We start from the raw sequence: 144,179 nt of genomic DNA, 5'->3' as shown, positions 1-144,179 counted from the left end.
AGAGCGAGACCCACCAAATGTTCTCCTGTGCTAAAGCTGATTCTCGACTCCTCCCATGTCACCTGGGCACAGGAGTTCTGTTAACCCACAGACCCCTCCCAATGGGGAGTGGTGCACTACACTAATGCATCTATAGTGCACTGATCTCACACATAGGGGCAGGATGACCTGTCGAGGCCGCAACTGCCATTCTAATAGAGGGCAAATACTGCTAGTAAGAGGCAGATTTTGAGTCCCCTTACAGCAAGATAGCCCCTCTCCCTCTCTGGATCCTAGGGTGCTGCCGTTGGGACTGTGGTTGAGGTCACTCTGCATGGGAAAAGGTCAGGGGGCATCTGTTTTGCTTTCTGCTTTCTGCTCATCCTGGGGCGGAGGCAAGGTCCTTGCCATGACAATATCTCTTTCTGTCTCCTTGCTGGATGGTAAACTCCCTAAATCCTCCTCAGCTACTAGACGTTCAATATCCTCAGGCACTGGAAATCCCAGACATGATTTATCTGAATCACTGTTTTTTTCTAAATCCCTTCTGCAGACAGGCCACAAGAGGAACCAGAGGTGGGTGGTAGTGCCGCACTACCACCCACCTCTTCTCCCCTAGTGACACTGACCCCCCTTCCCCCCACCCCTTTCATTGCTCTAAAGTGACTCTGCCTTCTCCGGCTCCTACTGTACCACTGTGAAGGAGGAGACAGGAGCGGGTAACTGCTTTCCTAGCTTTTCACCAGATCCTGTTTCGGTATCTGTTCCCCCCCCGCTGAAATAACCTCTCCTTATCTTGGTTGGGAGATTTCTTCTATGATCACCAGTATCATCTATGCTGCCGCCTGTGCTGACACCGATTCCCTGCACGGGAACAAGCTTTCTCCCTAGACCCCTTTTGTCTTCCATTCTTGCCTCCGCATCTGCCCCCTGCTGTCACAAGCAGTGGCACGGTGCGGTTTCATGCAGGTGACTAGCGGCACTTGCTGGGATCCTTAGTGTTATAGTACATCCAGTGATATAGACATCTGCACACACACACACACACACACTCACAGCAGACACTTTCTTTTCTTGTGAAACAAAGCACAGTTTGCTGTACTGTGTGATTCTTCTAAGCCAGACACACACCAAAATGCTGAGAGAGGAAAAGTAGCAGAGCTGTACACCTTCCTGTCAGAGCGACAATGCAAACACGCAGATGTCTCTTCCTATCTGCTGGAGACATTGAAACACTGCATTTCTCCTCAGCCCTCTAACTCCTGTTGAAATTGAGAGAGAGAAAGAGATATCAGTGTCTCCTACTACATACTGACAACAGGCAACAACAGCCTAAGCCTAGTAGTTCACCTTCCTTTTTAAAACTGTTCTTTCACTCACAGAGTTACAGAAATATTTAGTAACATAGCAATGATAGCAGATAAAGACCAAATGGTCCATGCAGCCTGCTGCGTCATACATGTTACCCCCATGCCCTCTGTTAAGGGGATTATCTGTCGTTCTGTGCAGGTTACTCCCATGGAGGTTACACCTATAGATAACATAGGTACCCCTTTTCTTCATTACTAGGGATGTGCATTCGCTTTTCACGAATTAGACAATTTCGGGAGAACCAAAAAACGAATGCAATTTTTCCGAAATTTTGGAAAAATTAGTTTTTCGGGTTAGCGCGGAAAATCGGCATCCCCCAAAAACAAAAAGCCCGAACCGTGGGAAAAACGAAATTTTCTGCGGCAGGCCGAAAACGAAGCCCGAACCAAAGTGCAATATTACCAACCTCAAGCCTTTAGAGATCTGCACTGTTTATCTCATACCCTTTTAAAATCATTTTTTGTTCTCGTCCTCACCACCTCTTTCAGGAGGGCATTCCAGGCATCCATCACCCTCTCTGTGAAGAAAATGTTCTTATGCTGGCTCTGAGTCGACCCCACTGGAGTTTAATATTGTGACCCTTAAATTGTTCTACTCTTTCTCTTTGAAATCCAAAAGAAAAATGCTTCAAAATGGTGACTATGCCCAAGGTCTAGATTTCTTATCAATTTTTATTTTTTTATTTTTAAAAATGTCTATATCACCTCTCTGTACCGAAGATAATTGTGCCTGAAGTATGCCGGAGGCACTGAATGGACAGCGCTGAACCCTCCCGGTGTCCGGCACTGGAATCTGCCCTCTCACCTCCTCCCACCAGTAGGTAGGGAAGCGCAGAGAAGACCCCCTCCACCCCTGTTGAGAGGAGGAAGCAGATGCCGGCGTCCCCAGGTCTGTAACACCCACAGACCACCCATCGCCCACCCACCACCAATGAAGGAAGAGCACAGCGGCAACACAGGAGGCACTGAGTGGTCAACACTGAACCCTCCCGGTGTCCAGCATTGGCATCACCCCTCTCACCTCCTCCTGAGGAAACAACAGTGGGATGCCAGTAGGCCAGGAAGCGGAGGGACGACCCTTCCCCCCTGACAAGAGGAGGATGCAGATGCCAGCACCTGCAGGGCTGCAATGCCCATGGACTGCCCATTGCCCTCCCACCACCAGTGAGGGACAATGCCGGAGGTGCTTGCACCATTAGGCGCATGCACTTGGCGCACACACAAAGAAGCACAACAAAGGAGCCTGCCCCTTTGTACACCCCTTCATGCATGCCTGAGTTGAAGCATGAAGCCACGCTAGGGAGATAAACCAGTCAACGTGCTATACACCAGGATCTGACCCCCAGCTCCTCCAACAAAGGCGTAAGGCACCGGCTGGGCCAGCGTAAGAAAAGTGCTTCATCCGTTCCCCATCCAGAATCAAAGAGGTTAGAATAAGACGTCTGCAACAGAGACTTGGAGCCCCTCCCACCGACCAGCCCACTGCCTGCCCAGCACCAAGAGAGCAAGAGCTGAAGAAGAAAGGCTCACCTGCATTCAAGCCACAACATCAGGGAGATGTGGCTCACCTCCCCACAAGCCATGACTTAGGAGAGACACCAACGGGAGGCCACAGGATGGGGCACTTCCTCCCCCCACAGGTGAAGGAAAGAAGTATTTTAAAGCTAACAAAAATTGGAAGGTTTATTCATTTATTTTAGCATCTTTTTTTTTTAAACTAACTGTAATATTTATTTTACATACATAAAATGATATAAAAGGTAACAGGATATTCCTTGTCACAAAATTTTTTTCTGAGCAACTGGTATCATGTTAAGGTAACTTCTTCATTTAAAATGTAAGGGGCAGATTTTAAAACATGCGCGCAGGCGCAGATTTGTTCGTGCAACCCGGCGGGAACAAATCTACGCCTGATTTTATAACATGCACACGCAGCCGCGCGCATGTTATAAAATCCAGGGTCGGCGCGTACAAGGGGGTGCACAATTGTGCAACTTGCGCGCGCCGAGCCGCGCAGCCTGCCTCTGTTCCCTCCGAGGCCGCTCTGAAATCGGAGCGGCCTCAGAGGTAACTTTCTTTCCGCCCCCCCCCCCCGCACCTTCCCCTCCCTTCCCCTCCCTAACCCGCCCCCAGCCCTACCTAGAACCCCCACTTACCTTTGTTGAAGAAGTTACGCGCGCCAGCCGACAGCCGGCCCACGATCCCAGGCACAGCGGCAAATTGCCGCTGTGCCTGGAGGCTCAAGCCATGCCACGCCCTGCCACGCCTCCGGACCGCCCTGGACCGCCCACACCCCGCCCCTTTTTGCAAGCCCCAGGACATACGTGAGTCCCAGAGGTTGTGTGCGCCACCGAGCCTATGCAAGATAGGCTCGGCGTGCGCAGGGGCAGGCAGAGGCAGTTTTTCGAGGGTTACGCGCATATCTTACACGCATAACCCTTTGAAAATCTGCCCCTAATAGTATTATGATGTCTTTTTAACAGCTAATTTATTTTCTTTGTGCTTCATCTTTTTAGTATTTTTAGCTGTTATTCTCTTTTATCAATGTATTGTATTTCCATGTTAAGATATAATTGTATACAGTTGTGAAGGCTCCAGCTGATGTGACGGTTTATTTATTTATTTATTTATTTATTTAGAGGTTTTTATATACCGCAGTACGTAAAATATACATCACCGCGGTTTACAATTAACAATAAATTAGCAACAATGCTTTACAAATAACAGAATTAATAAATATTAATTACATATAACAGGATTAACAGCAAACAGGCTGTATCGATCGTGGACCATCCATTAGGAGAATGTTTAACAAACAATAATGATATTGTGGTAATATTATCATTTACGAAACAACAATATAACAAACTAGAATATAATACTATAACGGTGCTGTGGGATAATACAAGTTCTAAATAGAATTGAAGATAACACAATACAAATATCATGTTAAGGGAAAAATGTGGGCGGAGGGGGGGGGAGGAATAAGGATAGAGAATGTGGGTAGAAGGGACATGGAGCTGGGAATTATCTTGGTGAGGTAACTAGAGTGTCATATCAGTTTAATTGTATATCATAGTGTGAAAGCTAGTTCAAATAGCCATGTTTTGAGGTCATGTTTGAATTTCTTATGGCAGGGTTCCATTCGCAGATCAGTGGGCATCTAGTTCCATAAATTTATTCCAGCTATGGAGAATGCGCGGTCTCTTGTTGTCACGTGTTTGAATTGTTTAGTTGGGGCAGTTGCAAATTTAGCTTGATGGATACTTCTTATTGGTCTCTTAGAAGTGCGGAAAACAAACTGCTCTGAGAACCACTGCATCTCCTGGTTATAGACCGACTTATGAATAAGTGAGAGTACTTTAAAGCTAATTCTAGATGCTACCGGAAGCCAATGTAAGTACATGAGCGCTGGTGTAATATGCTCATGATAGCGGGTATTGGTGATTAGTCGAGCTGCTGCATTCTGTAACATCTGTAAAGGTTGAATTGCGTTTTTAGGGAGACCTATTAGTAAAGCGTTACAGTAGTCAATTTTTGGTAGTATAGTAGCTTGCAATACTGTCCGAAAATCTTGTGGATGTAGTAGGGGTTTAATTCTTTTTAGAGTGTGAAGTTTGAAGAAACCATTTTTTATTGTGGCTGATATGAATTTCTTTAATGAAAAATGGTTGTCGATTATTACGCCTAGACTGCGGACTTGCTGTAGTTGGGGGATTACTGAAGTAGAGAGCTGGGAGGTATTGGATGAGATGTTGTTGTGTGGCGTTATGAGGATGAGTTCAGTTTTGGATGTGTTTATTGCTAGGAAGTTTTCAGTTAGAAGCTCTCTTATTTCAGCCAGGGCTGATTCCCAGGTTTTCAGGGCATTAGAAAGGGAATCATTGATAGGGATGATAATCTGTACGTCATCAGCATATATGAAGTGACGGAGATTCATTTTTGCCAGGAGTCGACAGAGTGGAGATAAGTAAATGTTGAACAGCGTTGATGAAAGCGATGAGCCTTGTGGTACACCTTGTAGAAGATTTCTTGGTTTTGATATTTCTGATCCCAACTTGACACTGTATGTCCTGTCTTTCAGGAAAGATTGGATCCAGTTTAAGGCAGTGCCAGTTATGCCAATTTGAGCGAGGAGGGTTAGTAGGATATTATGATTGACCGTGTCAAATGCCGAAGATATGTCAAGAAGGGCAAGAATGTAAGAATGGCCAGAGTCTAGTGTCTTTATAATAGAGTCTGAAAGGGAAACTAGTAGGGTTTCAGTACTATGGTTCTTACGGAAACCATATTGTGACTGGAATAGTAATCGGTTATCGTCCAGATAGTCAGTGAGTTGTTTGTTTATTACTTTTTCTATGATTTTTGACAAGAATGGAAGGTTCGATACAGGACGATAATTAGCTGGTTCAGATGGATCCAGGTCTGGTTTTTTGAGCGTGGGCTTTATAATTGCATGCTTTAGTTGCATAGGAAAGACACCTGTCGATATAGATTTGTTGATGATTTTGGAGATGTGTGGAGCAATCCTAGTAGGGATGGAGAGGAGTGTTTTTGAAGGCATGATATCTATGGGGTGCAATGCAGGTTTTATCTTTTTCAGAATTGCTTCAATTTCTGTAGTAGACGTGTTTTCAAAATTATTGATTGATGAAGAGGTGATCATGGTGCTTGTAGGTGGAAGGGATGCCGGTGGAGAATGTGTAGAAAATCGCGCCATGATATTCGATACTTTGTTATAAAAATAGGTCGCTAGCTTCTCACATTTGTTTTTATTGTCAATTTCTGGTTTACTGTTTGATGGTGGGGTAATAATATTAGCAACATATTGAAATAATGCACGCGGGTTGAACTGGTACTGATGAATTTTTGCTGTGTAGTAGGTTTTTTTTGTTTCTTCTGTTGTTTTATGATACTCATGGAGGAGTGATTTGAATTTTTGTAGATGTGTTGGATTTTGATTTCTACGCCATCTCTTTTCTAGTTTGCGGAGTTCGCGCTTCATAATTCTAAGATCCAAATTGTACCATGGTTTTTTATCATTTTTATCAGTGCTGATTTCTTTTGTTTGTAGAGGGCAGAGTCGATTAGAAATGTTGCTGGTGAGTTGATGCCAAGAGGTACAAGCAGTATTGGCATCAGTGAGGTCTAGTTTATTAATATCATCTGTTATAGCTTCTATGATGTCGTCTATTTGGCATTTTTTTCTGAATTCAATAGTTCTTTTCTTAGATTGTGTTGTTTGGGGGATGCAGTTAATGGTGCAGTGCGTGTCTACTCGGTAGTGGTCTGACCAAGGTATAGGTGTGCATTGTGGAATATCAGGTTGTATGAGAGAGTTCGTAAAGATAACGTCTAGCGTGTGGCCAGCCTTGTGTGTTGGGGTTGAAACAATTTGCTTAAATCCGATTGCATTAAGTGTCGCAAGTGTGGCATCACATGCAGGTGTGAGGGGGGACCGGTCAAAATGGAGGTTAAAATCACCCAGTATGATGGCTGGCAAGTTGATGTCTATGTGTTTTGTAATGTATTCCGTAAGTATTGACGGATTTTTTTCCAGTATGCCAGGGGGTGCATAAATTAAACAAATTTGCAGGTTTTTAGATTTAAAGAGACCAATTTCTATTTTATGAGGGGTGGGGGTGTGTTGTAATGAAAGGTTGAACTTCTTCTTAGCTGCCAGGAGAAGTCCTCCTCCTTTCTTTTTAGGTCTCGGAATGGAGAACAAATCATATGCATCTGAAGGAAGTTGATTTATTACGGCGACGTCAGTGTTTTTGATCCATGTCTCAGTGATTGCGCATATGTCAGGTGCTTCATCATTGAGAATGTCGTCTAATAGATTAATCTTTTTTAGGAGTGATTGCGTGTTAAGTAGCAGTATAGAGAATGTCATTAAACCTATAATTTGAGTGAGTGGTGATGTCATTATAGGTATGAGGGTTTTGTAATATGGATTGTTATTCCTTGTTGTGCTTATAATGGTTGAGAAGTTTGAGTATTTAAGAATTGGAATGTAGGAGTAAGTCATCATAACTATGTTGGTCAAATTATAATTCCCGTACTGTATAGTGGGAGATTAAATAAGGGTGGAGTACAGTATGGCTCTTCTTAATAAAGGTGTTGCTTGAATATTGAGTGTTGGGTGCTTGTTGTCTGAGGTTGCTTGAACGCTGAGTTTTGAGTGGTCGTTGTCTGAGGTTGCCTGAATGCAGCGTGAAGAGTGGTCGTTGTCTGAAAGCTGAATGCTGCGTGAAGAGTGGTCGTTGTCTGAATGCTGCGTGAAGAGTAGTCGTCTGAATGCTGAATGCAGCGTGAAGAGTGGTCATTGTCTGAATGCTGCGTGAAGAGTAGTCGTCTGAATGCTGAATGCAGCGTGAAGAGTGGTCGTTGTCTGAATGCTGCGTGAAGAGTAGTCGTCTGAATGCTGAATGCAGCGTGAAGAGTGGTCGTTGTCTGAATGCTGAATGCTTCGTGAAGAGTGGTCGTTGTGTGGGGGTTTCCTGACTGCAGTGTGCTGTCTCCAGGTCGTTGTTTGAATTTGCTTAGGATGTGGGTGCAGTCTGATAGATTGTGAGCTGGTACGCTGGGATGACTTTGCTATAGGAGCACACTAAGGAGCGCGACAAAGGGGCGGCCCCTTTGTCGCGCTCCTTCGGCGCGCGACGCCAGGCGCACGACGCCTGAATCGGTGAGTGCCCTTTAAAGTGCTTAGAAGCCGGTCGTGACGTCAGGGGCTTCCGGGGAGGGTTCGTAGAGGAGCGCGGACTATTAATCAATTTTAAATCGACGCGCCTTGCTTGCCTGATTATTTGAAGGCCTCGTGGGTGTTTGGGGTCGGGTCCACCTCCCCTGGCCCCGATAGGCCTGCGCCGATCACGCAGAGAGGGCCGACCCGAGCCGTGGAAGCAGCTTGCAGCGTGGTGGAGGCAGGAGCAAAGGTTTAGAAAAACAATAAACTATAAACTATAAGTTGCTGGCACCAGCTGACCTGCACCCACCCACCGCATACCACTATTGATGTATCTCTGTAACCATTACTATTAATTGAAAACATTCCAACAGTGGAGCACATAAACTTCATAGAACCCATACTTGGACAGGGCATCTACAGTGAACTAAGAAAGCAAACACAAAAGCAGAACAAAAAAAAGGAATACAAAACAATTCTTCCACACGATGATTAACAACTCTCCTACAATCTCGTCCTGCCTAATATTTACACTCCTACTATTGAATGTTCAGTCACTTGCAAAAAATTCTCACTGATAAATGATTTGCTAGAAGATTCAAATCCAACTATCACCTCCATTTCTGAAACTTGGCTGAATAACAAAGATAATGTTCTTTTAAATCAAATCGATCACCTAAAAAATGATGTCTTCCACTTCCCCAGACCTAAACGTAAAGATGGAGGCCTAACAATAAGTAGTAAAAAGATCCGAAACTCACATCTTATAATGTACAGATTAATCTGCCCTATGAAGTGGCAATATTAAAGTCACCACAACGAAACATAGGTTTGGTCTTTTGTCCAATCAAATTATTCACCTACATGTTGATAGAAAACCTATAACTACAGCATGTGAAATATTTTTAGATACAATGGAAGCAATGGAATGGTCACAATTTGTTAACCAACCCCACTCATAAAGCTGGATATATTCTAGATCTAATATTTGCCAATGACAATAATTGTTAATCAATACCTCCCATAAAACATTGCCCTGGTCTGATCATCAACTAATAAAAGCAGAAACAAACAAATTCAAACAATAATCAAACTTTCACCTTCAGAAAGATGATAAAACTGGACATTCTTGAAGAATCATTGAAAAATAAGCTAGTTGGGTTCAATCAATCTAATGTCACCTCCGCCTTTAAATCCTGGGATAGAATTGTCCATGATATTGCTGATAACCTAAGACTAGTACAGACAAAAACATTCCAAAATGAATGGAATACCTCAAAACAAAAGAAACCTTGGTACAATGAAGAGTTGAGAAAAGCTAAACAGACACTGAGAAAATTGGAGCAAAATGATGGAAACATCCATCAGCTTTTTCCTTAGAAAAATACAGATCCCTTCTATCTAACTAAATACCATGAACAAATCAATAAAACAAAAAAATACTACTTTGCAAAACAGATTCATAGAGTAATATTTAATTCCAAATTACTCTTCAAAACTGTCAAATACTTAATCAAGTACCCATCTTCCTCCAATTCAAGAATATACATCTCAGATAAGGACTGCAAAGAATATGCCACCTCCTTGTTCGATAAAATAAATAGATTAAACATTCAATTTCTCACTTACTCGCTAACAAATCAACATGAAGTAAAACCCGGAAGTCCTACATGGAATCCTTTTGACATAGCAACCAAACTAGAAATAAATCAAATCATTTCCAAAATTAAACCTGCTATCCACCCACTAGACCTAATTCTGGCAAGTTCCCTGAAAATTGTGCATAACGTAATCACTCCAACAATCACAACTGTATTCAACCACTCACTCTCAGAAGGGCTGGCCCCATGAATAGCAAAACAAGCTGTGATCAAACCAATCCTGAAAAATAAAACTGACAGAATTGACGATTAGGACCATTATAGACCAATATCCAACTTGCCATTTATTGCAAGCATTCTGGAAAAAGCAGTGTTATCACAATTGTAAAATCACTTAGAAGACAATGACATTCTATACCCAAGCCAATTTGGATTCAGAAAATATCGCTCAACAGAAACTCAACTCATAGCTTTATTCGACCCTGTGCTACAGGGGTTTAACAATGATGATTCCTGCATCTAGGTACTATTAGATTTAACAGCATCATTTGACCACTCTCTGCTATGCCATCAGATGAAAAAAACTGGAGTATGCAGAAGTATACTCAAATGCTTCTCCTCCTTCCTAGCTGATAGGACTTTCCAAGTCAAACTGGGCAATCACCTGACACATTCCCAATCGATTCAAGTGCCCCTCAAGGTTCTGCTCTCTCAGCTACACTCAACATCTTATGCTTCCTCTACGTAAATTACTAGCAGATCTAGGAATCAACTTTTTCCTATATGCTGATGACGTACAATTCTACATTCCTAGTGCCAAATCAATTGAAAATACAGCAATGAAAAGCTCAAGATACATGAAGGCAATACAGAAAAACTTATCTCAGCTAAAACCAACACTAAACAGAAATAAATCTGAAATCGTATGGCTAAGGAGAAACCAATCTGTAATTAAACCACCATCCCTAGATCTGAGTAACTTTCACAACAGCAAGTACGGGATCTAGGAATACAGATTGGTGAGAACATCACTATGAAAAAGCACATAAACACATTAACTAAAACAGGATACTCTAAGCTACGAATTTTACAAGGCCTAAAGCCTCTCTACTAACATTCTAGGACTTCCATTTGTTTCATTTCAAGCTTTTCCCCTAGATCCCCCTGATTGTTTCCAATTCAGATGTTCCATTTAGTTCAAACAAATGCATATCCTTACTTTACTCTTGTTGCAAGAAATGGAGGGAGGGGGAAGCACACCATTTGTAATATATTCCTTCATGAGCTACACACAGGACATGAGGAATGTTTTGCATTTACTACATTGGAAATTCAGAGTTGCTGTTGCGCCCGTCGGTCGCAGACACAATAATAGCCCTCTATTGCTCACCTTTTTCCCTCCCTGATTCAGTTCCTTTTGGGAAGATGGCTTCCTCTGCTTCTCCACGCTGACCCCTCCGGCGTTCTCAGTCCAGCATGGGCGATTGCATTCGCCATCTTTCTTCTGGAGTCACCTAGGGCACAGCCCCATCCTTTATGTGCGTCATGGCAGGAACCTCGGGGGCATCCCCACCACATGACGTCACAAGCTCTGATATTTAATCTTCGTTCACGATTCCTAATACGAGTTAGGAATAAATCCTCCATGCTGCTCTCTCTAAGCTACCAAATGCTTCCGCTCTGTGTACTCTTGGTACAGGACGACTTAGGAACCCGCTCCTCCGGGGCCTTGCTTCGCTCCTCTACACTCTCCAGGGCTATCTGCTACCAACCAGGACGCCTAAGATACCTGCTCCTCGGGGGCCTTGCTTCGCTCCTCTACACTCTCCAGGGCTATCTGCTACCAACCAGGACGCCTAAGATACCTGCTCCTCGGGGGTTTTGCCTCGCTCCTGCCCACCCTCTGGGGTTGCCTACCTCCTACAAGGACGCATAAGGTACCTGCTCCTCAGGGGCCTTATTTCGTCCTGGACCTCTGCTCCTCAGGGGGTTCTCTCCTTCTACAACTACCAGCATCGGAGTGAGTACTGCTGCTCCAGTTCTGTCTCTGCATTGTCTCATCTCTCTCTTCATAGATCCTCGGCCTACCCTGCACTGAGGATCACTACCAGATCTACTCTCACTGGCCTTTCCATCTAGGCCTGGGTTCTCGGCCTACCCCGCTTCACGGACCACTACCAGACCCATCTCCCTTTCGGGACCCGGTGAGACTGTGTACTGCCTTTCCACTCTACAGTCTTCAGACGGAACATTACCATCTACGTTGCAGTATAATAAAGACTCACTTTCTCTGTGTCCATCTCTGCTTAGAGCCTATCACTGCAAGTCCCCGCAGGGCTCCGCCCTGTGGGAGGTGCCATCTCTTGCAGCGACCAAGGGCCCACGCCTCAATGTCCAAAACACAACAGTTGCATTAGAGGAAACCACCTCCCTTTTTAACTATTACACCAGGCCACAGATATTTAGGGATGCACTCTGCTAAACTCAGAAAGGACAATATTGAAATTCCCGACAGAACCTGCAGTACTGACAGACTTTCCCTTTGAAAATGTGGCCAGCACACACAATGCAAAAACATCTCTAAACACAAAATATGGAAAAATAAAAAATGCAAAAATAAATTACGATGCCATCATAAAATGCATTATCTGTCTTAAAAGAAATCTCACAGAGTATATCAATCAATGTTTTTCATTACATCTTTTTCATTACAGAAGATACTGTATCGAGTTGGAAAATCCAGCAATGTTCAAGTTCATTCCGAATCAATATAATATCACCACCTTTAACAAATGGAAATACATGATTAATAATAATCCACTGCAATTGTTCAAAAGTATGGCTTGCAACAAAACAGCGCTTGACAATGGGTGCTTGTATTTTCTTTGTGTGTAGACAATTATGGTGTTATGTAAGTTGTGTCTTAATCTTGTGCCATGTATGTCCCACATAAATAAATGGGCAAGTGCATTGGATAATATATACAGCATTCCTGGATATACAGTCAGTGTGGTGCTCTCTGTTGATAACAAAACCAGAACAAATATGTCTCCACTGATAACCTTCAATTGTGATATTATTTATTTTATTTTATTATTACACCAGTCATGTTTATTTACTACATGAAAAATGTCCTAGTGCAGATTGTTCTACTTGTGAAGGTGGCAGGACTGCACGTAAAACACATTCCCTTATGTATGCATCTTTTTTTTGTCAAAAATACAAGGGGGTAATGGAAAAAGTGAATGCATAGATAATCTGTGCCAGTGCTTTTTCATTACTGCTGCCAACTTGTGAACTAAATTGGTAAACTTTAGTACACATGCAAGATCATTGGGTGGTATGTGCATTTGGGGACATTGGTTAAATAAGTGACCTTGTAGCTTTTAATTTGCAGGTTCCCCCGCAGTAGGCCATTCCTTCTATTTTGGGATGAATGTTCAGAAAGGGTGAGGAGCTGGCGTTGGACAAGCTGGAGAAGGGATAGGTCACTGGGACTTGTGTCACTGGTAGAATTATGTAAAAAGTTCTGATGCAGCACTTGCTTGCTTGACTTGCTACTGTGTACAGTCCAATGCCTAGCGCATCTGTGAATATAATATCCTCCTGCAATAGAGATGAAAATGTGGGCTTGAAAAAGAATGAATAGAATTTCCTGAGGAAGATTGTTTTGGTGCAGGTGGAAAAGGACGGGGGTGGGGGGGGGATCTGGGGGCCATTGGAGGGTCAGGAACTTGCCGGAAGGTGAAGGGAGGAAGTGGCTCCTGCTGAACATGTTTTCCCTGGTTTTTTTTTTTTTGGGTGGATTAGAGCTCAGTGGAAGAGAGACAGCTCCTTGTCAGCTGCTGGGCGGCCCAATGAGCTAGCCAGCATCAGGATGCCATGCGAGCCTTCCTGCATCTCTGCAATAGAATCCTTTTTTTTTTTTTTTGTTTAACTATTTTGTTCTGGGGACACTTCCTGCAGCATTGACAAGGCCAGAGGCAAAATCGGGCTGCTTGAGTCGGCTGTGGAGGCAAAGTGGGGGGCCAGTGACTCGTCTGCAGAGGGGAGGGGGGAATACAGAGTGAGCATCAGGTGTCACGGCTGCCACCGCTGCTGCATCTTCTGCCTGCCACGGTGGTGACAGGGGAAAGTCTGCACCAGTGCAGTCTGCATTAGGGGGCACTGGTTGAGGCATCTGGCGGATCCCGGATGGGTGCAGTCCAGGCCTGAGAAGATTAAAATGACAAATAAAATAAAGAGAAATAACATGAAGGGACATATGGGGAGCGATAGGAAGCCTCAGATCCAGCCCCACCATGTATTAAAACCTGTAGAAGATCTAGAACAGGCACCTGCTACATTGCTAGGTTTTAGTGTAATTAATGAAATAAAAGGAGGCAAAGCAAGTGGCCATACATTTTGGGCAATTAACTATTAATCTTAAAGGACACTGCAGAACATCAGGAGCAGGGAAAGGTTAAGGAGAACTTGTTTTGTTTTTAAAGCTCCATTCCGAGAAGAAAAATAAAAATCTAATCCGATCCAGGTTTTTCCTGCCTAGAAAGCAATAGGCCGATCTGGTATGAAAGCAGTAACTATGGTAACCTGGCTGACCTGTTGGAGGAAAAGAAAGCAAACATGTGATTAATCTGTAAAAGGACACTATGGGGGAGGGGGGGGGGGGCAGTGAGAAAATCGCCAAGGTCTCCTAAAACAATCTGTGGCAAAATTAAGAGCTTTAACATTTCTTACAGGTTGTCCTCACATGTAGCAGGGGGGTGATCAACCTAACACGGGTTAATGTAGCGAGGTCTCCGACATCGGACTGTTGCACTGGAAGGGAGGTTATTGTTTAGAGCTATGGTGAGAATAACATTGTTGACTGCTGAGAGCAAACCTGGGGACTGGTTACACTGTAACAAAGGCAGTCTAAAGTTCATTTAAAGTAACAAATCATTGAGGGAACATCCAATATAACAATAGCACCCTGTGAGGGTAAATGAGTAGTTTAATTTGTTAAACGCATTGTGTTGTGAGATATCAAGGTAAGAGATAGGGAACATTAAAGTAACGGTAATTTTTACGCTGAAACACGGGCAACAGTTCAGCTTTATTGAGCTGACTGAGTGGATATGAGAAAGATATTTTTGTTTTATTGATATGTAACAAGATATCCACTGTCACGTAGTGACTCTTTGGTGATTGGTTATAGCGATGTATTTAGAGTATATCTGGCTAAAATCCTGTTAGCCTCTGGTATAGTTTAATTAATTCAAGTTAAGAACTGTATTAAACACAGCAGGAAAATTCAGGTTTCAGCACTTAATACTTTACCAGTTCTGGTATCAAAGAAGTTATTATGGGTTAATTTCTTAGTATTTGTTTTATTTTATTTATTGGGATAATACGGAATTTATGGTCTCTCATCAGTGTGGTTTTTTTTTAATAGTAATTTGTGAGGTTTGTGTTATATTGCAATGACAGAGAGGAGTATCTGGGAGGTGGTGTGGAACTTTATGTCTGGGATGGCATAGAGTCCAACAGGATAAACATCCGGCATGAAACTAAATGCACAACTGAATCTTTATGGGTAGAAATCTCTTGTGTACTGGGGAAGAGTATAGTGATAGGAGTATACTACCGTCCACCTGGCCAAGATAGTGAGATGGACAGTGAAATACTAAGAGAAATTAGGGAAGCTAACCAAATTGGTAGTGCATTAATAATGGGAGATTTCAATTACCCCAATATTGACTGGGTAAATGTATCATCGGGTTATGCTAGAGAGATAAAGTTCCTGGATGGCATAAATGACAGTGTTATGGAGCAATTGGATCAGGAACTGACCAGAAAGGTAGCAATTTTAGATCTAATTCTCAGTGGAGCACAGGATTTGGTGAGAGGTAAAGGTGGTGGGGCTACTTGGAAATAGTAATCATAATATGATCAAATTTGAATTAATGACTGGAAAAGGGACAGTAAATAAATCCTTGGCACTGAGTCTAGGGAGGATGGCCACCTCCGCTTCCACATGCCAATGTCCATGGTATGCCCAGGATGGTGTGGGTGCTCCTGGCAGCCATCTTGCATCTGGGGTGCCTGCTCCCTTCTTGTACGTGTCATGGCGGGAACCTCAGGGGCGTCCCCACCTCCCGCTCCTGGCATCGGCCGCTCTACCTCACCTCCTCTGCTGGGGCTCCTGCGGCCCAATTGGGGCAAGAGCCCACTCTCCAAAAAATGGAGAGCCGTGCAGAAGAGGCAAACCGGAACCTAATCAAAAAAAAAAAAAAGAAGAGGAGAGAGAGAGAGAGAAGGAAAGGAAAGCTACAGTACTCACTCAGTGAGTCTGCCACACCCCCTGAGAGGCACAAGGCCTATCAGAGGACAGTGAGAAGGGCTTTATATCTTTGCACCTCCCAGCGGCGTTGCGCGCCGGGCATCGCGTGTCTGAAGGAGCGTGACCTAAGGGGCCTGCCCCTTAGCGCGCCCCTTGGAGAGCCCCAGGACCTAGGACCAGGGCCTCTCTCTTCCTCAGACGGCCTGTCCAACACCGCTGCAAATGCCCAAACTCCAGCATTCACAAAACCTTCCTCTCCATTCTTCCAACCTCTCCAAATATTCATCCAACTTCTGCCAGCCTCCTCAAGCACTTATCCTGATTTCATCAAACCCCGTCCAGCACGCATCCAGATCCCATCTCATAAAATCTCATCAAACTTCATCATACAACACTCATCCAGATCTCATCAAGCATACTCCAGCACTCATCCGGATCTCATCAAGCATACTCCAGCACTCATCCGGCACTCATCCAGCATGCATGCGGATCTCATCAAGCAGACTCCAGCATGCATACGGATCTCATTAAGCATTAAGCATCCTCCAGCACTCTTCCTGATCTCATCAAACACCCTCCAGCACACCATCCAGCACACACCCGGATCTCATCAAGCATACTCATCAAGCCTACGCCAGCACGAATATGGATCTCATCAAACCTCATCCCACAGCACTCATCCTGATCTCATTATGCAGCCTCCAGCTCTCATCCTAATCTAACACAGCTTTCAGACTGATCTCTTACAGCTTCCATATCTCTCACATCAACCCCCAGCACTCTTCCTACTCTCAGCTAGCTTCCGCCAACTAAACCTTAAACCATTAGGGGTAGATTTTAAAAAAGCGCGCCTTCGTGTACTTTTGTTGGAGCATCAGGCGCAAACAAAAGTACACTGGATTTTAGTAGATATGCACGTAGTCGCGTGTATCTGCTAAAATCCTGGATCGGTGCGCGCAAGGCTGCCGATTTCGTGTAGCCAGCGCGCGCCGAGCCACGCAGCCTACCTCCGTTCCCTCCGTTCCCTCCGTTCCCTCCGAAATCGGAGCGGCCTCGGAGGGAATTCGCTTTCGCCCTCCCCTCACCTTCCCCTCCCTTCCTCTACCTAAGCCACCCCCCCGGCCCTGTCTAAAACCCCCCCCCCCCCTACCTTTGTTGGGGGATTTACGCCTCCCGGAGGGAGAAGTAAATCCCCGCACGCCAGCGGGCCACTAGCGCGCCGAGACGCAACCTGGGGGTGGTTCCGGAGGGCGCGGCCACGGCCCCGTACCGCCCCGGGCCAAAACCACGCCCCCGGGCCCGCCCCCGAAACGCCGCATCCCGCCCCCAAAACGCCACGCCGATCGGCCCTGCCCCCGACACGCCCCCCTCGAAAAACTCCAGGACTTACGTGAGTCCCGGGGCTCTGAGCGCGCCAGCAGGCCTATGGAACATAGGCGCACCGGCGCGCAAGGCCCTGCTCGCGTAAATCCGGGCGGATTTACGCGAGCAGGGCTTTTAAAATCCACCCCACAATGAATATCATCAGACATACCAAAGATGGTGACATCGACCAACACGCCTCATCAGATTAGACACAGATACCTAATAAACATACCACTAATGAAAAATATCAAAAACATACTATGTCTCACCTTCCTTTTCATAAATGCTCAATCCCTAACCAAAAAATGCATGCTAATATCGGACATACTACAAGAATAAAACCCCGATTTCATCACCATAACAGAAACCTGGTTCAAAAATATCGATCAAGTATTAATGAACCAAATAGACAACAATGCATATCACACATTTTCAATCCCTCACAAGTCCCGAAGAGGAGGACTACTCCTTATTATAAAAATACATTTCTCAATGAAAGTGATTCCACACAATCTCCCAAAACAATATGAAATAGCTCTCTTTGACTCACAAAACCTACAAATATGCCTAGTATACTGCCTGCCCAAACTTCTAGGTAACGATATATCTCCGCTCCTGGAATTCCTAATAACAAACATCAGTATGAAAACACCTACTATCATCCTTGGAAAATTCAATCTTCACACAGATACCAGTCCCAGATCACAAAATTGCCAAACCCTACTAGACATGCTATCAAGTCTAAATTGCAACCTACAAGTGAACAACCCCACACATAAAGCGGGACATACACTGGACCTGATTTTCACTAATAACCATTTCTCAGACACATCCATTAAATACAGACCAGTCCCCTGGTCCAATCACTACCTCTTACAATGCAAGACACAAGCAAACATCAACAACACGACAAAAACAAATGAATCACAATGATCCTTCAAATACCGACCATCTTTTCAAACCAACCTTCTCCAAGAAGAACTTGGAAAACAACTGGCAAATCTGGACCTCTCAAATATTAATAACGCTATCAAATCCTGGTTCCAATTTACAGAGGACACCGTAAATAATATAAACCCTGAGAAATTTAAACAGCTAATGAATCACAGAGAACATCGGAACCCATGGTTCAACTCTCAACTAAGAAACATGAAATCCAACCTTAGGAAATGTGAAAAAGAATGGCAAAAAGACAAGTGTTCCTTGACACTGCAGAGATATCGCACGCAACTAGCCACTTATAAAAAAATGATTCTGAATACAGTCAAAAGATCAAAATCTCCTCCAATAACTCCAAATCCCTTTACAACATAGTAAATAACCTAATTTCTGAAAACATTAACTCCAACACAACCGAAACCCATAATCTAAGCCAAGACTTAGCTACGTTCTTCAAGAACAAAATAACCAAAATAACTGATGCCTTCAACAACTTATCGATCGAAGAAAATCAAATATCCACATCAAATATAACACCATGGTCTAATTTTGAACCTATCTCCTCCACAGAAACAGAAAAAATGCTGAGAAAAATAAACCCAGCTTGCCATGACCTAGACACCATCCCCACTCGAGAGCTAAAGGAAATTGCTCATTCCATAGCCCCATAGCAATTGCTCATTCCATAGCCCCATAGCAATTATCAATAAATCTCTCGAAGAAGGTGAGCTACCAGTCAAGTTAAAAATCGCAACAATCAAACCAATACAAAGAGGAAGAACTTGAACCCAGACGACTTGAACAACTACCATCCAATATCAAACCTACCTCTACTTGCAAAAATGACAGAAAAAGCGGTCCTGAAACAACTCAATGAACACCTCGAGAGCTACAAAATATCACATCCCACCCAACACGGCTTTAGGAAAAACCTCAGCACAGAAACTCTACTGCTCAACCTATCTAACAATATAATAATAGGCTTTGACAACAAAATCAGCCACTTACTAATCCTCCTCGACCTTTCCGCAGCATTTGACACAGTTGACCACAAAAGACTAATATCAAGACTAGCAAACATAGGGCTCTCAGGCAAAACTCTTGACTGGTTCACTTCTTTCCTAAAAGACAGATTTTTCAAAGTCTCCTTCAACAACAACACATCAGAAGCCATCCCCCTTGAAACAGGAGTGCCACAAGGGTCCGCTCTTTCGGCCACACACTAATATTTATCTACTTCCTCTATGCCAACTCCTAGCAAGCCTAGGCGTAACTTACTATATGTATGCTGATGACATACAACTCCTCATTCCAATTACATTCACCATCGAAGATGCACTGACACTAGCTGCCTCTTACCTTGACTCGATTAAAAATATGCTAACCCACCTAAAATTATGTCTAAACATGAGCAAAACTGAATGCATTCTAATCGAAAGAAAAAACTCAGGATCAAAAACCACCCCACCCTTCCAAATAGACAACATCTGCATACAACTTAAAGACAATGTAAAAGACCTCAGTATTTGGATTGACAATGAACTAAACTACAAAAAGAACATCACAACAGAAACAAAAGAGGGTTTCCATAAACTCCAAATACTTAAACATCTAAAACCGATGCTTCACCACCAAGATTTCAGAACCGTCTTACAATCTCTTATCTTCACCAGCCTTGACTACTGCAATTCACTCTTAATAGGCCTACCTAAAGTGGCCTTAAAACCACTTCAACTACTACAGAATGCCGCAGCTAGAGTCCTATCTAGCAAAAAGAAATCAGACCACATCACACCCGTACTCAGCAGTCTACACTGGCTACCGGTAGAAAAAAGAATTGAGTTCAAAATACTAACAATCTTACACAACGCAACATACAAAGCAGATAACACGGCCCTTGACAATGTCATACATATACACAGATCGCAATGTACGACTAAAACAGCAAGTAAATTACAGTTAGAAATACCATCACTCCCATTAACTAAGCTATTGTTGAAAATCCCATTGTATCGTTCTACTAAACCATTTGAGGTTGGTTTATACACAGCCACACGTCGGTGGATAATATTACAAATTTCTTGTAATTCAGTCATAATTTGGTTATTGAAATGTGTGCCGTTATCTGATACAATTTTGATTGGGCAGCCATGAGTAGGCAATATTCTATGTAAGAAGGTATCAATGACAACATGTGCTGTTTCTTTTGTACATGGGAAAGCTTCTATCCAATGTGAAAAGCTATCTACCCATACCAATACATACCGTTTTCCTTTAATTGCTTCAAGCATATCAGTGTAATCAATATGCCATTCCAAACCTGGTCCCTGGGGAATAGGCAAGCTGCCAGGACTCACAGCTGGGCCTCGACGAGCTATATGAGTAGAACAAACTAGACAGTTATGAATTATTTGTACAGCTAAAGCATATAGATTCTGGTTCCAATGATTACTTTGTACACCTGCTAATAAAGCAGTAGCAGACAGGTGCATGGTTGCATGCCATGCGCAGAAATATCGCAATACTTCTGACGTTGTCAAACATTTTTTACCATTAGGGTGCAGCCATTCTTTACCTATCTGGTAGCATCCAATTGATATCCATTTTTGTAATTCCTCACCACTGGGTTGCTCATGGACTTTATCCAATGGCATTGGATATGGTGTATGACTCAGTTCCGAACTGAACCATGTTTGCATGGCCATTAAGTGCACGGTAAGGATTTCTGTAGCAGCTTTATCTGCTATATCATTTCCCTTCGCCTCAAAGCTCATGCTCCCTGTATGTGCTGGCGTCCACACTATAGCAGTTTGGGCACCAACACCTTCTCTTTGTGATAACAAATTAAGTAATTGTTGCCAATTATGAATGTGTTGTAATAATTATATCCTGCCGACTACGCCACATATAATTATCAACCTCAAATGGTTTAGTAGAACGATACAATGGGATTTTAAACAATATCCACCACAAGGAACAGAGCCATATCCATCGCTAGTCTGAAACTATGGAACTCACTACCAGAACACTTGAGCTCACAAAGCAACACTAAATCATTTTAAAAAGAGCTCAAGACATGGATATTCAGCCAAACATTCAAAGATGGTATTGGTTAATATCATATAACACACCTCATGCATAACCTTTTTCGGATATGCAATGTCACGCCTAAGACTATCAGCAAACGAACAACAAGGTGGAAGCGGTGTAAAATGGACTTTATTGAATCTTGCCCGACTCTGGCCGAGTTTCGCTCAACGAGCTGCCTCAGGGGCTATTGCAAACAAATAAAAGGACACACAAACATATATATTTGAAACAACAAGTAAAATGCAATATAAAAATGTTGTATAAATCATATTAAATAATATAAAATAAATATAAAAATAAATGTAAGAATAGACATATTGCACTATATAATGAAATTACAAACATGTACCTAAATTGTTTGTATGTGTATACAAATCCATATACAATCATTTTATAAGACAAGTGTGCATTTAAGCGTACAAATATCAATGCAACAAAAACCAATGAAAGAACAAGTAAAATCAATTATAAAATATAAAGGGAGTGCGTGTGTACATATTGACAACTTAATAAATCAACCTTGTAAAAGGAGCATAAGTCATTGAAAGAATGATAATATATTATATATGAAAATTAACCTTAAAATAAAATAACAAAAAAGGTAACAAAAAAAGGGGGGCAAAAAAAAGGGGGGGGTATATAGAAAAGAGAAAGAAGAAGAAAAGAAGAAAGAAAAAAATATCTTTAAATAATAAAAGAAAAATAAGTGAAAACTAAATGAAAAATGTGGATGTGGATGGTTTTCAGGATTCTCTTTTGAAACTCTGTATGAACTTCATATAATGAAAAAAATTCATTTTCAAAAATTTTTTTTTTTATATATATCTTAAGTACCTTTAGAGCTACTTGAATTGGCTCAGATTAGCACGGACTTCACATATATCATAATTGGAGAAGCATTAATCAGCGAACTGACTAAAAAAAGAAAAAATTATGACTGTAATTGTCACAACAATAAGAGCAAACCACCTTAAGTACATTCAATTTATTCAAGAATTTTTACCTATCGAACCTGTTTTGAAACAGATACTTTTAACAGCAGACCACTTTGAGGGCAGTGATATCACAATTCTTTCAGAGAGAAGAAAGAAAATTAGATCAATGGAAAATGTAAACACATAGGGGTAGATTTTTTTAAAAAGCGCGATCGCGTACTTTTGTTTGCGCAGCAGGCGCAAACAAAAGTACGCTGGATTTTATAAGATACGCGCATAGCCGCGCATATCCGCGCATATCCTCTAAAATCCTGGATCGGCGCGCGCAAGGCTGCCGATTTTGGGCAGCCTGCGTGCGCCGAGCCGCGCAGCCTGCCTCCGTTCCCTCCCCTCACCTTCCCCTCCCTTCCTCTACTTAACCCACCCCCCCCGGCCCTATCTAAACCCCCCCCCCCCTTACCTTTGTCCCTAGATTTACGCCTGCGAGAAGCAGACGTAAATCTACGCGCGCCAGCGGACTGCTGGCGTGCTGTCTTTTGACCCGGGGGCTGGTCTGGAGGCCTGGACCACGCCCCCGGGCCGGCACCACGCCCCCAGTCCCACCCCCGAAACGCCGCGCCCTGCCCCTGAAATGCCGCGTCATCCGGTCCCGCCCCCGACACGCCCCCTTCGAAAAACCCCGGGACCTACGCGCGTCCCGGGGCTCTGCGCGCACCGGCGGCCTATGGAAAATAGGCACGCCGGCGCGCAAAGCCCTGCTCGCATAAATCTGGGCGGATTTACGCGAGCAGGGCTTTTAAAATCCGCCCGATAGTCATTGCCCTGTATCTAATCATAAAATGCTCGAATCAAATCTGAATAAAACTAATATTTTCTTACACCGATAATTCACTATATCGCCAGAGCCGGGGGAATTTCTATTGTATCGCGACTCTAACGATTTTTGACGATTTAAAAAATATCTGACAATTTTTTTAAATTGTCAAAAAACGATTCACATCCCTAGTTTACACAGAGAACGTAACAGTGATCTGGGAAACTAAAGATCAGTTAGCCTGACTTCAGTGCCAGGAAACATAGTGGAAAGTGTTCTAAATATCAAAATCACAGAGCATATAGAGAGACATGGTTTAATGAAATAAATTCAGCATGGCTTTACCCAAGGCAAGTCTTGACTCAAAAATCTGCTTCACGTTTTTGAAGGGGTTAATAAACATCTAAATAAAGGTGAACTGGAAGATGTAGTGAATTTGGATTTTCAGAAGGCATTTGTCAAAGTTTCTCATGAGAGGCTTCTAGGAAAAGTAAAAAGTAGGGATGTTCAGAGGGACATCATATGTTGCATTCTGTATTCGTATTCATCGGGGGGCAGATACGTTGCATTCGGCAAGGGAGGCCCCCGATACGTTCATGCGTTCATTCTTATTTGTTTCCTGGCTAAAATTGAATTAACTACAACCCCCCACCCTCCTGACCCCCCCAAGACTTACCATAACTCCCTGGTGGTCCAGCGGAGGGTCCGGGAGCCATCTCCTGCACTCACGCATTTGGCTGCCGGCATTCAAAATGGTGCCAATAGCCTTTACCCTTACTATGTCACAGGGGCTACAGGTGCCATTGGTCAGCCCCTGTCACATGGTAGGAGCCCAAGGTGGCGCCGGCCATCCATTGCTCCTACCATGTGACAGGGGCTGACCAATGGCACCGGTAACCCCTGTGACATAGTAAGGTCAAAGGCTATCGGCGCCATTTTGAATACTGGCAGCTAATGGCATGAGTGCAGAGATGGCTCCTGGAAATAAACACTGGATGAAATGAAATTCATGAAACCCCCCCCCCCCCCTGAAAATTAAATTAAAATTTTTCTTCTTCCCAACCCTACCACCTTAGAGAAAAAGAAAAAATTTCATTTAATTTTCAGGGGGGTTTTCATGAATTTCATTTCGTCCAATGCTTATTTCATTTATTTTGGTAAAAAAAAAAACAAAAGAAACATTTAAAAAAAAAAGAAATGGAGCCTCCCAAGCCCTCCACCCATCCCTCCCACCCAAATAAATGTTGGACCAGGATCCTCCCCATCCCCCACTTACCTGGTCCAGGGAGGATCCAACACAGAGACCTAGATTCAGGCTGGGTTTTGCATAGGGCATAGGCTGAGGTTGCAGTGACCTACCATGGCCTAAGCCTATGCAAGGCTGAGGCTTCAGCCTGGGCCTAAGTATTGGGATGGTCCTGAGGCTTAGGCCCAGGCAGAAGCCTCAGCCTTGCATAGGTCTAGGTCATGGTAGGTCTCTGCGATCTCAGCCTAGGCCATACGTAAGACCCAGGCTTTGAGGCCTGGACTCGATGCCTGGGCCTTGGCCTAGGCCTGGATCTGGGCCTCAGCCCTGGCATCAAGACCTATCTCTGGACTGGGCCTTGGCATCAGAGCTGGGCCTAGGTCCTAGCCTAGGCTGAGAACCAGATGTCAGTCCTGAGCCTGGACCGTGACATTGGATCTCTAATGGAGCAAGTAGTTTTTCCATTTTGGTGTCTTGGTCAAGGTCCTGGCATTAGGCCTAGACCTCAGCCGAGACCCTGGAGTCACATTCGGGTATAGGCCATGGCTACTGCATCAGGCCACAACCTTGCTTAAGCGAGGCCCTAGCTTTGCGTTTGGGCCTAGATTTAATAGATCAATTTTGTTTTCAAAACGAAATGTGAAAACCAAAACAATATCGTCAGATTTTCAATAATTTTGCTTTGATAATGAAATGAAATGAAACAGGAAATTTTGCATAATTTCCTGTTTCATTTCTCCTGAATGCTCATCCCTAGTATTTGAGGAGCATGAAAGCATATGGCACACAGACACATATAAAATGTATGTGTCCTGTACTATGTGCACTAGCGCTGACTGACTCCACACACCAGAAACATGTTAAACACTAACAGACATGAAAGACTGCAGCCTGATAAGACTTTTCTCTTCAGTTTCACTTCACTAGTGACCAGACAGTTATAAAAATCAGCAGCACTGCTACAATTGCAATCTCCACACTGTCTCCCACCGTGACCCTCCCCCAGTAAAGTGAAATATCAAAATTAACAGCAGTGCACAGCCTCTCTTTCTGGCAGAATGATTATGTGAGACCTCTGAAGCATAGAGAAAAGCAGAAACAGCCCCTTACTAGTGCCAATTCCTAAAGTTCATAAGCTTTTGTAAAACGCTTTCTAACCCCCTATGTGTTGGGATGCATAGAAATAAAGGAGGGAAGGAGGTCACATAGTTCACAGGGTTGTCCATTGCTGTTCCAGACCTCTTTTTCACTCAAACCTGCCTCCCAGCAATTCTTGAGAATACTGTGATGCATCTGATGGGGGAGTGGGCAGGAGGGAGAACCTCCTGGGCCTCTAGTGCAGCAGTGGGCGAAACAGTCTCTGACTTTAAACGCTCAGCCCCACTCTGTTTCTGGTCAGTGAATAATTACAGTAGAATAGTCTTCTGGTAGTTATGGAACACTGGAATAAAGCATGGAGTTCAATGGTGGTGTTCAACTTTAACTTAAAAAGGATAATCCAGGATAGTAAAATCATAAATAGCAAGCTGAAAATTGTGACAACAAAAGCTGTGGTTTCTTTATCCATGCTGTCACATCTATTCTCATTTCCTGGAATTGAACCAGTGTCCTCTTCCAAAATCCCTTCCCCCATGGAAACTAGCATCCAAAAAAGGGTAGAATGGAAAAATCAATTTTTCTCAGAAACAGATGTCTCCAAAACTTATTCTCAAAACATATCCCCAAAACATCCTCATCCTATGCTGTTAACTGGGTGGAAAGATGAAAATCAGAAGCCCTGCCCTTCAGGAACAGGGTTTTGTCTGTCTGTCAGGATCTAGCTCACAAGGTCTCTATAGCAAAACTCTTTTCTCTAGAAATCTCCAAACTCCTTGAAAAAACAATGCAACCTCTGTCCACTCTCTCTGGTCATGGAATAAAGCAGCCAACCTCTGGTCAATTCTGGTCAATGAGCATAAACCCAGAGTAAAATTCAACATGACCAGAGAGGGGGTATCTAGTCTTCCTAACAGAAAACTGGTCAAAAATATCTCCAATATTTCTCTTCTCTTAACACTTCCAACATCTCTTATTCAATCCAAAGTAGAGCAGAAAGACTCCTCACTTGGTTAGTCCACAAGGGGAACATAAAGGCCTCCTGATCAATCCCCTGTACCAGACTTTACACATGCTCAAAAAGTAATTTATATTCCAAAAAGAGGATGGCAAAAAGCAGGGGGAGGACCACCAAAATGCAAAAAAACCCCCAAACCCCAAAGCTGATAAACAGGGAGTCATATTAGTGGCTAAGGCAAGACTGAACTACATCTGTGAGAGTTTCTTGTAGTACGTTCTCTGCCATGAGCTAGAGAGGAACTAGAGAGCTTCTTGGACATGCTCAGAGTTTCCATTGGGATTGGGTCAGCATCACTTGTTCCAGATAGCCGCTAAAGGCTTGTAAAAGAGATACTGCACGATGATTTTTCCTCTGGCTAGTTTCCTTTACAACTTGTCCTTTATATAGTTACCAGATTTCTTTCTCTTTAGTATGCAACCGTAGACTTCAATGGGCTATAGAAAAGAATGGGAAACATAATTGAATGGGACTCCTCCATTTGTTTAAGGGGGCAATGAATGAAATGAATATTGGCACATGTGTTATAGTGTACTCATTGGTTTCAAATGAATGCACATGCTTAAAAGATAATAACACCACAATTTCTAAAACCTGTCCTCAGAAAAAGCAATGCAAGTACAAGCAGAGATGGCTGATGGGATTCCTGTTAGTAGTTGGTATTTATACTCATAAGCAGTGAGATTTTTCACATCATAGAGTAATACAAGTCTTGATTTTCCAGGCAATAATTGCCAATTAGCATCCATAACGAGGGACTAGCAGACATCTGTTACTAGTTAATAACCTGGAGGTTGTCGCCACACTTGAATACTGAGACTGATGGGTAAAAAGTTTTTTGGAGAGTTGTCAGACTTCCTTCTTGATAAGAGATACAAATGTGTTCATCTCGTTCTGTTTTGTTTTGGTTTTTAATATATAAGCTTCTGCTTGCCATGTATTGTGGAGAATGTACCTAACCTATGCTGTGTTCTACATTTTCTAAATAGTGCACAGTTACAGAGTTATTTAAATTGAAAGAAGACCAGATGTCTTTGAGTCCAACCCTCCTTCTGGATGCCTAACAGTTTTTTCTACATAGTAACCCAAGGGATCAGGAAAAAAACCAGACATCTCTGTATTCAGTCTGCAAAGGTGAAAATACATTTCTTTCTGACCCAATATATGGGGAGCTCAAACAATTCTGCTGATTAAAACGAGCTGACAAATGTTGTACAATAGTTGGGAGCTGTGTGGTTTAACTTTCCTCAGTGTTTCTTTGGGAGTCAAAGTGCATCAGGATTTGAGAACAACCAACTGAAGTGCGGGCAAGCATTTGAGCTTCTTAGATTGCGCTGATGCCAAGCCGAGAGCATATTCCAAGGACATTCTCCATCCAGTTCTAGATATTGATGACGTCAGCAGAGCAAAAAAAAAAAAGGGAGCATGAGCTTCACGCTTATTGGGAAGTCAGTAATGGCAGTCCTAAAGGACCATGAGCTCAGCATTCAAAGGCATTGAGCCAGGTAACTTATGAGACCCCCAGTGGAAGAGAGATAAATGGGGGCAAGGCGGTCTATGGCCCCGGCAACCTTTTTTGCACGGAGGGGGAGGGGTACAGAGGGGCCGGGGTGGCCCCATGTAATGCTTTTCGTTTGGGGGGTGATTTTTAATGTTTATACTGGTTCAGTGAATAAACCAAGCCAAATTAAATAGTAAACGAACAAAAACAATGAAAACGTTTCCCCTCCCCCAATATGAAAAACACAAACCGACATGAAATTATAGGGGCTGCGCACCCCTGAAAAAATCAAAATTAGCCAGGTTGTTGCCTTCACTTCTATCCGATCCAAAGCTGCTTGGACCTTGCCCGACCAGGAAGATTAAACCTCTCATTTAGAAAAGAAATAAGTAGGTTTTTGTTTTCCCTGGTCAATGATACTAACCAGTAGGTAGCACAGGATGGTACACTTGCTTGGAAATGATTTGCTTGGTAGTAGATATTCATATCCAATTGCTACAGCAGAATAAAAATCAGTGCCATATTTTTTCCAGAGAAAATCTTCTGTTAAAGCGTGTGATCAAAGCTTACAATTCTTTTTTTTTTTTTTTTCAAATGCTTGATCTTTTCTCCTTTCACTTCAGATAAATAGTTGGAAAGACAGCAAGCAGACTAATCCCTTGGAATCTGATTTATGAGTCTAGTGTACATGCAGCTTAGAAATTAAGTTTCTATTAAACTAAGGACAGACAAAACTCAAAAGGTTTGATCTCATTCCCTTTTGATGTTCAAGTAGGTTCCCGTCTGATAACTTTTTTTTTTTTGCCGTGCTGGTAAAATCCCACTGTGATAGATTGTGAGCTTAACACGCAGCAAGAAAATGTGGCCATATTCCCGCACGGAAAAAGAAAAGGTCTTTCTTTTCAAAATGAGTAAACTTCAGTCATTATTTCTGTCATAACGTGGGAAATGTTTGATGTCTGTCTGGTAAGAGGCTTTAGGACCTGAACATTGCAATGGTTCAGTAAGGCCATGACAAGGAATGCTGCTCACACAAATCACCCTGAAGCAGTTAGGACCCCATTTAGAAAAAGGGTTTTAAGGCATCCCTTTAGCTGTTCTGCTATTTTGATTGGACCTGGAATAGTGCAAGCCGAGAACTGAGATATGAGGAGGAAGCAGTTTAGGTATCATAGAGAAGGGAAATAAAGCTGTTTCATGTTTCTCTGTTCTACAGACCTCCAGCACAATGGGTAAAGTTGGAAGGAGATTTAGTCATTGCCATTCATGCATGCTAGAGCATAACAACTAGGGGGTGGTGTTGCTGGTAAAAGGCTCCAACCTGCCAGATATAAATTGGAGCTTCCTGCCTGCCACTTTAATTATGAGTTTGGAGAACCTGATTTCCCTTTTGGAATGCTTATGAGGCAACTAATAAGAGAAGCTAGATGTGAAGAGCTGATATTGCACCTAATACTCACAAAAGGGGCAAGTGGAGTTGCCTTGCCTGACCTGCCGCTCGCTGGACCCCAGAGGAGAGAAGCACTTCCCGGCACATCCAGGCCACCCAACGCCGATGTCATCATAGCATCAGGGGCCTACTAAAGGAGACGCCATATGGCATGGAAGTGAGTCACTTTGCCTGACCTTCCACTTGCTTGTCCCCCAGAGGAGAGAAGCACATCTGGGACATCCAGGCCGCCCAGCTTCCAGGTCATCATAGCATTGAGGGCCTATTAAAGGAGGTGCCCTTCAGCATGAATGTGAGTCGCTTCGCTTGACCTGTCACTCGCTAGACCCCCAAAGGAGAGAAGCACTTCCGGGACATCAAGGCCACCCTACGTTGATGTCATCATTGCACTGGGGGCCTACTAAAGGAGGTGCCCTGCAGCATGCCACCACCAGCATGCTGAAGCCACACACCAAATGGATACACACTTATGCCAGTTTTTCGATTTATAATGGGCAAAGGATGGGGAAAAAGAGGAAAGGGAATGTTCCCTTTACCTCTCAAGTTTCGACTTCTACAAGTTGGCCAATGGATCACCATCACTCCAGCTCAACACTGCCCGGAAACGTGAGGATCGCTCATTGGGTCCTGAAGTCAGATCTCATTCCTCTAATCCAGTTACCCAAGCTAGACTAAACCATGGAGACATTTCTGTTCAAGCTTCTAGTAAAGTTGTCTCTTCTCAGCCAGAAGGCTCTGACTGATCACTGGAGCTATATTCAGGACAGTTAAGTGATGGGAACACTATCATCTCAGTGCCACTTCCTAATCTAGTTCGAATAATGACTGGAGCAGAAATTGATGGGCCTAATAATTCGTCCACATCTGGGGAGGTTTTCCTTAAAGATATCTGGATAATAGTTGTTGGTATTGATTCTAAGCTATCTAATTTGGTTTCCCAATTATGCCAACTCTCTTGGGACACCACCAACAAACTGCTAGAGGTGGACGCTAGGGTCTTATTATTAGAATCTAAAGTAGTTAATCACTCCATATCTATTGGTTTCTAATGCAGGGATTAAAGATGGGATATTTACATATATAAAGTGAGAATCTTTAGAAAACAAGCTTAGATATAATATTTTATGCTTGTTACATGCTCCATATTCTCATCTGATTTCAGGTGAAGAATACTTTAGGAAATATGTGGTTGATATATTACAAATTATGCCAGATATGAAATTTCTTATATCTAAATGTTATTCTATACCTGATAAAAAGAAAATTCCTGCTTTACAGGAGGGGGAAACAGAGGTGTTACATCCTACTCGTAGTCCTGATCATTCTTGTTCTTACAGACCTCTGGTGATAATATCTGTACTATTTATTTATTTATTGTGGCTTTTCTATACTGACATTCGTTTGCACATCACATCGGTTTACATTGAAACAAGAGAAGAAGAAATTACATCTCAAACAAGTGGATAGATCAAGGGGATTACATCTCAAGAAACATTCACACTGTTCAAAACATTTCAGGGCAGTTGAGAAAGTTAAGTTACAGAAGGTAAGCGGAAACTTCAGGATAAGCATAGATATGTAAACAACTAACGGTCATGTTAATAAATATAGAGTACAGTAAGAAAACTTTATACAGAGGGTGTTATTGAAGAATTTTGTGTTTAGTGTGTTGCTAGTCAGTGTGTGGAGGGTGTCATGAGAAGACCTGCTTGAAAGGCCATGTTTTCAATTTATTTTTTGAAGTTTGAAGTGTTTGGCTCAAGTCGTAATTCAAGTGGCATTGAGTTCCATATGGAAGGGCCGCTAGGTCCACTTTTGTGGTATCTTTTGCGCTGACTGCTGCTAAAGAGACTTTCTTCAGGCAGAACTTTAAATATAAAGATGTTTTATTTTGCAGTCAGAGAGTGTAGGTATTCCCAGATGTTTCAATTAAAGAGAAAGCAATTTCTTCAGTTAAAATCTCGGGTTTTGTCATTGGGAGCTTGCTCAGGGCCCAGCCACATGCCTAAGTACTGATTTTTACAAAACTGGGCTTTTAAAATTCAGCCATTAATGAATTACAGAGTTGTGGATCTTCCACCACAAAGGTTTTCTCACAGAATTCGGAAAGTCTGAACAGGTTGAAGGAATGTCAAAGAGGCAGCATCTGTATGACCTTTGATCTCTAGTTGGTCTATACATCTTCAAAAGTGAATTAATGCATGATGGAGCATCATTGCTTAGTGCTTTGTGAATTAAAAGTAAGATTTTGTAGTTTATTTGCTAGTGGAGAGTCTGTAGCACAGAAGAAATGTGTTCACTGTGAGTTGTACCAATTGAAATCCATATAGCTGAGTTCTGGAGCATTTGAAGTACTTTTAGTACAGGCATAGGGAGACCAAGGTAAATTGAATTGTAATAGTCTAGTTTGGATAGGAAAAGTGACTGCAATCTGACACTTTCAAATAAGATTTTAATTTATGCAAAAGCCTTAACTTGAAATAGACATTACAACTGTTACAACTGACTTGATTTGCACATGAAAAGAAAGGTCTGCCTCAAGCATGGCTTCCAGACTTCTGACATGACCTGCAACAGGTATAGCGATGTTATCAACCTGAAAACTGGTTGAAGGCAGGGCCAGTGCAAGGGTATTAGGCACCCTAGGCAAACCTTAGTCTGGCGCTCCCTCCCCATACACAATTTTAAATTATGCATTTATAACACATTTTACATGAAAAATGACATTTTGAGGTAAAATTAATATACAAGTTGTTATGATAATTTCATGCACTGTTGTGATGCCAACAAGAAAACTTTGCATCTTGGAATTCATATGGCATCATACCTATTATGATGTATTTCGGCATGGTCCTCCCGTATCAACACAGTACTATCTGCCAACACTCAAAAAATAACAACCCCACCTATGAAAAAGAATACCACAAATATTACACCAGAATCTAAAATATCAATACATCTCCTATCAGGAAAACAGAACAGGCCAAGCTAAAGAGCTGCTACAGATACCTACAGAGAAACCACATATTAAAAGAATGCTTCATCTCAGTCTTTGCATGCAGAACACAAACCCTCACCAAATACAGAATAAAGCCACATAAAGTATAAATAGAAATGTGCAGACAAAAACTGAACTGTAAAACGCATCACACCAGACTCTATACAGTGTAACAATGGAAAAACAAAAATTTCACCATTCCTCGTGAAACAAATCAATAAAATAAAGATATATAAATCATTAATCATAATTATAAAATCATACAAATACAATAATTTCAAAACAGCTGATGAATAGAATATCCAATAATTAAAGACTCATGCAAATTTTGAAAGCTTTACCAAACACCAATAAAATATTTCAAACAGCAGACACATCACATACTACCCAATAATTAAAATGGTAGTCAATCAAGAAAAATGAACTTAAAAAGCCACCTTTACTTACCCTCTCCAGCAGTTCTCATATTCCTTTCCCTTGCAGGCCATACCAGAAGCAGCAGTAGCTGCTGAAGCTGTCCTCACAGTCCTCTTCCTTAGGGACCACAACCAGTCTCTTCTCTCTCTCACACACACACACACCAGTCACAACTTCAGGACCAGATTCTGTCTTTCACAAACCAATCATCTCCCCAATCAGTCTCTCTCTCTCTCTCTCTCTCTCTCTCACACACACACACACACACAGACACACACCAGTCATCTCCCTGATCAGTCTTTCTTACACATACACATGTCACCTCTCTGGCCAGTCTCTCTCAATCACACAATGCTCTCGCTCTCTCTTACTTACACACAGGCTTTCAATCACACACATGTTCTATCTCACTTACAAACAGGCTCAATCACACACATGCCCTCTCTCACAGCCACAAGCCAGCCAAAAACATGCTCCATCTCTCTCGCACACACACATTGACACACAGAAGCACCCTCCCTGACTCACATATACACCACACACATACAGAAGCACCCTCCCTGTCTCATATATACACCACACACATATACGAAGCACCCTCCCTGTCTCACATACACATTACACTCTCACAGAAGCACCTTGCTTTCAGACTTGCAGCATTTTTCATTTTTACTAAAAGTGAAAGTGATGCTCCCAACCGTTAAATAAGAAAACCACATTCCTATCAAAAGGCGAAATGATACCATTACTTCTGGTTCTGTCCTCCCAAGGGACAGCTACCCACACCGTACAGTTCCTCTTGTTTTACGCTTTCAGGCAATAAAGCAAGTGTCTTTCTTCAAACTATCAGTCGTATGATTATTCATGTGGAAGATATGGAACAGAAAGACAGCCTTAGTCGGCTTCCCTTTTAAATGGGAAGATTCCAGTCTTAGTCATTTAAAAATATACATTTTCTAAAGGCTTAAAAAAAAAAAAGAAAAACCGTTTCAGATTTTATTCTAGTCTTCATGCATAAATTATGCTTAAAAAAAACCCCAACCAAACCCCACCTGGCATCAGTATCTTAAATTTGTGATTTTGCTGAGATGAACATTTTAAACGTTAATTTTTTTTGCTTTAGTATTTGTCTCTACCCACTTTGTTAAATTTTATTTTCCAGAAGAGGGATGCTTAAAATTCAGTAATTTCATCTTTCATCCAACTTTTCAAAAGTTCAGGTATATGTATTATCATATTTCACTTTTTTAAACTGGCAGATTCCTTTTTCACATACACACCCACTCACAGAAAGAAGATCGGTGCCGAAACTTAGGGGGCGCCGTGGCAGGCAGCCAGCTCCTGACTCGCCCTGCCTCCCCCCGAGTGTCACCCTCCTGACTCTCCCCTAGTGGTCCAGCCAGTGTTGCCAGGTTTTCATGAAAGAACAAGCACTTTTTTCCAAAAAAACAAGCCCAAAAAAAGCCCAAAACACGTGAGATTGAAACTTTTTTCATTTTTTATAGCATTTAACTCCCTCACATACTCATTCCCCTCTCCCCACACCCCTCCAAGCACATCCCTGGCCCCTACACACAGATGCCTCCCTCCGAGCACATCTCTAGCCCTCACATACTCATTCCCCTCTCCCCACCCCCCTCCAAGCACATCTCTGGCCCCCACATTCTCATTCCCCCCCTCCCTAACCCCTCCAAGCACATCTCTGGCCCCCCCAACATACTGATTGCCCCCTCCGAGCACATCTCTGGGCCCCACATACTCATTCCCCCCTCCCAACATACTAATTCCTCCCCTCCTGATACCTGGCTGTAGCTGCACAGTCTGAAGATTCCTTTGCTGTTGCTTGCTGTTGTCCTCCAATGCCATGCTGCTGGCCTTCCCGTTCCAGGTCTGCCCACGTGCGATGCTGTGCTGGACGGACGGTGCTGGCTGGGTCTGCCCACAAAATGTGCTCGTGACGTGTGCATCAACAAGGCTTGCAGCTCTGCTCTGATTGGCTTACTGCTGCAATATAGGGATAGGGTGCGCCTGCTATGGACAAGCTTCATCGCAGCAGCAGCCAATCACTGTAACATTATTCAGAGAACAAGTCCCGCCCAACAAGCCAAAAAAACGCGACTGGCAGAAAAAATAGCCCAATTAAAAGCAACCCGCGAATCGGAAAAAAACCCCCGCGAATGACTATAAAAAGAAGCCCAATCTCGCGGTAAATAAGCGAGGTTGGCAACACTGGGTCCAGCGGAGGTCCCGGGAGCGATCTGCCTCTCCTGGGGCCTCGGCTGCCACTAAGCAAAATGGCGCCGGTTACCTTCAGCCCCTACCATGTGACAGGGGTCAACCAATGGCACCAGTAGCCCCTGTCACATGGTAGGGGCTGAAGGCCACTGGCGCCATTTTACTTAATGGCAGCCGAGGCCCCGGGAGTGGCAGATTGCTCCCGGGACCTTCGCTGGACCACAAGGGGGATGTCGGAAGGGTGGCACTGGCGGGGAGGCAGGGCAAGTCGGGAGCTGGCTGCCTGCCGTGGCGCCCACTAAGTCTCGGTGCTTGGTCTCTGGCGAGTCGGAGGCTGGCAGAATTTTGAAAGGGCACTTTTTGCCTTTCAAAATTCTGCTGCCTGCCGCGGCGCCCCCATAAGTCTCGGCGCCCTAGGCACAGGCCTAGCTCGCCTAGTGGTTCCTCTGGCCCCGGTTGAAGGGTTTGATGGTGGGGACCTTCTCACAAAGATGAATTTGGTCTTTGAAACAATTAGAGACAACTGCAATTATAATGCTAATGAGTGATTGTGGTTAAAAAAAAATGATGGAAAACAGCTCATTACTATGAACTCATAGTTAAATTACACAAGCAAAAATACTTTGCAAATGCTATTTTCAGCAAAATTTAAATTTTGACTTGATTTAGTTATAATCCGCAATTGTTCAATGTGGATTAAATGGTGAATAAATATTCTTATATGATAAATAAAAACAGATTCTAGCTTTCATAATAAAAGATTAAAGTCCATAAAGGCCTTTTATGGTTCGGAGATTACAAGTAATCTGCAAAGATTCTTATGGGTCGGTCAGGACAACAGTCTGTAGCTCCCTTATCTATTAAGCTCTACTGGTTACCCTTGAAACTTGGTTGTAAGCTAAGCTCTTGGTACTTGCATTTAAGGTCTTTCATGGATTTTGTCCACCACATATGTGCCCTGATCACATTGGAATCAGTCATCAAGAAATTTGTGATCACGGTATAGTCATGAGTTTCGGCTTCCATCAGTCAAAGCCTATTGACAAGTCAGGTTGCATAGGAGGATGTTAACCATGGCTGTTACTAAATTATGGAGAGAGGTAAAATATTTTATGCCATTCTGGAGGCAAGTGAAGACCTGGTTGATGAGGTCAGAGGTAGGGACTGCCCGACCTAGTCTAGCAGCCGAAGATGGGAATGATGTGCTTTGAAGGGCTGGAGTTGTATATGAATGTTTTATTTTTCTTTTAATTTGTGTTATGGTTTTGAGGTGTTTGAGTGGATTCTTGGGTACTGTGGAAATGACCACGCCCATGGGGAGGAGCCCCATGAGGAACCACAGTACTAGCTTAGATTCGAGATGCACAAACACAGAAATTCTTTTATTATACAGCTGATGTATACCACCAGAGGTGGCAGTAGTGAGGTGATCCAGAGGAGCAGTCCAGGGACCCTTGGCAGATGGGACCCGTCTCACAGAGATAGTATAGGGAGATCCGTGTGCAGGTTCCCAGTGCAGCAGAGCTGTAGATAAGACAGACTGAGAATGTTAGATTACTCACTAAGGGGGTCATTTATCAAAATGCGCTAAGGCATTTTCACATGCATTAAGGGCTTATCGCATGCGATAGGCCCTTACCACATGCGAAAACGTGTTTAATGCATGTGATAGCACCATATTGTATGGTGTGATGTCAATTTGGAAAATAGGAGGAGTTAGGGGTGGGCTGGGTTTGCCTGTCTGTGAAGAGCTATTGCACAGAATTAATGCTGATTTTAACAACGCCTTTTTGGAAAGTGTTAAGCTGTGTGATAGCTGCTGTGACTGGGTGATAAGGTTTTATTGCCTTGTGTGATGTCTTCTGCAAGGCTTATTTTAGGTGAATTGAAGCTCCCAGAGCATCCAACTGGTTATTGGGGGAAGGGGGAGAGACTAGCCATAATGTCATCTCCCTAGATAGGTATTTGTATCCCTATGGTAGGCCCACCTAGTAACGCGAGGTGAAGTTTAGGTATTAGTGTAGGGGGTTAGGGGCCCCTTTGACATTCAATGTTAGACGTACGAACAGAACAGTGGTCTCTTGTGAACATTTGATGACCCTCGGAGTGAGGAAACTCACTCAAAGATGAGATTTGTACAGTGTTCTCTCCTCCTAGCTTGATGTTACCCAGGTAGAGAGTCCATCAAGCTAGGTGGAGAGAACATTGCCCAAATCTCATCTTGGAGTGAGTTTCCTCACTCTGAGGGTCATCAAATGTTCACAAGAGACCACTGTTCTGTTCGTACATCTACCATTGAATGTCAAAGGGCCCCTAACCCCCTACACTAATACCTAAACCTCACCTCGAGTTGCTAGGTGGGCCTACTATAGGGATACAAATACCTATCTAGGAAGATGATATCTTGGCCAGTCTCTCTCTCTCTCTCTCTCTCTCTCTCTCTCTCTCTCTCTCTCTCTCTCTCTCTCTGATAATGTTATTGCAATTTGCACTAACTTAGCTCTTCACACAGATAAACCATGCCATTGCATGTGATACTTACCACATTTTGATAAATCTAGGCCTAAGTTGGTAGGTGGAGATCCCAGCAGGCAGAAGTAGTTGAATACAGGCACCAAGCCAGGGAAAGCAGGCCCTCAAGGAATGAGTACCTGATCCCAGATAGGCACCTGTAAGAAAGCCCCTGAGGAGCAGGTACCCAGGTTAGAGAAATACCCTGAAGGGCAGAGAGAGCTTCCAGCAGCACAGTAGCTCATACTGGAGGCTTTCCATCCATTCACAATCCTTGCTAACTCAATGAGCTAGCAAACAAGGGCAGGCTAAATACCTGGATGGCGTGATGTCACTCGAGGGGGATGCCCCTGAGGTTCCCACCATTTTTCAGTTCATTTAAAAAATGAATAAAAAAAAACATATACAAAAGTCCACAGAGTTTGCAGCATCCTAGCACACTGCCCTCTTGGTTGGCTATACAGGAATGGAGGAGTAGCCTAGTGGTTAGAGCAGAGGGCTATTAACCAGGAGACCAGGATTTGAGGCCCTCTGTTGCTCCTTGTGACCTTGGGCAAATCATTTTACCCTCCATTGCCTCAGGTACAAACTTAGGCCTGGATTTATCAAAATGCACTAAATATTGTATGTGATAGGAAAAGGGGTGTGTTTTATGGTAATAGGCAGTTTATCACAAAATGCACTAATACCTATGCAAAATGCTCACTTTGTGATACATTTTGGAATTGTTGTATTTCCTGCATACAACCACTGGGTGGACCATTTTTGATAGTTTTGAAGCTTCCAGAGAGCCAGCCAACCTAGGGGAGAGAGAGAGAGAGAGAGAGAGAGAGAGACCTGTTGCATTGGTTAAGTGAAAGTGAAATTTTTCTTGCTTTGCGTGAAAAGTGTATCATTGGTATTTCACCACAGGATGGGGTACAAGGGCCCGGTATTTGAATTTCGGGTTCTGTGCTTTCCTATTGGGAACACGGGAGGACTGCACTGGACCAGAAGGCTCCAAAATTAGTTTCCCCTGAAAGCTAAAGTAATTACTGTGACATTCCATCGAAGAAACTGAATATTTATTTTCTCTGATAACTCTTCTCTCCTGACTGTGCACAGTGAAAGGAAACTCTTAGTCTTCTGGAACAATATCATGCATGTCATGTCATGATGGCAATTTTGGTGAACAGGGATGTGTTTGAATAGTCCGAGGTGAAGTATAGATAGATGGCCTGAAAACCACAGAAGAAAACACAGCCAGACATTCCCATTAATTTGTGAATAAGAAGTTTCATTACTTTTTAAACTTAGTTACACTTTTGACCACCTAGAAACTCCAAGCAAAATACGATAAAATAAAACACAGCGAATATTATACATAACCAGTACAGTTCTAATAAGTAGAATAAAATGCAAATAATCATAAAATAGTTTAAAACCCCAGATCAAAACATATGCATTGATCACTATAATTCATAATTATAAAATTACCCCATAAGACAATATTCTTGGTAGAAGGAAAGGTAATGGCTTTATTTGAGCATATATCTTCCTACTTAGTAAGCTGCAGATGCACTGTTTCATCAGAGATAATTTTCCCTACCTTAAAATCAAGACGGCTGAGATTCACATTTATATCTATCAGGCTAAAACAGAAGAAGAAAGAGAATATATTTCTACATAGATCTAAATAGATATTTATTCTCTTTCTTCATCTATTTTAGCATCCTGTCAGACTGTGGAAAAGCATTCCTCTTTGCCAGGCTGTTGACTGGGATAGCACATTAGTATCTACTGTGCAAATAACACCTGCTGTGCAGTTTTTAGATTAAAATTCCCATTATAGAAATGGGAGCACCTGGCAAGAAGTTGCAGACACTCAGAGCAAAAAAAAACAAAACAAACCAGGAGATTTGGTGGCATTACGTGAAATTAACCATTACAAGTAGGTCACTGCAGTGAAGGCAAATTTAAATCTGGTCGTATAACAAAATGATTATAGAATCCTCTGCTTGAGAAATGGATCTTTAGAACATTTAATTTTTTGGCGATAATAGCCTAGTAGATACTGGCAGATAAAAAGCCACTTGCCCACCCTGTCTGCCGAGTTGTCCCTTAGTTAACTACTTTAACTCTGGCCGTCTTATCTTGCCTTTAAAAGAATCCTTGGTGCTAAAGAAGTTATCCCAAAGGTCAAGCTTGCCACCCTTCCCTGGAGGCTTCAGTAGCTGTAGCGTCACTCTCTGTGCCTGCCGGCTTTTGTCTTCCTCCTCTTTTGACCTCTGAGCTTTCCATGTAGGTACGCATTTCAGTTTCTATCCCTGAACTATTTATTTATTTATTTATTTATTTAGGTGTTTTTATATACCGGGATACGTTGGGAACATCATCTCGGTTCACAAATAACTAAAACTGCAACAGGCTTTACAGAGAACAAATTAAACAGTGGAAGTAAATAATGTAAACCATGAACGACATTTGAACAGTTAACACGATATGCTATATAGTTAACAGATTATAATGGGAAAGATAATTCAATGTAAGCATGATTATATAGAATAGATGGCAGGGATGAATTATACAGGGGTTGGGTTGAGGCGGTTAGGTTAAATGGGGGTTACAAGGCATACTCGTAACAAAAGAATGAGGTAATCGGGCTTGAGATAGGGGAGAGGAGGTAAAGTGAGATGAGGGGGGTAAACTGAGTAGGGTGAGGGAGTAAGGTGAGATGAGAGGGGATTAGGTGAAGGCCTGCTTAAAGAGCCAGGTCTTGAGGTTCTGTTTGAATCTTTTTTGACAAGATTCTAAGCGCAGGTTTGGGGGCATTCTGTTCCAGAGGGTGGGTCCAGCTAAGGAGAGGGCACGCCCAGCTCCCAACTTTCTTTGCCTATCTATGCTCTCACCACTTTGTAGCAACAGAGTTCAGTTTAACCCTGCACGGGCTGCTTGATAACGGCCATCTTAATTTATCTATTACCAGCCTTTGTCATTTCTTTCCGGGGGGGGGGGGGGGAGGGGGCAGGAGAGCCCTGGCCATAGTAACCATGTGTCATGATCTAGCACCACAGACCTGCAGGGGTTCAGAAGACGGAGCTGAGGTAAGGCATCCATACTGCCAGCAGAACAAGTCACAACCTGCGATCTGGTGGGAAGGGAAGAGAGCTGCTGGGGGGCAGGGCTGGGCCAGGACCAGCACCTGATCCTTTGGGTTCACAAGTCCATTTCACGTGAGAACAGGGAGGGAGGTCAGGATCCCATGGCCGGGCCACCGAAATAGTGCACTAGAAATGAGCTGAGCTACCAGATAACCTCCCAGGAGCCTTGGAGATTGGCACAGTTCATTGAATCAAGGGCCGTGATCCCCACCTACACTACAAAGAAAACCCATTAGGGAAAATTAGCAAAGATGACAGAAAAAGAAGGCCAGATGGTCCATCCAGACTGCCTGGCAAGATTCATATGGCAGTAACTGCCTCTCCGTGCAGGTTACCCCCGAGCCTTAGGGTAAGGTAGTAATATTTATAATCAAAACTAAGCAACTGCCAAACCCATAACTAAATTACTGCTGGCAACATTTTTAAGGAGGGGGAGGGGAAACCTTGATAATTCAGACAATGCTGCCTGAAGGTGCTTTGCTTTTGGTCTTGGCCATAGAAGCCGTCCTGTGCTTTTTCCCTAATGTCTGTGAATCAGTGCCCCAGATCGCAAAGGTCAGGGCCCTGCATTGGTTGTCATCTGAATCCTATTCCTTTTTTACCCCTGCCGTTGAAGCAAAGAGTGATGTTGCAATTGTATCAAAATCATGTAAACTAATTGGTTCTTTCGAGTGAACAAGGGAAAGCTATGCCGCCTATGTTTGCCGTCATAAGTTTAAAGCATACCGGTACACCCATTACCCTTGTGTTGATGAGTATATGAAAAAAACACAGAGATATCGCTGCCATAAGTTTTTTCAAGCCAATTCAATAACTACAAAATGTACAGTCTTTTTTAAGACTTGGATTCTTTGATCAATACACGATTTGCGTTGAGCCCCTGATGTAGCCCCATTGTAAGAGGGCGAAACTCGGCCAGAGTTGGGCACTTTTCACACACTCGTGTTACCTTGCAATAAAGCAATCCATTTTGGACATTTGGCTGCTAATCCTGTTTTGTTGCCCTCACGGCTTTGTTAGACAGCCTTCCTTGCTGTTTCTTCAGTCCTTCATTTCCATGCTCCTGACTTCAGGGATCCACAGTGTTTATCCCATGCTTTTTTGAATTTGTTTACTGTTTTCATATTCGCCAACTCAATCAGAAGGTTATTCTAGTTATCTACCACCCTCTCCATATTGTCAGCAGTACACGGTTGTCACCCCTAGTTCTACTGTCAGCTTTCCAAAGGAAATGGTTCAAAGTTTTAGAATCATTAAAACCTTTCAGGTATTTGAAAGTTTGTATCATATCTCCCCTGCAGCTCCTCTCTTCTAGGGTATACATATTCAGATCCTTCAGTCTTTCCTCATAAGTCTTCAGATAAAGACCCCACACCATTTTGGTTGTCCTTTTCTGGAATGCCTCCATCCTATCTCTATCCTTTTTGAGATGCAATTTCCAGAACTGGAGCTGGTATGCTAGGTGAGACCTCACCAAGAACCTGTACAAGGACATTATCACCTCCTTTTTCTTACTGGTTATTCCTCTCCCTGTGCAGCTCAGCATTCTTCTGGCTTTAGCTACCTCCTTGCTGTAGTTACACGATGTTAGGTTTCATAATAGGAACTACCACCCAGGAAAAAGATCTAGGCATCATAGTGGATAATACTTTAATATCATCGGCTCAGTGTGCTGCAGCAGTCAAAAAAGCAAACAGAATGTTAGGAATTATTAGGAAGGGAATGGTTAATAGAATGGAAAATGTCATAATGCCTCTGAATCGCTCCATGGTGAGACCACACCTTGAATACTGTGTACAATTATGGTCGCCGCATCTCAAAAAAGATATAGTTGCAATGGAGAAGGTTCACAGAAGGGCAACCAAAATGATAAAGGGGATGGAACAGCTCCCCTATGAGGAAAGGCTGAAGAGGTTAGGGCTGTTCAGCTTGGAGAAGAGACGGCTGAGGGGGGATATGATAGAGGTCTTTAAGATCATGAGAAGTCTTGAACGAGTAGATGTGAATCGGTTATTTACACTTTCAAATAATAGAAGGACTAGGGGGCATTCCTTGAAGTTACCAAGGAACACATTTAAGACTAATCGGAGAAAATTCTTTTTCACTCAATGCACAATAAAGCTCTGGAATTTGTTGCCAGAGGATGTGGTTAGTGCAGTTAGTGTAGATGGGTTAAAAAAAGGTTTGGATAAGATCTTGGAGGAGAAGTCTATTAATGGCTCTTAATCAAGTTTACTTAGGGAATAGCCACTGCTATTAATTACATCAGTAGCATGGGATCTTCTTAGTGTTTGGGTAATTGTCAGGTTCTTGTGGCCTGGTTTGGCCTCTGTTGGAAACAGGATGTTGGGCTTGATGGACCCCTGGTCTGACCCAGCATGGCAATTTCTTATGTTCTTATGTTGTCATATTGCTTCACTGCCTTCAGATCTCCAGAAACCTTCATCTCTAGGTCCCTCTCCCAGTCCGTGCACATCAGTCTTTCACCTCCCATCATATACAGTTCTTTTGGATTACCGCATCTCAGATGCATCACTCTGCACTTCTTAGCATTGAATCTCAGCTGCCAAATCTTCAACCACTCTTCAAGCTCTCTTCTCCTTCAGGCATCTCCACTCTGTTGCAGATCTTAGCATCATCTATAAATAGACAAACTTTACCTTCTATCTCTTTCACAATGTTCCTCACAAAGATATTGAACAAAACCAGCCCCAAAACCAATCCCTGTGGCAGTCCACTTTATACAGTTCTCTCTTCAGAGTAGGGTCCATTTACCATCACACGCTGTCTTCTATTTGTCAACCAGTTTGTAATCCATGCCACCACCTTGGCACTCACTCCCAAGCTTTTTATTTTATTCACAAGCCTCCTATGTGGGACCATATCAAAAGTTTTGCTGAAATCCAAATAGATCATATCATGTGCTCTTCCTTGATCTAATTCTCTAGCCACCCAGTCAAAAAAATCAATCAGATTTGTCTGACAGGACCTTCCCCTGATGAATCCATGCTGCCTCCAGTCTAACAACCCACCAGATTGTAGATAGTTCACTATCCTTTCCTTCAGCAGAGTCTCCATTAATTTTCAAATCTCTGAGACGAGGCTAATTGACCCATAGTTTCCAGCCTCCTCTATGCTCCCACTCTTCTGAAGTGGGGCCGCCACCACTCTTCTTCAATCCTGTGGCACCACTCCTGTTTCCAAGGATCTATTGAACAGGTCCTTCAGTGGACCTGCCAGCACCTCTCTGTGCTTTCTTGCTATCCTGGTGTGTATCGCATCCAGCCCCTATAGCCTTGTCCACTTTCAGTTTTCCTAGCTCCTCCCTTACATTCCCTTCTGTAAACTGAGTTTCATCTACTCCATCCACATCTATGGTCCTATTAACCAGCAACGACCCTCCTCCAGGGTGTTCTTTACTGAACATTGAACTGAAGTTTTTGTGTAATGTTTCTGACATTTCTTTGTTACTCTCCACATACTGCTCCTTGTCGACTTTCAATTCCACTATATCACTTCTGACTTCCCTTCTTTCTCTAATATACCTGGAAAATGTTTTCTCTCCTCATTTTACTTCTTTGGCTATGCTTTATTCTGCTTTACTTTTTGATTTCTTGATTCCTTTCTTCATCTACATCAGTTTCATTAGATATTTTTCCTGTAATCCTTTTTTTGGGGGGGGATCCTTTATACTTCTCAAATGCAGTTCTTTTTGCCTTTATTTTTTCAGCCACCTCCTTAGAGAACCAGATTGGTTTCTTTGTCCTCTTATTCTTGTTTACTTTTCTAACACATAGATTTGTTGCCTTTGTAATAGCTCCTTTCATTCCACCTCACCCATTTTCTCCCAGTTTTCCAATTCTTCCTCCAGGGGCATCCCCATTTTGAGAAAGTCTGTATTTGTGAAATTCAAAACTCAGGTCTTTGTTTGACCTCTCTGTATCCTATTTGCATAAATGATCCACACCGTCTGATGAACACTGGTGCTCAGGTGAGCCCCTACCCGAACATTAGAGACATTATCCCCGTTAGTGAGCACTAGATCGAGTGTCACACCCTCTCTCATGGGTGCCATTATCATTTGTTTGAGCAGAGCCCCTTGCAGGGCATCCACTAGCTCTACTGCTACTCTGTCAAGGGCCCTCTTGTCACTGAGCTTTTCTGCAAGTTCATTTCCTGCTGCTTGCTTTATGTTTCTTGGCATGAGCAAAACATGTACAAGGCTCCTGCATCAAGATTGCCAATTCTTTCTCTCATTGCAAGTGGCCCCTGTGGTGGCACCCCAGGTGGCGGGAAGCCAGTCGTAGCACACCTGTGATATTTTGGAATCAGGCAGAATATGACCTGCTGCATTGATCTGTTGCCCTGTCAAAGTGGAGTGCCTATATCAGGGTTTACAACTGATTTACCGTTTCCTTCCTTGGCTATGGCTGAGGAATGGCTCAGTACTCAAAGGCTTGATAATAGTACATATCAAACAGACAAAGTGTCTAGGCCTGTTCAAATGTTTGAATGCCATGAAGCTGACCAGGCTGGTCTTTTTTACAAAAGCACAAGGTAGCACAGACATAGCACACAGCTTCATAATCAAAAGGATCATGATAGACTTGGTCATTGAAACAGGTCCAGTCATTGACTCTTACTGGCTGCCAATCCATGAGCAGCTGTTTCTCCTGTGGCATGCTCTGTCCAGAATGACCACATCCACAGTTAAGACTATGATTTTCCAGTGTAACGGGGGGAGGGGGGGGGCTAAAAATAGGGTTGAAATTTAAAATAAATCAATTAAATTACCTGTTGGCAGGAGGGATGGCTGCCCTGGTAGTTGCAGGGCCCTGCAATTTTTTTTCTTTTCCTTGTGCCTTGGAAGGAGAGCCGTTATGGCCCTGATTGCACTGGGAAGGCAATGTTTAAGGCAGCCTTGTGCTGCTGCAAATCTGGGCCATTTTAAAGAAGCAATTGTTGCGAGCATAGCGGTGGACCCTTGGGCCGGCCTGACGGAGTGAGAAGATGAAGAGAGGAGGAGTCTCCATAGCGATGAAGCAGGCCGGGAGGCGGATACCAGCAGAGTGTGGAACAGAAGTCTTCACCCTGGAAGCTGGAGTCCCCCCGGGAGGAGCCCGTGAGGAACGGAGCCACTGGGACTTAGGTGTCCGATGAAGATGACTTCACCCTGGAAGCCCGAGGTCCCCCCGGGAGGAGCCCGAGGGGACCCGGGCCACTGGGACTTAGGCGGGGAGAACAGCCGGAAGAGACGGTCTGAGGTCAAGGTGGGCGGCAGGCACGGAGAGTCGGAAGCAGGCAGGAATCAAGAACCAGAGAGGCAATACCAGGAACAGAAGGAGAAGATCCAGAACTGGAACAGAAGCGAGAACTGGAACTGAAGATGAAGATCCGGAACTGGAACTAAAGCGAGAACTGGAACTGAAGATGAAGATCCGGAACTGGAACTGAAGATGAAGATCCGGAACTGGAACTGCGGATCCAGAACTGGAACGAAGCACAGCAGGACCAAGAGACAAAGAGAGAAGCAGGCAAAGCCAACAGCACACAGCAACTAGATAGCGGCAGGTAACCTCGTTGCAAGGCGTTTGAGTGAAGCAGATGCCGGCCTTAAGTACCTGCCGGCGTCTGACGTCACTCCAAGGGGCGGCCTGCGGTCTGGCGGGAAAAGCCCTTTAAATTGGGCTTCTTCGCACGCACGCGCGCCTAGGAGGGGAGGGGCTGAACTCAGAGGCTCGGCGGCGCCTCCCTCGTGGAGACGCCGCCGCAAGGCAGGCAGGTCAGGCCCGACTGAGCATGGACGTTGCTGCCGAGATCCCGGCTCCGGAGGTGGCAGTTCGAGCCGCGAACCCAGGCACCGAGGCCCTGGAGAAGAAGGTAAGGACTCGGTCACAAAACCTGCGACCGGGACCGCAACAGTACCCCCCTCTTATGTCCCCTCCTAGAAGGACCAGGTTTGCTGGGGTGACTGAGGTGAAATTATTGGAGTAGAGATTTATCCAAGATGTTACGGGCTGGTTCCCATGTGTTCTCCTCCGGACCACACCCCTCCCAGGACAGCAGGTACTCCCAATGCCGGAGATGAAAATGGACATCAAGGACCTCCCGGACTTGGTAGATGGGATCATCTTGGACTAGCGGATCCATGGAGTCCAGGACTTGGCGGTGATATCTGGAGAGAATGAGAGGTTTTAACAGGGAAACATGAAACACATTGTGAATGCGCATGGAAGAAGGCAGGCGTAAGTGGTAAGACACCAGTCCCACATGCTCGGCTACCAAAAATGGCCAAAATATCTTGGAGCCAATCTTCGAGACGGAATCCGAAGATGGATGTTCTTAGTGCTGAGCCAGACTCGGTTTCCGGGAAGGAAGATTGGTGCCGGTCGGCGATGACGGTCTGCCCATTTCTTGGTAGCATGGGCTGCTTTGGAAAGTTTACTCTGAATCGAGATGCATAGTGAACGTAACTGGTGAGCCGAGAGTTGAACCGCTGGTAAGGCGCTAGGCAAAGGTGGTCTCAGCTGTTTGCCAAAAACAGTTAGAAATGGGGAACTCCCTGTGACTGAATGGGTATGATTATTGTAGGAGAACTCGGCCCATGGCAGCAGTTTCACCCAATTATCTTATCTCTCGTTGGTGAATGTGCGGAGGAACATTTTCAAGGAACAGTTGGTGCGTTCTTCTGCCCATTACTTTGGGGGTGAAAGGCTGTAGACAAATTAAGTTCATTTCACCCATCAACATGTAAGAGACCTCGGGGTAATTCTTGACAATCGCCTAAACCTGAAAAAAATGGTCAACACCACAACCAAAGACTGCTTCTACAGACTCCAGGTTCTAAAACAAATGAAACCCCTCCTATTTTTCCAGGACTTCAGGACAGTTCTCCAATCTTTGTTGTTCGCCAAAATTGATTACTGCAGTGCCCTCCTTCTAGGCCTCCCTAAATCTACCACCAAGCCACTACAGATGATACAGAACGCCGCAGCGAGACTACTGACCAACACCAACCGTGGAGACCACATCTCACCTATCCTCAGGAACCTACACTGGTTACCAGTGAATTTCAGAATCCTGCACAAATCAATCACTTTAATACACAAATCCATCCACCACCAACTTCAACTCGATCTCGAAATCCCTTTCAAACTACATTCTTCCAATAGACCAACGAGAGAAATTCACAAAGGAACACTGCAATTTCCCCCAACTAAAGCCACACGCCTTACCTCGACAAAAGATCGAGCCTTCTCGATAGCAGGCCCAGATATCTGGAATAACATCCCTGCAGACCTCAGATTGGAACCCTGCCTCTTAACATTTAGGAAAAAACTCAAGACATGGCTCTTCAGCCAAGCCTTCTCTGAACCCCCTGACATTCACTAGTTTGCCCTTACTCTATGCCTGAATGATATGCCTGAATGATAGCCTTATTTTCTGCCTATACGATAGACCCTGATACTCCTAAGCACTTTATGCACTATCTATCTTAACAATGGTATTATATTTATAAATTGCTGCCTGCTCTAACCTATCTTTCCAGCTGATTAAGCTCCCAAGTTCTTACTCCCTGTTGAATGTAACTTTGCCTCTTCCACACCTTTGTTGATTTAAGTTAGTTGGCACTACAGTTGTTTACCCTGTTCGATGTAAACCGATCCGATATGGTTTTGTCCATGAAGGTCGGTATAGAAAAGTGTTAAATAAATAAAATAAATAAGTTGCACATCAAATTTTTTGCACAACGCTCTCCAGTAGCAGGTGGTGAACTGGGGTCCCCGATCGGACACAATATCTTGCGAAAGACCGTGAATTCTGAAGATATGTTGAGCAAACAGCTGGGCCAGTTCAGGCGCGATTGGTAGTTTGGGAAGCGGAACAAAGTGGGCCATCTTGGAGAACTGGTCCACATTTACCCAGATGACAGTGTTCCCCTCAGAGAGTGGGAGATCCACCACAAAGTCGGTGGCGATGTGTGTCCAGGGTTCTATCGGTATGGGCATTGGTTGCAGTAGCCCCCAGGACTTCCCAATTCGTGGCTTCTGCATAGTGCAGGTGGGACAAGAACTGACATAGGTACGGACATCCTGCCTTATAGTAGGCCACCAGTAGAAGCGATAGACGAAGTCGAGTGTCCTTTCGCGACCCGCGTGACCTCCGGTAAAGGAATTGTGGGCCCAGTCTAAAACACTCTTCTGAGTGTGTCGTGGAGCCACAGTCCTTCCCTGTGGATTTACAATGGTACTGGATAGATTAACCTTTGCAGGATCCAGGATATATTGAGGCCGTTCCCCGTCCTCCTCCAACTCCGCGGTATGGGATAAAGCATCCGCTCGCACATTCTTGGAAGCAGGTCGATAGCGGAGGACGAAGTTGAAGTGATTGAAGAACAGAGACCAACGAACCTGTCTAGGATTCAAGCATTGCACGTGGCATAGAAACTCTAGATTCTTATGGTCTGTGTATACAGTAATAGGGTGTACAGCTCCCTCCAGCCATTGCCTCCATTCTTCAAAAGCAAGCTTGATGGCTAAGAGTTCTTTATCCCCAATGCTGTAATTACATTCAGCTGTAGAGAACCTCTTAGAGAAATATGAGCACGGTAATAAACTACCTGAACTAGTGTTTTGACTGAGCACGGCCCCCACAGCGATATTGGATGCGTCCACCTCCACTACAAACGGGCGAAGGGAATCGGGGTGACGTAGGCAGATATCTTGCAAGAAGGCCTCCTTGAGGGTTTCAAACTCCAGACAAGCTGCCTCTGGCCAATCCGTGGCGTCAGCCCCTTTCCTGGTGAGTGCAGTAAGTGGCGCCACCTTGAGTGAATAGTGAGGAATGAAATGTCTGTAAAAGTTTGCGAAGCCGAGAAAGCACTGCAGGGCTTTTAGTCCTTTAGGGCGAGGCCATTCTTTGATGGCGACCACCTTTTCGGGGTCCATCTGGAATCCGGTGGCAGACACAATGTATCCCAGAAAAGGGAGAGTGTCCTTCTCAAACACGCACTTCTCCAACTTTGCGTATAAGCAATTGTCTCTGAGGATTTGCAAGACTTGTCTCACATGTTGGTGATGTGATTTCAAATCATGGGAGTAGATTAACACGTCGTCCAAATATACGATGACTGATGTATGCAACAGCTCACAGAGTACTTCATTCATAAGGTGTTGAAACACTGCCGGGGCATTGCACAGTCCAAACGGCATGACAAGGTACTCATAATGCCCATCCCTGGTGTTAAAGGCAGTTTTCCACTCGTCACCTGGTTGAATAAGGACCAAGTTATAAGCACCCCACAGGTCCAGCTTTGTGAATATCCTGGCACATTGCAGCCTGTCCAGGAGTTCAGGAATCAACGGGAATGGGTAGCAATCCCGCTTGGTAATAGCGTTAAGGTCCCTGTAGTCAATGCATGGCCTTAGGGATCCATCTTTTTTTTTTTTTTTTAATTATATATTTATTGATTTTTACAATAACACAAAGATGACTTTGTTTAGAAATACAGCAAAGGTTAACATATAAGCAAAATATTTCTTGCAATATATCAAAAAGCAATAAATTTCCTTTTACATTTTCCAAAGAAATATGGAGGGAGAGAGAAGAAACTATGAAGGAGAAATCTCAAGGAAAAATTAACAAAATTAAGAAAAGGCTCTCTGTTAGTACCCTCTTTCATACTTTACGCGACTACATTAGATAGTGGAGCGGACTTCTTGGCGTTTATGAAATCCCTTAAGTAATCAGGATTATAAAACACATACACATTTCCTGAGTACCTAATTGCACATCTAGCTGGATATCTTAGCAGAAACTCTGCTCCCAGTGTACGAACCTCTGGGCGCATTTTCAAGAAATCTCTCCTGCGCAACTGGGTAACTCTAGACAAGTCAGGAAATATACGGACAAGCTCTCCCAAATAAGTAACGTTTAAAGCTTTAAAGTAATACTTCATGATCAATGATTTATCATATTCTGAGTAAAGTGAAACAAACAACACCAATCTCTCTATTACTTCCAGGCCTGAGCTTTCTAAGTATTCAGACAGATTCTCAAAACCTCCTGTAGCCCCGACGGGGGATATCTGGATTGGACTCTGTCTCTGTTTTAGAAAAAGAATTTTCTTCGGGGTTGGTATCATTTCCTCCGGGATCTTTAAGATTTCCTTTAAATATCTTTTGAAAGTAATTAATGGCAATTTGCCAACTATCTTGGGAAAGTTCAAGATCCTTATATTCAATTGTCTTAAATAATTCTCCACGGACTCAAGCCTCCGCATTGAAACATAGAAACATAGAAACATAGAAATGACGGCAGAAGAAGACCAAATGGCCCATCCAGTCTGCCCAGCAAGCTTCACACATTTTTTCTCTCATACTTATCTGTTTCTCTTAGCTCTTGGTTCTATTTCCCTTCCACCCCCAGTTTTAATGTAGAGAGCAGTGATGGAGCTGCATCCAAGTGAAATATCTAGCTTGATTCGTTAGGGGTAGTAGCCGCCGCAATAAGCAAGCTACACCCATGCTTTTTTGTTTTACCCAGACTATGTTATACAGCCCTTATTGGTTGTTTTTCTTCTCCCCTGCCGTTGAAGCAGGGAGCTATGCTGGATATGCGTGAAGTATCAGTCTTCTCCCATGCCGTTGAAGCAGAGAGCCATGCTGGATATGCATCGAAAGTGAAGTATCAGGCACATTTGGTTTGGGGTAGTAACCGCCGTAACAAGCCAGCTACTCCCCGCTTTGTGAGGCTACTTGTTCTTTTAAAGATGTCACACTTAGTTCAGAAATCTGTTTCAAGTCATTTCTAACTTGTACTAAGTTACTGGTTTGTTCTTCACTCTCTCTTTTTAGCTGGTTTTCCAAAGAGGATATTTTCAGGGAGTTCTGATCCGTCTCTCGGGTATATTCATTAACTACCCGGTTCATTCCAACTATCAAGTCCCATAAGGACTCCATGGTTATAACAGCCGGGCTTATTACCTGTAGGGGATTTCTCTGACCACCTCCAACTCCATTTCCTCCTCCATCCATTGATGTTGTTTGGGATACTCTCCCGGTATCTTCCTCCCTCCTTACCGGGCTTTCCGGGGTCATGGGAGAAGGTGGTATACTCCCCTGTCCAGTCACCTCGCCAGAACTTCCACCCAGTTGAGGAAAGACTGCGACTTCCTCCGCAGTCAACTCAGCATGTTCGGCAGAGGCTAGGGCGGTTGCCCTCGGCTGTTCTCGCGGTGTTGGCGGGGTCAATGATACTTCCCCAGGCGGTGACGACTCTCCTCTGCCGTTCCCGCCAGCGGGGCTCAAGACCCGAAGTGAGGGTATCGGCGACGCATACTGCAGGATGACTTGCTGTCCCGTCGAAAGTGTGGGTTCGGGTGGATAAACCCTCACTTTACCCTTTCTCTTGTGGGGCATTTTGGCTTCGGAAGGAAATTCTTCTGAGGTAAGAGGAAATTCTGGGAGCGTCCGTAAGTGCGACCGCTTAGGGCGCCATCTTGGATCTCTCTCTGGGATCCATCTTTTTTACCCAAAAAGAAAAAACCCGCCCCTGCGGGCGACTTGGAGAGCCAGATGAATCCTCTCGCAAGATTCTCGGCTATGTACTCAGACATGGCTCGTGTCTCTGGTAAGGATAAAGGATACACCCTTCTGCGAGGTGGAGTTGTCCCGGGTAATAGATCAATTGCGCAGTCGAATGGATGATGCTGGGGTAGGATATCCGCGTTCTTCTTGGAGAAAACATCAGCAAAATCTGCGTAGGGTGCAGGAGGAGCCATGGTAGTACGCAAGATGGGGATGCATGGGGCACTCGGAATCTTGAGGCAGTTAGAAAAGCAGAAGGTACTCCATTTTGCAATCTGTAACGTATCCCACTGAATGACTGGAGAATGTCGTTGTAACCATGGCAGTCCTAGAACCACGGGGTGGATGGCCTTTTCCAAGATCAGAAAGGCACTCTTTTCCGAATGCATCACCCCAGTGTGTAGAGTGATAGGAACCGTGAAGGCAGAGATACTCCCCGGAAGAAGTGTTCCCCGGATGGAGGTAATTCGCAAAGGGTTCTCTCAGGAAAGAGTTGGAATATGCAGCTGATGCACCAGGTCTTCCAGAGTAAAATTACCCTCCACTCCAGAGTTGATGAAGGCAAGAGTCTCAAAAGATCCACCAGGATATTCCAATGTGACTGGTACCGTACATTAAAGAGCAGAGTTGACACAGCCTAGGAGCAGCTCCCCACGACCTCCTAGGCTCTGGCGTTTTCCAAGCACTCCTTACAGTGAGCCAAAAAGTGACCTTTCTGGCCACAGTAGAGGCATAGGCCCAAGGTTCGACGGTGTTGTCTCTCTTCAGTAGAGAGCTGAGTTCGCCCCAACTGCATGGGCTCTTCAGTGGCTACCTCCGGACGTGCTGCACCTTGAGTAGAGCCCGCGGACATGGGTCTGGAGAAAACAGGAGCTAGAGCTATGGAACGCTGGATTGGCCGACTCTCCTTAGCTCTCTGTTGCAGCTGGCTGTCGATCCACCCAGCCAAATCTATGAATCCATTGATGTCCTCGGGAATATCGTGGGAAGCCAATTCATCTTTGATGCGGCCTGCCAGCCCCTCTATGAATATTCCCGAAGGCTATCCTCCCGCCACCCTACCTCTAAGGCTAGGGTGCGAAACTCCATAGCGTAATCGGTTAAAGAACAGGAGCCCTGTCAAAGTTGCAGTAGTTCGGAAGTGGCTGTAGCTAGACGTGCGGGTTCATCAAAGTCCTGTTTAAAACTCGTGATGAGCTGGGGCAAGTTGTTTAACAAAGGGTCATTCAACTCCCAGAGTGGTGTGGCTCAAATCAACGCCTTTCCATCTAGCAAGGACAGGATATAAGCCAACTTTACCAAATCAGTAGGGAACTGAGTAGGAAGCATTGGTTCAAAAATCCATGACAAGTCTTGGCCTCCCCGGAGTAGCAAGAAGGTGTGGGCAACTGAGGGTGAACTGACGTTCACCACTGGAGCAGGCAGTGGAACCTGAGATGGCTCTGGAGAGGTGGCATCCAACCGATTCACCACAGTAGCCACAAGTATATCTAGGCAATGCTGTTGCTGCTGTAGGCGTTGAGCCATTCCCAGAATGGCCTGGAGACCAGGAATGTCCCCCGGGTCCATGGCCTTGCAAACTGTTGCAAGCATAGTGGTAGACCCTTGGGCCAGCCTGACGGAGTGAGAAGATGAAGAGAGGAGGAGTCTCCGTAGCGATGAAGCAGGCCAGGAGGCGGATATCAGCAGAGCGTGGAACAGAAATCTTCACCCTGGAAGCCGGAATCCCCCAGGAGGAGCCCGTGAGGACCCGAGCCGCTGGGACTTGGGTGTCCGATGAAGATGACTTCAACCTGAAAGCCTGAGGTCCGCCCGGGAGGAGCCCGTGGGGACCCGGGCCGCTGGGACTTAGGCAAGGAGAACAGCTGGAAGAGACGGTCTGAGGTCGAGGCGGGCAGCAGGCACGGAGAGTCAGAAGCCGGCAGGAATCAAGAACCAGAGAGGCAATACCAGGAACAGAAGAAGAAGATCCAGAACTGGAACAGAAGCGAGAACTGGAACTGAAGATGAAGATCCGGAACTGGAACTAAAGCGAGAACTGGAACTGAAGATGAAGATCCGGAACTGGAACTGAAGATGAAGATCCAGAACTGGAACTGAAGCGAGAACTGGAACTAAAGATTAAGATATGGAACTGGAACTAAAGCGAGAACTGGAACTGAAGATGAAGATCCGGAACTGGAACTGAAGATGAAGATCCGGAACTGGAACTGCGGATCCGGAGCTGGAACGAAGCACAGCAGGACCAAGAGACAAAGAAAGAAGCAGGCAAAGCCAACAGCGCACGGCAACTAGATACCGGCAGGTAACCTCGTTGCAAGGCATTTGAGTGAAGCAGACGCCGGCTTTAAGTACCTGCCGGAGTCTGACGTCACTCCAAGGGGCGGCCCGCGGTCTGGCGGGAAAAGCCCTTTAAATTGGGCTTCTTCGCGTGCACGCGCGCCTTGGAGGGGAGGGGCTGAACTCAGAGACTCGGCGGCATCTCCCTCGTGGAGATGCCACTGTAAGGCAGGCAGGGCAGGCCTGACCGAGCACGGACGTCGCCGCTGAGATCCTGGCTCCGGAGGCGGCGGTCCGAGCCGCGGACCCAGGCACCGAGGCCCTGGAGAAGAAGGTAAGGACCCAGTCACAAAACCTGCGACCGTGACCGCAACAGCAATGTTGTGCTAGTGCGGAGGTGGCTGGAGCCAGGCTGCTGTGAGAGTGTTGCTTACTCCTGCGATGCTGAGAAGGGGGCAGAGCAAGCATTATTGCAGCATTGGAAAGAGGCCTGACACTTCCGTGGAATTAGTTTCAGTTTAGCAGTGGGAGCCCTGGGAGGCTGCTGCTGCTCTAAGAAGGCAAGTGCCAGTGTCCAGAGGAACTGGGAAAGCCCCCAGCGTGAACAGGAAGAGAAGGCCATGATGATGTCACTTCTGGAAGCATGGAGGTCTCGATTTAAAATTAAATGCATAAAAAAAAAGAAAGAAAGCAAAAATAATGAAAATGAATTAAAATACACAAGGCCCGAGGTTTGTGAAGATCCATATAGGGGCCTTGGTAGTTTGAAGTTCCAGGAAACAAAATGGTGGTTCCAGATCTGACATGAGTAAATGCCAAAAACATACCAAATCAGATAAAAATAAGTGTAGGAGACATCAGTGTGAGTGATATAGAGCCCTAATCTGACCCCCAAATGGAGTGTTTAAAGACTAAACTAAATGAAAATTGTGCGGATTCAGCATCAATTAAAGTGGGAAAAAAACAATAAAAAATGGATAAAATAAGTCAAAGCTACAGTAGGGGACATCAGAGTAGAGATCAAAGATTTCTAATTTAACTCTTAATATATTTTAAATACTAAAAAAAAAAGGTAGACTTAACTTCAAGTGAAATCACTTCATTTTTTAGATGCAAATGGGGCAAAATAAAGGTAAAGAACAACAAAACGTCAGATAAACCTAATCTGAAGGAAATTGAATTTCAAAAATCCAACCTTTTGACAACAAAAACTGTGATCCATACTATTTTGCAGGTCTGAACTGGGTATTTTCATGTTTGAGCATTGTTGTACTGAGTTAGGAACATTTTCAGCGCAGCTACACAAGCTATCTCCATGGTAACCTAGCTGAGAAAAAGCATCAGCATGAGACGGCTAGCATAGGAACACCTAAAGTTGTACCTTGACTTTGTCCACTGAGGCTTGTCAAGGCATATTTCTTGAAAATTATGGTGATTCCAAAAAGTCTCATTCTGTATTTCCACTTGGGACATAGGGATGACAGAGGATTTAATTCACTATAAGTACTCTGTTAGAATATCTCTTGGCACTATTTTTCCTTAAGCCTTCAAGAACATCAGGGATCCCATTATAACAGGAAGAATCTTTACATTTACACTATTTTGAGAGAGAGAGAGAGAGAGAGAGAGAGAAACAATTGACACTGAAGAGAGCAGGAATACTTATCCATTTCTCTTTCACAGAGATTGCTCTAGTGTCTAAAACTTACTACAAACATGGGGAAACATATTTACACTTAAGTGTATGTGTGTGTGTGTGTGTGTGTGTCTCTGTGTGTGTGTGTGTGTGTGTGTGTGTGTGTGTAAACTGTGTAGAGCTATTTATCTTAAGAGCATAAGAACATAAGAAATTGCCATTCTGGGTCAGAACAAGGGGCCATCATGCTCAGTATCCTGTTTCCAACAGTGGTCAATCCAGGTCACAAGTACCTGGCAGGATCCCAATAGATTCCAAGCTGCTTAACCCAAGAATAAGCAGTGGATTTCTGCAACTCTACCCTAATAATGGTAAATTAACTTTTCCTCCAGGAACTTGTCCAAACCTTTCTTAAATGCAGATATAATAATAGTTTGCACCACATCCCCATGGCAATGAATTCCAGATGTTAATTATGTGTTGAGTAAAAAAATATTTTTTCTTATTAGTTTTAAATATATTACCCAGTAACTTCATTGTGTCTTCCCTGGTCTTTATACTTTTTGAAAGAGCAAACAATTGATTAACATTTACTCATTCCATTCTACTTTTTATTTTATAGACCTCTGTAATATCTAGAGATGTACTTCGGGATCAAATTTCGTATCGGGCTTCGTTTCGGGGCCCCCTGCAGGCATTTCGTTTTTCCCGCGGTTCAGGTTTTTTTTTCAGGGGCCCCGATTTTCGCTTTAGTGCCCACTAACAGGAGTTAGTGCATGCTAGCTCCCGTTACTAATGTCCCTAGTAATATCTCCCCTCAGCCATCACGTCTCCAAGCTGAAGAGTCCTAATCTCTTTAACCTTTCTTTATAGGGGAATTGTTCCATCCCCTTTATCATCTTGGTTACCCTTCTCTGCATCTTTTCTAATTTTGCTATATCTTTCTTCAGACTTGTGACCAGAACTGAACACAATACGCAGAATGAGTTTGCACCATGGCATGATACAGAGGCATAATAATATTCTCTGTTTTATTTTCCATTCCTTTCCTAATAATAACTAGCATTGTATTTGCTTTCATGGATGCTGCTGCACCCTGAGCAGAACATTTGGATGTATTTTTAACAATGACACCAAGCTCCTTTTCCTGAGTGGTGACTCCTAATGGGGAACCTTGCATCTTGTAGCTATAATTTGGGTTTCTCTTCCCTAAGTGCATCACTTTGCAATTGTCTACGTACATTAAATTTCATTTGCCATTTTCATGCCCACTCTCCCAGTTTTGCATTGTCCTCTTGCAATTTCTTCCTGGGGCACTCCACTATTAACCTTTTCCAGCCCTACTCTCTGTTTTCTATCTTTAACCAGTTGGCAATCCACAACAGGACTCTGCCACCTTTCCCATGACTTTCTAATTTCTTATGAAGTCTCTCATGAGGGACTTTATCAAATGCTTTCTGGAAATCAACTGGCTCACCTTTATCCACTTGTTTATTTACTCCTTCAATAAAATATAGCAAATTTGTGAGGCAAGACTTCCCTTGGCTACATCCATGTAGGATTAAATGGTCAATTTTCTCAGTGGAAAAAGGTAAACAGTAGAGTGCCTCAGAGATATGTACTTGGACTGGTCCTTTTCAATATATTTATACATGATCTGGAAATGGGTATGATGAGTGTTGTGACCGTCACTGCTCGACGTCTCCACTCCGCCCTCCTCACCTCTTTGGCGACTCCCTCTTGCTCAAGTGGAAGGTTGGCTACCACAGCGTCTCTCTGCCGTCTTCCTCCGGCGTCCCCAGAGCGGCTCAACGCTGCGATCTGCTATGATTCACAAGGGCCTAAGGGCGCGCGCGCGGCACGGCCCTGACTGATGTACCAGCAGTGGCGCGAAAGTCAGGGGCGTCCCCTGAGATGACGTCATCAGTACCAGATATATAAGGTCTTAGAAATCGCTAACTAATCGAGTTAGCAAGGACCAGTTTCGCACTCTCCTAGCTACTCTGCCTCCTTGGACATACCAGGGGTACCTGTTCCTTGGGGGCCACACTCTCTCTTTGTTTTTCAGGTCACAGTCAGGAACCGGCACTCGCTCCTTGAGGGCTCATGTTCCCGGACTGGTTGCTGAATACTCTTTCTGCCTGGAAGTCATTGCTGCCTACTACACCAATGAGTTATCTTCTCTCTCTCAGAGCTTTCCCTGGAACCAGGTACTCGCTCCTTGAGGGCCTAACCTATTCCAACACCTGGACTACTTCTAGAGACTATTGTGTGAGTGTTACCATCAAGGCTCTGTTCCTGAACTCTGCATACCCTGCCTACTCACTATATTCAGTTTCTCTACAGCTCAGTTATCCAGTATCGCTGTTCCAGTACCTGAGGGACTACAGCCCTGCTGGGTACTTTCAGCTCACTACTGCCACCTCTGGTGGTTCAATATACTGTTTAATAAAAGAACTAGTGTGTGCCTGTCTCCATACTCTGAGCCTGACCGGTGGTCCCTCTTGGGATCTTCACCCGTGGGCGTGGTCATCTGCCACTGGCCCAAGGATCCACCCACAACTACCTCAAACACCAACAATGAGTGAGGTCATCAAATTTGTGGATGACACAAAATAATGCAGAGTAGTTAAATCTCAAGCAGATTGTGATAAATTGCAGGAGGACCTTGCAAGACTGGAAGATTGGGTTTCCAAATGGCAAATGAAATTTAATGAGGTCAAGTGCAATGTGATGCATAATGTGATGCATAAAAATAACTCTTGCTGTATTTATACAATATTAGGTTCTATCTTAGAAGTTACCACCCAGGAAAGAGATCTAGGCATCAAAGTGGATAATATATTGAAATCATCGGCTCAGTGTGCTGTGGCGATCAAAAAAGCAAACAGAATGTTAGGAATTATTAAGAAGGGAATGGCAAATAAAATGATGGATGTCATAATGCCTCTGTATCGCTCCATGGTGAGACTACTTCTTGAATACTGTGTGCAATTCTGGTTTCCTCATCTCAAAAAATAAATAGTTGCACTAGAGAAAGTGCAGAGAAGGGCGACCAAAATAAGGGGCATGAAAGGACTGCCCTATGAAGAAAGGCTAAGGGGGTCATTTTCAATAGCTTTCGCACGCAAAAAGGGACTTTTCACACGTGAAAAGTCACTTTTCGCGTGCGATAGGGTGATCAGGGCGGAGTTGGCCCCGGAAAAGGAGGAGTCAGGGTGGCACTGGGGTCGACACTGCGGATACATCACTGGCGGCGAAAAGTATGGACCCTTATCGCCGCCAGTTTTGCGCAAATAACTATACCTTTTATGGTGTAGTTACTCGGTGCGAAAGCCGGCAGCCAGCGCACCGCAGTGATGCGATGGCTGCCGGCTTTCTCAGGCCCGGCCCCCACTTCGCCCCCCGCCCCCCAGTACCACGCGATTCACAATTCTCTGTGAGAATAGTAAATCCAGGCCTAAGGATGTTAGGGCTGTTCAGTTTGGAGAAGAGACAACTGAGAGGGGATATGATAGAAATCTACAGATTCATGAAAGAATTTGAACAGGTTAAAGGAAATTGGTTATTTATTCTCTCAGATAACGGAAGGACTTGGGACATTCCATGAAGTTAGCAAATAGCTCATTTAAAGCAAATAAAAAAAATGTTTTCACTCAGTGCATAGTTAAGATCTGGAATTCATTGCCAGAGGATGTACTCTGGGTTTAGAAAAGGTTTGGATAAGTTCCTAGAGGAAAAATCCATAAACTGCTATTAATTAATAAGCAATAGTAGCTTGAGAATCGTTTAATGTTTGGATATTTGCCAGGTACTTGTGACTTGGATTGGCTACTGTTGGAAACAGGATATTGAGCTTGATGGACCCTTGGTGGGACCCAGTATGGCATATCTTATATTCTTATATTCTTATGGTCTTATAAATTGTGCTTAAATATATGTGCATCTATTTTGTTCTTTATGATAGTTTCTACCTTTTTGACCTGCACAGACATCAAACTTACTGATCTGTAATTTCCTGGATCACACCTTGATCCCTTTCTTAAAAATAGTGTTACATTGGCAACCTTCAAGTTTTCAGCTACCATAAATGATGTTATTGATTATTTACAAATTTCCAATAAGTGGTCTGCAATTTCATTTCTCAGTTCTTTCTGCACTCTGGGATGTATACCATCTGTTCCAGGTGATTTGCTACTCTTTAGTTTATCAATTTGCCCTAATATATTTTCCAGGTTCCCTGAGATTTGTTTCAGTTCCTCTGAATCATCACCTTTGAATATAATTTCTGGCATGGGTATATCTCTTAAATCTTCCTCGTGAATACTGAAGCAAAGAATTCATTTAGTCTCTGTGCTATGGCTTTCTAATCCCTAAGTTCTCCTTTTACCACTTGATCAACTAATGGTCCAAATGGTTCCCTTAAATGCTTTTTCCCTGAAATATACCTGAAAAAGTTTTTATTATGAATTTTTGCTTCCACGGCAATCTTCTTTTCAAATTCAAAATCTTCTCCCAGGGGCTGCAGGGTAGAATATGCAGATGAGTGTTCTGGTCCTTTTCTGCTGCAAATAGTGCAGGGCCTCTGGAAGCTGGGGCTGAGGATTTCAATGCCTGGATCACTCACTGTGACCTCTGGAGTCCTTTCCCAGGGGCTGCTGGGTAGAATATGCAGATGAGCCTTTCATTCCTCTTCCTGGAAATGGAAATAGTTTGGCGGTAAGAGATAGAGTAGATCTAGCTAATATTAACTATAGTCGAATGGTAAGTTTTTTGTTTTTTTTTTTGCCTAATGAGAATATCTTAAGTGAGAGGACAGAAAATATATACTTCACACATAATGGGTTGGGTATTCATTTCATTTGACCATAATAAAATGAGAAAACAATATAAGACTATATAAGATCACAGTAAAAAGGCATATACAGTAGCATACTGAGTACTGAAATAGTATTTTTAAGTAATTAATGAAAGCACTAGCATAAGATTGGAAGAAATACAGTGTTAATACTTTGGAAAGGGAAATAAAATACCTCTCTGATAACAATTTACCCTCTGGAGAAAAAAAAGTAAAAGAACATTAATCCAGGCCCTAACATATTGGCTGCAAATTAAGTTCAAACAGCAGGAAGACCCAGAGGGGTCCAGAGTGAAACTATCCTTGTCATTGAAAATAATTTGGCTAATGCAATTGCAAAATACATCAGATAGCAAGAAAATTACAGAACTAAAGAGAGTGAGAGAATGGATCAGGGCAGTTCACATATAATTTATTACATCTCCCTCATGCTCTCTGTATAAGAAAAATTAGGGATTTTTCAATTATCTGTTCTTTTTCCATACCTAGTTAGATCAAGGACACCATGGACAACATGGATAGCACTCAAAAGCTACATCTTTTGAAAATAGCAGAGCTAGTGTAGACAGCATAAATTATATTATTTTAGTTTAAGAATAGTAAGGAGGAACATCCAAAAGAAGAGCAAAACCCAGAAGGCAATGGACTCAAAGCATCGGAGAGACAAAACGAGGCTCCCCAGCTTTACACACTAACAGTGATAGAAAGCTGTGATCACAAGAGGTGATGGGGAGATGAAGCAGCATTTATGAGCAGAAACCACCAGCCACGCCCCCAAGCTGCTTAAATATTTTCTCCACTACAGCTAAATGTGCACATGTACACTGGAACACAAGATCTACCTAGAAATAGAAAAAAATAAATAAATAGAAAAACAGAAATAAAGTAAAAGAGTGTAACATGAAGGGACAATTTACATACAAGGAGACAGAAACAGGCCGATACAGTACAGTACAGTGCGCTCCGGCGTTTGTTTGTTAGCCCGCGCAATTCAGAAAGTAAAATGTGCAGCCAAGCCGCACATTTTACTTTCAGAAATTAACGCCTGCCAAAGGCCGACATTAATTTCGGCCGGCACCGGGGACGTGTACAGAAAAGCAGAAAAAACTGCTTTTCTGTAACCCTCTGACTTAAAATCAGAGCGATATTAAGTCAGAGGCCCCAAAAATAAACAAAAAAAAAAATTTAAACATCGGCCTGTGGCACGCGGGTCAGAAGACCGATGCTCAGTTATGCCGGCGTCCATTTTCAGAGCCCGTGGCTGCAGCGGGTTCGAGAACCGACGCCGGTAAAAATGAGCGTCAGCTGTCAAACCCGCTGACAGCCGCCGTTCCTGTCAAAAAGGAGGCGCTAGGGATGCGCTAGTGTCCCTAGCGCCTCTTTTTACCGTGGACCCTCATTTGCATGCGGGCCGATACTAAATCGCGCGCACATGAGAATGGCCTGTGCATGCGATGGGAGAGCGGGCGTTCACCGGCTCTCCCGCACTTTTTTCTGTATCAGCTCAAAAGAGAGTTACAAAGAAAAAAAAAACAGAGAACATAGAAATAATTCAAATGTTAACAACAGAGAAAAGTCTATATAAATATAACGATAGAAAGAGAAAACTACAAGAAAAATATCAAACATCAACTACTAAGAAAAGAAAAACGAGCGACAAAGGGAAAACAAAAAAATAACAATGCAACACTTTACCTTACATAACATCTGTAAAACGTTCTGCTGCATCTGGGAAAAAAAATGTTACACAAGAAACAAATTCTTTATGATATATTTGCAGATTAAAGTGTAATAAACTATACTTTTCTAATCATTACACCTTGTCACATGAAGTCCTGGTACAGAATAGTTGGTAATATCTATAAAATGAAAAGCACTCTTATTAAAATTATATTAATTTGCTTATTTGATTGTTGCTAGTTTAATATCTTTTAGAAAAACTACATTTTGAGAAATTTGTCATTTAAATGATATTGATTTCATCTGATGTTATACCTTTTCAAGAGCCTCTCTTCCTTTCTATCTCTGGGATACTGACTGGATGGGTTTTGACCCCTTTTTCTTGTAGAAAGACCAGGTAAGGAAGGAGGTCATTATTTCTCCTTTGATTGCCACTTTTATTTATACCATCTGATGACTCAACTTACTTAACATCAGATCCTCATTACACATACAATTGCCACCTTTGCCACTATAGCGGGAGAGTCACTGCACAGGAGGGGCAGGTTAGATCAGGCAGTCTTCCTTTTGGCATTGTCTTGCGCTCTCAGGTTAGCGAGTTCACTACAGAAACAGGTAGTGCGTCTGCTGGTTAAGAGTTAATGACTTCCAATATCAATATATTCAATGGCAGAATGCCAAAGGTCAAAAACTGCTTAGTCAGCTTGGGACCAGGCCTAATCACTTTCACCATGCAAACTGCTTTAACATAGATGGTCATGAAGCTCTCAGTTGCCTCAGTTTGAAAATTTCAATTTGTAGCAGTTTTCAGGTATACTGGAAGAAGCCAGTCTCTAGAGCACAATATTTGATACACGCTCTTTGCACATTGAAGCCACTTCCAGTACTGCTACCTCTGGCTTGGCTAGGACAGCCATACAGCAAATAGGCAGATGGCATTCAGCGGCATAAGCCTCTTATATTTGACAAGATAATGGCACCTCTCCATTGACATTTCATTAATGTTCCACATATTTTTGTTCCTTTGTTGTTCCTATGCAGATTCCAGCTAGTGAGGATGGTTGCTGCAGATCATCAGGCGTGCTTTCATTGCCCTTATACAATGGCTGGCTGTTTAGGGCAAATTTGACCAGGAATTGGGCCTGACAGTGAAAGAGTGGCTGGTCCAGGGTGTCATCCAAAGAGTAATGCACTGGAATCAGCTCATGCCTCTCCTACGTTGCCAGGTTATGACAGAAACCACCAGGATCTCCTCATTATCCACTTTGGAGGCAAAAACCTAGGAATGTTTCAGAGTTTGCTGCTTGCCAATAACCTCAGGGTTGACCTGGCTACCCTTTCTGCAGAATAACCCATCACTTATATCTGCTGGTCGAACATCATCCCATGTCACTTGTTCGCCAACTGGAGGCTCCAGGGGAAAGACCTTGCAAAGGTCAACTGAGAAATCAATAAGGTTCACCTTCGCCATGACTGGTGACAGTACCTATCCCTGATTTATTTGGGGCTGGATGGCATCCACCTATTTGCCTTGGAACAGGCATTATTCTTACAGAGCTTATGGAGGGAAAAGGTGGTATTTGGTGGGCAGGCCACAGATTTAAGTTCAGGGGTCCTCCTGACCTGCTGCCCCCTTATGCATGTCTCCCTATGATGGGTACTAGATCCTAATTCTGAGGGGGTGGTTAGAATAGGAGAGGGGCCAGAGCGCATGTGAAAAAAGTGTAACTAGGGTTGTAGCCTTAGTCCAGTCGAGTAGAATATCTTTAGCTGCTGTGTGGAACAGGCCCAGCAAATAGGATTGAGAAGGCACAGTGAGGGTCAGATGCTGAGGACTTCAGTAGCAGGTCCTGTTTTATGGAATTCACTTCCAGATTACCTCCGTCTTACTTCATCAATACAACAGTTCAAAAAACTATTGAAAACTTATCTATTTCAGAAAGCATATACCTTAACCACTAATTCATAAAACAACTTCCATTCATTCCAACTGCTTCCTCTCAATTTATACACATTCACATGACATAATATTTCCTTTTGTTAATTTATTTGAAATGTATACTGCGCTATGTTAGCTTTTTATTTGTTTTATTTTGTTTTATTTTGTCTAGTTTATGTACTGTGTATGTTTGGTTGTAAACCGTTTTGATTAATTCTTTGAATTGTAAAAGCGGTATATAAACATTTTTAAATAAAATAATAAATAAAATGTTCCTTGAAAGACCACTAAGCGGTAGTCACGTGGAAGTTTGGGGGCTCCTCCCTAATGTGAGGGAAGGGCTTAGGTTGTAGGTAGGCTTGCGTACTTAAATTAGATTGGTCATGTTAAAGGTAATTTATTTTTGATAAACTGATTTTCGCAGTCACATCAAAATGTTGTACAATAAAAATTTTAAAGGTAATACAATATTTATTTATTTATTTAAACGTTGTTCTATACCGTCATTAAGGGCCTCATTTTCTAAAGTATCGCAGGCCTGCGATACTTTAGAAAATCACGCTAATAGGGGGTGGGGGATCAAAACGGGGGGGGGGGGGGTGGTCCTGCGCTAGTCAGCAGCGATCGTACTGCCGTGGTGCGATCGCTGCCGGTTTCGCACCCAATAGCGCCACCGTGAAAGATGGCGCTATTGGGCGCGAAATAGGACGCAAAAAGGCTCCTTACCTTTTCGCCATCCGTGCCTTCTTCGCGGATCGGCCCCGGTAACGCCCCGACTCCTCCTCTTCCGGGGCCGACTCTGCCCCGATGACGCTAGCGCACGTTTGCGCTAGCAGCGCAGCGCAAGCGTGCGCTAGTGTTAGAAAATGAGGCCCTAAGTTAGTTACCATCATAACAGTTTACAAAATGGCACATATAGAGATTAGCTCAAAAATTTTACAATGGAGGTGCCAATAGTATCCGGTAACAAATAAAGATTAAAAGCTATTTGGTTAATGACATGGATTTTCCATTGATAAGCCAATATAACAATAAAAATTTAAAAAGGTAGTACATTTGATTCTGTTGTCAGGTATCAAATAAAGACTGTGGTTACTGTTATCCAAAGTTACCTCAGATGGGTTTTTTCTATTTATTTAACAAAGTATTATATTTTTTACAAGAATATAACCTTGCAACAGAAACACAATAATGTCATTAACCAATAAACAGAATTTAAGAGACCAAAATAGAAGGAAAAAGAAAAAAATGTAATTTTCTCATCAGAGCACAAATATTTAGAAAAGAGAGAGGAGAGAAAAGGGAAGAATAAAACTAAAGCAAACTGAACATAATAATAAAAAGCATATACCAATGTCAACTATTCCCCTCCGTCACCACTGGGCACATGTTGAGAATGCCTCTTCCCAGTACTATCCAGTTTAACCAGATACTTGCACAGATATCTGAGAAATTAGCCCCAATACATAATGTTTCCTGCCTCATATCTAAAAAATATTTTTCGGAACTTTTGTGTGGTCCTAGAAGATTGCAGATAAATCCAAATCTGCCCCAAGAATAACTCATGGGACTTCTGGAAAAAGAAATGTAGCATCATATCAAGATTCTGTTCAAAAAACAAATTAAATTAAAAATGTTGATCTCTCAGTAAGTCTCTAATATCTCCATAAGATTTCCAACAGGTGACAAAGAGGGAGCATAATGCTCCTTTCTAAGAAAAGCCAAATAGGAAAGCTTATCAATAATCGGAAATGTCTCTTCTGATAAATGCAACACTTGAAAAAAAATATTCCCCATTTTTTATGACCAGCTCGGCAGTTCCCAGCTCACAGACCATGGACTCTCACGACGAGCCTGCTCCCCCTGCACATCGGAGGCACCAATATTATCGGTAGGAGCCGGGCGCACGCCAACATTGGGAGATATCCGTGCATGTCCACCCAATTTTAAAAGTTGCCTAGATGTGCACTCATCTCCCAATACACGAATATCTCACTTGCAATGAAAAAGGGGCGTGGTGTGGGCAGGGCATAGATGTTATGGGGTGAGGTTAAGAGACGTGTGTGCAGGTACTTATGTGCTTGGGTGCACGCCCAAATGCAGTGCCGCATAACTTTACTTTTCTGGAAAAGGAAGTGTAAGATTAAAAAAAAAAGACATCCCGGACCCTGAGTGGTTTAAGGGGTCTGGGGTATCCAGGGAGACTGCAGGCTAAAGACTGGGAGAACTGGTGGATACATGCCTGTTATAAAATTCCCCTACTTCTGCAGCTCATACTCGAGTTTATGCAACTATGTGCTCCCACTTGCAAAAGAGGGTGTACATATATGTGTGCCAGGATATTTCATAACACATGCACATATGTGCATCTATATTATAAAATTGCCATGTCCCTGGGAATCCAACACATGTGGATCCCATGCGCCTCTTTGAAAGTTATCATCTTAGCTTGTAGAACTCCATCCTTTATCCTGCTCGCATGCAGTTATAAGTATTTCCTTACCTAGCTTGATCGAACACACCTTGTAACAGGTCTTTTAAATTATGCCATTTTTTTGTTCTTATTATAAATGATTATTATTTTTTTAAATGTTTTTGATATACTGCTGAAATCAAATTGATTCAAAACGGTTTAAAAAATCAGCTGTAATCACTCATAATTAGAACATGAAAACATTGGTTAGCATAAAACATAATGATAAAATAACCACTTAGAATTTTAGGTAGATGGTCGATAAACTTTTTAAATAAATAAATAAGGGGTCTCTGCCTTAAAGTATGGGCATTGTTGATAGAACCAGGAGTCGTGACCAGTATATCCATTACCAGTAAATAATCATCACAGCAGACCAGGATATTCAGGCCGTGCTACTGCTTATGAATCCAGTAGATGTGTTCCTCGCTCAATGGAAGAGTACAATCAATAGTTCCCCCAATGATACTGGGGAAATGAGCTATCTCATGGAAGTCATTGTATTCCTCCCTCCATTCTTTCTCAGTACAGGAGCACTAAATATGGTTAGACATATAGGATAACAAGGTCTTAAGAAATGGGTTGTCATGATGCCGCCTACCACCATCTGAAAGGAGCAAGTAGCCAAATAATGCAGAGCAGTCATGATTTCCACTTCACCAGACAAGCTGTGAGGGGAACCTGTATGGGAAGCCATATAGGTAGTTGATCTAAAAAAGCCGTGAGGGAAACACCAAGAAAATAGATGCCTAAAAATGTCCGTTGAAAAACTTTATTAAGGAGACTTAAAGATCCAATTCACAATATGCCCGACTCAGGCCAAATTTCGCCCACCTCATGGGGGCTGCCTCAGGGGCTGTGTGAAATAATCTGTTAAGCGTACGTAGATGGTCTTATTACCATAACATTTTCTTCTGGAAGAATATAATTGAAGTGTAGAAATTGACAATGTAATGTGGACTTCCACACGGAGTGTGATGTCAACAGTGAATATCGCTATAATTGTCGACTCCAAATCTGATAGGCGCACTAAGCCACAAATGACCAGCTGCAATCTTTCGCGTAGTGACAGGCAGCACATCAGTCTCCTTCTCAACGTTGAGGAAATATTCTGTTTTGGGATTGTCAGCTTCTGCAACATATAAAAAAAAGAAAATAGATTCACTCTGAAACCCGCTAAGATGTACTTCAAATGGTTTCCTTCTTAATTATGCCAAGTGGCAAGGGAAGCACCATCCTCACCTTACCCCTGTAATAAAGACTGCAGTTAATTGTGAGGATGCGTTTTAGCTGCGCCACGTGACCATCACCCCCTTCCCTAGCCCAGTTGGTGCTGCTGATCCTCTTGGACCAATTGTGATCCAGCCTAGCTGCAGTGCTGAGGGTGGGACTCCTTTTCAGAAAAGAGAGAAATGGCACAAAAACTGAATTTTTCTGAGATATTATTTGTTTTCTTTTCCAATGTCAAAGTGTGTGAGTCGACATCTGTCTGTTTTCCATGAGATAGAAAAAATGAATTTCCCTCCCATATGAAAAAGATGGGAGATATTTGCTCCGAACGGAGCCTGCATTTGTTGGGATGTTCAGAAAGTGAATAAAAGGTGTGTATCTAGGGGGGGTTCAATCAAAATTTGTAGGTGGCAATGGGAAGGTGAAGTCAAGTCATGTATTACAGCATATTGGCTAGCTCCACCTCCTGAATATCTCTCTGGAGTTTTAAAATGCACTGAATACCAGAAAAATATCTAATTTTATGGCGAGATATTTGGCAAATTCTGCTCCTCGGGCGCTATTCGCCTTCTTAAGCCTTAAAGCATCAGGAACGAATCCCTAGATTGGAATTTAATTTCGCTTTGGAAATTCAACTATTTCTGCTCAGCAATACAATTTCTGAGATACAGCTGGATAAACTATTTAATTACCAGGGCTTCCTGTACATTGAAGCAGGTTCCAGTTACAGAATTCCTGAACTGGAGATAGCAAAGATATAGTCCTTTCTTTGCAACAAATTGCATTTGGTGTACTAAGACAGGTTAAAACATTTCAGTGTAATATCTAATTAGATGTCCTTCCTGTGAACCAGACAAAAAAATCCATTAATGTGACAGTGCAAACAACACTGTTTCCCATGCCCCCTCTCCCGCCTTCCAACTATGCTATGACTAGAGATGATTATGTTGGATGATAAAAGTTAGACTGGCACCTGGATAGCTCAGAAAGAAATGGACATGTGACATTCTGCTATCCTGGTGGCAGGTTCTTAATGAACAGAATTACGCATTGTAACTTCCTACCAAGTCTTGTAGAGGGTGTTGATGTGTGTCCAAAAATTCAGAAGAGTCCAAGCAGAAGTGTTCAAAATCGCAGGATGAGTAGCAGAGGAAATTAAGATAGCAGCAAAAGCTGGTGGAAAACCTATGACAGCAGTTACAATCATCAGGAATATGAAATGCATGCAATATATGGGAAGATCAGCTCATTTATTTCATTCATTCAAGGCGTTCTCTGCTGTGTGTCAGTGGTACATAATATTCTGTTTAAGTGAGGATCCAACTGCATCACAGAGGAGTCGGTTCAAGGCACAATGATAGCATACTGCGTCCCTAAATTAATGCTCCACTCTGAATAAATACTTCGTACATCAAATCAGCTCTCATTGTGCAGCTGCCACATGGGTTAATTGACATTTTAGTGTCATGTGCTGCACACTGGTCTGTTAATTAGTTTCCTGAAGGAGTGAAAAGTAGAGTGTGTTCAAACAATTATAAACTGTATACCTATTAAAAAAATCTATCTATAGTTGCTGTATCTTTAAGTGACCCACAATCTTTTGCATTCCAGCCCTGGCAACCTAGGATCCACTCTGTAGATGGATGCTGTAGCAACGGGACTCGTTCCAATCAAGACCTAGTTAAGAGAATCACGGCTATCACTTCAGTGTAGTTGCTTCTCTTGTAATTTTTATTTAGATGCTAGTATGTCTGCGGCGGTGCGATCGCTGCCGGACCGCCCCCCCCATTAGCACGATTTTCTAACGTATCGCAGGCCTGCGATACGTTAGAAAATGAGGCCCTTAGTCTGTGCACTTCAGTTCTTAAGTTCATACCCTATAACATACAGCTCCTTTGCATTGCTGTACTCTACATGCAGGATTCTGCACTTCCTGACATTGAATCCTAGCTGTCAAACCTTCAACCATTCTTTAAGTTTTCTCAGATCATTTCTCATTCTGTCTGCTTCTTCAGGTGGGTCTATCGTACTGCAGATCTTAGTCTCATCCACAAAACAGCAACCTTTTCTTTCTAACTTCTTTGCAGTATCACCCATAAAGATATTGAACAGAATTGTCCCCCAGAATCAGTCCTTGAGGCACACCTCAGTATAGTTTCCATTTACCACTACTTGCTGTTGTTTGTCAGTCAACCAAGGTGGAGTCCATTCCACCACCTTGGGACCCATTCCCAGGCTTCTTATTTTATTCATGAGCCTCCTATGCAGGATAATATCCAAAGCTTTGCTGAAATCCATATAGATCATGGCAAGTGTTTGTCCTTGATCTAATTCTCTTGTCACCCAATTAAAAAAAAAATCAATCAGATTCATTTAAAATGAACTTCCTTTAGTAAAACCATTTTGCCTTGAATCCAGCAACTCACTGGATTGTAGATAGCACACTATCTTTTTCTTCAGCAGAGTCTTCAATAAATATTCTCACTACCAAAGAAAGACTAACCATCCTGACGTTTCCAGCCTTCTATTTGTTCGATACAGGATCATAACCAGCCTTCTCCATACTTGTATCATCACTCCTGCCTCCAAGGATCTATTGATCCTTGGAGTTCCTTCAGTGGACCCTCCAGCACATCTCTGAGCTCCCTTGATATCATGAGATGTATGTCATATGGCCTATGGCCTTGTCTACCCTCAGCTTTGATAGTTCCACCCATCAAATCTCCTCTTTCAATGGGATGATATCTACCCCACCCTCATCGGGGCTGCTACTGGAGTCCTTTTAGTTTGTGATACCTTTTAAAGGACCAGTAAAAGATACTGTAGTATATGAGCATTTGAGACCTCACGGGCCTTTTATTCACAAGCTAGTTCAAATACTTGCATTTTGGTTAAACACCAATATGTGTTGTAAAATCTAGCACCTTCCAAAATGGCCCTCGTGTAGAAGAAAGCTTTCCCCTTTTTCTGCAATGTGTATCCCTTGATAAAAGCTGCTTGAGGGGTACAGAGAAAAAGGCATGGTCATGTCTTCTAAACAAATCATTTGTAGAGAGCAAGAAAAATTAGATGATAGGATTCCACATTCTAGCAGCAAAGGAATAGCAGCATTTTAGCATTTTTTTTTTAATCATGTTACAAGGACAGATTGTTTGCATTGCCCTTGTTACATTTATTTCAAGAATGAATTAGTCACTTGGTGTAATGAAATATCAAAGTTGTCAGACATTACATTATATGCTCAGTTGACTTGCTGAGCAATTCATTGTCACTAGAAATCTCAGCTTCAGTGTATGTAGGGTATACTGAATTGCTGTTCTTATATTTAACTTGACTTCTTTAACAGAAATGACATATTTAATGATACATTTACACAGAGAGTTGGAAAAGCAGTCAATTTATATTTTCGTTTTGGAGTCATCTACAATTTTTAAGCTTTTTGGGATTTGCTCCAGAATGGCTGTCTTCTGTTGAGAAGGGGAGATTTATTCCAGATAATGAGTGCAAGAGGCTGAAATAGTTGACCGACTTAATTATGAAGAGCAAAAAGCTTCCACCAAAAGTAGACAACATAGGATATATAGCACAGAGCAACCATCTTCTCCTGTTCCTTGGTGTCACTGATTTCTTCCTCTTTTGTTCATAGTTTCTAGGACAATATTAGCATAATGCAATACAATTTCTGTACTATATCCCCAAATTTAATCCCTGGGAGCCATAATATAATGCGCAGAGGATCTGAAAGTAGTGAAGCGATGTGACAACATGATGACTATGATCAGTGCAATGCTGGACTGCATAGAGAGAGGCATAAGCAGCAGGAAAAAGGAGGTGATAATGCTCATCACTTTGCTCTTATCCAAGTTAAATTTCATCTGCCATTTGGAAGCCCAATTTTCCATTTTCACAAGGTCCTCCTGCAATTTATCACAATCCGTTTGTGATTTAACTACTCTGCATAATTTTGTGTCATCTGCAAATTTGATCACCTCACTCATCCTATCCCTTTCCAGATCATTTATAAATAAATTAAAAAGCACCGGTCCCTGAGGCACTCCACTGTTTACCCTTTTCCACTGTGAAAACTGACCATTTAATCCTACTCTCTGTTTCCTGTCTTTTATCCAGCTTGCAATCAATTTCTTAAGAATTGTTTTGCAGAGAAGATACCTATTGATATTGGGGTATGAGGGAAGTTGTGGAAAATTTAGGAGCCCAATGTATTTTGAAATATCTTTCCAAATGCTGTATAATACTTTTAGGAAATTTGTTGGTTTTTACAAACCATGAAGAGCTGTCTTCTGACTTTTAAAGAGGTAAAAATTGACTATCTGAGCTGGAAAGTTTATCTAGTATCCTTATTATTCTTAGTGTTTGGTGAATAGGCTTATGGAGATTGTAGAGTTTTCCTCTTTTCTTGGCTGTTCCTTGCTAGCTTGTGGTGCCTGTGAATTTCTGTTGTTTAGTATTTAGCATGCTCTTTTTCTTTGGGATTATGATATCACTCTTTTACTGTGATTTTTTTTTTGTGTGTGTGTGTTATTCCAATATTGATTTTCTTTGTTGAAAGCAAACTCCAAAGTTTAATAAAATTACATTTTTTTTAAATGAGCTAATTTGATGAATTTCTTCTGTAAACATCCATAGCAAATCTGCATCAGATTCTGATTGAATTCTGCAATTCACAGAAATCCATAGTGGGCAGAAATGGATGTGGATTTCTGTTCACCAACAAACTCGCCTGGAATTTCAGCAGGTCTGCTTGGATTTTCCTCAGATTTGCTAGGAAATATCTAACAAATTTTCCTCCCATCTAATCTGGGGAAAATCTGAAAATTCCATTGAACCTGAACGATGCTGAAATTTCTTTGTATCCCCACGTCTCTAGTTCCAAATTTGCACGAACTAAGTCCAGCACTTGATGTGAACAAGTTTTGTGGTGAGAACTTCCTCTACGCTGTTCTCTGAAAGTTTGCTCCAAATTTAGTACATAATTCAAAGCTGTTTCCCCTGACTTTATATCTCATTGTCAGCAAATTTTCTAAGACAGTACTTTACATTTTCAATTATGAACCTCACTAGAACAGACAAGAAAGCAGCGTGACAGTTGACAGCTTTCTCTATAAATTCTTTGAGACAAAGTACTACTTTATCTCTTTATGAACTCAAATTAGAATGAAATATGTTGTGTACAATTAGATAATGAAACAGCAGTCATTAGTTCAAAGTGTCAGTAAGTCCATTAAAACTAATAAAAGACTGTATTGTGAGGAACTCAGGAATAGCATCTTTAAAAGCGCCTCTTATCCAAGAGCCATGGCTCATAATTGATCTTAGGTTGCTAATATGGCAAAATCAAATCATCTGTATATATATATATATATATCCCCCACCTTCATGTTAAACATTTTGGAGTTTCTTGATGCCACAGGATTTGTTTTGTTTAAAATGAACTGAATGAAAAAGGGCCTGATCAGTTCAGATTCCTTATTTGTTTTAAATAAATGCACACCCCTAACTCACACCCTTCTTTGATAAAACATGCATAACACATTAAATTACAGTTTATCATTCATATATTTTCTGTTATATACACAGCACTATGCAAAGAGGTTATATAGAAACTGATGACAGAAAATATAAAATGTTTAACTGTTAAACCAAAGAAATCAGAAATTGAAAACAAAATTAACCTCTTTGCTGTTTCCTTGGTGACTAAAAGAGTGATGATGATGTTGATGATGATGATGATGATGATGGGGTCTATTGCAACTGGTTAGTTTTCTCTACACTATACAGTGTAAAGTTGTGAGAACATAAGGACATAAGAACATGCCATACTGGGTCAGACCAAGGGTCCATCAAGCCCAGCATCCTGTTTACAACAGTGGCAAATCCAAGTCACAAGTACCCAAAAAGGTTATTCACCACATTTGTTTTTTCCAGAGAGAGGTAATTTGCCTTTAGCAATCCTTGAGTGGGAAATGAACCCTGGCTTCTCTGGGTAAGAGGCCATTGCTCTGACCACAAGGCTTCTACTCCACTATACTAGAAAGTATATAGTACAGGATAAAGCCAGAAAGCTGAGCAAAAATGCAATGATTTTGTGACGAGAATGTTTGTTCTTCTTATACAATGCAAGTGATAAGGCATTGAAAATAGGGTAAGATGTGCAATATGCATGAAAACATTTCTTTTCTTTTGCTTTGACTGTGAGATATCCCTAAACTCTGTATAACACCATTGGTTACTTCCTTATATACATTGGGGCGGATTTTCAAAGGGTTATGCGCATAACCCCGAAAACCCGCTCCTGCGCACGCCGAGCCTATTTTGCATAGGCTCGGCGATGCGCGCAAGCCCCAGGACGCACGTATGTCCCGGGGCTTTGAAAAAGGGGCAGGAAGGGGGCGGGGAGGGGGCAGAGCCTCCAGGCACAGCGGCCATTTGCCGCTGTGCCCAGGATCGCGGGCCAGCCGTCAGCCGGCACGCACAATCTACATCTGCCCAGAGGCAGGCGCAACTTATAGGACAAAGGTAAGGGGGGAGTTTAGGTAGGGCTGGGGGGAGCGGGTTAGGTAGAGGAAGGGAGGGGAAGGTGGGGGGTGGCGGCAGGAAAGTTCTCTCTGATGCCGCTCTGATTTCGGAGTGGCCTTGGAGAGAACGGAGGAAGGCTGCGTGGCTCGGCGCGTGCAAGTTGCGCAATTGTGCACCCCCTTGCGCACAAATCTACGCTCGCGCGTAGTTTTTAAAATCTGGCCCATTATTTTTTGGCCTGAACTTGATATATTTCTATTTTATTTCACCAATTTTTTTACTAGAGGAGTGGTGGGTTGTTCCTTCTTTGTATGTTTCATTGCTGCAACTTCAGAATTTCATTTTGTTATCCTGTTGTAGTGCATTTTCAATGCTTTTCATACCTACTAAGGGGTATAGGCGAACATTAAAACCCTTGGGGTAGATTTTCAAACCAGCACGAATGCGTCCTTGCACGCGCGCTACCCGGCGCGCATACATGGACATGCAATTTTATAACATGTGCCTTTTGAAAACCCTGCCCCTTTAGCATGCTCTAAATTGGAAAAATGAAATTAAATTTTGTTTTTCTTTTGTTTCATTTTGAAAATGATGCAAAACAAAACAAATTTTGTGTTGTTGCTTTGTCATTCTCAAATAACAGCACATCCTGACGTTTTACCTTCCAAATGCAAAACTGCGGATCCAAAAAGATGGAACTGCATGCTCATTTTAATAAATCCAATAAGATATGTGATTTAAAGTGACAGTAGCCTAAAAGTATAAATGTCAGGGGTTTATGGGAAATGCCCTACCCAGGGAACTTTGGTTCACAGATTTATTTATTTATTTAAAAACTTTTATATACCGATTTTCACGGAGAGTATCCGACCAAAACGGTTCACACGTTCAATTTATAACAAGGCAAAAATAATAAAAAATTAATAAAAATAAATAAAAATAAAAAACAGAAAATAAATAAAAATATAGTAAAAAGTTTGAAAAAAAATACATCGTGTAAATATAATCCCTGACTCATTTAAAAAGCCTAAACTAAAGATTATTACAAAAAACAAGAAAAAGCCGGAAAATATACAAAAGTTAAAAAAAACCAGAAGCCATGAAATATTAAGTGATTAGAATAAGCAAGCTGTTAAGGGTCCAGCATATCATAACCTGGTACTGACATTATGAGGAACTTTGCGGAAGGGTATTTGTTTCCTCAATTCTGGCATAAGCTATCGTGAATAGGTAGGTTTTCAAAGCCTTTTTAAATTCCTTGTGATCCGTAATAGATCTCAAGGTATTTGGAACTGAGTTCCATAGAATGGGGCCCGCCACAGAAAAAGCCCTCTCCCTAGTTATGTTTAGTCTAGCCAATCTGACAGTAGGCACATCAAGAAGATATTTGGAGGTAGACCTAAGATTTCTAATAGGCTTATATAACCGCAATGAAGTGCAGAGCCAGGTAGAATCCGGATCATGAATTAGTGTATGTATTAATGACAAAATTTTGTATTTCACCCTAAACTTAATGGGTAACCAATGTAACCCATACAATACGGGGGTGATGTGATATCTCATAGGTACTCCTGTTAACAAACGAGCAGCAGTGTTCTGAATCTGTTGCAAAGGTCTTAAGGTGGAATCCAACAGACCCAGAAAAAGACTATTACAATAATCTAGACCTGAGAAAATAATAGCTTGAATGACCATTTGAAAATCTGATTTAAATAGAAGAGGCTTTAGCCTTTTTATTGTCTGTAATTTAAAAAAAGAAGTCTTAATCAGATGAGAAATGTGATGAGTTAAGGATAAGTTGGAATTTAATTGAATTCCCAAATTGCGAACTACTCTTTTTATCTCAATCACCTCTGTACCTAGTGTGACCGATGAAGGCGGACAGTTGATGGGATTTTCGATCACACTTAACAGGAGTAACTCCGTTTTTTTTTAATTGAGTTTCAGCCTACTATGGCTTAGCCATGATGATTAATCTTTCATAAAATTTGTAAAGCTTGAAATTTTACATCTGCATTTGGTCCAGACTAGAGAGTCCCTTCCCTGGTCATTTGTAGTCACTTCCAAAATGTGTTCCAGTTTATTTTTTGCTGAAATTAATTTTCCAAGCTGGTGTATAGGTTTGACTTTGTTTTTATGTTGTGGGTTTTTTATATGTCATTATTTAATGTTACATGTGATGCAAGCACTCAGCGCCTTTGGTTAGAGGGGCAGATCTATATATGTGAGAAATGAAGTTTAGATACAAGGTGCCTCTCAACCCTGGACTTATTTTTTCTTTGTTGTTGTTCACCAAAATTAGGGGGGGGGGGGGTCGATTTTAAAAATGAATGCGCACGCATCCATGTGCAAGTGGTTCCTGGCGCAAGAACACGGACGCGTCAGTTTTATAACGTGCACGCCCTGGCGCGTGCACGTTATAAAATCCAATGGCCGCGTGCATGTGTGGGCGGCTCGCGACTTGCACACGTGGGGGGGGGGGAGAGGAGATTTTATAAGCTATGCACAGCGACACAATTGGGCCTCCCCCGGTTTCCTTCCAGTTCACTCCAATTATGGAGTGGACTGGGAGGGAACTCTCCTATCCCTAATCCTACCCTTCCTCCCTCTTCCCCTCTCCTCCCCGCATCCTAAACCTAACCTAACTAACCCCCAATTTTTTATGTTATTATTTACTACTCCTCTGGAGCAGATTTATTTATTATTCATTTATTTATTTTATTTTATGCTTTTCTATCCCGACATTCATGACACACGTCATGTCATATCGGTTTACATCGAACAAGGGAAATACACATTAACTTAAAGGTAGCTAGGGGGCTACTGATAGAGACAAGAGAGGAGGTGAGTTAAATGAACCAGGGTTACCGGAATCTTGGAGGGTGGAAGAGAGTAGGGATGTGAATCATTTTAGGACGATTAAAATTATCGTCCGATAATTTTAATATCGTCTTAAACCGTTATGGAACACAATACAATAGAGATTCTAACGATTTATCGTTATAAATCGTTAGAATCGTGAGCCGGCACACTAAAACCCCCTAAAACCCACTCCCGACCCTTTAAATTAAATCCCCCCCCAAATGACTTAAATAACCTGCGGGTCCAGCGGCGGTCCGGAACGGCAGCGGTCCGGAACGGGCTCCTGCTCCTGAATCTTGTTGTCTTCAGCCGGCGCCATTTTCCAAAATGGCGCCGAAAAATGGCGGCGGCCATAGACGAACACGATTGGACGGCAGGAGGTCCTTCCGGACCCCCGCTGGACTTTTGGCAAGTCTCGTGGGGGTCAGGAGGCCCCCCACAAGCTGGCCAAAAGTTCCTGGAGGTCCAGCGGGGGTCAGGGAGCGATTTCCCGCCGCGAATCGTTTTCGTACGGAAAATGGCGCCGGCCATACGCGTATGGCCGGTGCCATTTTCCGTACGGAAAATGGCGCCGGCAGGAGATCGACTGCAGGAGGTTGTTCAGCGAGGCGCCGGAACCCTCGCTGAACGACCTCCTGCAGTCGATCTCCTGCCGGCGCCATTTTCCGTACGAAAACGATTCGCGGCGGGAAATCGCTCCCTGACCCCCGCTGGACCTCCAGGAACTTTTGGCCAGCTTGTGGGGGGCCTCCTGACCCCCAAGAGACTTGCCAAAAGTCCAGCGGGGGTCCGGAAGGACCTCCTGCCGTCCAATCGTGTTCGTCTATGGCCGCTGCCATTTTTCGGCGCCATTTTGGAAAATGGCGCCGGCTGAAGACAACAAGATTCAGAAGCAGGAGCCCGTTCCGGACCGCTGCCGTTCCGGACCGCCGCTGGACCCGCAGGTTATTTAAGTCATTTGGGGGGGGGTTCGGGAGGGTGGGGGATTTAATTTAAAGGGTCGGGGGTGGGTTTTAGGGGGTTTTAATGTGCCGGTTTTGCGATTTTTCGATTTTTCGATTTTTCACGATTTTTCACGATTTTTCACGATATTTTACCCCCCCAAACGGCAACAATACGATTCCCTCCCCCTCCCAGCCGAAATCGATCGTTAAGACGATCGAGGACACGATTCACATCCCTAGAAGAGAGTGGGGAGCGAAGGAGCAGAGAGTAGAAGTAGATTTAAAGCGATTAACAGTGATGAGAGGGGACAAGTGACTGAAATTAGATATTACTACAAAATGCATATGGAATACATACAATATAAAAGCTGAGTTTGACTTTACAGATTAGAGAGAGGAAGGTGAGAAGGGCACAAAGGGTAGAAGCATGCAATATAAATACAAATACCGAGTGTGACATTACCAATTGCAAAGCTTGAGAGAAGGAACCAAAAGAAGAAATCTATTTAAATCGAATAGCAGCGGTGAGAGGGACAGGTGTCTGAATTTGCCATAACAACACTACACGTATGAGAATTAAACAAAATAAATACTGATTGTGAAAATGAACAGTATAAAATACTGATTGCGATATTACAGATTATAAGGTTGAGGGTAAGGTTAATTTCTGCACGCCAGCCAGCCGCCGGCGCGCACTTCCCCGGGGACAGCGTCAAATGGCGCCATCCAGCCTCGCCCCACCCTGCCCAGATCATGCCTCCCGGCCCGTCCCTTTCTTTTGGCCCAGGACTTCAGCACGCGGGACCTTTGTAAAATGCACGCGGCACATGCAAGGCCCGGTCACGCGCGTCACCCCCATTTTTTTTTACATGCGGCGGGCTTTTAAAATGTCCTTGTTAATGAATATCTTTCAGGTGAAATTTTTCCCTGCGTCCCATATTTGAACCCAAATGAGTCCCCCGATCATTGTGAAAATAATTTTATTCACCGGTTTTCTTTCCCATCCATCATTCCCCAAACCAGCCATCGCTCCCTTGTTTGAACTTCACTTCCCACACAGCTATTGAAAGAGAAATAGATATTCTCAAAGGGCTAGGATTCAAAAATCAGTGCCCCAGTCCATAAGGATCTTTCCTTTTCACATCCTCGATTGATATCGCTCTGCTGCAAATAATAAAATGAAGAATCGCTTTATTTCTATGTGTTAACAACCAAAAAATATTTCTTGTAATATTTGTCGATGAAATACTCAGAACTTGTTTAAGGTACCAACAGTTGAAATTTCTCATCCAGTATATTTTTTTTTTTTGATCTTCCCGTCACTTCTCTGTAACATGTGAAATTAATTTTGCTTGCTTTGCAATTTTTTTTTGTCTCTTCAAATGATTTATGACCGCGTACTTATTTAGTTTTGAGAGCCACGATTCCTGCCAAAATTTCAGCTGATGCCATTCTTCATTTAAATAGTTCCGTTCCCGGAGACACAAATAGAACAGAGCCTCAGAAATTCCTTTGTACATGTAACAGCTCAGCCTTTTTAAAGAGTTAACTTCACTGCCTGAGTGCCTATGAAAATTCCACAGGAAAAGAAAACACAAACAGGAGTCTTCCCTGCGCTGCTCTAATCACCCGGCTTACCGAAACTGCGCTGTGTGGTGTGCACTGCTGTCCTGGAAACCTGAGATTTTGGCTTTTTCTTTTTCTTACTTTATCTACTTATTCTGGAGGAACGATATTCATTTTAAAGCCAGCCATTATGTTAGGGTTAGACTTGTGCAAGAAAATCCTAATGCCCTTATGCTTCCAGAATCCTCTCTCCTATTGCCATCAGCATTCAAGTCACTTTCATGTATGCCCTAAATATTTACCTTTGGAAAATCAGTAAGCCTGGACAGTGCTGGGAATAGAATCTCCTTTCTGTCACTTTATGCCACTTAGGCATCTCAGCTTTCACTGGCTAAGAAGACATGATTGGATGGTGGGTGCAGCATGAAACTTCATCTGACATGATCTTAGGGCTTTTTCCATTATTTAAGAGAAACACTCTGCTTGAGATACAAGAGAGACGGCTGTAGAATAGATATATTTAGCAATCCTATCCTATATATTATGAAGTATCCCTGTCAGTCTGTTTTACAAAACACCTCCTGCATGAATGAGCAAAATGTTGGAGTAGAAGTGTCATTTGGAAACTGGGGACCTGTAGATGTAGGCAAATGAGTCAAAAGGTCCAACACCCGTTCCCTGGATTCAGTGTTCTGGTTTTATTTTTCAGTATCACACAGCAGTGATTATGTTTGCTTGAGAAGTTTTCGATCCCTTTGTGTGCGCTGGCTTTGCACGGGCAGCGGTTTAAGAGTGGCCTTCGCTGGGTGCATTCCAATTAATTCCATGTTCTTTTCCCGGGCACGCTGACGTTAAATCACTGCTACATCACAATATTTTTTTTTTCTTTCGGAAAATACCGAGGTCCTTGTTCAGCTGCTGGGCAGCTTGGCAAGTTAACAGGATAAACTTCTCCGGTTAAACTTTGCTAACTTTGCCTAGACGTATTCAGCGGCCCAGCCGAGCTGCTGAATAGGCGCGGCTTTCCCACGCTCTGCCTGATAAATGTATCCAGCTAACTTTAGGACGGGTCTACGGGACGACCAGACTTAGCCAGATAACTTCTCCAGCTAACCCAGTTACGCCTTCGGAACACTCCTAACTTATCCGGCCACAATTTGTGCTTTTTAAAAACTTATCCGGCTAGAATTTAGCTGGATAAGTGCCCAAGTAATCATTTAGCCAGATAGCTTGTGAGTTATTCAGCTGAATGCTTCTGAACATGGACCTCACTGCTACTTATGGAATTTATCATCAAGATAGACAGCCTTGTATTATTAACATAAAATGAAAGTTCAGGGCACTCAGTGTCTCTTTACTCCTCTCGCGCTCTCATTGCTTTAAAAGAAAGGGACAAAGGGACTCAAGAAACACTACAGATTAGGACTTTGCATAGAATTTGAATTTCTTTTCTTTCATTTTTTTTTTTAAACACATCTGTTTCTCCCCCTCAGCCCCCATCATCAGCTTCACCACAATTATGCCAGCCCTTCATAATCTCAACACCACCACCACTCTGGATGCTTCGGCACTAAAGAAAGACCTGGCCAGACAGGTAGGAACCTTGACGGCGAAGCTTCAAATCTTGCGGGTATGTGGAAGTGATGGATTCCAAGGGTAGGCGCACTGCACCCTTCTTGGGCTCTGTTTTCTCTCCATCAGCCCTCTCATGTTTAGACCTCATCAGCCTCTTCGGGCTGCCAAGCCAGTCTTTTATTTATTTATTTATTTATTTATTTATTTATTTAGAAAAAGTCGTATATTCCTCCAGACTACACTGCAGTACGAAGTAACTTGATTGCTTTGTTAATTGGGGACTCTGAGCATTGCCTCCTCATTGCTCCTAGCCCCAACCATCCCAAAAGGGTGAACGACTCAAGGTCATTCCAGAACATGCACATCCCGTACGGAAGCTTGAGGTACTGACTGCTTGGCCTTCAGCCATGTCGTCCATTTAATTTTCAGCAATCTTTTTATGTGAAGTTGTATCCTTGCCAACAGACTGTCTTGCAATTTGCCAACAGATGTATAATATCTTGGACACAGTCTTTTCACGCCCAGGATAAGTTTTCAGTAAGATTGTCTTACATAACATACCTGCTACTGTCTCTGTCACACCTGTACCAATTATCCTGTGGTGGGAACCAGGGTAGATAACGTTCAGACCTAGGGAGATCATTTGAAAAGGCATTGCACGTGCAAATGTAACATACTGTCGGGTGAATTTTAAAAGTCCAGCGCATGACAAAGCCGGGAGATGCACACGTATGTCCAGCCAGTGCACGCCCATGCATGCGGGCATCTCCCGGTACATGCCCAAGTCAGAGCCCAAAAGTGGGCATGGCCTGAGTGGGGCAAAGGCGGGACATGGGCGTTCCGGGACTTTAACATAAGTATTTATGCGCACAAGCACGCGTTGGGGTCCCCTGCTGCATAACTTTATTACTGCTATGGTCAAAAGCCCATTTACATGGGTAAAGTGCTTTTACATGTATAAAACCCTATTTTAGGCTTGTAAATGCCTTCTAAAATCAGACTCATGTTTGCAATAGAGCATTTATGCGCATAAGTAGACACATGGAGGCTTATCCTATTTTATAAACTGCAGTGGAAGCTACATTTGTGGTTCTGCTCTGAAAGTATGTGGTGTGTGTACATCTCAGAATATGTGAAGATTTCCAATTTGAGGAACATATGCACTTTCTTTACTTCTTTTGTAAATATATGTGTGTATATTTTATTTTAAAAACATGTATTCGTAAAACCCTGAGTTAAATGTGGAGGCAGGTATATTTTAAATTATCACCAGTTTGTTGATACGTCCGCCATGTCACCCAGTCCATCTCAGTTCACTTAGACCCTATAGCACCTCATTCTGAACCCCAATCTGTTCATTCAGACCTCCCACGGAAACATTGCAAACCATAGACATGTGCAATATCTATTGGGCTAGTTAACTAGCAAGTGTAAAATTGCACAAATAAATTAGTTAATTTATATGTGAATATTTCTTATAAAATAGCAACTTCCATGTATACCTCTTGACCCCACCCTAGAATGTCAATAACCCCCCCCCCTTTTTGCACTATTATATGTGTGTGTAAAACAAAAAAATGTATCCACTATTGAAATGTTTATAAATGACCATGTGCACGAATACTCTACTTACATGCGTATATACTCAATTGCATTTCTTCCACACAAAAGATTTAAAAGACATCCTGAAAATGAAATTGCCAATATATTTTAATGTTTTCTTTTCATAACTGTGAAGCTTCATGATTCACTCTTCCCCTGTGCAGGGTGGCATGGTTCTGAGCCCTTTGTGCTGCAGTGTAGTTGACACAGTCTCGTAGATGAACCTTTGAGGCCTATGCCGGCAGCTGGCATATGTACCCTGCAGTGGCACAGTCTGGAGCTTCCCCTATATCGTCACCTCCCTCGCAGGTTAAGCCCTTGGTTTTTGTACCTGGCTGGTCTTAGGCGGGTCTCTAGGGTGATGAAGAGAACTAGAGTCCAAAAATATGCCGGGGTCAAGACAGGCAGCAGATTAATGGAATCAGAGACAAGCCAAGGTCAGGACAGGCAGCTAGCAAGAATGGTCAGGTCCAGCAAGAGGTCAGGCCCAGGCAGCAGGCAATTGTGGTCAGGTCCAAGCAAGAGGTCGAAATCCATAGAGTCAGGCCAAGGGTGGATGAAGGCACACAGAAGACACTAGATAAGACAGGCAGGGCAAGGTAAGGCTGGACAGGAAGGCTAGATGAGACATTGGCTAGAGAATCAAGGCTGAACAAAGCAAGGATGGATGAGGCAAGGCTAGAGGACAAGGCTGAATGAGGCAAAGCTGGATGAGACAAGGCTGAAAGATGAAGCAAGGCAAGACTGGAAGACAAGACAAGGCAAGGCTGGAAGAGGCAAGGTTAGAGAAACAAGGCTGTTCAAGGCAAAGCTGGACAAGGCAAGGCTGGATGAGGCGAGGCTGGAAGACATGGCTGGATGAAGAAACAGAAATGCAGGACACAGGAATCAGGAATATAAGGCAATATGCGATACAAGGCAGAAGATCTGTTGCTAAAGTGCCAGTGATAGTCCAAGGCTGCCCTAAGTAGTATGAGTGGGTGATGTCATTAGAAAGTGCTGGGTTCGGGTTTTCCATGCTGGGCCCTTTAAACATAAGCACAACCTGTGCACACACACCTAAAGCAAAGTCTGGGAGGAGCAAGAGTATGATGAAGCCTGGACATCACGTCAGTGTGTGAGCCATGCGGTACAGCCCTGGTAGGCTGGAGCAGCTTTCCTGTTACATGAGGATGGAAGTGGCATGGAGGTAAGTGAGACAGCTCACACAGCCTTCCTGCGAGTCTTATATTATAACAGTACTCTCCCTCAAAGGCCCCTAATGCAGGTTATCCCCGTGATTATCAGTTCCCCAGGCAGTAAACGCCAGGGCCCTCATTGGTTGTTATCCAAATGCAATTCCCCTTTTCCCTCTGTTGTTGAACTTATGTTGCAGTTGCATGAAAGCATCAAGGCTTATTGGTTAAGGATAGTAATCCCCATACCTTCTGTTAAGGGTAATAATCACAGCATCAGCAAATGGCCCCCATGTAACGCTCCATGTAATTCATGATACTCACCTTGAAATAATCACGGGCTATTAAATTTCCAGAAGAGTGGTGCCTCTGTGGTCATCCTCAGGGATCTCGGAACATACGGTCACATGATTGTTCTCATTACTGGAATGATTCTAGAGATAACAACAGGACTTGCAGAACGAATTGGCGTTCAATGCAATGCAAGGCCATCCTTTTCCCAACTGATGCTCTGGGGCCATTACTGGGACACATACCTTGCCTAAATTATAAATATATTTCTATAAAGTTTAATATTTGATCTTTTAAAGTGCTTAATGTTGGGTCATGTGGGGGCACCTGAAGTTATAAGTCATACTTCGAAATACCCTCTGTGTACCACAAGAAGGAATGAATAATGAAATTCGGGAGGAAGAGATCTGTTCATCGTCTGCTTTATAGGGCCTGTACGGAGTGGCAGGTACATCCCTAAACACTTTGCTGGGCAGACTGACTGGATCTTTTTCTTCTTTATCTGCTGTCAATCACTATGTTACTATGTAATATTGCTAGCAAGGATTTATTTACAAATAGCTGGTTTTAATTCTGTAGGCTGTTTAGAAATACCACATAGGCTTGGTTGGGGGCAAGGTTTTAACCATTCTATAAATCCATTCCAGGGTCAAAGCACACAGTTGAATCTTCACACAGGACATATTTAGGCAGCAGTTTGACACACAGAGCAAGGCAATACTTTGACTCTTCTATCTAACCTAACATTTAGGTACAAGTTTCAAGGAAGCACAGGTCTTTGCCAGGTCCAAGCATCTGTCTGGCCTTTGAGCCCTCAAATTGCAAGGAACACTGAGGTATTCCTAGAATTCCTCCCTAAATCCCTGGGGACTAATCAGAGAAGAGACAAGTAGGGATGTGAATCGTTTTTTGACGATTTAAAATATCGTCCGATATATTTTAAATCGTCAAAAATCGTTAGAAGCGATATTTAATAGGAATTCCCCCGATTTATCGTCAAAAATCGTAAATCGGGGAAAGGGGGAGGGGAAGGGGGAGGGCGGGAAAATCGGCACACTAAAACAACCCTAAAACCCACCCCGACCCTTTAAAATAAATCCCCCACCCTCCCAAACCCCCCCCCCCCAAATGCCTTAAATTACCTGGGGTCCAGTGGGGGGGGTCCCGATGTGATCTTTTACTCTCGGGCCTCCGGTGCGTTGTAGAAATGGCGCCGGAGGCGCCATTTTGTTTTTTGTCCTCCGACGTCAGGAGCGTAGGAGATCGCTCCTGGACCCTCGCTGGACCCCCAGGGACTTTTGGCCAGCTTGGGGGGGCCTCCTGACCCCCACAAGACTTGCCAAAAGTCCAGCGGGGGTCCGGGAATGACCTCCTACACTCGAATCGTGTTGCCGTACGGCCGGCGCCAATTTGCAAAATGGCGCCGGCCATATTGCAAAACGGAGGTCGCTCTCGGACCCCCGCTGGACTTTTGGCAAGTCTTGTGGGGGTCAGGAGGCCCCCCCAAGCTGGCCAAAAGTCCCTGGGGGTCCAGCGGGGGTCCGGGAGCGATCTCCTACGTTCCTGACGTCGGGGGACAAAAAACAAAATGGCGCCGGCGCTACCTTTGCCTGACAGGGCAAAGGTAGCGCCGGCGCCATTTCTACAATGCACCAGAGGCCAGAGAGTAAAAGATCACACCGGGACCCCCCCTCTGGACCCCAGGTAATTTAAGGCATTTTGGGGGGGTTCGGGAGGGTGGGGGATTTATTTTAAAGGGTCGGGGTGGGTTTTAGGGATGTTTTAGTGAGCCGGTTTTCCTGCCCTCCCCCGATTTACGATTTATACGATATTTAAAAAAACAAAACCGCGACGATCCGATTCCCTCCCCCCCCCAGCCGAAAGCGATCGTTAAGACGATCGATCACACGATTCACATCTCTAGAGACAAGAGTTCTGACAATCACATCTTGAAAGGAACTGAGGCGCCTGCAGTGGCAGCTTATAGGGGATTGCAAAGCAAAGATGAAGAATTGACTCCATTGGGTAGATGTCAGATTTTGGAAACATTTTCAACCAAGGCTGCCTACACTTGGGAGAATTTTCAGTCAAAAATCTAGACTCCTTGGTCTGGCTGAAAATTTGCTACATTTAGACAGCCAAAATTAGCTGCCTAGATTAGTTCCGCAGTCTTTTTTATGTTAGATCTATAAATGTATTTAGTTAGAAATCAGTTGACATGATGAGTCTAAATATTTATTTAATAATAGTATTTCATAGATTCATCTCTTCCTACATACCACAAATGAGCATTTGGCATGATATGGATTCATTAGTGCTGCTGAAATAGGCAGGTCTCATCTTCCATATACCTAAGAAACAATGCAGCAGAGCACTGCAGGAGGGAATAACTCAAGCAACACCATAGGACCTGCACATTAAATCCTGCATGAAATTTTATTTTGAGTGACCCTTTTATAAAATGCAAATGTTAATGCAAACGCTAAAGTAAGCTACCTAGCTTACTGTCCTATGTATAACAACATAATGTTGCAAATCGCAATAAGCCACTAATATCAATGTTAAAAGCAATGTCACTAATCTCAATGTAAAAAGCTACCTAGCTTACTGTACAATGTATAACAACATGATGTTGCAAAGCGCAATAAGCCAACTTCATTGTAAAAGTCACTAATCTCAATGTAAAAAGTTACCTAGCTTACTGTACTATATATAACAACATGATGTTGCAAAGCGCAATAAGCTCGCGAAGCTCCAATACAAAATAGGAAGTCTACATCGATAGACCCCACTATAAGAAAACATAAGAACATAAGAAAATGCCATACTGGGTCAGACCAAGGGTCCATCAAGCCCAGCATCCTGTTTCCAATAGTGGCCAATCCAGGACATAAGAACCTGGCAAGTACCCAAAAACTAAGTCTATTCCATGTTACCATTGCTAATGGCAGTGGCTATTCTCCCCTACCCTTGTTCATTGTATTTTCTACCTGTTTCAGTTTTTTGTAAACCGGCATGATATGCCCTATGAATGTCGGTATATTAAAAGTTAAATAAATAAATAAATAAATAAATAAATAAATAGCAGGTAATGGACTTCTCCTCCACGAACTTATCCAATCCTTTTTTAAACACAGCTATACTAACTGCACTAACCACATCCTCTGGCAACAAATTCCAGAGTTTAATTGTGCGTTGAGTAAAAAAGAACTTTCTCCGATTAGTTTTAAATGTGCCCCATGCTAACTTCATCGAGTGCCTCCTAGTCTTTCTACTATCCGAAAGAGTAAATAACAGATTCACATCTACCCGTTCTAGACCTCTCATGATTTTAAACACCTCTATCATATCCCCCCTCAGCCGTCTCTTCTCCAAGCTGAAAAGTCCTAACCTCTTTAGTCTTTCCTCATAGGGGAGCTGTTCCATCCCCTTTATCATTTTGATCACCCTTCTCTGTACCTTCTCCATCGCAATTATATCTTTTTTGAGATGCGGCAACCAGAATTGTACACAGTATTCAAGGTGTGGTCTCACCATGGAGCGATACAGAGGCATTATGACATTTTCCGTTTTATTCACCATTCCCTTTCTAATAATTCCCAACATTCTGTTTGCTTTTTTGACTGCCGCAGCACACTGCACTGACGATTTCAGTGTGTTATCCACTATGACACCTAGATCTCTTTCTTGGGTTGTAGCACCTAATATGGAACCCAACATTGTGTAATTATAGCATGGGTTATTTTTTCCTATATGCATCACCTTGCACTTATCCACATTAAATTTCATCTGCCATTTGGATGCCCAATTTCCATGTAAACTGGTGTGATATGTACGATGCGGTATAGAAAAACAAACAAACAAATAAATAAATAATGTTCGATGGCATGTTAAAATGCAACTAAACCTTAGCAAGTACGTGTATGTAAACAGCCTCTGTAGTATGTACATGGTGGTGCTAATGATAAAGTGTCATCTAGCAGTACCATTTAAAAGCTGCAGAGCAGCTGACAAGAATTCTCTCACATCCTTCTACATTAAAAGCTGGAACCCTCCGGAATGGTAAACATCCATTCCAGAATGGTAGGAGGGTGGCAGGGATGTGGTGTGTATGTAGAGGGAGTGTCTTCATCATGAAGGGGGGTCTTCATTGGAGGGAGCAGGGCGGGCCAATGGGGGGAGCTTGAAGGGGAGTTATTTCTATAGAATTGACTTTGATGGGAAGGATTTGGGGGGATAAAATCACCCCTATTTATTGGCCTGAAAGTAAAGGGGGTTTAGTGGGGCAGACTCCAACATGCACAAAAAATGTAATACTTATTTATTAGATACTGACATATCAGAGTGGTTTACATTCAGGTACTATAGGTATTTCCCTATCCCTAGAGGGCTTACAATCTAAGTTTTGTACCTGAGGTAATGTAGGGTAAAGTGACTTGCCCAAGGTCACAAGGAGCAACAGCAGGACTTGAATCCTGGTCTCTGGGTTTGTAACCCACTGAGCTAACCACTAGGCTATTCCTCCTTCCCTGATATCTGGTGGGGTACAGTCATCCATGCTATTAACTCATGCCATCTAAACCACTGCTTCACCCCCATGATTTCAAAACCGTCCTACAAGCCCTCATCTTCTCCGGTTTGGACGATTGCAATTCTCTCCTGATTGGCTTACCTAAGACGTCCTTAAGACCTTTGCAGCTACTTCAGAATGCTGCTGCCAGAGTCCTGACAGGTAAAAGAAAATCTGAACACATTACACCTGTTCTTAACCAACTACAGTGGCTCCCAATTGAGAAAAGAATAGAATTCAAAGTTCTTTCAATACTTCATAAATCAATTTATAAAGCAGACTACACTGCCCTTGATGACATCATTCATATCCATTGTTCTCTTCGTACAACAAGAACAACTACTAAACTTCAACTAGTGATTCCTTCACTTCCACACGCCAAACTCTCTTCCACCAGAAACAGAGCCATCTCCATCATCGGCCCAAAGTTATGGAATTCATTACCTCAGTACCTAACCGTTCAAGAAAACCTAAAATCTTTTTAAAAAGACTTAAAAGCCTGGCTACTCAGCCAATCTCTTAATGACAGCACGCACAATGATCTTAAAACATAATACCATAGCCTTCTAACATTCAATCTCCCCCTATGACAATCTCTCCTGCTTCCAAACTACAGATGTCTCTTTTATGTTTTGAACTCAGATATTTCAGTGTACCTATCCTTTGGTATATCTTGTTTTTGTTTTTACCAATATTATATGCCAGTTCTCAGTTTGTTAAAATTTAAATTTTTAATGTAACAGGTTGTTATAAATGTAAACCGGAGTGAAGGCAACTCTGCTATACCTCAGTATATAAAAAATGCTAAATAAATAAAATAAATAAATAATTAGGATAATGTGTTCCTTCTTACAAAAGCATACCAAGGTCTCAGGGCATAGCTATGGAAAAATAACTTAGAGCCTAATATTCATAAGGTCTAGACACCAAACATTAAAAGTTAGACACCTACGCTTTTTGAATTAAAAAATGTGCTGACTTTGTCCCTAAAATCACAATGTTCCTAAATTTAGGGACTTGAAAGGGGAGTGGAGCCATGGGCAGGCACTTGGCCCTAACTTCTAGCACTGGGAGCCTAACTTAGATGTCTAAAGTTAGGTCATCCCTGTACTTATCCTAACTTTAAGTGCCTCAAGTTATGGCACCTAAAATTAAAGGTAGAGGTTGTGGTATTGCCTTTCCTCTTGAAATTTTAAGTTCATTACATCTAGCAGCATACAATAACAGTAGAATGCCTACCTTCCAGCAATGTACTCCCACCATAGCTTCCACCAGAGAGAATTCAGGAGCTGGCTTCTCCTGGAGACGTGGGACCTCCTGTTCCCAGCTGGGTTCCACCTCTTATCCTTCCCGGCAGGGTCCCTCTCACAGAGCTCTCTCCCTCTATGGAGTTTAGATAGATGGCTGGACCTGCACAGGTTAAGGAGGAGTAGGAGGGCTACGCCTTTATGGAGGTGCACTCGCTGAATATATGTGCTTAACTTAAAATTCCTAACTTCAAGCACTCAGCATGCTTTGAATATCAGGTTCCTAGGAAATCATGCCCTAAATTCCTTTTCACTGCTGCCATTTCTATTTCTACTAAGCACTGGGCGACAAGAAAACCGAAGCTCCCAGCTGTAGCGAAAAGAATGAGCAATGACTTTTGAGTGCTCGCAGTTCTTGCACTTTGCTTCAAAGTTCAGTGGGTTTCATAAATCAAATGCTGTATATTATTTGTATTTTGCCTTGTAGCGGGGAAATTTGGCTCCCTGGGGTGGGATGAATACCGTCACAGGGCAACCCAGGGCAATAATCTTCCCTTTGAGGTCACACAATATATTTCCCTGTGTGGTATTATTCTCTCTTTTGACTCCAAGATTACACCATCATACATTTTTGCTATAGAATCACCATCTGAGGACGGGCACCTGAGAGCTCTGGAAACTTCTTATACTGCAACATGTTTCGCTCCTCTTTTATAAGGTATTTAGAATGGGTTCATTGTTTAGCCCCATTACAAATCTAAAGTCCAGTCTATGTTTCCTAAATTCATCCATCCAGCCATCAAAAATGCACAAAGAGTAATGAATGAGCGAAGTTCTTTTTCTAACTTACAGGTTCAGAATAAGCACAATTTTTATTGTTCATGTTTTGCCAACCCTTATCGTTATCCCATAATTATATTATAAATTGTATTGTGGATGCGTGACAATGTTTTCCATCCATTCATTTCAGCGTAATCTGTTGCAGAAGAGAAATTCATTTTGTTCTTTTCACAGATCATGCAGGGTACAATTCTGAAGTGCAGTACGTTATAACAGAGCAAGTCAGAAGAGACTAGGGCGAGAGAGCTCATTACATCTCTGTTTGCGCTACAGTTTCTATTGTCAATTTTATGGGGAAAAAAAAGCATTTGATTTAATTTGCCGCACCAGCCTGTCTACGTTCCCTTTCGGTCATTGTCCCGCATGCATAATCTTCCAGAGCCTAAAGACAGATGTTTGGGTTCATTTAGGCCATTGACATTAAAGAAGCGACATCCAGACAGGAGTGGGGGATAATGTTTCCTATCCTCGAGCTGGATGGAATTTGAAAGAGAGCCTCAGTTATTGCTAATGTAGGGCCTCACGGGATTCTTGCTAAGGAGTGTGGCCTAGGAAGGATGTCAGGGCAGTGTGCCCACAGCATCCTCACTAGCAGAGGCTGCACTGCCACCGGCTTATTCCTGCTTGTAGAAAAGTAGGTTACCCCCCCCCTAGCTGCTGGGTGGAATTTTTAGTTTGGGTTTTCAGAGAGAGCTTTTTCTTTCAGCTCTCTTAAGCTTTCAAAGCATAGGTCCGGCATCTTGGTTGAGGAGCCTTTAAAAATAAGAGCTTGATTTTCAACTCACAAGTGATTGGAAAGTAAACTCTGGGAGGCCCATATTCAGAGGCATTTACATGGATAACTCAGACGATATCCGACTAAATGAATATTTGGGCACTTATCCAGCTAAAATTTAAACAGATAACTTAGGGGCATTCTGGGGGCTGTTTCGGAGAAGAGTTACATTAGCCAGATAAGTTATCGGAGTTAGCTGCATAACTTATCTGGCTAACTCTGGACGCGCCAAAGAGCTGCCCTAGTAAGAATGTATAATTGAAATCATTTTTGTTGAGAAGATGTTTTTATCTCTCCTTCCTACCTATGATGGCAGAGCTTGAGAAGAAGGTGTTCTCTTTTTCACAAGTCATACTGGGGTCCGAGGGCTTTCCTCCCCCACCAGCCTTTGATGAAGAATGAGTGGAGATCTAAGTGGAGGAAGGAAGAAGAAGAACAAAGTCATCAAAGTGGTCCTCACAAAGTGCCCATCAGGTACGGGAGGGAAAAACCCTCGCTGCACGGCTCCCAGCCAAAGACTGTTGCCGAAATGGGGAGGGAGCAAGGAGGAAAGGTTCCCAGGAAGCTGCAAATGAAAGCTTTATGGTATCAGCTCTGACGGAGGCACAAAGGAAAACCGGAAGTTTCTTCCGTTCACTTGAGAAAAAAGGGGAATTGGATTCAGATCACCTGAGGGATAAAGCACGCGACTGCTTCTATGGCCAAGTCCAAAAGCAAAGCACCTTGGAGCAGCCTTGTCTGAAGTGTCGAGAAAGCTGTTTGCCCTCTAAAAATGTTGCTGGCAGTAATTTTGTTATGAGTTTGACAGTTGCTTGGCTTTGATTGTTAACATTACTGCCCTTAACATAAAGACCTGGAGGTAACCTGCACGGAGCGGCAGTTACTTCCATACGAAACTTGCCGGACAGACTGGAGATTTGATCTTTTTTTCTGCCGTCGTTACTATGCGATCATGAAACCTCAGCTAAGTCAGTGCACATGGTGACGTCATCGAGCATATTTAAAACTGCCCAGCCTTTGCTTCGAAGCCATAGCCATATACAAATCTCTGTATAGAAATATTCCCACTTCTTGTTTCCTAAAGAGAAGTGGAATAAGCCATCACTGTTTTATTTGGCCCTAATTATGCAGGACTGGCTACTTGATTCCAATGTCTTTGGGTTGTTTTACTATCTAAATGGCTGCAGGCTCTCCCAATAAACATGTTTCTATTCTTGGAGCTCAGTCAAATCCTACTTTTGTCTTCATTCCAAACTTTCCTGCCATTGGTGGTGTTCAAGTAAAGGATTGGATTATAATCTAAATGTAGGGTATTAATGTGGCTCTGAGTGCCAATGACATGATTCTATTGCATGCATCCAAATAATAAAATCCTACCTCAGACTTCAGAGATTAGAAATGAATGTTATATTCTGATTCTTTATCCCACCAAGGGTAGCGTTCCTGACCAGTTTCTTACACAAGATGCACGCTGTCCTCTTTACCACAACAGTGAAGCTAAATATTTGCCAACGTACTCATTAAGCCCAAACGAATAGCCATGTTTAAAAGTTGCCATTATTTTTTAAGTACTTTGCTGTCATAAGAATCCCCATAAGTATACCATGGCCAAGGCCAGATGGCCACAAGGGTCCCCTCCCTCCAGGGCGAGAAGGTAAACAAAGGAAGGAGAAGAGGGACATGCAGTGAATGGGAGAAGGGGGCACCCAGCAGGAAGGGGATTAAAAGCCCAACGAAGGAGCAATTAATATCTCTTGATCTGGTGAAAGAAGCCCTGCCCAAACCTCCCAGGGAAATATCTGCTTCACTTGAAATGTAACCCACCTTGAGATTTGAAATGCAAGTAATCCAATTTATGCTATGTCGATCTTTCTACCTATTAGATTTTCACCCCATTTTCCCAGTGCAAATACTGCTCCAAGAGAGCTAACATATGCAATTCAATACATAGTTCTAAACGTAGACTAACGTAAAAAACCCAAATGGATGTAAACGGGGTAGGAGTCCCTAAGAAGGTAGCCCTGCTATTTACAAAAATGTCAACAGAGATTTCAGCTGGTCTGAGTGCCTTCAGCGTAATGCCAGTGCAGCGTCAGTGTGCTAAGGAGGAGCACCACTCCCCATTGAGAGGGATAATGCGAGAATAAAAACCCAGTGATGCAGAGAGAGAGAGAGAGAGACAGTAAGGAGAGGACTCTACCCTCTGGAGTTCTGGTGGCGTCGAGAGCCTACCTCTTCACAGAGTAGCGTCATTTGGGTCTGTCTCTCCACAAGGGAAGGTTTTTGGAGTGGACTGAGAAGAAGGGCTGCAGGAGAGTGTGAAGAAAAAATGGTCCCAAAGAGCCTCAGACCCCTGAGGAGTCCTAAAGATGAAGGGCCGAGTGTACCGGAAGGTGCCAGAGGACAGATAACCTGCCCGGGAAAGTCCACCAGAATCAAAGCCTGAGCCTACAAAAATCAGCAAGAGACTCGAGAGTGATGAAGAAAAGAGCAGCCATTAAGGAGAAAGGTTTCAGCCACAAACAGATGCTGGAGGGGGCTCAGGGTGGAAGGGGTACCCATTACGAAGAGCTGACCTGTGCTGGGGAGGAAGTGCCGATAAGAATGTAAGAAGAGATGAAATGTAACTGTTTGTACTACGGACTCGTGTTACGATGCTGGCGCGTTGTTCTAAGGTGCGCCAAAGGTTTGAACTTTGTTTACCCTGCCATCAGTAAAGGCTTTTAGTTTTGAACAGCAGCACAAGTGGCTTTTTTTGAATGCTTGGAGCTGGTGTGCAAAATAGCTCCAGAGAATACCTTAAGGGTGTTGAAAAGAGAACTTCCCCCCCACCCTGGAGGAACCTGGGAGGTCATGAGGGCTTGCTTTATCTGCAGTCCTCCCTGTGTCTCCTCTTGTCCAGGAACCGAACAGGATGGGGGCTAAAAATAAAAATGCAAGAGCAAAAATAATCAAATAATATCTAGAGAACACCACATATATCAAAAGGCTCTCACTGGGCTTTCAAAAGGGCACTCCATGTTCTGAAACCCGGGCTCGTTTTGGGTTACCACGAAGCCCTGGGTCTTTAGTAACAGTGTCAGCTAGTCAGAGGAGGATGGATTTGGGAGATCCAGACAGATGCAGCCCCTCCTTCGGCGGGGTTTGCCATGCCCTGCCCATTGGTAATACTATAGAGTAACATAATAATGACGGCAGAAAAAGACCAAAATGGTCCATCCAGTCTGCCCAGCAAGCTTCCCAAGGAAGTAACTGCCGCTCCGTGCCGGTTAAGCTTTTTTATTTATTCCCATTCTCTATCCTTTTAGGGATCCACAGTGTTTATCCCATGCCCCTTTGAAATCCTTCACAGTTTTAGTTTTCACCACTTTCTCCGGAAGGGCATTCCAGGCATCCACCACCCTCTCCGTGAAGAAATATTTCCTGACATTGGTTCTAAGTGTCTTCTTCCCTGGAGTTTCAAATCGTAACAATAGCTCCCCAGCTAAAGCTGAGGGGGCAGTCCTTTGGGTGAAGTACTGAGAACAGAAGGTTAGGGGTGTGCATTCGTTTGCAACGTATTGGCAATCTGCAACGTATATGTCATATTCGTTGTATTCGTGGGGGTCATGAAACATATGGTGAACCCCCACGAATACAACGTAATACTAACGAATAAAGCCCCACCCTCCTGACACCCCCAAAACTTTCTAAAAGTCCATGGGGATCTAGCGGGGGTCCTGGAGCGATCTCCTGCACTCGGGCCGTCGGCTGCCGGTATTCAAAATGGCGCCGATAGCCTTTGCCCTTACTATGTCACAGGGGCTACCGGTGCCATTGGTTGGCCCCTGTCACATGGTAGGAGCACAAGATGACGCCGGCCATCCATTGCTCCTACCAAGTGACAGGGGTCGACCAATGGCACTAGTAGCCCCTGTGACATAGTAAGGGCAAAGGCTATCGGCGCCATTTTGAATACCGGCAGCCGACAGCTCGAGTGCAGGAGATTGCTCCAGGACCCCCACTGGACCACCAGGGACTTTTGGCAAGTCTTGGGGGAGTCAGGAGGGTGGGGGGGTTGTAGTTAATTAAATTTAAAGGGTTGGGATGGGGTTGTTTTTGGGAAACGAATACATATGTAACTAATGAACGGATCGGGGTCCCCCGAGAATGGATGCAACAGATTTAGGTACCAACGAATACGAATACCGAATGGGATGAATCCGGCCCTGCTGCACATCCCTAAAGAAGGTAGTCCCGGCCTGGGTCGGGAGAGGATTTTCCTTTCTAGTTCACTTACTGGCTGGTTTGGGTTATTCCCCTCTGGGTAATTTTTTGGAAGCCTAATTTCAAGATCTAGGAGGAAGTTATGACTGCACTTCTCTCCTGTTGGAAGCATTGATAATCCTGCTCCAGGGGATACCTCCCATCAAGGATTCAAAGAACGAGAACAAGAACTGAAAATAGGAACCAAAACTAATCCAACCAACTGTGTAAAAGCAAAGCCTACTATTCAAGAGGTCACCCATCGGTGCTTCCAAACCCTGGAAAGAGAGAGACAGTTTATCTCTCTGTGCAGAGACTGCAACAAAATATCCTTGCCAGTTGGAAGGGCTGGTTCTGCCCATCAAAAGAACACCCTGCCCACCTAGGGACCCTATTTTTCCAAGCTCTGGAGGGTAGGAATTCCCCTGGCTGGCATCTGACATTCCTGCACAGATTGAGGAGGATATTGTGACAAGAGAAATCGTGCCAGTTTTAATCGTTCTCATCAGTAAAGATTCATTTGGACACTAATACAGTGGCACATCCAGCACACTGTGAGGTAGACATGCATTAGTTGCTCCATGGGAAAAATAAAAAGCAGCACAGGAGCTACCCTTAGCCTTTGGGACCCTGGGAGTCACCTTTCCCCCCTTCAACCAAGAACCCAGGCCCTGGAAGGAAGGGTCAGTCATCAAGCTAAGCCTGGGAAGGTTCTTGTCCCCACGAAAACAATAAATATTTTTTATGGCCTCATTGGCCAGCAATCCGCACCCGGAGTTGGGGGTTATAGTTCCTTGGGCAAGTCCAGTTGGCAGTGGCCCACCATCCTCAGCAGGTTAGCAGAAAAAAGAAAATGGTTTGGCAATGATGTCACACGGGGATAGGTCTTATCCAGCTGAAGCATCCAGTGTACAGACCACTGCTGCAAGATAAATGGAGGCTGCAACAGGGGCCTGAGATGACAGGCAACAGGTTGGTTCTTCTTCTTCTTCCACTGCTGCTGGTAGACCCTAAAGTTTTCGATAGGGATATATATTTATTTAAAATGAATGTGGCATCTGAGAAGAATGGTACCCTATTTGATTTATTTGTAAGGTTCCCAAAACAAATATAGGGGGCCCACCAATTAAACAAATCCTATTCATTCCATACATTGAATTCCCCATTCATTTCTAAGGGCCATTGAAGCCTATGGACAATAGAAATCAAAGGGGAAGACGGGTATAAGTAACCCGTAGTAACCAGCCGTCCCCTGTTAGCCATGTGGGACCTCACTGCCTTGTCAGAGACCCGGCAGGACATGTTGGTAAGAAGATCACAGAGACAACATATCACAGTGAAGTATTTTTCAAATCCATCCTATTGCTGTTCCTGGAGTCTGAGCATGTGCAAGGAGAACCGTGCATTTCTTCTGAGACTTGGTCTGGATAGGATGCTGTATATCGGGCAATCACAGAGTGTTCAAAACTTTGACTTCAGCTTTTGAAAGAAGCTTTTTTTTGGCTGCTGTGAGTCACTGCTGCGCTCATCTCACTCACCGAGCAGAGAAAGGAAGGCAGTGCCAGGCTGCCAACAGTGGCGATGTGCTGCTTATTCTTTTCTCCCCTGGGGGAGGATGCAAGAGTCTGGGAGTGGGTGGGAGAGAGTGGAGAGAGTTGCAGCGGACTAGCAATGATACCGAGTGATTTTTTCTTCTCTGTCTTGGTGGGCAGAGATTGCACCAAACAATGTACCAGGCTACCAGTATTTATTTTGTGGAGCCTGGCAGCAGTCTTTGCTGTGCACTAGTACACAGCGTAACACTACATTTATTTTGTGTGTCTATATAGTTGTCAACACACACACACACACAGAGTGATGAAGTCAGTGGGTGAACATACAGTCACAGTACAGAAAAAGAAAAAAATCCTATTATTATCCAAATTACCTAATTATTTATTTATTTTATTTTATTTATCGTGTTTTATATACCGTTGTTCGGTTTCGCCATCACAACTGTTTACAAAATTATAATGATTAACAAGGTTTCAAAAAAGGTTCATATGGTTGTTATCATAGAAGAAATCAATTTATACAGTTATTTTTTGAGTAAGTAGTTTGTACTCTCGTATTCCATACTTTATAAAAGTAGAAAATCCTTGTATATGTTCCCTTTCATGCACACAGGGAGCATTCTGGGGCAGGGCCTACAGTTATGCATGTAGGTTGCTATTTTAAAAGACACTTATGTGCAAACATTTGCTAACTTATTTGCGTATTTTTACATCTGCTAATTATCTGGCACCAGAAATGCAAAGATGCAAAAGGAAGAAAAAAATAGCAAATATGGTAAAATGGAGGAGAAGTGCCAGGGCTTTTTTAGATGTTAGTAATAGGAGGATATGCAAAAGTGGCATTGTGAGACTCAAATGAAGGGGAGGAATATATAGAGGATGAGGAAGAAAAGCAAAATTGCTTAACAAATATTTATTATCCAAATCCCGTAATGTCAGGGAGAGGCAGAGGGACGAATGCTGTTGACAGAGGCACTAAAACAGGGAGTTCCATGCCTAAATTGAAAAGGAAATTTTTTTTTAATCCAAAACGGCAGGAGAGGTAGGCAGCTCCAGCCAAAGGAAACTGAAATGTGGAGAGGATGTGCCATCAGCACCTCATCATTTCCTGTTTGTTTTGGAGGAGAAAGAAAGGGAGGCAGAGCCATCCAAGAGTAGCAGGGCAGCAGAAATGCAAGACCCCAAACCAGCAGCGTGTTCTTCTTTCGTTATTGCTGCTGAAGCAGTGAAGGCATTGTTTGCATCTGATTAGGAGGAAGAATCATGTGTATTGTTTACATTTTAGTTTTATTCTGCTAGGGGTGTGAAGAGAGAAATAAAAATTGCTTTTGCTTTTTGATTCATTTTCGGGAGGTTTTTTCCCCCCACAAATTTCGGTTTGTGGAATATTTGATTTTGTTTCATTTGTGTAAAAAAAAAAAAAAATCAAATATATAAAAATAAATCCCCAAAAAAGAAAACAGGGCCTCCTAAGACCTCCCATCCCATTCCTACCACCCATCCCTCCCACCTGGAAAAATGCAGGGCCAGGAATCCCCTCTGGCCCCCACTCACCCAGTCCAGTAGGGATCCACCATCGAGGCCTAGACCCAGGCCGAAGCCTTGCATAGGCTGAGACCATGGTAGGGTCACCATGACATTGACCTTTGCAGGGCCAACGCATTGGCTTCGACATAGGCTATACAATGGGTCCAGGCCTGACCCTGCGGTCCATCCTGCAGGCCAGATCCCAATGCCGGGGACTCAGCTTGGACCCATGCCTGATGGCAAGGCCTAGCCCAGAAGCTGGATCCTGACACCTTGGCCTTGACCTAGGCTAGAGCCTGGCCTAGGCCTGACACTGCGACCTGGCCTGGAAGCCGGGTCCCAATGCCTGGGTCTCAGCCTAGGGTCAGGCCCAGGTCCTGAGCCCAGGTCTTACAGCTCTATTGACACCATCCTCTTCTTTCTTCTTTATACTGATGTCATATGCTGGAGTCATGCTAGAGTTAATTTGACATTGCTGTAAAATGCTGTACATCAAAATGGCTTTGACTGCTGGGGTGAATGCGCCAGAATTAATTAATTCTGGCAAAACACCAGTGCACGGAGTCAGTTTAAAGAAGTAAGAAGCGGTTGATGTTTACGGAGTTGTGAGGCCTGGGATCCAGGCCTGGGCCTGACCCTAGGCCGAGGCTAAGCATCAGGACCTGGCCACCAGGCCAGGCCATGGTGTTGAGCCTAGATACGGGTTGAGGCCTAGGCATTAGACTTGGCCTTCAGATCAGGCCTGCATCCAGGCCCAGCATTAGGACCCTGTTTATGGGCTTGACCATGGCTTCAGGCCTGGTCCAGGCCAAGGCAATGGCATCAGGACCTGGTCTCTGGATTGGGCTGCAGCATCGGACCTGGGTTCTGGCCTGTCCTCAGAAATCCAATGGATTAGGTAAGTGACTGATCTTGTGGCTGGGGTCTCCGCCGAGGCCCTGTTATCACGCTCAGGTGTAGGCTGTGGCCCCTGCTTTGAGCCTCAGCCTATGCCATAAGGCAAGGCCACAGCCTCGGGCCTAGGCCCAGGCCCAATTCATTCATTTTAAATGATTGCAAACAATAAGGTTTGTTTCATTCAGGGGGCCCTCATTTCATTTTGATGCCCCCAAATGAAATGAATTGCCTTTATTCATTACATTTTTGAAATTTGTTTAAAATGAACTGCTCCATTGACCTGATTCTGGATGTCAAACCACCTTGTGGAACTCATGGAGGCCATGTCTCATTAATTCAAAGAGAACCTGGATAAAGGATTTATCCAGTCATCCACCTAAACCGCAAGGACAGGATTCTTCTTCATCGGTAAAAAGGATGGTTCATTACAACCTTCTACTGATTATTGAGGCTTGATCAACAGCACCATTAAAAATAAATACCCTTTATTCCTGATTTCAGAATTATCTGATTGCCTGCAGATCTCCTGGGAACCTACAATCTGATCTGCATCCATGATGGCAATGAATAGAAGACCACTTTTAATACCCATAATGAACATTACGAGTATCTAGTTATGACCTTTGTGTTGTGCTGGAGGTGGACCCTTGGCCTGATGCAGGATTGGTATGGCCCTCTGGTCAGACCCAGAGAGCGCCTACCACCAGGAGGCAGAGCATAGGAGGAGACAGAGGCTAGCTGGAGCTTTGCCAATAGCAACCCTGGGTTTCCACAGGTTGAGCCTTTGGGTACCCGGGCCGCCTGGTTTTAGGTGGACCTCGCAGGGTCTCCTAGAGAGGAAGCACAGGGGAGTGCCCACCATGAACAAGGGTGCATTGTCGATGTCCAAGCAAGAATGTCGAGAGGTCTCAGGAGGCCAGAATAGAGTGTACAAGTGGATAGCAAGGATCAAGGCCAGAGTATCAGTCCAGAATGGTCAGCCAAAGCAGGGGTCAGTACCTGTGGTCAGTCTGGGAATAGTCAGGTCAGGCAAAGGTCAAGTTCCAGGCAGCGATCAGACGTAGTCAGTGGACAGGCAGAGGTCAAGTTCCAGGCAGCAGTCAGGTGAGGTCAGGAGCAAGCAAAGGTCAGTACCGTGAGATCAGTCCGAAGGGTACAACAGTACCATGAGATCAGTCCGAAGGGTACTACAGGAGACGCTGGAACAGGAGACGCTGGAACAGGCAAACTATAGACACCGGAGTGTATGACGCATGGTGGTGCTCGATGGTGAACCTGCTGGACCGGGACCCCAGCCACCGTGAAAGGAGCCAACGAGTGGAACAGTACTCCAAGGATGGTCAGTCAGAGGTGAGGTCCGGGGTGAGCACTTCAGGGCAGTAGTGACCCGAGTCCTTGGCAGGGAATGACCCGATTTCCAAGGCGAGGAACAGGAAGCAGGGCCTCGCCTTAAATATCTGACCTAGGTGCCATCATTGGGAGGTGCCCCTGCGAGTTTACCCGCCATTGGCCCTTTAAAGGGCTGCAGGTCAGCCATGCGCACACCTAGGGGTGGGGACAAGGACGCCAATGACGCGGAGCCCCGATGGGAGCTCCGCTGTGAGGCCTGCATGGGGACTGTGAGCGGGGGAGCCGGGGACGCCGCAAACTTGCTGTGGCTGCAGAGGAGGAGAGCCCGGAGTTAGTTGATGGGAAAGTGAGGTGAGCAGGGCCGGCTGCGAAGTGGCCGCGGCCGGGATGCGCAACACTTTGGACCTTGTAATGCCCCAGTGGTCTTCCAAAACTTTGTAAATGATATCTTTAGAAACCTGCTATATACATGTTTTATTGTCTACCTAGATGATATTCTGATATATTCCCCATCTCTGTAGTCTCACAGGATCATGTACAAACAGTGCTTCAATGCCTGCATGATCACGCCTTGTATGCTAAGTTGGAGAAGTGTGACTTTGAACAGACAGAGCTGTCCTTCTTTGGCTGTATAATAAATCTGGACAAATTTTACGAATGGACCCTACAAAGGTATCCATGATCACTGACTAGCTCCAACTGGTAGGCCTGAAAGCCATTCAGAGCTTCCTTGATTTTGCCAACTACTACCACTAATTTATAAATCAATATTCCTCTCTGGTGGTGCCCCTTACTGCCCTCACAAAGAAGATACTAGAGACTGGCCACCTGAGGCAGTGCAAACTTTCCACTGGTTAAAGATGGGTTTTCTGACATCTCCAGTCTTGCAACGGCCGGATCCATCCCGACCATTTGGGGTTGATACCTCTTCCACGTGAGAGGGGGCTGTGTTATCGTAAGTCTCTGCCACTGGGAAGTTATTCCCTGTGCATAATATTCTAATACATTCTCTCCTGCCGAAGCCAACTGCAGAATCAAAGACTGAGAGAAGGCAGAAAGCCACAAAATCTTACTTGCTTTCACGTACACTAAGGCAGGGGTGGAAACATCTGAGCCTTGAAGCCTGCAAACTTCTCAGGGTTTCAGGTTATTAAATATGCATGAGACTGATTTGTCTATAATTGAGGCAGTGTGAATACAAATGATCTCATGCATATTCATTAGGGATGTTCTAAAAACCCAGCCGGATTCCTTCCCTCAAGGAAGTTTCCCATCCTACTGGGCCATACAAGAAACCAGGCCCACTCTGTGGCTCTGTTTAGAGTTATTCAAATAAAGGCTGAAGTAGGGTGTAATTATTGGGAAGGGGCCGTATACTGTACTTGACAAGAGGACAAGGATTGCTGGCTATTGCCATTCATGCCAGCTAACCGTCCTAACTACTAAAATAAAACATGATCATAGTCATAATATTTATTCTCTTTATTAATACAGAGATATATGTCCAATTGTGTCTTTCTGATATTCTTGAGTTCTTTACTTTTTTTGTGGAAGAGTACTGTGTTTTACATAACTGGAAAGACTTAATGAAGACATTGGATTAGAAAAAAAGCAAAAAAAAACAAACCAAATTAAAAGGCTTACAGCAATTTTTCAGCCATTCAGCAACCAGGTACATATTCTGAATGCTATATATATAGATCTGCTAATTATTTAAGCACATATTTAACAGTAGATTTGAATAAGTCCAGTAGAGAATTCAGTGAAGTCCATTTTCCCACATGAAGATGAATTGTCATTATATTTTTGTGTCCTGAACCAATTACGTGTTTATATACTAGAATTACTAAGATTAATATGCTAATAATGTTATTGAGATTGCATTGCCTGTCTTTGTAATTACCAGAGATATAAATAGTACACATCTCTCTCTTTTCATTAACTTTCCAAATATGTCTAGCGGTGAGGGTTTCTAATTAGGATGAGTTAATGGATAGTTTATTATACTTTAGTTCTCTCTTCTTTTGTTTTCTAACACAAAATTATGTTGTTGGCTAGAATTAAATAAGCAAATTTAAAAGAAAAAAAACACAAAATTTCTGAACGATGATGACTTGAGAGATGGGAAATCATTTTAAAAAGACTCAGGATGCGTTAAAGAGTCTCCAGTAACATTGAAATCAAGGGGGTCTCCAACTTTGGTCCTCTTGAGCTAGCCACATGTCTAGTTTTTCAGGATAACTATCATGACTAGGCATGACATCTGCTTGTATTCATTTGGTCTCTGAAACCAGCTTCATTTTCATAGCTGGAAAACCAAAGCCGTAAGCGATTCAGGACTGAAAGTGAAGACCATTCTCAATGAGAACCAAATTGGCAAAACTGGACTTCTCCCTGATGCCTTCGGAGCCCCAGGATTGAAGAGCCAGCTTCATGATTGCTTTAAAATCTGATCGGGTATCGTAATTTCCAAAGCATTTCTCTGCCCTTTGGCGTGTAACATGAATATTTAACTCATAATATGTTTTATATATACAGTATATAGATTGGGAAATACTTTTTAAACTTGGGCAATATTAGAAGATACACACTTAGAAGGTCATTAAAAATTAAAATTGCACTATATAAATGAGCTTTTTTGGTTATATAAGACTGGCTTTTACTTTCAGACCATAGTGTGTGTATGCAAGCAGCCTTTATGCACTTACAAGTGACTGGGGGGAAGACAGCCTCTATTAGGCAATCTGACACTTTATATATGTCCCACTGTAAGAGGGACACTTTCAACTCAGGGTGGTGGTGTTAGAAGGATCTATAGATCCATGCATCCTAGGCAGACCAATGTAAAACCCACCTCCTCAAAACCCACCCTGAGTTTAAAGTGCCTCTCTGACAGTGGGATATATATAGTCAGATTCTCTCTCATATTTAGGATCCCTCTAGCCACAAATGTCCAGACTTGTGTCTCATTGGGACCAGAGGTAAAGTTATGCAGGTAACATGGTGTATTGTCATGTTCAGCCTTGCAAAATTCAGGGGTTATACACATAATTCTTGGCTCCATCCCAGAATGCCCAGGAGTGTACTTTCCTGGCGTCTTAAAATTTACTTGCGGCCCACATACACGTGTCTGGGGCTGATTTTGCGCGAGCAATGCTTTTAAAATCTACCTGCTAGGCATTTCTACAATAATGGTAGCAATAGACAATGTGGCCTATATACTCTGCCCATCTACACAGCTGCTCAGCTCTACTATCCCAATCACTCCTTCAGAGATCCTCTGTACTTATCCCATGCTTTCTTGAATGCAAATACGGTCATTGTCTCCACCATCACCTCTACTAGGAGGCTTTTCCATGCATCTACCACCCTCTGAAAGAAATACTTCCTTACAGTACTCTTCTACCTACTGCCTTTCCCTCTCATCCCATACCCCTCACTCCAGAGCCTCAATTCTATTGAAAGAGTGTATTGATACCTCAGAGGTATGTTTCCCACACTGGCCTGGATGAATAACCTGTTACAGGTTTTAGTATAATCTGCAAAAAAAGACGAACCTCTCCCATTAGCCTCTCCACAATATCGTTTATGAACATTTTGAAAACTTTAAAAAGAAGTACAAAAAAACCTTCATCTCTATGCACTCAGTTTTGAAATAGCTTGTCATTTGCAGCAGGGATTTTGTGGGCGACAACGTCAGAAATGGGCTATCTAGTTCTTCCTACCAAAAAATGATAGAAACTGAAATGTCACCAGAAAGTTGTGTGTTTCATTTTCTTGACGGCGTTAAATGTTCAAACTGGGCAGAAACTCCACAGTGATATATTTTTTTTTATAAGGTTTATAAAAGAAATATTTTTGAAACAGTGCATCTTTTGCCCAAAGATTTCATTGCCTGAAATTTCTAGAACAGATAAAATCCCACACCGGGGGGGGTTGGTACTTCTTTCAAAATCTACAGCCAATGGAATCTCTTGGGCAAATGATGAACTGTTTCAGCACCAAACAAGGAAACAGAATTCAATTGCAGTCTTTTTGATGATTTTATTGAATTTTTTTACTTGGTTTTATGTCCATATGATCTTTAGTTTTTATAGTATATCCAGTTTTATTTGTTTTAGAATTATTTATTTAACTCTAGAATCCACTTTGCACTTTGGAATATGCAAAATACAATTTGTCAAAAAAAATAGTCTTTTATTACTAGTATTATTATTATTATATACATAGTAACAGAAAGATCAATATTCAAAGGCTTTATCTGGTTAACTTTGGAAGTTAACTGGACAGAAATTGAGATTTTTAAACTTTCCTCTATTCTCTGGCTAAATTTTGTTTGAGAATCTGATTACCTGCATAAATGTTGGTTCAGGGAGCATTCTGGAGTGAGGGCTATTAACTTTAGCCCGTAAGTGCTGATCTTCAGTGCTACCTGCATGAATTCAGCTGGGTAAATCTGGTCATAAAAAGAGCTTCCCAGAAGCCACCTGGAGAAGTCAACCAGATATATTCTGTGGAATATTAATTTGGCTAAATTCTCTTGAATATCCACCAACCAAATTCTAACAATCTCACCCTGCATAAAGACTATCTTAGAAATTTGCCAAAATGAAACTTTGAAAGTAAAAAAACAATATATATATATTCAAAATTGGTATTATCGTTCAATAAACCTGCTGAACTATACCCCTCGATTAATCAGATCATAAAACCTACCTCAAATTTAGCATTGTTTCCTGAAACTCACCCAGGCTTGAACACTGCTGAAATGTTTGCAATGCATTTTATTGACAACATCAATAGAGTTAGAAGTTCCATAAATGTACCCGTAAACATAATTTAAGATGAATATTGCCCTGATAATACACCCTGGGATGAATTTAGTACAATAAAAGAATCAGATATAATTAAATGCATTTTAAATATGAATTCCTCCTCATGCTCACTAAATCACTGCTCCACGATGTTATTGAAATCATTTTCTTATGCAGTTGAACAATGCCTCATTTAAAGAAAGGTTCATACCAGACTCTCTCAAGAGAGCAGTAGTCTGACCCCTCTTAAGAAACAAATGTTGATCCTGCTGTCCTATCTAATTAACAATATCATCTTTATCGTTCATAGCTAAAATTCTCGAAATATCAGCCCTTAAAGAATTGAATTCTTTTATCGATTCCAATAATGTGTTGGACCAGTATCAGTTTGGTTTCCGTAACCACCACAATACAGAACTGTTACTGCTGTCCAGTTTTGACACAATTAGATGAGGCTTTGAACATAGTACATCATTCATTATGGTTTTGTTTTTCATCTCTGCAGCTTTTGATACAATTGACCATGGCATCTTACTTTCTTGATTAAAGGCACGAGGATTATCTGGGCATGTCCTCACATGGTTCACTTCAATCTTTTCAAACCAGTTTATACAAGTTAAGGTGGAATCCGCCCTACACAGCCCACCACAGGGCAGACCCATGGGACTGTTTGCGGACCACGCTTGAGTGCGAAGCAGACTCCAGATGAATACATGGAAGATGAAACTGGAACATGGCAAAGATTCAGTAGAAGCCTGCACTGAGACGAGCCCTACACAGCCGCCCATGGCTGGTCACGGACCACGCTGGAACAGAGCAGGTTCAGTCAGAGTCTTAGGCATGGACGGAGCAGCCACAAGAACATCCAAGGGTCAGGACAAGATTCAGGGTAAGGGACCAAGATGAGACTTGGCTTCAGGCATGAGACAGGGGACCAAGACGAGACTTGGCTTCAGGCATGAGACACGGGACCAAGACGAGATTTGGCTTCAAGCAAGGATGACCCTCCAGAGGCTTGCACTGCAGATGAGAAGACAGGCTCATGCCATGAGGTGACGAGACATGACATGGCACGCCAGAAGAGGTAGCAATGAGGAACCACAGGTCCAGGAAGCAGAAGCGGAGACGAGGCATCAGGAAGGAACATCAGGAAGACCACAAAACATCAAGAAGACCACAAAATATCAGGACAAGACAAGAGATCATCCAGCAGAGACCACAAACATGAAGAACGATGGATCCCACGACGTTCAGGAAATACCAGCAGGAGTGAAAACGAGAATTCCTTGAGAGGAACTAACTCCTTGCGAAGGCCACTAAGGACTGAAAGCTGGGCCCTATATAGGGCTGAATATCAGGAGACACTCAAGGCGGAGTCCAGGTGGGGCCCGGGGCATATCTGGCTGCGGGCCCTTTAAATATGTGAAGGAGGCACGGCTCACGCCTTAGGAGACAGGAAGCAGGACGTGCAGGACCCTGGACAGCGGCCCTGCACAGACACTGAGAAGATGGAGCAGAGCTGGGCTGAGAAGCAGACCCCGACATCGGAGGTGGCTCTTTGCCGCAGGAAGGCAGGCTGGGAAGCGGATCCACACTGCAAGGGAGCCCGAGGACCGCAGTCCCCGGGCCAAGAGGTGGATGAAGGCGTTGGCGGCACTCCCTGCCGCGAGAAGCCCTGAAGTCCGCGGCTCCCTGCCATGGTGAAGAGCAGTGACTGCAGCTCCTGCCGCAAAGAACGTCGGCGGCTCCGTGCTGCGAAGGTAAGCGCCTACTTGCGGGTAGGCCAGCTAGCAGGAGCGCAACACTCAACTCCAATCTCCAGCTCTCTCTTTTTTCCAGTCCTCTTTCACACTCTCCCCATCACCTGATCTGTATCACTCTCTGTCCATCTAATACCCTGTCTTCTATCCCTCCTCCTCTCCTCCTCTATAAAGTCTTCTCCCTGCCTCCCACCCCATACCCAGATCTCTCCCCCATTCCAGGTCCCCCATTCTGCTCATATTCCTTTGTCATTTCTCCATCTCCATCTTCCCAACACCTGGACTTGTCTCTCTTTCTCCAATTTGGACCCTCATTCCCCTCTCCATCACCCTACCTCTTATCCAGGGCCCTTTCTCCATACCTCTCCCTCAATACCTCATCCCCTCTCTCTCTTATCCTACCCCCTCCTGATTTTTCTTCCCATCTTCCTTATACTTTCTCTCTCTCATCCCTCCTTCTTCTATTATTCCCTCCCATAATAAGGCCAAGCTTGTCCTTCCAAACTTATTCCAAACCCTGACCAGCAGGAGCACCAGTGGCTGGCATCAATCCAACATCCTGTGCCTCTTCCTCCAAGAATTCACCCCCCGCTCCTCACCTCTCCCAACATTAATCACCTTTAGCTCATCACTCCCTCTCCCCTCATTCCCTTTTAACATTCACTGAACATACCTTTCCACAAATCATTCTTGGTTGACTGGACCTCCTCTGCTGTCAGCTGAGTCCCAAATATCTGTAACACAAACATTTAAGTTCTGGGGCAGTGAGACATTCCAGTGGGAGCACTGAGAGGAGAGATCACCTTGCTGGTGGCTGAAAGGAATCAGTAAGTTTTTGCTTGGGACATTGTCTTTTTCAAAAGTATTGGGGCAAAGTTAACAATTTGGAATATTATTTAGTGTGTTTGTGTGTTTGTGCTTTTAATAGTCAGTAAGGCAGTGAATAAACAAGTTAGACTATATTTTAAAATAGTCAGTCAGTAAGGCAGCAAGTAAGCAGTAGTTAGTGTGTTTATTTTTAAAAGTCTGTAAGGCAACTAGTAAGCAGGACTGAGTGTTTGTATTTAAAAAAAAAAGTAGCCAGAAGCTAGAAATAAGCTAGGAGCAGTGTATACCTAAGTAAAAAGGTTGAAAAGTTCAGTTCAGTTACTCACCTTGAAAAGGTGTTGAGGTAGTGTGATTTGGTTTGATTAGGTACCAACATCTGATAATCAAGAGAGCAGTGAGACACTCTGGCTGACTAACTGAAGTTAGACTGTTTGGATTTCCCAACCCTCCCACCCCTTACCCATCCACCCCTAGCTCATCCTTTAATTTATAGGCAGGTGCCACTTTCACAAAAAAAACCAACAAAAACCAAAAACAACAAAAACTTTATTGAGAGTTTGATCAGTCCCTTGTAGGCCACTACCAGACATATAGTGAATTCACTAATACATTTAAAGGACGTTAATTGGACCCATTCCTACTCCCATAGCAACCTAAAACTTAACCAGGAACTGAACAAAATTGAGATGAAGGCAGCAGCCCAGCAGCAAGAGGGGGGCTTCCCAGTCTTTTACATCGAGTGTCATATGTATGATTTTTTACCCACCGGTGAGAACGAGTCCGATCTCTGGAGGCTAGAGTGGCAGACCTGGAGGAGCTGAGGCAGACAGAGAGGTATATAGATGAGACCTTCAGTGACATTGTAGCCAAGTCCCAACTTCAGACTGGTAGCCCTGGTGCTGCCTTGGAGGAAGAAGGTATCATGATGGGAGGGCATCAACCTGGTGCAGCAGGAAAGGATCCTGTTGCAAGGACCTGCTCTCCAGGTGATGCATTGTCCTTTCGCACCGAGGATATCTCCCCAAGGCCTACTGCCCAGGAGGGAAGGGTTAGGTTGGCCATCATAGTTGGTGATTTGATTATTAGGAATGTAGATAGCTGTGTGGCTGGTGGGTGTGAGGATCGCCTGGTAACATGCCTACCTGGTGCGAAGGTGGAGGACCTCACGCGTCACCTAGATAGGATTTTAGACAGTGCTGGGGAGGAGCCGGTTGTCGTGGTACATGTGGGCACCAATGACATAGGAAAATGTGGGAGGGAGGTTCTGGAAGCCAAATTTAGGCTCTTAGGTAGAAATCCAGAACCTCCAAGGTAGCATTCTCTGAAATGCTCCCTGTTTCACGTGCAGGTCACCAGAGGCAGGCAGAGCTCCAGAGTCTCAATGCGTGGATGAGACGATGGTGCAAGGAAGAGGAATTCAGTTTTGTTAGGAACTGGGGAACCTTTTGGGGAATGGGGAGTCTCTTCCAAAGGGATGGGCTCCACCTTGACCAGGGTGGAACCAGACTGCTGGCGCTAACCTTTAAAAAGGAGATAGAGCAGCTTTTAAACTAGAACAAAGGGGAAAGCCGACAGTCGCTCAGCAGTGCATGGTTCAGAGAGAGGTATCTTCAAAGGATACTAATGATACATTAGAATTAGAGCATCCCAACAGTGAGGGTCCAATAATAAGAAAAGTAGTCCAAGTGCCTGTAACTAACTTATCCCTATCAATTAAAAAGCAGAATGAAAATACAAACAAAAAAAAAAACTTTGAAATGTTTGTATGCTAATGCCAGAAGTCTAAGAAGTAGGATGGGAGAATTAGAATGTATAGCAGTGAATGATGCCATAGACTTAATTGGCATCTCAGAGACATGGTGGAAGGAGGACAACCAATGGGACAGTGCTATACCAGGGTACAAATTATATTGCAATGACAGAGAGGAGCACCCGGGAGGTGGTGTGGCACTTTATGTCCGGAATGGCATAGAATCCAACAGGATAAACATCCTGCATGAGACTAAATGCAAAATTGAATCTTTATGGGTAGAAATCCCTTGCGTGTCGGGGAAGACTATAGTGATAGGAGTATACTACCGTCCACCTGGTCAAGATGGTGAGACAGACAGTGAAATGCCAAGAGAAATTAGGGAAGCTAACCAAATTGGTAGTGCGGTAATAATGGGAGACTTCAATTACCCCAATATTGACTGGGTAAATGTATCATCGGGACACGCTAGAGAGATAACGTTCCTGGATGGAATAAATGATAGCTTTATGGAGCAATTGGTTCAGGAACCGACGAAAGTGAGAGCAATTTTAGATCTAATTCTCAGTGGAGCACAGGATTTGGTGAGAGAGGTAACGGTGGTGGGACCGCTTGGCAATAGTGATCATAATATGATCAAATTTGAATTAATGACTGGAAGAGGAACAGTATGCAAATCCATGGCTCTCATGCTAAACTTTCAAAAGGGAAACTTTGATAAAATGAGAAAAATTGTTAGAAACAAACTGAAAGAAGCAGCTTCAAAAGTAAAAAGGGTGCAAGAGGCGTGGTCATTGTTAAAAAATGCCATTCTAGAAGCACAGTCCAGATGTATTCCACACATTAAGAAAGGTGGAAAGAAGGCAAAATAATTACCGGCATGGTTAAAAGGGGAGGTGAAAGAAGCTATTTTAGCCAAGAGATCTTCATTCAAAAATTGGAAGAAGGATCCAACAGAAGAAAATAGGATCATGCATAAACGTTGGCAAGTTAAATGTAAGACATTGATAAGACAGGCTAAGAGAGAATTTGAAAAGAAGTTGGCCTTAGAGGCAAAAACTCACAGTAAAAACTTTTTAAAATATATCCAAAGCAGAAAGCCTGTGAGGGAGTCAGTTGGACCATTAGATGATCGAGGGGTTAATGGGGCACTTAGAGAAGATAAGACCATCGCAGAAAGATTAAATGATTTCTTTGCTTCGGTGTTTACTGAAGAGGATGTTGGGGAGGTAGCCGTACTGGAGAAGGTTTTCATGGGTAATGATTCAGATGGACTGAATCAAATCACGGTGAACCTAGAAGATGTGGTAGACCTGATCGACAAACTGAAGAGTAGTAAATCACCTGGACCAGATGGTATATACCCCAGAGTTCTGAAGGAATGAAAAAATGAAATTTCAGACCTATTAGTAAAAATTTGTAACCTATCATTAAAATCATCCATTGTACCTGAAGACTGGAGGATAGCTAATGTAACACCAATATTTAAAAAGGGCTCCAGGGGCGATCCGGGAAACTACAGACCGGTTAGCCTGACTTCAGTGCCAGGAAAAATAGTGGAAAGTATTCTAAACATCAAAATCACAGAACATATAGAAAGACATGGTTTAATGGCACAAAGTCAGCATGGCTTTACCCAAGGCAAGTCTTGCCTCACAAATCTGCTTTACTTTTTTGAAGGAGTTAATAAACATGTGGATAAAGGTGAATCGGTAGATGTAGTATACTTGGATTTTCAGAAGGCATTTGACAAAGTTCCTCATGAGAGGATTCTAGGAAAAGTAAAAAGTCATGGGATAGGTGGCGATGTCCTTTCGTGGATTGCAAACTGGCTAAAAGATAGGAAACGGAGAGTAGGATTAATTGGACAATTTTCTCAGTGGAAGGGAGTGGGCAGTGGAGTGCCTCAGGGATCTGTATTGGGATCCTTATTTTTCAATATATTTATAAATGATCTGGAAAGAAATACAATGAGTGAGATAATCAAATTTGCAGATGATACAAAATTGTTCAGAGTAGTTAAATCACAAGCAGATTGTGATGAATTGCAGGAAGACCTTGTGAGACTGGAAAATTGGGCATCAAAATGGCAGAAGAAATTTAATGTGGATAAGTGCAAGGTGATGCATATTGGGAAAAATAACCCATGCTATGGTTATACAATGTTAGGTTCCATATTAGGTGCTATAACCCAAGAAAGAGATCTTGAAAAATGGCGCCGGCTGAAGACAACAGGATTCAATTGAGGGGACCGTTCCGGACCGCCGCCGTTCTGGACCACCGCTGGATCCCCAGGTAATTTAAAGCATTTGGGGGGGGGTTCGGGAGGGTGGGGGATTTAATTTAAAGGGTCGGGGGTGGGTTTTAGGGGGTTCTAGTGTGCCGGTTTTTCTGCCCTCCCCCTTCCCCCGATTTACGATTTTTTAACGATAAATCGGGGGAATTGGTATTGTATCGTGGCCCTAACGATTTTTGACGATTTAAAATATATCGGACGATATTTTAAATCGTCAAAAAACGATTCACATCCCTACAGGATACTCTTTTCTTCGCCTTCATCGTTTAGCCACTAGGAATCCTCCTTCTCTATCCCATGCCTCTCTGGATTCCATTACTATCCTCATCTTCATGGCCTCTTCTGGGAGGGCATTCCATGCATCCATTCTGTGAAAAAAATACTTCCTGATTTTGATTCTGACTCGAGCCCTTTGGAGCTTTATTTTATGATCCGGTATTCTACAATTTTCTTTCTATTGAAAAAGGTATGACTACTGTGCATTATTTCTACCTTTCAGGTATTTAAAAATCTGTATCATTTCACCCTGTCTCTGCTCTCCTCCAGTGTATAAATACTTAGTTCCCTCAAACTCATTTCATAACTCTTTTGGTGCAGACCTCACTCCATTTTGATCTGAACTGTTTCCATCCTGTCCCTAGCCTTTTTGAAATACAATATCCAGAACTGATCGTAGTATTCCAAATGAGGCCTCAGAAATGACCTGTACAAAGGCATTATCGCCTCCTTTATCCTACCGCTTATTCCTCTCTCTAAGCAGCCCAGCATTCCTCTAGCTTTAGCAACCACCATTTCACATTACTTCGCCACCTTCAGATCATCAGACACTATCACTCCGAGGTCTCTCTCCCAGTCTGTGAATATCAAACTTTTGTCCCCCTCATTGCCTACTGTTTCTTTGGATTTCTGTACCCCAAATGTATGATTCTTCACTTCTTAGCATTGAATCCAAAGCTCTGACCTCTCCTCAAGTTTTCATTCACTCTACTCCTTCAGGTGTGTCCACTCTGATGCAGATCTTAGTGTCATCTGCAAAAAAGACAAACTTTTCCATCTATCACTTCGGCAATATCACTCACAAAGATATTGAACAGAACTGGCCTCAGAACTGATCCTTGAGGCACTCCACTTGTCTCTCTTCCCTCCTCAGAGTAAGTTCCATTTTCATCTATCAGTTAACCAATTTCTGATCATTTCCACCACTTTGGGACCACTCCCAGGTTTTTCAATTTGTTCATGAGTCTCCTATGTGAGACAGTATCAAATGCTTTGCTGAAATCCAAATAAATCACATCAAGTGCTCTTCCTTAAGCTAATTATTTAGTCACCCAATCAAAAAGGTCAATCAGATTTGTCTGACATAAACTTCCTCTGGTAAAAACATGTTGTCTCAGATCGTGCAACCCACTGCAATGCAGATTCTTTGCTATCCTTTCTTTCAGAAGCATCTCCAGTAGTTTTCCCACCACCGAGGTAAGGCTTACCGGCCTGTAGTTTCTAGGCTTCTCTTTGCTATTGTTTTTATGAAGCAGGACCACAAACGTCCTTATCTAACCTTGTGGAACCACTCCTGTTCTCAAACTTCTATTGAATAGGTCTTTCAGCAGACCTGCCGCACCTCCCTGAGCTCCTTCAGTAACCTGGGATGTACCTCGTCTGATCCCATGGCCTCGTCTCGGTTTTCCTAGTTCCACCCAATAACTCTCTTCTGTAAACAGAGTGGTATCTACCCCACTTCCATCCGTGCTCTTACCAACCAGTAATGGTCCTTCCCCAAAGTCTTCTTTAGTGAACACCGAAATGAAATGCTTGTTTAAGACACCTGTACACACCTTTTCCTAGAAACTGAAATCGTATCTTAAGTTTCATACATATGCTTTAAAAGGCATTTTGAATTCTGGACCTGGTTTCTAAAAATTAATTCTTTTAAATACAGAATGGGATAATGCTTTTTAAAATGTAAGACTATATAATGGAGAAAATTATTGACTACAGCAATAACCTCCTTAATAAAATACTGCATATATGTGTGCTTACTTTTGTTTACTACAGGTTTCCTTCAATAAAGACAAACACAGATCAATACAGGATGTAGAACAAGGCTTCACAGTTTCTTTGTTATTGTTTTAAGTTACCCAGGTTCTGAAACAGCCTTTTTTTTTTCTTTCTGCTCCGGGCTTCCATCAAATATAGCGTCAACTTCAGTAGAGAGATGGTTAATATTACGGTGCTCAGCCCAGAGGTAATGTATGACAGCACACAATCAAGAGTGCCAGTGCATCCTTCGGAGCCCTTGCGGTGTACATGTTTTCTCTTCGCTGGCCACTCCGGTGGCAGTCGGATCATCTAATATGTGCTCCCAACGGTGGCTGCATCAAACGAGAACTCTGCCACTTTCATCTCATCTTTTCAATTAGGCAGCATGCCTATCGCCTTCCACATGTGAACCTTAATTACCCAGAAAGCAGCAGCAGCCTGCTGTCTCTGCCAGCCAAGGCAATGAGGGAGAATAATGCTCAGTGCCCTGCACATTGGCTGTTTTGATTGCTGGTAAGAATATTCCATTGATAATTGTAATGAATGTCCTACAACTCTGAACCTTTTGCTCCCATAGAACACAAACAAAAGGAGGGGTAGCCTTTTTTTCTGATTTAATTTAATTTAACTTATCCATGTAGATCCTGCCTTTCCAGCCTCCTACTCGAGGTGGCTTGCATAAAAAAAAACAGTCAAATAACAGAGAACAAAACTACAAATATCCTTCCAGACAAAACTATAACGCTGAAGCAATTTGGATAAGAGAAGATAAAGTGAACCCAGAGCTCAGAAACATCCCATGGTTAAATATTTGCAGCTCCTCTGCTGCCAAGTCTCTGTTTAACCGAACCATGTGAAAGACATTTAACCCCTGCTGCCTCGGGTTACTCGAAGGTAACTGAGAAATACTGTACTGAACTGGGGGGGTTCGGGAGGGTGGGGGATTTATTTTAAAGGGTCAGGGTTGGTTTTCGGGTTGTTTTAGTGTGCCAGTTTTCCCGCCCTCCCCTGATTTACGATTTACACGATATTTAAAAAAACAAAACTGCAACGATTCGATTCCCCCCCCCCCCCCCCAGCTGAAATCGATCGTTAAGACGATCAATCACACGATTCACATCTCTAGTGTTCACGTGGACTCCACACAAACTTTAGGAAGCTGGGCTAGCGCAAGGAAAAACGAGGAGAGCAACAGGGACAGAATCTCTCAGCAGAGGAACGGAGTCAGGCTGGCAATAAGCGCCTCCTCAGCGACCCTTCCTGACGTCAGCAGACAGCGAGTGCGGCTTCCGTGGAGGGAGTGCTGCTCTACTACAGAGTGCGTGCTACTTCCTGTGCATGCAAATATTTCTCATGCATATTCATTAGGGATATCCTGAAAACCCTGCACTAACTCGCCTATTGAATATGGACCGCTCATCATGCTTTGCACCATCCTAAAGCACTGCAGCTTCGGTTTCGTTATTAAGGGAAACACATTGGGGTAGATTTTTAAAGTTATGCACGGGCGTAGATTTGTTCGCACAACCCGGCACAAACAAATCTACGCCTGATTTTATAACATGCGCACACTGCCACACGCATGTTATAAAATCCAGGGTCGGCGCGCCGAGCCGAACAGCCTGCCTCCGTCCCCTCCGAGACTGCTCCGAAATCGGAGCGGCCTCGGAGGGAACTTTTTTCCAGCCCCTCCCACCTTCCCCTCCCTTCCCCTACCTAACCCACCCCCCAGCCCTAACTAAATCTTTGTGCAGAAAGTTACACCTGCCCGAGGCAGGCGTAACTTGTGAGCGCCGGCGGGCTGCCGGCGTGCCATTCCCTGGCCCGGGGGCTAGTTCGGAGGCCTCGATCATGCCCCTGGAACGCCCCTTGGCCAGCACCATGCCCACACCCCCGAATGCTGTGCCGCCCCCGACACGCCCCTGACACACCCCCGACACGCACCCAAGCAAAGGCCCGGGACTTACGTGCATCCCGAGGCTTTGTGCGCGCCGGCGGCCTATGCATCATAGGCGTGCCAGTGCGCAAGTCCCCTGTGCGCGTAAATCCAGCCGGATTTACGCATGCAGGGCTTTTAAAATCTGCCCCATTTTGGATATGTACTACATATTGCTGATGCTTTTTCCCCTATTTCCTCTGGAACAGGATCTTCTCAGAATTTCAGAGCATATTTAAGTGAGACTGCAGGCCATTCGGGTTTTGTGCACATATTTTCAGATTCTTGCCCATATTTCACACTGATGTCACTCTGTAGGACTGCTCCACGTGCGTCCTCTCCTTATTCCACACGTTGCAGATATCAGCAGAGCATTTTTATATGCCGAAAAGAAATAATGAGATTCATCAGTACTGAAGCAAGACCAATGACACACTACAGAGGCCTAAAAAGCCTGGCATAGGGGAGTTTATCCTGGTCTTCCCAGCTGGTCAGGTGTTCAGAAACTGGAGAGCCAATTAAATGCATTTGTCTGAGGCAGCAAATACCTATTTGCCATACATTTTTTTCTAAGTCTCGAGTGGAGATGAATGGGACACCAAGTTCTGGGATCACAAATCCAAGATTGCAGGTCCTGAATTTTGAAATGACCAAGTTGAGAATGCATCAGTGGGCTTCAATAATTTAATGTGGCCATAATCCCTTCTCTACGAGGATAGCACTGATTGTTACTCCAGTGCCATTGATTGCCTTCTAGTGCTAAAACTCGAAACACCTCAGAATTTAGCAATGCAAATGAAGGAAAAGTTGGGTAAACAAGATGTTTAGCTGGCAAAATGTGTCTATTTCCTTAACGTGTCCTCTCTTTATTTTAATGTTTCTTCTCTGCTGCCAAAATATATTTTCTCACTTAAATCTTATTTCAGAAGCAAGAATTAATGAGCGCAGCTTTATCATGTCTTATTATCCTTAAAAGTGTTTGACAGTCTCAAAGCCCTTTTCTAATTCACCTGACTTGCTTCTCTGCTAACGTTATCTTAAGATACCACGTCCTCGGCCCCTTCAATCTAATTGTGCCTTTGCTTCCTGGATATCTGAAACAATTAAAGAGGATCTGTAACCATTTCCCCCTCGATGCAGAGGAAAGACAGGGAATCTTAATTTATTGTCTATGGGTTGTTTTGTTTTGTTTTTTTGTTTAGTTCTCAAGGTGCTGAAAGTCAAAATTGCAAATTCTCAGCCTTGCCATTAAAAAAAAATCATCACTGAAGACGTCTCTGTTGGAATATAGGCATAATGAGCCAAAAAAAAATAAAAATAAATTATACCTGGATAATGAGATCTCCATAAACATCTTGCCTTCAAGTTTACACTTTCCAGCAAATGGGTGTTCATTTACATAAGGGGCATCTTGGCAAGAGAATTTCTAACTAATGAAAACCTTGACAAAAAAAAAAAAAAAAAGAGAGAGAAATCAAGCAGGAGCCATGCTCTGCGCAAGGGATGAAGACCATTGTTGACAATTGTGATTGATTGCATTTGTCCCGTTCTTGAGTTAAATTTCTCTTAGCAAAACTGTGTACAATGAAACTTTTTGTCATTCTGTGGTTTTTTTATTCCCCACCACCTCCGCCCCAGCACCTCTGTTTTCTTAAGCAAAGCTATTAGCGGGCGCCATGGATTAGCATACATCTCTGACTGGCCTGGCTTGCAAAGGATGCCGTCTGAATGATAACCATGACCCTCCTAACCACTAGAAGTTAACAATCTGTCTGTTATTCCAACAGTGTGCCCCATAAACAAATCTGCTTCAGAATCCAGTTTATTTTACATTAGAAATTCTAAAGATTTACATTGAGGTTTATTAAGGTGATCCATGTGTTTACTGAAAATGTTTAAAAACCCATAAATGATATCAAAACACCACAGCAATTAGATTTTTTAGAAAAGGAGAAAATATTGTTTTTTTTCCCCCCTACCAGGTCTGATCCTAGAGGGGTGAAGGGCGAATCAGCAGGAGAGGGATCCCGGGCAGCTCTCCATACCTTCTGCTGTTATATTAGATCCTGCCCCACCCCTGTCCAATTTCCAAGTTCCCCCCCTATCCCTCCCACTCGCTGAGCCCTCCTTCATCCCCACCTTCCCCAAATTCCCACCAAACTCACGAGTCCCCAGAGTCCTCCAGAGTCCCCACCGTAGCATCCCACCCCACTCCCCGAATCCTCCTTCTCCACAATTCCAGACTCCCCCAGAGTCCCTGTTTCTGCCCCCAATCCCTGAGTCCCCACTTATCCCCATTAATGGTACCTGGAGCCCCACTTCTGTCCCCCAATCCCTGAGTCCCCACTTATCCCCATTAATGGTACCTGGAGCCCCACTTCTGTCCCCAGTCCCTGAGTCCCCACTTATCCCCATTAATGGTACCTGGAGCCCCACATTCTGTCCCCAAATCCCTGAGTCCCCACTTATCCCCATTAATGGTACCCTGGAGCCCCACATCTGTCCCCAATCCCTGAGTCCCCACTTATCCCCATTAATGGTACCTGGAGCCCCACATCTGCCCCCAATCCCTGAGTCCCCACTTATCCCCATTATTGGTACCTGGAGCCCCACATCTGTCCCCAATCCCTGAGTCCCCACTTATCCCCATTAATGGTACCCTGGAGCCCCACATCTGTCCCCAATCCCTGAGTCCCCACTTATCCCCATTATGGTACCTGGAGCCCCACATCTGTCCCCAATCCCTGAGTCCCCACTTATCCCCATTAATGGTACCTGGAGCCCCACATCTGTCCCCAATCCCTGAGTCCCCACTTATCCCCATTAATGGTACCTGGAGCCCCACATCTGTCCCCAATCCCTGAGTCCCCACTTATCCCCATTAATGGTACCCTGGAGCCCCACATCTGTCCCCAATCCCTGAGTCCCCACTTATCCCCATTAATGGTACCTGGAGCCCCACATCTGCCCCCAATCCCTGAGTCCCCACTTATCCCCATTATTGGTACCTGGAGCCCCACATCTGTCCCCAATCCCTGAGTCCCCACTTATCCCCATTATTGGTACCTGGAGCCCCACATCTGTCCCCAATCCCTGAGTCCCCACTTATCCCCATTAATGGTACCTGGAGCCCCACATCTGTCCCCAATCCCTGAGTCCCCACTTATCCCCATTAATGGTACCCTGGAGCCCCACATCTGTCCCCAATCCCTGAGTCCCCACTTATCCCCATTAATGGTACCCTGGAGCCCCACTTCTGCCCCCAATCCCTGAGTCCCCACTTATCCCCATTAATGGTACCCTGGAGCCCCACATCTGTCCCCAATCCCTGAGTCCCCACTTATCCCCATTAATGGTACCCTGGAGCCCCACATCTGTCCCCAATCCCTGAGTCCCCACTTATCCCCATTAATGGTACCTGGAGCCCCACATCTGCCCCCAATCCCTGAGTCCCCACTTATCCCCATTATTGGTACCTGGAGCCCCACATCTGTCCCCAATCCCTGAGTCCCACTTATCCCCATTAATGGTACCTGGAGCCCCACTTCTGTCCCCAATCCCTGAGTCCCCACTTATCCCCATTAATGGTACCCTGGAGCCCCACATCTGTCCCCAATCCCTGAGTCCCCACTTATCCCCATTATTGGTACCCTGGAGCCCCACATCTGTCCCCAATCCCTGAGTCCCCACTTATCCCCATTAATGGTACCTGGAGCCCCACATCTGTCCCCAATCCCTGAGTCCCCACTTATCCCCATTAATGGTACCCTGGAGCCCCACATCTGTCCCCCCAGTCCCTGAGTCCCCACTTATCCCCATTAATGGTACCTGGAGCCCCACTTCTGTCCCCAATCCCTGAGTCCCCACTTATCCCCATTAATGGTACCTGGAGCCCCACTTCTGTCCCCAGTCCCTGAGTCCCCACTTATCCCCATTAATGGTACCCTGGAGCCCCACTTCTGTCCCCAATCCCTGAGTCCCCACTTATCCCCATTAATGGTACCTGGAGCCCCACATCTGCCCCCAATCCCTGAGTCCCCACTTATCCCCATTAATGGTACCCTGGAGCCCCACATCTGTCCCCAATCCCTGAGTCCCCACTTATCCCCATTAATGGTACCCTGGAGCCCCACATCTGTCCCCAATCCCTGAGTCCCCACTTATCCCCATTAATGGTACCCTGGAGCCCCACATCTGTCCCCAATCCCTGAGTCCCCACTTATCCCCATTATTGGTACCTGGAGCCCCACATCTGTCCCCAATCCCTGAGTCCCCACTTATCCCCATTATTGGTACCTGGAGCCCCACATCTGTCCCCAATCCCTGAGTCCCCACTTATCCCCATTAATGGTACCTGGAGCCCCACATCTGTCCCCAATCCCTGTCCCCACTTATCCCCATTAATGGTACCCTGGAGCCCCACTTCTACCCCAATCCCTGAGTCCCCACTTATCCCCATTAATGGTACCTGGAGCCCCACTTCTGTCCCCCAATCCCTGAGTCCCCACTTATCCCCATTAATGGTACCCTGGAGCCCCACTTCTGCCCCCAATCCCTGAGTCCCCACTTATCCCCATTAATGGTACCTGGAGCCCCACATTCTGTCCCCAATCCCTGAGTCTCCACTTATCCCCATTAATGGTACCCTGGAGCCCCACTTCTGTCCCCAATCCCTGAGTCCCCACTTATCCCCATTAATGGTACCTGGAGCCCCACTTCTGTCCCCAATACCTGAGTCTCCCACTTATCCCCATTAATGGTACCCTGGAGCCCCACCTCTGCCCCCAGTCCCTGAGTCCCCACTTATCCCCATTAATGGTACCTGGAGCCCCACATTCTGTCCCCCAATCCCTGAGTCTCCACTTATCCCCATTAATGGTACCCTGGAGCCCCACTACTGTCCCCAATCCCTGAGTCCCCACTTATCCCCATTAATGGTACCCTGGAGCCCCACATCTGCCCCCAGTCCCTGAGTCCCCACTTATCCCCATTAATGGTACCCTGGAGCCCCACATCTGTCCCCCAGTCCCTGAGTCCCCACTTATCCCCATTAATGGTACCCTGGAGCCCCACTTCTGCCCCCAATCCCTGAGTCCCCACTTATCCCCATTAATGGTACCCTGGAGCCCCACTACTGTCCCCAATCCCTGAGTCCCCACTTATCCCCATTAATGGTACCCTGGAGCCCCACATCTGTCCCCAGTCCCTGAGTCCCCACTTATCCCCATTAATGGTACCCTGGAGCCCCACATCTACCCCCAGTCCCTGAGTCCCCACTTATCCCCATTAATGGTACCCTGGAGCCCCACATCTGTCCCCAATCCCTGAGTCCCCACTATCCCCATTAATGGTACCCTGGAGCCCCACATTCTGTCCCCCAATCCCTGAGTCCCCACTTATCCCCATTAATGGTACCCTGGAGCCCCACATCTGTCCCCAATCCCTGAGTCCCCACTTATCCCCATTAATGGTACCCTGGAGCCCCACTTCTGCCCCAATCCCTGAGTCCCCACTTATCCCCATTAATGGTACCCTGGAGCCCCACATCTGTCCCCAATCCCTGAGTCCCCACTTATCCCCATTAATGGTACCCTGGAGCCCCACATCTGTCCCCAATCCCTGAGTCCCCACTTATCCCCATTAATGGTACCCTGGAGCCCCACTTCTGCCCCCAATCCCTGAGTCCCCACTTATCCCCATTAATGGTATCCTGGAGCCCCACATCTGTCCCCAATCCCTGAGTCCCCACTTATCCCCATTAATGGTACCCCTGGAGCCCCACATCTGTCCCCAATCCCTGAGTCCCCACTTATCCCCATTAATGGTACCCTGGAGCCCCACATCTGCCCCCAGTCCCTGAGTCCCCACTTATCCCCATTATTGGTACCTGGAGCCCCACATCTGTCCCCAATCCCTGAGTCCCCACTTATCCCCATTAATGGTACCCTGGAGCCCCACATCTGTCCCCAATCCCTGAGTCCCCACTTATCCCCATTAATGGTACCCTGGAGCCCCACATCTGTCCCCAATCCCTGAGTCCCCACTTATCCCCATTAATGGTACCCTGGAGCCCCACTTCTGCCCCCAATCCCTGAGTCCCCACTTATCCCCATTAATGGTACCCTGGAGCCCCACTTCTGCCCCCAATCCTTGAGTCCCCACTTATCCCCATTAATGGTACCCTGGAGCCCCACATCTGCCCCCAATCCCTGAGTCCCCACTTATCCCCATTAATGGTACCCTGGAGCCCCACATCTGTCCCCAATCCCTGAGTCCCCACTTATCCCCATTATTGGTACCTGGAGCCCCAGTTCTGCCCCCAGTCCCTGAGTCCCCACTTATCCCCATTAATGGTACCTGGATCCCCACATCTGTCCCCAGTCCCTGAGTCCCCACTTATCCCCATTAATAGTACCCTGGAGCCCCACATCTGTCCCCAATCCCTGAATCCCCACTTATCCCCATTAATGGTACCCTGGAGCCCCACATCTGTCCCCAATCCCTGAGTCCCCACTTATCCCCATTAATGGTACCCTGGAGCCCCACATCTGTCCCCAATCCCGGAGTCCCCACTTATCCCCATTAATGGTACCCTGGAGCCCCACTTCTGCCCCCAATCCCTGAGTCCCCACTTATCCCCCTTAATGGTACCCTGGAGACCCACATCTGTCCCCAGTCCCTGAGTCCCCACTTATCCCCATTAATGGTACCCTGGAGCCCCACATCTGTCCCCAGTCCCTGAGTCCTCACTTATCCCCATTAATGGTACCCTGGAGCCCCACTTCTGCCCCCAATCCCAGAGTCCCCACTTATCCCCATTAATGGTACCCTGGAGCCACACATCTGTCCCCAATCCCTGAGTCCCCACTTATCCCCATTAATGGTACCTGGAGCCCACACTTCTGCCCCCAATCCCTGAGTCCCCACCTATCCCCATTAATGGTACCTGGAGCCCCACATCTGTCCCCAATCCCTGAGTCCCCACTTATCCCCATTAATGGTACCTGGAGCCCCACTTCTGTCCCCAATCCCTGAGTCTCCACTTATCCCCATTAATGGTACCCTGGAGCCCCACTTCTGCCCCCAGTCCCTGAGTCCCCACCTATCTCCATTAATGGTACCTGGAGCCCCACTTCTGCCCCCAATCCCTGAGTCCCCACTTATCCCCATTAATGGTACCCTGGAGCCCCACTTCTGCCCCCAATCCCTGAGTCCCCACTTATCCCCATTAATGGTACCCTGGAGCCCCACATCTGTCCCCAATCCCTGAGTCCCCACTTATCCCCATTAATGGTACCTGGAGCCCCACATCCTCCCCCAATCCCTGAGTCCCCACTTATCCCCATTAATGGTACCCTGGAGCCCCACTTCTGCCCCCAATCCCTGAGTCCCCACTTATCCCCATTAATGGTACCTGGAGCCCCACTTCTGTCCCCAATCCCTGAGTCCCCACTTATCCCCATTAATGGTACCTGGAGCCCCACTTCTGTCCCCAATCCCTGAGTCTCCACTTATCCCCATTAATGGTACCCTGGAGCCCCACTACTGTCCCCAATCCCTGAGTCCCCACTTATCCCCATTAATGGTACCCTGGAGCCCCACTTCTGCCCCCAGTCCCTGAGTCCCCACTTATCCCCATTAATGGTACCCTGGAGCCCCACATCTACCCCCAGTCCCTGAGTCCCCACTTATCCCCATTAATGGTACCCTGGAGCCCCACTTCTGCCCCCAATCCCTGAGTCCCCACTTATCCCCATTAATGGTACCCTGGAGCCCCACATCTGTCCCCAATCCCTGAGTCCCCACTTATCCCCATTAATGGTACCCTGGAGCCCCACATCTGTCCCCAGTCCCTGAGTCCCCACTTATCCCCATTAATGGTACCCTGGAGCCCCACATCTACCCCCAGTCCCTGAGTCCCCACTTATCCCCATTAATGGTACCCTGGAGCCCCACATCTGTCCCAATCCCTGAGTCCCCACATCCCCATTAATGGTACCCTGGAGCCCCACTTCTGCCCCCAATCCCTGAGTCCCCACTTATCCCCATTAATGGTACCCTGGAGCCCCACATCTGTCCCCAATCCCTGAGTCCCCACTTATCCCCATTAATGGTACCCTGGAGCCCCACTTCTGCCCCCAATCTCTGAGTCCCCACTTATCCCCATTAATGGTATCCTGGAGCCCCACATCTGTCCCCAATCCCTGAGTCCCCACTTATCCCCATTAATGGTACCCTGGAGCCCCACATCTGTCCCCAATCCCTGAGTCCCCACTTATCCCCATTAATGGTACCCTGGAGCCCCACTTCTGCCCCCAATCCCTGAGTCCCCACTTATCCCCATTAATGGTATCCTGGAGCCCCACATCTGTCCCCAATCCCTGAGTCCCCACTTATCCCCATTAATGGTACCCTGGAGCCCCACATCTGTCCCCAATCCCTGAGTCCCCACTTATCCCCATTAATGGTACCCTGGAGCCCCACATCTGTCCCCAGTCCCTGAGTCCCCACTTATCCCCATTAATGGTATCCTGGAGCCCCACATCTGTCCCCAATCCCTGAGTCCCCACTTATCCCCATTAATGGTACCCTGGAGCCCCACATCTGTCCCCAATCCCTGAGTCCCCACTTATCCCCATTAATGGTACCCTGGAGCCCCACATCTGTCCCCAATCCCTGAGTCCCCACTTATCCCCATTAATGGTACCCTGGAGCCCCACTTCTGCCCCCAATCCCTGAGTCCCCACTTATCCCCATTAATGGTACCCTGGAGCCCCACTTCTGCCCCCAATCCCTGAGTCCCCACTTATCCCCATTAATGGTACCCTGGAGCCCCACATCTGCCCCCAATCCCTGAGTCCCCACTTATCCCCATTAATGGTACCCTGGAGCCCCACATCTGTCCCCAATCCCTGAGTCCCCACTTATCCCCATTATTGGTACCTGGAGCCCCAGTTCTGCCCCCAGTCCCTGAGTCCCCACTTATCCCCATTAATGGTACCTGGATCCCCACATCTGTCCCCAGTCCCTGAGTCCCCACTTATCCCCATTAATGGTACCTGGAGCCCCACTTCTTTCCCAAATCCCTGAGTCCCCACTTATCCCCATTAATGGTACCCTGGAGCCCCACATCTGTCCCCAATCCCTGAGTCCCCACTTATCCCCATTAATAGTACCCTGGAGCCCCACATCTGTCCCCAATCCCTGAGTCCCCACTTATCCCCATTAATGGTACCCTGGAGCCCCACATCTGTCCCCAATCCCTGAGTCCCCACTTATCCCCATTAATGGTACCCTGGAGCCCCACATCTGTCCCCAATCCCGGAGTCCCCACTTATCCCCATTAATGGTACCCTGGAGCCCCACTTCTGCCCCCAATCCCTGAGTCCCCACTTATCCCCCTTAATGGTACCCTGGAGACCCACATCTGTCCCCAGTCCCTGAGTCCCCACTTATCCCCATTAATGGTACCCTGGAGCCCCACATCTGTCCCCAGTCCCTGAGTCCCCACTTATCCCCATTAATGGTACCCTGGAGCCCCACTTCTGCCCCCAATCCCAGAGTCCCCACTTATCCCCATTAATGGTACCCTGGAGCCACACATCTGTCCCCAATCCCTGAGTCCCCACTTATCCCCATTAATGGTACCTGGAGCCCCACTTCTGCCCCCAATCCCTGAGTCCCCACCTATCCCCATTAATGGTACCTGGAGCCCCACATCTGTCCCCAATCCCTGAGTCCCCACTTATCCCCATTAATGGTACCTGGAGCCCCACTTCTGTCCCCAATCCCTGAGTCTCCACTTATCCCCATTAATGGTACCCTGGAGCCCCACTTCTGCCCCCAGTCCCTGAGTCCCCACCTATCTCCATTAATGGTACCTGGAGCCCCACTTCTGCCCCCAATCCCTGAGTCCCCACTTATCCCCATTAATGGTACCCTGGAGCCCCACTTCTGCCCCCAATCCCTGAGTCCCCACTTATCCCCATTAATGGTACCTGGAGCCCCACTTCTGTCCCCAATCCCTGAGTCCCCACTTATCCCCATTAATGGTACCCTGGAGCCCCACTTCTGCCCCCAATCCCTGAGTCCCCACTTATCCCCATTAATGGTACCTGGAGCCCCACTTCTGTCCCCAATCCCTGAGTCCCCACTTATCCCCATTAATGGTATCCTGGAGCCCCACATCTGTCTCCAATCCCTGAGTCCCCACTTATCCCCATTAATGGTACCCTGGAACCCCACATCTGTCCCCAATCCCTGAGTCCCCACTTATCCCCATTAATGGTACCCTGGAGCCCCACTTCTGCCCCCAGTCCCTGAGTCCCCACTTATCCCCATTAATGGTACCCTGGAGCCCCACATCTGTCCCCAATCCCTGAGTCCCCACTTATCCCCATTAATGGTACCCTGGAGCCCCACATCTGTCCCCAATCCCTGAGTCCCCACTTATCCCCATTAATGGTACCTGGAGCCCCACTTCTGTCCCAAATCCCTGAGTCTCCACTTATCCCCATTAATGGTACCCTGGAGCCCCACTTCTGCCCCCAATCCCTGAGTCCCCACTTATCCCCATTAATGGTACCTGGAGCCCCACTTCTGTCCCCAATCCCTGAGTCCCCACTTATCCCCATTAATGGTACCCTGGAGCCCCACTTCTGCCCCCAATCCCTGAGTCCCCACTTATACCCATTAATGGTACCTGGAGCCCCACTTCTGTCCCCAATCCCTGAGTCCCCACTTATCCCCATTAATGGTACCTGGAGCCCCACTTCTGTCCCCAATCCCTGAGTCCCCACTTATCCCCATTAATGGTACCCTGGAGCCCCACTTCTGTCCCCAATCCCTGAGTCCCCACTTATCCCCATTAATGGTACCCTGGAGCCCCACTTCTGCCCCCAGTCCCTGAGTCCCCACTTATCCCCATTAATGGTACCCTGGAGCCCCACATCTGTCCCCAATCCCTGAGTCCCCACTTATCCCCATTAATGGTACCCTGGAGCCCCACATCTGTCCCCAATCCCTGAGTCCCCACTTATCCCCATTAATGGTACCTGGAGCCCCCACTTCTGTCCCAAATCCCTGAGTCTCCACTTATCCCCATTAATGGTACCCTGGAGCCCCACTTCTGCCCCCAATCCCTGAGTCCCCACTTATCCCCATTAATGGTACCTGGAGCCCCACTTCTGTCCCCAATCCCTGAGTCTCCACTTATCCCCATTAATGGTACCCTGGAGCCCCACTTCTGTCCCAAATCCCTGAGTCCCCACTTATCCCCATTAATGGTACCTGGAGCCCCACTTCTGTCCCCAATCCCTGAGTCTCCACTTATCCCCATTAATGGTACCCTGGAGCCCCACTTCTGCCCCCAGTCCCTGAGTCCCCACTTATCCCCATTAATGGTACCTGGAGCCCCACTTCTGTCCCCAATCCCTGAGTCTCCACTTATCCCCATTAATGGTACCCTGGAGCCCCACTACTGTCCCCAATCCCTGAGTCCCCACTTATCCCCATTAATGGTACCCTGGAGCCTCACTTCTGCCCCCAGTCCCTGAGTCCCCACTTATCCCCATTAATGGTACCCTGGAGCCCCACATCTGTCCCCAATCCCTGAGTCCCCACTTATCCCCATTAATGGTACCCTGGAGCCCCACATCTGTCCCCAATCCCTGAGTCCCCACTTATCCCCATTAATGGTACCCTGGAGCCCCACATCTGTCCCCAATCCCTGAGTCCCCACGTATCCCCATTAATGGTACCTGGAGCCCCACATCTGTCCCCAGTCCCTGAGTCCCCTCTTATCCCCATTAATGGTACCCTGGAGCCCCACATCTGCCCCCAGTCCCTGAGTCCCCACTTATCCCCATTAATGGTACCCTGGAGCCCCACTTCTGCCCCCAATCCCTGAGTCCCCACTTATCCCCATTAATGGTACCCTGGAGCCCCACATCTGTCCCAATCCCTGAGTCCCCACTTATCCCCATTAATGGTACCCTGGAGCCCCACATCTGTCCCCAATCCCTGAGTCCCCACTTATCCCCATTAATGGTACCGTGGAGCCCCACTTCTGCCCCCAATCCCTGAGTCCCCACTTATCCCCATTAATGGTATCCTGGAGCCCCACATCTGTCCCCAATCCCTGAGTCCCCTCTTATCCCCATTAATGGTACCCTGGAGCCCCACATCTGTCCCCAATCCCTGAGTCCCCACTTATCCCCATTAATGGTACCCTGGAGCCCCACATCTGTCCCCAATCCCTGAGTCCCCACTTATCCCCATTAATGGTACCCTGGAGCCCCACATCTGTCCCCAATCCCTGAGTCCCCACTTATCCCCATTAATGGTACCCTGGAGCCCCACTTCTGCCCCCAATCCCTGAGTCCCCACTTATCCCCATTAATGGTACCCTGGAGCCCCACTTCTGCCCCCAATCCCTGAGTCCCCACTTATCCCCATTAATGGTACCTGGAGCCCCACTTCTGTCCCCAATCCCTGAGTCTCCACTTATCCCCATTAATGGTACCCTGGAGCCCCACTTCTGTCTCAAATCCCTGAGTCCCCACTTATCCCCATTAATGGTACCTGGAGCCCCACTTCTGTCCCCAATCCCTGAGTCTCCACTTATCTCCATTAATGGTACCCTGGATCCCCACTTCTGCCCCCAGTCCCTGAGTCCCCACTTATCCCCATTAATGGTACCCTGGAGCCCCACTTCTGCCCCCAATCCCTGAGTCCCCACTTATCCCCATTAATGGTACCCTGGAGCCCCACATCTGTCCCCAATCCCTGAGTTCCCACTTATCCCCATTAATGGTACCCTGGAGCCCCACTTCTGCCCCCAATCCCCGGGTCCCCACTTATCCCCATTAATGGTACCCTGGAGCCCCACTTCTGCCCCCAGTCCCTGAGTCCATTCTTCACCCTGCTCACCTCTGTACTCCGTGGCCTGGCAGCCCCATATCTAACGCTGCCGCTTCTGCAGTTGCCGGCGCCTCTCCTCCCCTGACACTCAGTTAATACTTTAGCTAAACATTGCAAGGGGGCATCCAAACACTTAATAAATTGTAATAATTGAACCATGAGGAAGGGGGCAGAGCAGTGCTGATGGCTACAGGAGCTGCGTAGTTACCGTAACTCAGCTGTGCCAGAGAGAAGTAGGAGCAGGAGTCAGGTGTCAGGCAGGGCCTCATAAAGCACGGGCCTGGGTAAATTGCCCTGACTATTCACTGCCCGAGGACGGTCCTCTTTTCAACCCAGGGACAGTTCAGGACCCAGGGTGATGATCTTTATTGGAGGTTCCAGCATCTGCTTCTGGGCGCAGGGCCTTCTCATGAGAACATAAGATCATAAGAAATTCCCATACTGGGTCGGACCAAGGGTCCATCAAGCCCAGCATCCTGTTTCTAACAGTGACCAATCCAGGCCATAAGAACCTGGCAAATACCCAAAAACTAAGTCTATCCCACATTACCGGGCTCGCTAATAGCAGTGGCTATTTTCTAAGTCAACTTGATTAATAGCAGGTAATGGACTTCTCCTCCAAAAAGTTATCCAAACCTTTTTGAAACCCATCTACACTAACTGCACTAACCACATCCCCTGGCAACAAATTCCAGAGTTTAATTGTGCGTTGTGTAAAAAAGAACTTTCTCTGATTAGTTTTAAATGTGCTACATGCTAACTTCACAGAGTGCTCCCTTGTCCTTCTATTATCTGAAAGAGTAAATAACCACATTTACCTGTTCTAGACCTCTCATGATTTTAAACACCTCTATCATATCCCCCCCTCAGCCGTCTCTTCTCCAAGCTGAACAGTCCTAACCTCTTTAGTCTTTCCTCATAGGGGAGCTGTTCCATTCTCTTTATTATTTTGGTTGGCCTTCTCCATCCCAGCTATATGTTTTTTGAGATGTGCTGACCAGAATTGTACATAGTATTCATGGTATGGTCTCACCATGGAGCGATACAGAGGCATTATGTCATTTTCCGTTTTATTCACCATTCCCTTTCTAATAATCCCTAACATTCTGTTTGACTAGTACCTACTTTTAAGGCCCCTCCCTAAGCTAGACTCATACTCACAGTCCTTGACATTCAGAGCAGAAATGCCTTACTGCCCCAGTCACTAGCACATACCTCCTTCTACTGCTCTCAAAAGCAGAGTTGCAGCTTTTGCCATAACGCTGAAAGCAGGGCGTGTCATTCTGGAATACATCTTTGAGTTAGCAAACTAAAAGCATGAGTGCAGAAGACAGAATTTACATCTTCAGTAAAGGACATCTCCTCACCTCTAGGGCAAGCTCCAGGGAATGCAGCAGGCACGTTTTGGTGGTTAGACGCTGCAGATTTCAGAACAGTTGTGGTAGCCTATTTACTAATAGTAGACCACTGCAATGCCATTTTTTATAAAATTACCAAAATATTGACCACAGGCAATTCAACTATTACAAAATGCAACTGTGTGTTTAATACTGCGAGGTAAGCCTAGAGACCATGCAATGCCTCTTTTTATAAAACTCCATTGGTCTCAGTAGAACAAAGAATTAAATTTAAGGTTCTACTTTTCGTTTCTAAGGTAATTAATGAAGGAGTTCCATTGTATGTATCTCATTTACTAGACTTGTATATGCCAAGGTGATCATTGCATTCTCAAGTTATATTATCTTTATCATCACCTAAAACTATGATTTGCTGAAACTCAGAGAAGAGCTGTCTCCTCAGTTGAGCCCCAATTATGGAATGCATTGCCTCGTCAATGCAATCTTGGATATAAAATATTTTCGTATAGAGATGATGGCACAAATGACCAATGATCCATCCAGTCTGCCCAGCAAGTTTATGGCAGTTTCTTTGGAGCCATACAAGTCCCCCATTCTTAGTTTCCTGGCTGTCAAAGTCAGGGCCCTTTTGGTTGCTGTTAAGAGTCCAATTCCATGTTACTTTCTGCCGAAGAAGTAGAGAGTAATGTTGGAGTTGAGAGTAATGTTGACGTTGCATCATAGGTTTCAGCTTATTGATTAAGGGTAGTAACAGCCGCATCAGCAAGTTACCCCTATGTTTATTTTTCCCAGACTGCAAAATTCAATGTCCTACCTATTTGTTGTCTAAAATCAATTCCTTTTCCTCCTGTTACGCTTACTGGCCGTGGCCACCCTCGCCGGCTCTCCAGGGTTCCGGTTCACTCCCAGTACTGACTGCACCTCCTGGCCTCCCCAACGTGCTCGCTGGGGCCTCCACTCCGTCGGGACTGTCGGGCCTTCCTGCTGCGTCGCTGCCAACTCTTCCTACCTGATCTGCCCCTAGCACATGCGCACGCCACCTGGAGGGTCTTAAAGGACCCGCAGCGGAAGATCACTGCAGCTTCTCCCATTCACGTCAGAGCCGGTCTGGTATTTAAACCCAGATTTCTCCTGGTTCCAGGGAAAGCTCTGAGAGAAAGATGGTAACTCACTGGTGTTGTAGGCAACGGTGACTTCCTGGCAGAAGTAGTATTCGGTAGCAGGTCCGGGAACGTGGGCCCTCGAGGAGCGAGTACCGGTTCCAGACTGCGACCTGAAAAGCAAGAGAGAGCGCAAGGTCCCCGAGGAGCGGGTACCCCTGGTAAAGTCCGAGGAAGCAGAATAGCAAGGTATGCGGAGAGTGAATCCCATCCGCAGTGATACCTGGAGGAAGCTAGGTAAGCATAGAGTAACCTTAACCTTAACCTTTGCTAACTCGATTAGCTAGCGAAACGAGGGACCTTAAATATCGGATGAAGATGACGTCATCTCAGGGGGACACCCCTGAGGTTCGCGTCACAGCTGGTACTTGAGTCGGGGCCATGCCGCGCACGCGCCCTTAGGCTTCAGGAGAACATGGCGGAAGGCAGCGTCTAGCCCGTCCGGGGACGCCGGAGGAGAACAGCAGGATGACGCCATGGCAGCCAACCTTCCATCAACCCAAGAGGGAGTCGCAAAAGAGGTAAGGTGGGCGGAGTGGAGATGTCGGGCAGTGACGGTCGCAACAGCACTTTTGCCTGCACGCCACACTTTTCCCAGATGACATCACCAAGACCACCTAAATCCTCTCCCTTCTGGACGGCAAGGCTCTCGCCTGGGCCTCTCCTCTCATGGAGTGTATGGATGCAATTCTAAGCGACCTATCCGGAATTTTGAACCTGTTTTGCACTGTCTTTGTTGATCTAGGAAGACAGGCTACTTCTGGTTCCTCTCTGCTACATCTTCGTCAGGGCTCCCGTCCATTGGTCGACTATGTCATCGAATTTCGAACCTTGGCCATGGAGCTCCATTGGGGTGAGGATTGTCTACACGCCAATTTTCTTGATGGATTAGCGCCCCGTTTGAAGGACGAGCTGGCAGCCCGGGAACTACCTGCCACCCTCGAGCCTCTCATCAACCTGGCCGGACCCATCGACCACAGACTCCAGGAACGTGTCTGAGTGTTACACCCGGCGAAAAGGTCTCCTTCCACTTCCCAGTGCCCCTTATGCTCACCTTCTCCTGGATCAAGTTCACCTTCATACAAGCCACCTCTGGAGGAACCTATGCAGTTGGGGTGAGGCGGGTTGTCCCCTGAAGAGCGCCTTTGGCGTCGACGTTCAGGCCTTTGTCTCTATTGCGGATAGGGTGGACATGTCCTAGCTCAATGTCCTGTCCATCCGGTAAACTCCCGGGCCTAGGGTGCACCGGGGAATTGCCCCTAGGCCTGACACTTCCAACTCCCCCACTCACTCTACTGGTGATGATTCTGATGCCTGATGAGGACTTTCATACTTTGACCCTGGTTGACTCTAGCGCAGGGGGCAACTTCATCATGAAAGCCCTGTTGGAGCCCCTCCGGATTCTGGTCTGTAATGCTCTGGTTCCCCTGATTATATCCTCCATCCATGGGGAACCTCTTCCGGGCCGAATCACCCATACCACCAGTCCCATCAGGCTTCATATGAGTGCTTTTCATGAGGAAAACCTGTCCTTCCACACTATTGAGAAGGCCATGCATCCTATAATTCTGGGCCTTCCCTGGTTCCAATGACACTCTCCCCAGTTTGATTGGTCTTCGCTGCAACTTTCCCCCTGGGGTCTTTCCTGCTGGGTCTTTCCTGCTGGGGTGTGGCCTTCAGACAGGAAGTCTGAAGGCCACACCCCAGCAAGCCAATCTAGCAATCACGCTCCTTCCTCCAGGCCTTCCTCTGCAATATTTGTCCTACGCAGATGTTTTTTCCAAGGAGGGGGCGGATATGTTGCCGCTGCACCACCCATACCACTGTGCCATTAATCTGTTGCCTGGTACGGAACCCTCCACGGGTCGGGTTTACCCCTTGTCCTTAACCGAGACCAAGGCCATGTCCGAGTATGTGAAGGAGAATCTGTCCAAAGGCTTTATTAGGCCCTCGAAGTCCCCCGCTGGAACGGGATTCTTCTTTGTGTCAAAAATGGATGGGACACTACGGCCTTGTTAGACTACTGCGGTCTAAATACCATTACCCAAAGGGACCGCTACCCGCTGCCCCTCATCGTGGAGCTCTATGACCGCCTGCAATGAGCTCGTATCTTCTCCAAGTTGGACCTTCGAGGGGCGTATAATTTGGTCCGTAACAAGGAGGGACGACGAATGGAAGACGACCTTTAACACCCGAGACAGCCATTATGAGTACTTGGTTATGCCCTTTGGGCCTCTGTAAGGCACCCACCGTCCTTCAGAACATGATGAACAAGGTGTCCGGGACATGTTCTACGACTGTGTGGTCATCTATCTCGACGACATCTTGATCTTCTCCCGTGATCTCCAGACTCATCACCAGGATGTCCTTCAATGCCACCGAGACCATCACTTGTTTGCCAAGTTGGAGAAGTTTTCCTTTGAGAGAGAGAGCTTGCCTTTCCTGGGCTATATTGTTTCCAGACATGGGTTTCTAATGGACCCAGAGAAGTGTTCCACTATCCTTAAATGGCCCCAACCGCTCGGTATCAAAGCCTTACAAAGATTCCTTGGCTTCGCCAATTATTATCGAAGCTTCATTCGCACCTTCTCTGGCTTCCTGACCTCGGACCAGTTATCGTACTTCTTCTGGCTTTCTGACCTTGTACCGCTTGCATCATCTTTTCATCACCTGCCACCTTCCCAGGGGCCCACCTAAGTCCAACTGGACCCCGACACCCAAAGGCTCAACCCGCGGGGAATGGGATTGGTAATGGTGAAGCTCCAGGTGGCCCCTTTCTTCCATGAACCTCGCCTCCTGTCATTGGGAACCTGCGGCGACCGTCCTCCCAGGTAGTACCAATCCCAACACAGGACAAGGGTTCACATTCCATAGAGGTCATAACAGTTCTTTTCTCCCTGCCGTTGAAGCAGAGGGCAATGATGGAGTTGTGGCTTATTTGTTAAGGGTAGTAACCAGCACACCAGCAAGTTATCCCCATGTACTCATTTTTTAATTTCTATCCTCTAGCCTTTAGGGATCCACAGTGTTTATCTCATGCCCCTTTGAAATCTTTCACCATTTTTGTCTTTACCACCTCCTCCACAAGGGCATTCCAGGCATCCATCACCCTCTCTGTGAAGAAATATTTCCTGACATTGTTTCTGAGTCGTCCTCTCTGGAGTTTCATTATGTGACCCCTAGTTCTACTGATTTCTGTCCAGTGGAAAAGGTTTGATGATTGTGCATCACTAAAACCATTCAGGTATCTGAAGGTATCATACCTTCATACCCCTGCACTTCCTCTCTTCCAGGGTATACATATTTAGGTCCTTCAACCTCTCCTCATAAATCATTTGATGGAGACCCCCCCACCACCACCACCATCATGTTGGTCGCCTTTCTCTGGACCACCTCCATCCTGTCCCTGCCCTTTTGAGATACTGAACGCATTACTCCCGGAGAGGCCTCACCAAGGACCTGTACAAGGAGATTATCACCTCCTTTTACTTACTGGTTATTTCTCTCTCTATGTAGCCACGCATTTTTCTGGCTTTAGCTATTGCCTTATCACATTGTTTTGCCATCTTCAGATCTCTAGACACTATCATCCCAAGGTCCCTCTCTTGCTCCGTGCACAACAGCCCTTCACCCACATCACATAAAGCTCTTTTGGATTACCACACCACAGATGCATGACTCTGCACTTCTTGGCATTGAATCCCAGCTGCCATATCTTTGACTACTCTTCCTTAAATCACTTCTCATTCTCTCTACTCCTTCCAGCTTATCAACTCTGTTGCAGGTCTTAGTATCATCTGCAAATAGACAAACTTTACCTTCTGTCCCTTCCACAATGTCGCTCACAAAGATATTGAACAGACCTGATCTCAACACCAATCCTTGTGCCCCTCCACTTAACACCGGTCTCTCCTCAGAATAGGTTCCATTCACTGTCTTCTATCCGATAACCAATTTGTAGTCATCACCTGCCACCTTCCCAGACACCCAAAGGCTCAACCTGCCACCTTGCCAGACCCGACACCCAAAGGCTCAACCCGCGGGGAACGTGATTGGTATTGGTGAAGCTCCAGCTGGCCCCTGTCTTCCATCAACCTCGCCTCCTGCGGCGACCGTCCTCCCAAATAGCACCAATCCCAACACAGGCCAAGCTTCTCATTTTATTCATAAGCCTCCTATGTGGGACCATATCAAGCTTCCTATGTGGGACCATATCAAAAGCTTTGCTGAAATCCAAGTAGATCATATTAAGCAATTGAAACCATATTTATTTGTTAAAGCTTATGCGTGGTCTGGACAGGGCATGGGAGTTCCTGGATTTTAGCTTGAAGTTAGCATGTAAATACTTATGCCCACAGGCAAGCACCGGGGACCTGTGCTGCCTAACTTTGCTTCTGCTATGGATGGATGTAAGTTGTAAAACAAAATATTCTAGGCAAATCAGCAGGGTTTTAAAGGTTAGGGCTTACAGGGAAGAAGGGAGACTATTAAACTAGGAGGGTTTGGAAGTCCTATCCCTGGTAATGGCATAGGCGTGCATGTCTTTTAAAATCCCCCCCACTTATGCAATAGAAGCTCAAGGTCTTAATGAATAGTGTATTTATACAGCCTCTGGCTGAAGCGAGCAGTTATCATCAAAAGTAGATATTAGCGTATATTTTACATAAGCCTGCCAAAATGTGGCCATTAAAACTGAAAGGTTACTCTGGAAGGTGGTATAACTGCACGCTCCAGTTGGAGGCTGTGTGAATATTCTATTCATTCAGACCTTGAGCTCCTGAGGAAGCCCAATCGCGGGTGAAATGAAGGCCTTCGTTGACCCATTGGAATGGATTATAAGAATAAGTGTTGTGAAGAGAGAGCCATTTAAACAGATTACAGGAATAAGCTTTATGAACTGTGATTCAGAATTTGATTAATGGACTATAAGAATGAGCTATAAAAACAGTTTAACAAAATCATTTTAGATTATTGTCCTTGGTTTGGAGCTCTGTGCTCTAGTAGGTATATTTGAGTATGTTGGTATGTTTGGGATGATTGAGAATGGAATGTGGTTTATGAGAAATAATGTCTTTTGGCATGAAAAGATTATTATTCATCAAATGAATGGCATTCACATAAACCTTTCAATTTTCAAATTATTCATATAAATGCAAGCATAGGATTAAAGAGTTCATCATAACACCCAACAGTGAAAGGACCTATTTTTGTCCAATCAACTTGAATGGGTCATTCATAATCATATGTCTCCTAGCTCGACAGTTCAAACTATTTTTAATGATTTTGTTTTTCATATAATAAATGAGAATCAAAAGAAAGTTTCTTCCCTCAGATGGAGTCTTTCTTCATTGTCCAAAATGTGAGGGATAAATTAGCCTTCAACTGCAGTGCTTAGCAGTGCTTATCTGGAACCCGACATAACACTATGTTTCAAATTGCTTCTGCTTCAGGGGAATTCATACACACGGAAGCCTCCAAATTCTATGGCTCATTGAATGACAGGACAATTCTCTGCTTATACCAGCCTAATCAGCCCAGAATCAGGCCCAGTCTCAGGCCTCAGAGCCTAGTTCTGGGAGCTCCTCTTCTTGGTCTTCTTTCTTTGAAGCTTGAAAGTCAAATGATGCCATCTGCTGGGGGTCAACCTGGAGTTAATTAATTCCAGTGCATTCTCCCCAGCATATGGCACCATTGTGATGTACAGCATTATATGGAATTGTCGAGGCCCAGGCATTGCAACCCAGTCTCTGGACCAGGTTGTGGTATTGGCTGAGGCCCTGGAGTCGGGACTCAGCCTCCAGGTTCAGGTCACAGCATCAGGTCTAGGTACTGGCTGAGGCTCCAGTGTCGGGACCTGGTCTCCAAACCAGATCACGGCATCAGGCTGAGGCCCCAGTGTTGGGATCTGGTCTCCGGGTCGGATCACAGTATCAGACCTGGGTTTGGACCAAGGCCCCAGACATTAGGACCCAGCCTCCGGGTTGGGTCCTGGCTTCTGTCTTGGGCCCCAGCTGAGGTTCAGGCATCAGAACCTGGCCTCTAGGTTGGATTTGGAGTCAGGCCTAGGCCCTCACTGAGGCCCAAGTGTTGGCCCTGGACCTGGACCGTAATTCTGGATCCCCAGAGCAGGCAAGTTTTTTAAATTTTTGGGTTCTTGGTCAAGGTCCCGGCATTGTGCTTGGGCCTAGGATGTGGTTTGTGCATTGATCCGTGACCTTTGCCTAGGCGATGCCCTGGACTCAGGCCTAGGCCTAGTCCCCAGCTTCGCACTCTTTCTTAAGCCAAGGCCCTTGCTTTGGATCTTGGCCTATTCCATAGGTGAGGCCCCAGCTTAGGGCCTGGGTCTAGGCTCGAGGGATCAATTTTGTTTTCAAAAGAAAATGTGAAAACCAATTAAATTTCTTCAGATTTTCAATTGTATCGCTTTGATAACGAAATGAAATAAAATAGGAAATTTCATCTAATTTCCAATTTCATTTCTCCCAAATGCCCATCTCTACTTCTTTGTTCTCTCACATACATTCTCAATCATATACACATGTGTGCTCTTTTGCTCTCTCACACATATATGCTCAATCATACACACACACACACATCTGTACAATTATACAAACATACAAGCATGCGTGCTCTGACTTTTTCTCTCCATGAGCTGTGCTCCTCCTGTTTGGTGGAGGGGGGGGGGCGGAGTAGAAGGCCATTTTCTTTCAGCCCCCCATGCATGCTCTTCCTAATGCTGGAGGTGCAGTGCAGGGTAGGGGGCCGGAGGAGGCTAACACTGCTAAGCAGACTGCGCTGTTCTTGACTTCTGGGATTAGGAAACTGATGGTGCTTTCTGCAGCTCTGTGGGCCGCCCTTCTAGCTGCCAGGGCAGAGTGGGAGGTCAATTGCTGCTTCTTTTGAAATTGCTCTGATCTTAACTGTGGACAGAAGGGGAGGGCGGCAGCATTGATGATTTTTTGGTCCCAATTTGAGCTGCCGCCCCAAATGCACCCCTGAGGTTACATGGGACACCAGGAGCAGGTTCAGCAGCTCTTATCCCCTCAAGCAGCTCAGCTCATGAAGGCCCAAAGTTGTATCGGGTGAGAGAGAAGGCACCTCTGCTGGATGGCGCCTATGGCAGAGACCATATCAGCCATAGGCGACCTTCGGCTTTGCCGCAAACTGACCAAAGGAAACTAGTTGACTTCTCAGTTAAACATTGTAGACTGCAGCTAGTTTGAAATAGGGCCTTTTTAATTGTTGGACCACCTATGTGGAATAGTCTGCCTTTGGCCAATAGACTGAAGACTGATATCCTGATGTTCTATAAGAGTCTATCAACCTTTATTGATTAGTGAAGCATTTCCAGAATGTGACAGCTGAGTAGGGTTAAGTGAGATTAAATTTCATTGTAATGATGTTTTATCACTTCACGGTTAACAATGTTTTATACACAGTAGCATTGTAACATAGCAATGACGAGAGAAAAAGACCAAATAGACCATCTAGTCTGCCCAGCAAGTTTCTTATGGTAGCAAACTGCCGTGTCATGCAGGATACCCCCAAGTCTTATGTTAAGGATAGTAATATTAACAAACAAAACCAAGCAACTGTCAAACCCATAAAAAAATTACGACTATCAGCATTTTTACAGGTTGAGCAGCCTTCTTGATAATTCAGACAATGCTGCTGCTTGAATATGCATTGCTTTAAGACTTGGCTGTAGAAACAGTTCTGTGCTTTTTCCCTAATGTCTGTGTATCAGTTCCCTGGACCGTAAATGTCAGGGCCCAGGATTGGCTGTCATCTGAATCCAATTCTCTTTTATACCCCATGCCGTCAAAGCGAAGACCGATGCTGCAGTGGTGTCAATGTTGTGTAAGTGAATTGGTTAAGGGTTGTAATCCCCATGTCTTCCGTTAGGAGTAGGAGCTGCCGTTCCATGCTGGCTGCTTCTTAATTTACAACTCCAGCCTTTAGGGATCCACAGTGTTTATCCCATGCCTTTTTGAATTAATTTACTGTTTTCATCTTCACTGCCTCTGCCAGAAAAGGAATTCCAGGCATCCACCACCATCTCCATGAAGAGAAATCTCCTGAAGTTGGTTCTGAGTCATTCCCCCTGACGTCTCATATCATGCCCCCTAGTTATGCTGTTTGCTTTCCAACAGAAAAGATTTGATTATCGTACATTTTAAAATCTTTCAGGTATCTGAAGGTTTCTATCATATCTCCCTTGCACCTCCTCTCTTCAAGGTTATACATATTTAGATCGATCCTTCTGCCTCTCCTCTCCACTCCACACCATTTTGGTCGCCTTTCTCTGGAATGTCTTCATCTTGTCTCTATCCTTTTTGAGATACGGGCTCCAGAAACGAACCTGGTACTCCAGGTGAGGCTTCACCAAGGACCTGAACAGCGGCATCATCACCTCCTTTTTCTTACTGATTCTTCCTCTCTATGCAGTCCAGCATTCTTCTGGCTTTAGCAATTGCCTTGTCACATTGCTTTTCTGTCTTCAGATTGCCAGACACTATTACCCCAAAGTCCCTCTCCAAGTCTGTGGACAGTAGTCTTTCATCCCCCATCACAAACAGATGCATGACTCTGCTCATCTTGGCATTGAGTCCCAGTTGCCGAACCCCCCCCCCCCCCCCCCCCCCCCCCCCCCCCCCCCCCCCCCCCCCAGATATTGTGTTAAGTAGAGTGATTTGTTAAAAATAAAACATATTTATATCTCTGGGATGTATTGTCTTAGTCAAGCCAGGCTAACACAAACCCCCATGAGGTTCTCAAGATTTCCACACTGCCCCACGATATGATTGACCCAATTGCCAAGGCAAGGAAGTGAAGGAAGGGACTTCCTCTTATGCACAGATCAATCAGGGCTGAGATCCGCCCCTGCACTTTAAGAGGCTGGGCGGTCTGCACGCCTGGGGGAAAGGTCAATGCCATGGAGAACGCCGAGCCCCGCCGTGAGGCCTGGCTGAGAGTGGAAGGCTTGGCGACTGCCGCTGCGGGATGCCGAGACCTGGCTGTGCTTGCTGCTGCTGCAGGGGAGGATGACCCGGGACCTGTGGAGGAGCTGGTGAGGTGAGCAAGCCCAGCCGTGGGCCGAGCATGGATGGGACGCGCAACAGTACCCCCCTTCTAGGCCTCCCCCTCCTCAGGCAAGGCTTGTCTGGGTGTGCCCTATGGAAGGCCCTAAGGAGGTCCTTGTCCAGGATATTCTGAGAGGGCTCCCAGGAGTTCTCTTCGGCTCCATACCCTTCCCAAGAGAGTAGATATTCCCAGCATCCTCGACGCCAATGGACGTCAAGGACTTCTCTTACCTGAAGAGTATTGTCTGGTTCGGTGGTGACTTGAGACAGAGCAGGATCCTTACCGGAATGTCAGGAGAGTATGACTGCTTTAACAGAGACGTGGAAGATATTGTTAATACCCATGGATCGCGGCAACTGCAGTTGGTAAGTCACTGCTCCAACTCAACGGAGTATTGGGAATGGCCCAATGTACTTAGGTGCTAATCGATGTGAAGGAAGTCGCAGCCTGATGTATCTTGTACTTAACCACACTTTTTGACCGGGTCTGGAGAGTGGGACTGACCGCCGATAAGCATCAGCGGTTTTCTTGGAACGTTCCGTAGCTTGGGTGAAACGTTCTTTTACTTGGTTCCTGTTGCGTCCGTCGGTGCCAGATGGCTTCGCCCCATTTGCCTCACCGTATTCATGGCTCCTCCCACTTAACTAGGAAAGATGGCTACCACTGCATTTTCAAGCCGACCTCTCCAGTGTCCCTGGAACAGCTATGGTGCCGCCTCCCGCCATGCTCCTCCCAGGTACCTACTAGGGTGAGCGCGCACACCACCCACATGTTTATGCAACCCTTGGAGCGAACCTCGGGGGCGTTCCCCCTTACTGACGTCACGCCGACCAGGTATATAACATATTCTATTTTGCTAGCTCATTGAGTTAGCAAGGACTCCGGATATGTTCCTGTCTACGCTACTCTGCTGCTTCCGTGCTGCTGCTGGAAGTTTTCTCTCTGCCCTTCTGGGAAACTGCTAACCTGGGTACCCGCTCCTTGGGGGCCCTCTGTTTTATTTCAAGTGCCTTACAGGAAAAGGTACTCGATTCTCGAGGGCCTGCTCTCCCTGCCTCGGTGCCTGCGCTTTCTTCTACAACCTGGTGCAATCGCCTATCTATAGCAAACACCTAGGGGTAGATTTTATAATTTTGCGCGAGCGCGTACTTTTGTTCGCGCACCAGGCGTGAACAAAAGTACGCTGAATTTTATAAGATACGTGCGTAGCCGCGCGTATCTTATAAAATCCGGGGTCGGCAGGCGCAAGGGGGTGCACATTTGTGCAACCTGCTCGCGCCGAGCCCAACGCGCACTGCCTGTTCCCTCCGAGGCCGCTCCGATTTCGGAGCGGCCTCAGAGGGAACTTTCCTTCACCCTCCCCCCACCCTCTCCCCACCTCCCCTCCCTTCCCCTACCTAACCCACCCCCCGGCCCTATCTAACCCCCCCCATTACCTTTGTTGCACGATTTACGCCTGCTAAAAGCAGACATAAATCTGCGCGCGCCAGCGGGCTGCTGGCGCGCCATCACCTGACCCGGGGGCTGGTCTGGAGGCCTCGACCATGCCCCCGGGCCGCCCCCGCAACACCATGTCACGCCCCCGAAACGCCACGTCATTTTAGGACATGCCCCCAACATGCCCCCAACATGCCCCTTTTACAAAGCCACGGGACTTACACGCATCCCGGGGCTCTGCGCATGCCGGCGGCCTATGCAAAATAGGCGCGCCGGCACGCGAGGGCCCTGCGCGCGTAAATCCGGCCCCTAGTGAGTACTCTAACTCTCAGTCTATCTCATCCACAGTACTTCCTTGCTGGGAAACCTGCTTCGGAACCTCCCAATACCAACGGGGTGAGAAGGTCTCCCTCTGTCAAGGTTCCTGAGACTGCAACTACCAGACTGCCTCACTACTGCCACCTCTGGTGACACTCTTCAAGCTGTTTAATAAAGACTAGCTGTGTTTGTGCATTCTGAGTCTAGCCTAGTACTGTGGCTCCTCACGGGGCTCCTCCCCATGGGCGTGGTCATCTGCCACAGTACCCAAGGATCCACCCAAACACCGCTCATTCATAACAGTTCCAAATGTTGTGGATGGTCTGTGCGGTAAACTGCGTTGCTGGCGAAGGCACGGAGAGTGGTATAGGCAAGGGTAGTTGTGGTTGTCGTCCAAACACCACCGAGAATGGGGAGACATCTGTGGCAGCAGAAATATGTGTGTTGTGTGACAACTCGGCCCATGGTAATAAATCAGCCCAATTGTCCTATTGGTCATTTACATAGGACCTTAGAAAGGCTT

This window comes from Rhinatrema bivittatum, chromosome 1, assembly GCF_901001135.1.
Source record: "Rhinatrema bivittatum chromosome 1, aRhiBiv1.1, whole genome shotgun sequence".
Classification (NCBI taxonomy): domain Eukaryota; kingdom Metazoa; phylum Chordata; class Amphibia; order Gymnophiona; family Rhinatrematidae; genus Rhinatrema; species Rhinatrema bivittatum.
The sequence above is the reverse complement of the archived record's forward strand: the minus strand, read 5'-3'. Positions refer to the sequence as shown.